This window comes from Aquarana catesbeiana, linkage group LG09 (assembly GCF_042186555.1).
Source record: "Aquarana catesbeiana isolate 2022-GZ linkage group LG09, ASM4218655v1, whole genome shotgun sequence".
Lineage (NCBI taxonomy): Eukaryota > Metazoa > Chordata > Amphibia > Anura > Ranidae > Aquarana > Aquarana catesbeiana.
The window spans coordinates 57,300,430-57,431,171 of NC_133332.1; the positions used below are offsets into that span (position 1 = coordinate 57,300,430).

Consider the following 130,742-nt stretch of genomic DNA (forward strand, 5'->3'; position numbering starts at 1 on the left):
TACCTGAAGACAATTGCTGGTGTTCTGATCCTATTAATACCACAGGCAGGCAGCTGCAGTATTTACAGTTGGTGTACTGTGTCCTCTGCACAGTGTGCACCTAAAGCTACTTGAAGACAATTGCTGTTGTTCTGATCCTATTAATACCACAGGCAGGCAGCTGCAGTATTTACAGTTAGTGTGTCATGAAGATCCTGCCAGTAACCGGCGATCCAAGCGCACGGGAACACCGGCCATGGGTCCCACTGAGCATGCGCGTGCTCGCTCACGGGTGCGGTCACTGCATGGGCACGCGCGCACGCACTCCCGCTGGTGTCAGGCGGGCTATTTAAACCGGTCTATCACACACTATCCCCGCTGTCTGCTCTACAGCATTCCGTGTGTGTAACCTGATCTGATCTGAGTATCCTGCTATCTGACCCGGCTTCCCGTTTGACCATCCTGCTATCCGCCTGCACCAGACCCTCTTGGCTTGCCTGACCATCCCTCTGTATTCTCCCTGGTACCTCTGTTGTCCGACTGATACCGACCACCAGCTTGTTGACCTACCTGCTGTCTGTTCCAGTCCAGCGTTCCCGGCTCCTACCTGCTGTCTGTTCCAGTCCAGCGTTCCAGTCTACTACCTGCTGCTTGTTCCTGGTTCCAGTCCAGCGTTCCCGGCTCCTACTTGCTGTCTGTTCCAGTCCAGCGTTCCAGTCTACTACCTGCTGCTTGTTCCTGGTTCCAGTCCAGCGTTCCAGGCTCCTACCTGCTGTCTGTTCCAGTCCAGCGTTCCAGTCTACTACCTGCTGCTTGTTCCTGGTTCCAGTCCAGCGTTCCCGGCTCCTACCTGCTGTCTGTTCCAGTCCAGCGTTCCAGGCTCTTACCTGCTGGGTTCCTGGTCCTTCCTGCATCCCAGTCTCTGTCTTCAGTCTTCTCTTTGGCTTCAGATTCCAGACGGTGCCACCACTACTGAACTCCAATGACTGTTGATCCTGCCAGGCACCCATACCACTCCTCACTCCTGGCCCTCTGTCTCCATTCCAGGGGAACGGGAGTGGGAGCTGTAAGGGAGGTCTTTCTCTGCACTTTAGGCTCAAAACCTACCAGGTACGTGACAGTAGCAGACAGCCATGTCTGAGCCTGAGCAGGGAACATCTCCCATGGAGGAACTTTGTGCACACCTGGCAGGATTAACTGAAGCAGTCAAGAATCTGCAGCAAGGATACACCAGGCTGGAGGAACGAGTGCTAACTTTGTCTAATCCCATTGGGCTCCAGGGGGCTCCTTCTGCTCCTGCTCCTTCAGTCGGGCCTTCCTCGACGGTGGTGATGCTCCCTCCAGAACCCAAGGTTCCTACACCTGAACGTTTCTCCGGAGATCGCCATAAGTTCAGGGCCTTCCGCAACTCCTGTGAATTATTTTTTGCTCTTCAGCCACGTACCTTTTCCCTGGAGGCTACCAAGGTGGGCTACGTAATTTCTCTGCTTTTTGGTGACCCCCAAACCTGGGCCCATCGCCTATTGGAGCAAAAGGATATATCCTTAACCAATCTCTCCACCTTCTTTGACGCATTGGGTCAGTTGTATGATGACCCCCAGCTGTCCGTAACTGCGGAGACGGTTCTGCATACCCTTCAACAGGGTCGCAGGGCAGCAGAGGACTATGTGGCTGAATTCAGGAAGTGGAGTGCGGACACTAATTGGAATGATGCGGCTCTCCACTATCAGTTTCGGATGGGACTTTCTGACTCTTTGAAGGATGAATTGGCCAGGGTGGGTACACCACTGACTCTAAATGCCTTAATCGATCTAGCCATTCAGTTCGATCGACGCCTACGAGAGCGTAGGTCTGAGAGAGCGATGGGATCTTCTCGTCCAACTTGGGTTACCCCTAAGGTTCCCCATCATTCATCACCAACACCACCCGTCTCCACGTTTAACCGATCTGAGCCAATGCAATTAGGAGTCCTGCGGCCTTCTCTCACCCAGGAGGAACGACAACGTCGTCAAGCAAATAATTTGTGCCTGTATTGCGGGGAACCTGGGCACTATGTCAGGAACTGTCCCATCAAACTCCGTAAGTGCTTATCCTTGTCTACGGACTATGTTGCACCTCTGGCTAAAAATACCACTCACCTCGCTCTCTCTCTCCTGCTACAGCTTCCAGGAAGGACTCTGCAAATAACCGCCATTATTGATTCCGGAGCTTGCAGCTGTTTCATGGATTCTCTTTTTGCCACCCAACACCAGATACCTTTGTTGCCTAAAGCCCACAGGATCTCCATCCACCTAGCTGATGGAACCGCTATCAAATCTGGACCTGTTACTCAAGAGACTATCCCAATACCCGTCTCCATTTCCAACGTCCAACACGAACAGCTACGCCTGGATATTATCACTTCACCCCTGTTTCCCATAATCCTCGGCATGCCATGGTTACAGGCTCATAATCCGGACATTAATTGGATCACGGGTGAGGTTACCTTTCCTTCTTCTTATTGTCAGCAGTTCTGCAGAACTCAGAATGCTCAGGAGAACCATACTCTGCTCTGCCTAAACACAGATCCTAGTCTACATCCATCCATCCCTTCTGCATATCATGACTTTTTGGACGTATTTAGCAAGCAGGGGGCCGAGGTGTTACCCCCTCACCAGGCCTATGACTGTCCCATCTAATTACTTCCCGGTGCTGAAATTCCTTTTGGAAGAATCTTTCCTTTAACTGAAGTGGAACAAGGGGCTTTGAAAGAATACATTGATGAGAACCTTAAAAAAGGCGTCATTCGTCCATCCACGTCTCCCGCAGGTGCAGGCATCTTCTTTGTGCAGAAAAAAGATAAGACCCTCAGACCTTGTGTGGATTACCGCAAACTAAATAAGATCACTGTGAAGAATCGGTACCCTCTCCCCCTGGTGCCAGAGTTGTTCCAAAGACTGGGGACGGCCACCATATTCACCAAACTTGATCTCCGCGGGGCCTACAATTTAGTTCGTATTAGAGACGGAGACGAATGGAAGACCGCCTTTCGTATCCGCTATGGACATTTTGAGTACCTCGTGATGCCTTTCGGCCTGTGCAATGCCCCTGCCACATTTCAGTACTTTATCAATGATGTGTTACGTGACTTTCTAGACCTGTTTGTTATCGTCTATTTAGACGACATATTAATTTTTTCTTGTTCCCTTGAATCCCATCGCAGGCACGTCAGAAGTGTGTTGGGCCGGCTTTGACAACATGGTCTATATGCAAAGGCTGAAAAATGTGAATTTGAACAGGAAAGTATTCAATTTTTGGGGTTAGTCATTTCCAGTAAAGGCATTAAGATGGACCCTCAAAAGGTCACCGCAGTCCTAGATTGGCCAGTCCCGACAGATAAGAAAGGAATCCAGCGATTTGTTGGATTCGCTAACTTTTACCGTAAATTTATTAAGGGGTTCTCAGCTATCATTACACCCATCACACAACTAACGAAACAAGGTACACGCTTCCATTGGTCTACTGAAGCCCAAAAGGCTTTTGAGACTCTCAAAGGTCTTTTTACCTCCGCCTCTGTTCTCAAGCATCCAGATTCCTCTCTGCCATTCATACTAGAGGTGGACGCATCTGAAATTGCAGTAGGAGCAGTGCTCTCCCAAAGACAGGGAACTAAGGCCCTGCTGCATCCTGTAGCCTTCTTTTCTCGTAAATTGTCCACGGCAGAGAGAAATTATGATGTAGGTGACAGAGAGTTGTTGGCAATCAAGTCAGCATTAGAGGAGTGGTGCTATCTGTTGGAGGGTGCCGCTCATCCAGTCCTAATCTTTACGGATCATAAGAACCTGGAGTATTTGAGATCTGCAAAGAGGTTGAAGCCACGTCAGGCCAGGTGGGCTCTCTTTTTCTCCAGGTTCTCCTTTCATGTCACTTATTGCCCTGGTTCCAAAAATACCAAACCTGACGCCCTATCCAGGATGTTTCACAAGTCCCAAGAGATTTCCCCTCCAGACATCATTCTGTCCCCGGGGAATTTTCTTTTACTTCAGGGAAACCTGCTTTCCCAAATTAAGCAGGCTTCCGTGGGATTGGGATCTCCCATTAGGGCAGAGCTCCAAGTTAAGGATGGGTTACTGTGGCATGAGAATAGGATCTTTATACCTGAGACACTACGAGTTGCAGTACTAGAGCTCTGCCATGATCATGCATTGGCTGGGCATTTTGGCGTAGCTAAGACCACTGATTTGGTACAGCGTACCTTTTGGTGGCCTCAGCTACGCGAGGATTGTAAAAAGTTTGTAGAGTCCTGTACCACCTGCATCAGGAACAAAGGGCACAGAACAAAGGCATGGGGACTACTAAAACCCTTGCCTGTCCCAGATAGGCCCTGGAAAATGCTCTCTATAGACTTTATTGTAGAATTACCCCCGGCTGGGGGTTTCACCTCAATCTTTGTCATAGTGGACCGGTTGTCGAAGATGGCCCACTTTGTCCCAATGAAGGGCACCCCTTCAGCCACAGAAACGGCACAAGCATTCATCAAAAAAGTCTTCAGGCTCCATGGGGTACCAGTCAATATCGTTTCAGATCGGGGGGGTACAGTTTACCTCCCGATTCTGGAGGTCTCTGTGTAAAACCTTGAACATTGAACTTTCATTTTCATCAGCTTATCATCCCCAGACTAATGGGCAAACAGAAAGAACAAACCAGACCCTTGAACAATATTTGCGCTGTTTTTCTTCTTTTGCCCAGGATGATTGGATTTCTGTTCTTCCATTGGCCGAATTTGCCTATAACAATTCTATTCACTCTGCTATCAAACAAACTCAGTTTTTTGCAAATTATGGTTTCCACCCTTTATTTTTGCCTAACTCTCTTCCAGAATGTACAGTACCCGCTGTCCAGGAGAAATTGGATTTCTTTACCTCCAACAACCAAGTTTTACAGGAGACCATGACCAGGACCCAGGAGTATAATAAAGCAATAAGAAAAGGCGAGGTGAGCTGTTACTTGCACCTGGGGATCAGGTATGGTTGTCCACAGTAAACCTCAGGTTGGCTTGCCCGTCCAAGAAATTGGGTCCCAAGTTTCTTGGGCCGTTTTCTGTTAAGCGGAGAATTAATGAAGTTGCATACGAACTTGAACTCCCGGACTCACTAAAAGTGCATCCAGTTTTTCACGTGTCCCTGCTCAGACCCTCTGTTTCCAACCCATTTCCAGGCCGAAGTACGGATCCTCCTGATCCAATCTTGGTAGATGGGGAGGAGGAATTCGAGGTGGAGGCTATCATGGACCATAGGAAAAGAGGTAACCAGAATCAATTTTTGATAAAATGGAAGGGGTTTGGCCCAGAAGAGAATTCTTGGGAACCAGAAGATAATATTCATGCTGAAGATCTGTTACAATCTTTTAAAAGATCCCATCCAGAGAAATTTTCTCAAAGGGGCATCCGGAGGCTGCCCCTTGGGGGGGCAATGTCATGAAGATCCTGCCAGTAACCGGCGATCCAAGCACACGGGAACACGGCCACGGGTCCCACTGCGCATGCGCGCGCGCTCACGGGTGCGGTCATGCACGGGCACGCGTGCGCGCACTCCCGCTGGTGTCAGGCGGGCTATTTAAACTGGTCTATCACACACTATCCCCGCTGTCTGCTCTACATCGTTCCGTGTGTGTAACCTGATCTGATCTGAGTATCCTGCTATCTGACCCGGCTTCCTGTTTGACCATCCTGCTATCCGCCTGCACCAGACCCTCTTGGCTTGCCTGACCATCCCTCTGTATTCTCCCTGGTACCTCTGCTGTCCGACCGATACCGACCACCGGCTTGTTGACCTACCTGCTGTCTGTTCCAGTCCAGCGTTCCAGTCTACTACCTGCTGCTTGTTCCTGGTTCCAGTCCAGCGTTCCCGGCTCCTACCTGCTGTCTGTTCCAGTCCAGCATTCCAGTCTACTACCTGCTGCTTGTTCCTGGTTCCAGTCCAGCGTTCCAGGCTCCTACCTGCTGTCTGTTCCAGTCCAGTGTTCCAGTCTACTACCTGCTGCTTATTCCTGGTTCCAGTCCAGCGTTCCAGGCTCCTACCTGCTGTCTGTTCCAGTCCAGCGTTCCAGTCTACTACCTGCTGCTTGTTCCTGGTTCCAGTCCAGCGTTCCCGGCTCCTACCTGCTGTCTGTTCCAGTCCAGCGTTCCAGTCTACTACCTGCTGCTTGTTCCTGGTTCCAGTCCAGCGTTCCAGGCTCCTACCTGCTGTCTGTTCCAGTCCAGCGTTCCAGTCTACTACCTGCTGCTTGTTCCTGGTTCCAGTCCAGCGTTCCAGGCTCCTACCTGCTGTCTGTTCCAGTCCAGCGTTCCAGTCTACTACCTGCTGCTTGTTCCTGGTTCCAGTCCAGCGTTCCCGGCTCCTACCTGCTGTCTGTTCCAGTCCAGCATTCCAGTCTACTACCTACTGCTTGTTTCTGGTTCCAGTCCAGCGTTCCAGGCTCCTACCTGCTGTCTGTTCCAGTCCAGCGTTCCAGTCTACTACCTGCTGCTTGTTCCTGGTTTCAGTCCAGCTTCCCGTCTCCTACCTGCTGTCTGTTCCAGTCCAGCGTTCCAGTCTACTACCTACTACTTGTTTCTGGTTCCAGTCCAGAGTTCCAGGCTCCTACCTGCTGTCTGTTCCAGTCCAGCGTTCCAGGCTCTTACCTGCTGGGTTCCTGGTCCTTCCTGCATCCCAGTCTCTGTCTTCAGTCTTCTCTTTGGCTTCAGATTCCAGAGGGTGCCACCACTACTGAACTCCGACTGTTGATCCTGCCAGGCACCCATACCACTCCTCACTCCTGGCTCTCTATCTCCATTCCAGGGGAACGGGAGTGGGAGCTGTAAGGGAGGTCTTTCTCTGCACTTCAGGCTCAAAACCTACCAGGTACGTGACATAGTGTACTGTGTCCTCTGCACAGTGTGCACCTAAAGCTACCTGAAGACAATTGCTGGTGTTCTTCTGATCCTATTAGTACCACAGGCAGGCAGCTGCAGTATTTACAGTTAGTGTACTGTGTCCACTGCACAGTGTGCACCTAAAGCTACCTGAAGACAATTGCTGGTGTTCTTCTGATCCTATTAGTACCACAGGCAGGCAGCTGCAGTATTTACAGTTAGTGTACTGTGTCCTCTGCACAGTGTGCACCTAAAGCTACCTGAAGACAATTGCTGTTTTTCTGATCCTATTAATACCACAGGCAGGCAGCTGCAGTATTTACAGTTAGTGTACTGTGTCCTCTGCACAGTGTGCACCTAAAGTTTAAAGCTACCTGAAGACAATTGCTGGTGTTCTTCTGATCCTATTAGTACCACAGGCAGGCAGCTGCAGTATTTACAGTTAGTGTACTGTCATCTGCACAGTGTGCACCTAAAGCTACCTGAAGACAATTGCTGGTGTTCTCATACTAATAATACTACAGGCAGGCAGTTGATTCTGCTAGCTGCAGTATAATCAGTATATATATATACATCCCAGCTTTGTGCAGCTACATCTCACTGCAGGCCATTAGTATGTCTGGAAGGCCAACAAGGAGAGGCAGACAGTTACAAGCCAATGAAAGAGGGCAAGCAGGCTCTGTGTCTAGAGGCAACAGTTCTGGTCCTGGACTCGGTGCATCCTCATCAGCGCGTGGCCATGGGACATGTCCTTTTTTTTGGCAGCTGGCTGTGTTGAGCCACAACATGCCGAAGACTTGGTAGAGTGGATGACCAAGCCATCCTCATCTTCCTAATCCTCTCTCACCCAGGGGACCTAAAAGTCCCACACCAAAGAACAAAGCAGACTTCTCCTTGCTCCTCATCAGCATGGATCTCCAACCCCACTATACCTTCAGTCCTCTCTGAAACCTGCACTGAGAGGAATGAAGGTGTAGAATTAGTTGTGTCACAGCCAAGTACTTGCGGGCAATCTGCTATCGGTACACAGACGTCAGATTGTACCAGTCAAATTTCCCTGCCCCAGCTGCTGCACCGCTGAAAGAAGTTCGCTCCCAGCCATCCAGATGCCCAGCGGTTGAATGCTAGCTTGGCCTAATTACTAGCACTTCTCAGCTGGTATACTCTGCCCCCTTCCGTGAGTTTGTGGAATGTGCAGTTCCTCAGTGGCAGGTTCCCAAACGCCACTTTTTCTCATGGAAGGCGATTCCGGCTTTCTACCGGCATGTGGAAGGCAATGTCTTGGCCTCGCTGGACAGGGCGGTCAGCAGTAAGGTGCATATTACCGCTGACTCATGGTCAAGCAGGCATGGACAGGGACATTACCTATCTTTCACCGCACACTGGGTGACTCTTCTGGCAGCTGGGAAGGATGCAGGACAGGGTGCAGTAGTTGGAGGTTGTTCCACCATCACGCCTCCAAAATTCTACTAGTGGTGATTCTGCCACACCTCTCTCCTCCAACCCCTCCTCTTCTTCTTCCTCCATGGCCTCTTCCTGTTCTGATTTATCCTCGGAACCAGCAGTGCTCCGTAGGTGTTCAAGGGTCTACACAAGCACGCAGGCAAAAAGATGCCATGCTTTGCTTGAGCTGGTGTGCTTGGGGGACAGGAGCCACACTGGGGCAGAGATTCTGTCAGCTCTGCAGGGGCAGGTTCAGAGGTGGTTGACGCCATGCCAGATTAAGCCAGGAATGGTGGTTTGCGACAATGGCACCAACCTCCTCTCCGCCCTCCGACAGGGACAACTGACCAATGTACCCTGTTTGGCTCACGTCCTTAACTTGGTGGTGCAGTGGTTCTTGGGCAGGTACCCGGGCTTACAGGATGTCCTGAGGCAGGCCAGGAAAGTCTGTGTGCATTTCTGCAGGTCATACAATGCCAGTGCTCGGCTGGCTGACCTCCAAAAGGAATTTAACCTGCCCAAGAACTGCCTAATCTGTGACATGCCCACCAGGTGGAGCTCAACATTGGCCATGCTGCAGCGGCTGCACACGCAGGAGAGGGCCATCAAAGAGTACCTATGCGACTATGGCACCAGGACAGGGTCAGGGGAGCTTGTTTTTTTTCCCCACGCCAGTGGGCTATGATCAGGGATGCATGCACTGTCCTGTCACCATTTGAGGAGGCCACAAGGATGGTGAGCAGTGACAGTGCATGCATCAGTGACACTGTCCCTCTTGTCCACCTGTTGGAGCACACGCTGCATGGAATAATGGACAGGGCACTTGAGGCAGAACAGAGGGAGGAAGAGGATGACTTCCTTACCTCTCAAGGCCCCCTTTATCCAGACAGTGTTCCTGCGTGCCCGCCGATCACACTGGAAGAGGAGGAGGATTGTGTCAGCATGGAGGTGGAGCCTGGCACTCAGCATCAGCAGCAGTCTTCAAGGGATCATTTACAGTCCGAAGAAACCCATGGACTTGTACGTGGCTAAGAGGAGGTGGCTGCGGATCATATCATCCTTAGTGACCCAGAGGACTCTGGACCGAATGCCTCAGCAAACCTACGCTGCATGGCTTCCCTGATCCTGCAAAGCCTGCAGAAGGATCCTCGTATTCATGGTATCAAGGGGAGGGATGATTACTGGCTGGCAACCCTCCTTGATCCACGTTACAAGGGTAAGGTTGCGGACCTTATCTTGCTGTCACAGAGGGAGAAGAGGATGAAACATCTTCAGGAGGCCTTGCAGAAAGGTTTGTGCAACGCGTTTCCAGAGCCTGGGAGGTTACAATTTCCTGGTCCTCCTGGACAATGTGTTGCTGAGGCTTCGGTCAGTTACAGAAGGAGCGGTGGAGAAGGTGGCCTTCTGACCGATGCGTTTAAAAATTTTTTAGTCCGCAGCCCCAAGGTCTGATTGGTTCCAGCAACCATCGCCAGCGTCTGTTTTACATGGTGCAGGAATACCTAGGGGCAAGATCAGACTTGAACACCTTTCCCACAAAAATACTCTTTTTTTTTGAAATGTCAGATCCCTTCAAGGCTGCCTATGCTGATGCTGAGTGACTATCCTGTTATGCTGAGTGACTATCCTCTTCCTCCTCAATGATCATCTGATAGCTTGTAAGAACATTTTTGGTTCCGGGCGCCGCCACCAGTGGCTAAGGCCCAATTTTTCAGCCCCTGTTTAACAGGGGCGTGTAATTACAATTTTTGATGCAATACTTTGCAGCAGGGCTCATTCCTGCGCTCCAACTAGCGTATCTGTGAGGGGTTGTAGTGTTGTGGGACCAGCACCAGTGCCTAAGGCCCAATTTTTCAGCCCCTGTTTAACAGGGGCGTGTAATTACAATTTTTGAAGCAATATTTTGCAGGAGGATTCGTTGCTGCACTCAACTACAGCATATGTGAGGGGTTACAGTGTTGTGGCACCAGCACCAGTGCCTAAGGCCCAATTGTTAGCCCCTGTTTAACAGCATAGTTGCCAACAATGTAAAAAAAAATTTAGCGACACTTTTTTTGCTGTAGGCGGGGTCTTGTTATAAATAGGGGGTGGGGCATGCGTTTGTGGGCGTGGCATAGGGGAAAAGTAAAAATGTGGCGTGCTTAGTGCGCAGCAGCAGAAAATGGGCGTAGTTTACGCAAAATAGTGGGCGTGGCTCAAAGGGGGTGTGGTTAGAGTCTGAGATGAATGTGGGATGGAGAGGGAAAGGGGGGGAGAGGGATAGAGGGATGGAAGGACAGCAGCCCCAGATCCTACACAACAATGGAAATATGTGTATTCTAGAAAGTTTAACCATCAGCAGATAAAGATACTCCAAACACCTGGTGTTAGCACTTCAATCATCCCGGCACCATGGTTGTTATGGTGTCAGGATGATTGAAGTGCATTATTTCTATTATTACATTGTAATATAAAATGAAATCATTCAACTCACCATAATGCTGAATCAGTGGGATCCCTGAGCGTGTCACCTGCCACGTCGCCTGCGACCAGCCGTCCGTCCTTGCATCAGGTGTCCCAGCAGAGTTCGTGCTTGCACCAGGTGTCCCCAGCGGAGCCCCCCCTTACATCAGGTGTCCCCAGCAGAGCCCCCCTTACATCAGATGTCCCCAGTGGAGCCCCCCTTACATCAGGTGTCCCCAGCGGAGCCCCCCCTTACATCAGATGTCCCCAGCGGAGCCCCCCTCACATCATGAGTCTCCAGCAGAGCCCCCCTCACATCAGGTGTCCCCAGCGGAACCCCCCTCACATCAGGAGTCCCCAGCGGAGCCCCCTCACACCAGGAGTCCCCAGCAGAGCCCCTCCTCACACCAGGAGTCCCCAGCGGGGCCCCTCTCACATCAGGAGTCCCCAGCGGACCCCCCCTCACATCAGGAGTCCCCAGCGGAGCCCCCCTCACACCAGGAGTCCCCAGCAGAGCCCCTCCTCACACCAGGAGTCCCCAGCGGAGCCCCTCTCACATCAGGAGTCCCCAGCGGAGCCCCTCTCACATCAGGAGTCCCCAGCGGACCCCCCCTCACATCAGGAGTCCCCAGCAGAGCCCCCCTCACATCAGGAGTCCCCAGTGGAGCCCCCCTTACATCAGGTGTCCCCAGCGGAGCCCCCTTACATCAGATGTCTCCAGCTGTGCCCTCTTACATCAGATGTTCCCAGCGGAGCCCCCCTTACATCAGGTGTCCCCAGTGGAGCCCCCCTCACATCAGGAGTCCCTAGCGGAGCCCCCTTTACATCAGGAGTCCCCAGCGGAGCCCCCCTCACACCAGGAGTCCCCAGCAGAGCCCCTCCTCACATCAGGAGTCCCCAGCAGAGCCCCCCCTTACATCAGGAGTCCCCAGCAGAGCCCCCCTCACATCAGGAGTCCCCAGCAGAGCCCCCCCTCACATCAGGAGTCCCCAGCAGAGCCCCCCTCACATCAGGAGTCCCCAGCGGAGCCCCCCCTTACATCAGGTGTCCCCAGCAGAGCCCCCCTCACATCTGGCGGAGCCCCCCTCACATCAGGAGTCCCCAGAGGAGACCCCTTTACATCAGGAGTCCCCAGCGGAGCCCCCCCTCATACCAGGAGTCCCCAGCAGAGCCCCTCCTCACATCAGGAGTCCCCAGAGGAGCCCCTCCTCACATCAGGAGTCCCCAGAGGAGCCCCTCCTCACATCAGGAGTCCCCAGCAGAGCCCGCCTCACATCAGGAGTCCCCAGCGGAGCCCCCCTCACATCAGGAGTCCCCAGCGGTGAATCCGCCGCCATTACAGAAGGTCAAGGGGGAACAACATAATGTCTCCGCCGGCCGCGTGGTTACAATAGAACCACTGCCCACCCCCGCCCCTTTCCATAACAGACTGGCAGCGGGGAGGAGTGGGGCGAAGCGGGGACGGGCGGAGCGTGGTGGAGGGTGGGTGGAGCGGGGCGGAGCACGAGGGGGTGGGCGGCGCCGCAGCAGCTCGGTTTCTATTGAAGCCACCCAGCTCCACTCCACTTCTGGTCTTCTCAAAAATGGCGGCCGGCGGAGACGGACCTCTAGTGGCGGTGGCAGCGAAAAATCGGGAAAAAGTGGATTTCTCTGGACATTTCCCGGGAATTCTTAAAATCGGGAAAAGAGTCTAAATCCGGGGAATGTCCCGAGAAATTCAGGACCGTTGGTAAGTATGTAACAGGGGCGTATAAATACAGTTTTTGATGCAATACTTTGCAGCAGGCCTCATTCCTGCGCCCACCAAGAGTAACTGTGAGGGCTTACAGTGTTGTGGCAACACCACCACCACCACCACCAAAAGGCCCAATGTTTCTGCCCCTGTTCAACAGGCGCATGTCATTACAATTCTTGATATAATATTTCACAGCAGGGCCCGTTCCAGCGCCCACCAAGAGTAACTGTGAGGACTTACAGTGTTGTCGCACCAGCACCACCACCACCACCAAAGTCCCTATTTTTCTACCACTGTTCAATAATGGCATGTAATTACAATTCTTGATCTAATATTTCACAGCAGGGCCTGTTCCTGCGCCCACCAAGAGTAACTGTGAGGTCTTACAGTGTTGTGGCAACACCAACACCTAAGGCCCCAATTTCTGCAGAGTACATAGGGCAGGCCCCTACTTTCAAACATCCAACTTACAAACGACTCCTACTTGCAAACGGAAGGAGACAACAGGAAGTGGGATGAAATCTAGCCCTAGGAAGGGAAATTCTCTCCTGTAATGCCCCGTACACACGGTCGGACATTGATCGGACATTCCGACAACAAAATCCTAGTATTTTTTCCTACGGATGTTGGCTCAAACTTGTTTTGCGTACACACGATCGCACAAAGTTGTTGGAATTTCCGATCGCCAAGAACACGGTGACCAAGCGCGGCACCCTTTGGGCTCCTTTTGCTAATCTCGTGTTAGTAAAAGTTTGGTGAGAGACGATTCGCGCTTTTTCAGACTCGTGGTTTTCAGATCGTTTTCTGCTGTTCAGTTTGTGCTTGTGGGTTTGTATCTGCTCTTCAGTGCGTGCAAGCAAGCTACGCGTGACTTTGATTAGTCATTGTGTTCTTGTTCGTTGGTTACTGTTTTTCAGGTCGCTCTTCACAGGCCTTGCTGTTCTTCAGTGCGTTCTGTTACTTCGTTCTAAGCAGCCGACCGTTTTCTAGCCATGTTGCGTTTGCGTATACGTACTCCTCGTAGAGTTCGTGCTGTGCGGGGGCTTGGTGTTGGGGTCCTGACCTTGACACAAGTACAGTCCATGAACAGGGTGGGGAGGAGTTCATGGACCAAGAATTGGTTGCTCCAGCGTGACCAGTTCTGTCATATGCCTTTGCTCCGTGAGATCCGTGAGAATAATCCTGATGATTTCAGGAACTTTCTAAGGATCACGGACCCCGTTTTTCACCGTTTGTTGGCTTCGCTGACCCCCTATATCAGCAGGCAGGATGCCTGCATGAGGCAAGCCATCACTCCGGAGCAGAGGCTCGTCGCCACCCTACGGTACTTGGCGACGGGGAGAAGCCTGCAGGACTTGAAGTTCTCGACAGGCATCTCCCCCCAGGCTCTGGGGATCATTATCCCAGAGACCTGTTCTGCCATCATCCAGGTCCTGCAGAAGGAGTATATTAAGGTAAGATTTTTATCCTTTAATCTCACATTTTATTGTATTTAATGTTTGATAATATATTGTATTTCTTTCCTCATTCCCTAATTACCATGATTGTAATATGCTGTGAATGTCCCCTTTGTCCTCATTCATGCTGCATTTTTATGTAATTTTTTTTGTTGTCCTTCATGCATATTTGCCTTCACTTACCTCCCCAGAATGGTCTCCTGGCCCTATATTCACCTCATGTAGTCACTTAACAATGTATTTTATCAGCTCCATAGTAGTGCTTTACCCCAAACACCCCTAAAATATTTTTAAATGTGATTTGTGCTTTAAATTCAGGCAGAGTGCCAGAGGCTTTTTTTCGGGGTCCCCAAATCATTTGGAACCCTCCCTTCCCTCAACTGCTAAGTCAGCTGATACCAATTCTCTATCTATCCTCAATCATCTATCTGCTGACTTTGCCAAACCCATACACACTATACCCATCTCTTTAGAGGTCAGATTTATGGATGAATTCCCCAAAGCATGTAGTGCAAGGGCCTGCCTGAATACTTTCAAATGGTACTGTTTAAAGTTTTTGTATACTATTATTATCTTGATAGGTAATAGCAGAATGTCCAAATGTGCTAAAATGTGTACAATGTGTATTTATATCTTTGTATTATGACACTTCTTACCTGTCCAGTGGGCTGCCAATAGTGTAACTAAGGAGGGGCTGTTCAAAGTAATACCCTGTATTTAGGCATTCATCTCTCAATGAAGTGGAGAGGGTTACCTGTCCAAGAGCCCCCCCCCTATAATGTTAGAAAGGGCCCAGGAGAGGGGGGGAGGGGGAATATGATAGGTGTACCTTATACTTTGGTGTTTAAAAATTCCCATTAATAAATGTTATCTTGATGTTGGCCAAGAATGTTTGTGTCTAATCTGCTTTCCATGTTTTAATGTGCAAAAAGACTAATTTTTTTTTGTTTTCCTCAACAGTTTCCTTCCACGCCACAGGAATGGCAGACTGTGGCCTCCCACTTTGCCCAGCGGTGGGACTTTCCTAACTGCGGAAGGGCAATTGATGGGAAACACGTCCACATCGTCCCACCACCCAACTCGGGGTCGTACTATTATAATTATAAGGGGTTCAATAATATTGTGATGTTGGCGGCGGTGTCGGCTAATTACGAGTTCCTGTATGTGGACGTGGGGAAGAATGGCCGGATGTCCGATGGTGGAGTCATCGCCCAGACGGAGTTTTACAGGCGTCTCCAGAATGGCAGCTTGGACTTGCCACCTCCAGAAGACAATGTGGAAGGACTCCCATTCGTCTTCATTGCGGATGAAGCTTTGGCACTGGGGGACCATCTTCTGCGGCCATTCCCTATGAGGACCCTCACCCCGGATCAGAGGGTTTTTAGTTACCGGCTGGCCAGAGCCAGAAGAGTGGTGGAGAACACGTTTGGAATCATGGCCAGCCGGTTCCACCTATTTCTTACACCCATACATATGGCGGAGTACAAACTGAATCACATTATCCTGGCGTGCTGTGTTCTACACAACTTTTTACGGAAACATTCTGCAAACTATGCTGGCTCCGTTGGGCCTGAAGCCGGAATGCAAAATGAACCAACACTGACGGCGCTTGAAAGTGGACGTCCTGGCTTGCCCTCCCTGAGTGCCCGTGATGTCCGGCTAAGATACCTTGAGTTCTTTGCGGGTAGGGGGGCTATCAATATGCCAGACAATGTGTGAAACCTTTATCAAATAAAAAACAAAAATAAGCAAATCTTTGGTGACATTTACTGCTTGTGTTTGTTTTAGCTGACCCTGACAGAAATGTGGTGAGTCCTGAAAATGGCGTGATTGTGTAACCTTACAAAGCACTGTTGGGTGTTATTTACTAAAGGCAAAGACACTTTGCACTACAAGTGCACTTGAAACTGCACTTGTAGTGCAAAGTGGATTTGCCCTTATGAAATAACACCCATTGTCACAGAAAGCAGCAATTAGAGCACCACAAAAGTGTTGTAGCGTTGAGACAATAATCCACACAATCTTGATTAAAAATCTTTTTAATACCTGCACAATCACATGTGCATTTTGACAAGGTTTTTAAAACAAACCAACATGTTTGTTGTATAACAATTTTTGGGGTGGCATTCGAAAAAGTAGAAATGTCCTTTTAAGATAAAACAGGCATGTGTAAAACCAACAAGAAAGACACAAATCTTGAACTTACAAAGTTCACATTTGGTAGAACTTGAAGGCAATATCAGACATGAGTATTTAGGAACTGTGTTTGATATTGCGTTCAGATGGGGTGAAGTCACCCCAGGAAAAGCCAAATTTTGAAGATGCACAACAATTTACGAATGTCAACATGTGCTAGCTGTCATCACGGGGGATCAAGGGACGTGTTTTGGGGGAGCAACCCCTTCCTCACAGCTACTTTATTATTGAGGAAGGGGTTGCACCCCCAAAACGCTTCCATTGATCTCCCGTGATGGCAGATAGCACACGTTGACACACTGTGTGCATCTTCAAAATTTGGCTTTTCTACAATTTGCAAAAAAATTTTCACATTGTAGCACACTATAAAAGAAAGGGCTTTGGAGGGGTTTTAAACTCTCCCCAAAACATCAATGATGTTCTTAGTTTTTTTAATAACATCATTGATGTTTTTCGTGATGTTTTCCAATGCAACATTACACCCCATGATCTCCCCAATCAGGTCTGTGCACTTTCCGAGGTGAAAGGATCTGGATGCACAACATCACGATCACCTAAAAAGAGAGAAACCAAAAAAATCTGTCTCTTACCTGAGCCTGTGGTCGCAGACACTCACCTGTTGTGGTGAATAGTTCCACCACGTCTTCCTTCTCCTCCTGCTCTTCTTGTGTTTGAGAGATTTCCCCTTCTTATAGAGGTGGGGGGTCTCTTGGCTCCTCGGATGAGGGGTGTCCTCCGAGTCTTTTCTCCCCTATGTGAAAAAAAAATGGTATACTTAGCACACAGATGTTTGATGGCAGAACTATAAATATGAAACATTGCTTAGAAGTGGGGTACAATTGTCGATTTTGGCAGAGTTCCAAGATGTAGAATTTTGAGTGTCCTTTGTCAAGCTTGAATACTTACCTGTCTTGTACAAGCTTCACAGATGGAGACCCCCCTATAATATACACTGGAGCACCTGTGTGGACCCCCTAATAAAAAGGGTGTTCTTGTGTCCCACACTAGTGCTCCAGCGTCCAGATGTGTAAACTGCTGAGTGTCCTCTCCTTACACAGAATCTAGTTTGCATTTCATTCTAGTAACAAACACATCTACACAACCAAATTAGTTTCATACAAGTAGGCCCTAAAAAATGTGGTCAAATGCATATGGCCAAAACAATGGTGTTTTATAGGCCGAAATAAAAATGTTTGATACGAATGATTAATGTGCTCATGAACATGAAAGTTGCCATTTTAAACTGTACAACAGTTCCTAAAAGCACATGGAGCAGCACTAACGTAATAAACACAAAAAGAATAGGAACACAGCACAACAACTTACTTTTTTGCAGCACTCTCCGGATCTTTCTGTACTGCTCATGTTCTCTTAATTTTAGGTCCGACCACCACTTCCTGAGCTGATCTTTCGATCGTCGTACCCCGAAATTCCGGTGCAGACTCTTGACCACTTTCGCCATTATCTTGGCCTTTCGGACATTGGGGTTGGGGTAAGGTCCATACTTCCCATCATAGTCGGCCTTCTTCAGGATGTCCACCATCTCCAACATCTCCCCAAAGGACATATTTGAGGCCTTTAATCGTCTCCTTCTGGATCCAGACGTTTCCGGCTCCGGGCTTTCCTCCCCCTCATCCTCGTTGCTGTAATTAGCACACACCTGCTGTGTCTCCGCCATGTGCTCTTCCCCCACTGCGCCGAACGAAAAGGGGCGGGGAATAGACTAGAAAGAACGTCAGAGTCGGGCGGAGTTACACGCATGCGCAGTGTGTATAAAGCGTAACACGCGTGCGTAGTACGTACGATCTGTGAGCGGAGGAAGGAGTATCGGAGGCGCCGATCATGATAACGAAGGTAAGAGCCAAACTTGTGCCTATACTGCTTCTAGATTGAGGCCTATATTGTAACAAGATTAGGAGAGCTTTGCCTGACATTAGGGTTTGTCTTGTGTTGTGAAAATGGATATCTTGAAAGATAACAACTTTATGGCAATCTTCATTGATATGTTCAGGGAGCTGCCTTGTCTGTGGCAGATAAACCACCCACATTATAAGAACAAAGAGGAAGGCAGCACTGGATCAATTGCTGGAATTTGTAAAGACGGTGGTCCCCACGGCAGACATGACCTATTTGAAGATCCTAATTGGTGGCCTGAGGAGCACTCATCTAAGGGAGCACAAGAAGGTCCAGGATTCCCAGAGATCCGGAGCTGAAGATGTCCCCAGGCTGTGGTACTATGACAGGCTGCATTTTATGGCAGGCCAGACTGAACCCAGGTCATCACTCTCCAGTCTTCCTTCCAGGCTTCCCTCCCCCCCAGCTGAGGCTTCTGACGCCCAACCTGGGCCTTCCAGGCAGCAACATGTAGAGGAGCCCAGCTTGAGCCAGGTATAGCATTCTTCTAAATATTTCTGGTTGTCCAATCAATGATGTTAACTAGATGTTAGTTTGGAGTACTAATTTATGATTGTGATTGATGATGCAAAAACTAAAACCATGTCCCTTTTTCATACACAGGGAAGTCTCAGCCAGGAGGTGGCCGGGCCAAGCAGGCTGCCTGATATCCAGGTCCCTCCCCTCCACCTTCAAAGACAAAGTGGCAGGAAGAGGAGTACCCTGGAGGAGGCTGCCATAGGCCTCTTTTGGAAGGCTACAGAGGCCCTGAGAACCCCCCACGCTGTGGAGGAGGACTTTGCTGGCATAACTGCCTGCAAAATGCTGCAGATGGAGGAGGGCCAACGACTCCTGTGTGAGTCCTTAATTTTGGAAGCTCTCAATAAGGGGTTGAGGGGCCAAATAACATCTGCTACCCACATTTGTGACCTCACACATGGTCCTCCTCCAGGTCCTACTACTCCTCCTCCTCCAGGTCCTACTACTCCTCCTCCTCCAGGTCCTACTAGTCCTCCTCCTCCTCCAGGTCCTACTCCTCCTCCTGCCACATCTCCAACACCAGAGCCACAGCCAGGAAGGAAGCGTGGAAAGAAGACCAGAAATTGATGACCCTGGGTCCAGTCTGGTCTGGCAAAAGATGCAGCCTCTTGTAGTACCACAGCCTGGGGACACAGATGTCATCTGCTGCTTTCCAGATCTCTGGGACTTCTGGACCAGACTGCACTCCCTTAGATAAGGACTCCTCAGGCCACCAATTTTAATGTTAAAGAATTGATGTCTGCCCTGGGGTCAAAGGCTTTGCCAATTTCTGCTGTTTCTCCAGCGTTGCCTCCCTCTTTGTTTGGTTCTGAGCCCTTAATAAAGGATTTTTTGTTTCAATTATACTCTCCTATGTGTTTTTTCCTTCAAAAAGGACAGTTTGTTTGTGAGGATTCAGGTACATTTCTAAAGTACAATGTGAAATTAACAAGGGACACCAACACCAAACAATCTCCTTGAGATTAAATAATATAAGATATCAATGGTGTTGTGGTAACTTGACACGTAAAACACACACAAAAATATTATGGAGTAAAACTAAAAATAAAATAAAACAAAGATCAGCCTTGAAAAAAATACAAACCTAAAAAAACCCCAAAAAACAGCCTTTAAAAAAAAAAAGAAAACAACCCAAAAATAATTTTGTCAGATGTGACAAATCCAAATATATTGAGGGAGTCCCGATAAATAATAAAGAAGTTTGTGAGAAGTCTGTGTGAATATGAGCAGCAAAACTACTTCATTCTTCTCACATTATAAAGAAGAAGAGAGTGCGCTGTATTAAGCCATTTTTTACATTGCACCGTGACGAAAGTGCTGTATCCATTGTGAACGCTAATTTTACCAGACCGAGCTGTTCTGTCTCAGAATTTCTTCTGAGCATGCGTGGCACTTTGTGCGTAGGAACTGGCCACACACGGTCGGAATTGACGCGATCGGATTTTGTTGTCGGAAAATTTTATAGCCTGCTCTCAAACTTTGTGTGTCGGAAAATCCGATGGAACATGTCCGATGGAGCCCACACACGGTCGGAATGTCCGACAACACGCTCTGATCGGACATTTTTCATCGGAAAATCCGACCGCGTGTACGGGGCATTAGAGTTAATATGGGAAAAACGTGTCTCCTCTCCACTGTTGCTTTATCACCAATCCTTGTTTCACTAAAAACCCCAAATTGTCAAAAAACATTTGTCATTGGGACAGAAAGTGAGGTAAAATCTTTTGAAGAGGTGCACAGACAGCAAAACAAATGTTACAGGGGTGATAACCCTTCCCTATGTTTTCCAAAAAGCTTAAAAATACATTTTTTCATAGGAGCTACACTTTAAAAATGTACCAGTTCAATTACAAACAGATTCTACTTAACAACAAACCTACAGTCCCTGTCTTGTTTGCACCGCCTGTATACTGCTGTTCAGAGTATATAGGGCCTGGGGGACCCATACCTTTCCTTTTTTTAATTTGGGTGCAGGGTTCCCCTTAATATCCATACAAGACCCAAAGGGCCTGGTAATGGACTGGGGGGGGGGGGGGGGTACCCATGCCGTTTGTCTCACTGATCTTCATCCATATTGCGGGGACCCGACATTATATTTAAACCGCATGCAGTTTTAAATTACTTTTATTCCTTTGCAAATATCATTTTGTGCAGGGATTGTTCTAAGCATGGGAAACACACGCCACTTTACAGGCATACTATAGACACCCCCCAGGTATGATATTTAAAGGAATATTTCACTTTTTTTTTTTTTTACTTTAAGCATCCTTAAAATCACTGCTCCCGAAAAAACGTTTTTAAAACGTTTTTTTTGCATCGATACATGTCCCCTGGGGCAGGACCCGGGTCCCCAAACCTTTTTTAGGACAATAACTTGCATATTAGCCTTTAAAATTAGCACTTTTGATTTTGAACGTTCGAGACTTTAACAGGGTTCTAAAGTTTGCACAAACTTTCGGTCTGTTTGCAGGTGCTGGTGCGAACCGAACCGGGGGGTGTTCGGCTCATCCTTAGTCTCTACAATCCAATAAGATTCTGTCTGACTATAGGACGGATATAGTTACCCCCCCTCCAATGCCGGTCCACCCTTTCAATCCCCCAGAATTTCAAACATCTGGGGTCCCTATTATGGCATTGTCGGAAATGCCTAGAGAAGCTATGGGACCTAAGGCCCCTCTTGATGTCATTCACATGCTCTCTGATACGAACCCCAAGAGCACGTGACGTGCGGGCCACATACTGGAGCCCGCAATTTCATTCCAGCATGTAGACCACACCGACAGTACAACACGTAATAAGATTCTTCTATGATGGCAGCTATCCAATGGGATGTAACCATTTCTTTCAGAAGGTTTAAAGTGATTCCATGTCTTAAATGAATCACCATCCTTGAAAATCTCCAAATCAAGGAACACAATCTTCTGAGAATCCGTGTCCCACAAAAGAGAGATATTATTCATGTTAGTATTCAATTTAAACATAAAAATCTCCAGACTACACATGTCTCCCTCCCATATCATGACGAGATTGTAAATGTATCGTTTGTAACATTTGTAACATTTGTGGGGGATCTTTAAAAACACTTTCCTCCTCCCACAATGCCATAAATAAATTAGCAGCGCTGGGGGCGAATTTCGCCCTCATAGCAACGCCCATAGTTTGTAAATAAAAATTCTTATTGTACTAAAAATAATTTTTGGTCAAACAAAATTCCAAACATTGTAATAAGAACGTTCTATGTTTGCTAGACAAATCAGAACGTAACAATGCCCATTTACCTGCAATGATGGCATCAGAATGACTAATGATGGTATACAATGAGCTGACATTAGTAGTAATGAGCAAACTGTTAGACGTACATGGGACACCTTCCAGAATTTGAATAAACTGTTTAGTGTCTTGAAGAAGGGACTTAGTCTCTGAGACTAAGGGTTTAAGAAAGAAATCAATGTACTGGCCTAATCGGCTGACACCAAATCTATGCTGTTAACTATTGGTCGCCCAGATGGCTGTGATGCATTTTTATGGACTTTAAAAAAATAAATTATGGGGGTCCTGCAAGTACTAGGGTCTAAATAGTCAGATTCTTTTTTAGTAAGCACTTTGTGTCTAAGGTCCTTCTGAACCAAAACACCCAGGTCCTCTTTAAACTCAAAAATAGGGTCACTTTTAAGTACCTTAAAAATGTTAGTATCCCCCAGAAGACGGCACATTTCCCCTTTGTAGAATTCTTTACTCATCGCTACCAGAGCTCCTCCTTTATCAGATATCAGATAGCAGATAACCACATCTTTTTTGGACTCTTAAGAGGTGATTTCCTTTTTAACAAAGGCCGGGTCTTTGATTTTCCTAACCTTCATCGAATCCAAGTCACTCAAAACCATACTCTTAAATACTTCAATGTACTTAGTATCCACATTGGGAGGGTTGAAGACTGATTTGTTCCTAAGACTAGAATATGTTTTTACTGGAATCAAAGAAGACCTTTCGGCAGGCTTAGATAATACTTTTTAATATTGTTGTTATTGTTATTTTTGCGCTGATTGCACCCTCTGCTTTTTATATACTTGTTAGTAGATCCACTGATTCCTCTCTAATTCTGGAATTGCTGTACCTTTTCTCTTCTGTCACTAGGTGGCACTGTGGCTGGTGACATTTGAATGACAAGGGCTTCGCAAGGTCAGATCATGCTGCTGCCGGACTCATCCACCTTACCGATCGCTCTGTGTCTGCCACTCCTCTCTGTCAATCCCTCCACTGGCTTCCACTCGGCCAAAGAATTAAATTCAAAATTCTAACAACTACGTACAAAGCCATCCACAATTTCGCCCCCAGCTACATCACTAGCTTAGTCTCTAATTACCAACCTACTCGCTCTCTTCTCAAGTCCTCCTGCTCTCTAGCTCCCTTGTCACCTCCTCCCATGCTCGCCTCCAGGCCTTTTTAAAAGCCTCTCCAATTCTATGGAATGCCCTACCCCAATCTGTCCACTTATCTCCTACTTTATTAGCTTTCAGACGATCCCTGAAAACCCTTCTCTTCAGACAAGCCTATCCTACCCACACCTAACAATTGTATTTTCATTTTTTCCCATCAGCTCATCCCCCCACAGTTATTACCTTTTGTTTCCACTTGACCCTCCCTTCTAGATTGTAAGCTCTAACGAGCAGGGCCCTCTGATCCCTCCTGTATTGATTTGTATTGTAAGTGTACTGTCTGCCCCCATGTTGTAAAGCGCTGCGCAAACTGTTGGCGCTATATAAATCCTGTATAATAATAATAATAATAATGAATGGATGGGCGTCTCAGCCAATTGGCAGGGGTTTCTTTAGTCCCTTGGCATGCTAGGAGAGCCTGTTTATTTGGGTGGAGTCAGGTGATCGGGGTTCTGTGCCACCTGGACAGCTGTCTAAGTGGAGGTATGTTTTGTTGCCCCATTCAACCCATTTGGTATATTGGGATCTGCTTACATGACTACCTGTTAGTTCAGGAGTCCATGCTTTGAGGTGAGAGTAGATAAGACCAAAGGTGGAGGGACTGTCACCTTTTTGTGGATATAACATCACTGGTGAAGGCTTTCTGGGACTTGTTGTCCACCAATTATCTGGACTCTCTTTCTCATCAATATTACATTCTGGGACTTGTTGTTCGCCAACCTTCTGGAATTTTTCTGTTTGCGCTGCACTTTTATCCTGTTTTAGATCTACTAACAATTAACCAGGACAATTACTACCTGGCAAATTAAATTTGTTAACAACCCTGCCTAAATACCAGGGTGCTACACATACAGTCCTGTCAAATAGCACAACCATCTCTGGCAGGCAGGTGGTCTGAATTTTCTCTATGGCAGGTAAGTGACACTTGTATGTTAGGGGGGCCTTGTGGCTGAGGTACCCGAACTCTGAGAGATCACACACAGACCAGGAGGTTGTATATGTAACACCCTCTACTTAGGTAGGTGCTAGAGATTAGGATTTTTGTAGTGCAGGCAAGTTTACAGCTAGGCCTGTTTGTTTTGGTCTGTGAGGCTGGGAGTGGCTCAGAGTAGTAGATGGTGACTCACCAGCAGCATCACTTCACTGTCACATCCCTCTTTCTTCTAGAGGATTCTAGAAGAAGAGGAGGGGAAGAGAGGTGGAGTAGCTGGGGGTATCTTAAGGAGCCCTGACCAATCCCCAACTTGGATTGGCAGGGGGAAGGCCTCCTTAAATACCTAGGCTCAGCCCAGCTGTGGAGGAGTTGTTGGGTGGAAGAACTCCCCATTCTTGGGGGCTGACCCTGGTCCTAGGGTTCGGGTGCAGAACGGAGCCTTTCTGGAATGCAAGAAGAATCTGGTCAGGAGGCACAGAGAGGAACCAAAGAGGACAACAGGAGCTAGTGTTGCAGGCAAGTCTCCAGGAGGGAACCACCAGTAGGGATGAGCCGAACACCCCCCGGTTCGGTTCGCACCAGAACCCGCGAACGGACCGAAAGTTCGCACGAACGTTAGAACCCCATTGACGTCTATGGGACTCGAACGTTCGAAATCAAAAGTGCTCATTTTAAAGGCTAATTTGCATGGTATTGTCCTAAAAAGGGTTTGGGGACCCGGGTCCTACCCCAGGGGACATGTATCAATGCAAAAAAAACTTTTAAAAACGGCCGTTTTTTCGGGAGCAGTGATTTTAATGATGCTTAAAGTAAAAAAAAAAAAGTGAAATATTCCTTTAAATATCGTACCTGGGGGGTGTCTATAGTATGCCTGTAAAGTGACGCGTGTTTCCCATGTTTAGAACAGTCCCTGCACCAAATGTCATTTTTAAAGGAAAAAATCTCATTTAAAACTGCTTGCGGGTTTAATGTCATGTCGGGTCATGGCAATATGGATGAAAATCAGTGAGACAAACGGCATGGGTACCCCCCAGTCCATTACCAGGCCCTTTGGGTCTTGTATGGATATTAAGGGGAACCCCGCACCCAAATTAAAATAAGGAAAGGTGTGGGGCCACCAGGCCCTATATACTCTGAACAGCAGTATACAGGCGGTGCAAACAAGACAGGGACTGTAGGTTTGTTGTTAAGTAGAATCTGTTTGTAATTTTGAACATTTTTAACGTGTTTAGCTCCAGCCAAAAAATCTTTTCTAAGCTTTTTGGAAAACATAGGGAAGGGTTATCACCCCTGTGACATTTGTTTTGCTGTCTTTCCTCCTCTTCAGAAGATTTCACCTCACTTTTTTGTCCCAATGAAAAATGTTTTTTGAAAATTTGGGTTTTTTTGTGGAACAAGGATTGGAAAGCATCAGTGGAAAGGAGAAATTGTTTTCCCATATTAACTCTTACAGGAGAGAATTTCCCTTCCTAGGGGTAGATTTCATCTCACTTCCTGTTGTCTCCTTCCGTTTGCAAGTAGGAGTCGTTTGTAAGTTAGATGTTTGAAAGTAGGGTCCTGCCCTATATACTCAGCAGAAATTTGGGCCTTAGGTGTTGCTGTGGCCACAACACTGTAAGCCCTCACAGGGCCCTGCTGTGAAATATTAGATCAAGAATTGTAATTACATGCCCCTGTTGAACAGGAGCTGAAAAATTAGGCCTTAGGCACTGGTGCTGGTGCCACAACACTGCAACCCCTCACAGACACTCTAGTTGGAACGCAGGAACGAGCCCTGCTGCAAAGTATTGCATCAAAAATTGTAATTACACGCCCCTGTTAGACAGGGGCAGAAAAATTGGGCCCTAGGCACTGGTGCTGGTGCCACAACACTGCAACTCCTCACAGACACTCTAGTTGGAATGCAGGAACGAGCCCTGCTGCAAAGTATTACATCAAAAATTGTAATTACACGCCCCTGTTAAACAGGGGCTGAAAAATTGTGCCTTAGGCACTGGTGGTGGCGCCCAGAACCAAAAATGTTCTTACAAGCTATCAGCGTGATGATTGAGGAGGAAGAGGATAATTACTCAGGGATAGTCACTCAGCATCAGCATAGGCAGTCTTTGAAGGGATCTGAGATTTCAAAAAAAATTATTCGGTTACATCAGCATCAGGTGCTTGGTAGCTGGTGGTGATCCAAGACTCATTCATTTTTATGAAGGTCAGCCGATCGACCGAGTCGGTGGACAGACGCACCCTGTGATCGGTTACCACGCCTCCAGCAGCACTGAATGTGCGTTCCGAAAGAAAGCTGGATGCAGGACAGGCCAGTAGCTCAATTGCATACTGTGCAAGCTCTGGCCAGTGATCCATCCTCAAGACCCAGTAACCCAGAGGATTTTCGGTGGGAAAGGTGTCCAAGTCTGATCTTGCCCCTAGGTATTCCTGCACCATGTAAAACAGACGCTGGCGATGGTTGCTGGAACCGATCATACCTTGGGGCTGCGGACCAAAAAATTGTCTGAACGCATCGGTCAGACGGCCACCTTCTCCACCGCTCCTTCTTTGACTGACCGAAGCCTCAGCAACACGTTGTCCAGAAACAGAAGTTTGTAACCTCCCAGTCTCTGGGAACGCGTTGCACAGACCTTTCTGCAAGGCCTCCCGAAGATGTTTCATCCTCTGCTCCCTCTGCGATGGCAAGATAAGGTCCGCAACCTTACCCTTGTAACGTGGATCAAGGAGGGTTGCCAGCCAGTATTGGTCCTTCTCCTTGATACCACGAATACGAGGATCCTTACGCAGGCTTTGCAGGATCAGGGAGGCCATGCAGCGTAGGTTTGCTGAGGCATTCGGTCCGGAGTCCTCTGGGTCACTAAGAACGACATGGTCCGCAGCCACCTCCTCCCAGCCACGTACAAGTCCATGTGTTTCTTGGGACTGATCCCTTAAAGACTGCTGCTGATGCTGAGTGCCAGGCTCCACCTCCATACTGACACAATCTTCCTCCTCCTCCTCTTCCTCCTCGTCCTCTTCCTGTGTGATCGGCGGGCACGCAGGAACACTGTCTGGATAAAGGGGGCCTTGAGAGCTAAGGAAGTCCTCCTCTTCCTGCCTCTGTTCTGCCTCAAGTGCCCTGTCCATTATTCCACGCAGCGTGTGCTCCAACAGGTGGACAAGGGGGACAGTGTCACTGATGCATGCACTGTCACTGCTCACCATCCTCGTGGCCTCCTCGAATGGTGACAGGACAGTGCATGCATCCCTGATCATGGCCCACTGGCGTGGGGAAAAAAAACCAAGCTCCCCTGACCCTGTCCTGGTGCCATAGTCGCACAGGTACTCATTGATGGCCCTCTGCTGCGTGTGCAGCCGCTGCAGCATGGCCAACGTTGAGTTCCACCTGGTGGGCATGTCACAGATTAGGCGCTTCTTGGGCAGGTTAAACTCCTTTTGGAGGTCCGTCAGCCGAGCACTGGCATTATATGACCGGCGGAAATGCACACAGACTTTCCTGGCCTGCCTCAGGACATCCTGTAAGCCCGGGTACCTGCCCAAGAACCGCTGCACCACCAAGTTAAGGACGTGAGCCAAACAGGGCACATGGGTCATTTGTCCCTGTCGGAGGGCAGAGAGGAGGTTGGTGCCATTGTCGCAAACCACCATTCCTGCCTTAAGTTGGCGTGGCGTCAACCACCTCTGAACCTGCCCCTGCAGAGCTGACAGAACCTCTGCCCCAGTGTGGCTCCTGTCCCCCAAGCACACCAGCTCAAGCACCGCATGGCATCTTTTGGCCTGCGTACTTGCGTAGCCCCTTGAACGCCTACGGAGCACCGCTGGTTCCGAGGAAGAGGCCATGGAGGAAGAAGAAGAGGAGGGGGTGGAGGAGAGAGGTGTGTCACAATCAGCATTTTGGAGGCGTGGTGGCGGAACAACCTCCAACACTACTGCACCTTGTCCTGCATCCTTCCCAGCTGCCAGCAGAGTCACCCAATGCGCCGTGAAACTTAGGTAACGTCCCTGTCCATGCCTGCTGGACCATGAGTCAGCGGTAATATGCACCTTACCGCTGACCGCCCTGTCCAGCGAGGCATGGACATTGCCTTCCACATGCCGGTAGAGAGCCGGAATCGCCTTCCGTGAGAAAAAGTGGCGTTTGGGTACCTGCCACTGAGGAACCGCACATTCCACAAACTCACGGAAGGGGGCAGAGTCTACCAACTGAAAAGGCAGCAGTTGAAGTGCTAGCAATTTTGCCAAGCTAGCATTCAACCGCTGGGCATGTGGATGGCTGGGAGCAAACTTCTTTCGGCGGTGCAGCAGCTGGGGCAGGGAAATTTGCCTGGTACAATCTGACGTCGGTGTACCAAAAGCAGATTGCCCACAAGTACTTGGCTGTGACACACCTAATTCTACACCTTCATTCCTCTCACTGCAGGTCTCAGAGAGGACTGAAGGTCTAGTGGGGTTGGAAATCTCAGCTGATGAGGAGCAAGGAGAGATCCTCTTTGTTCTTTGGTGTGGGTCTTTTAGATACGCTTGCCAACGAACTGCATGGCAGGTCAACATATGTCTGGTCAAGCATGTGGTACCCAAGCGGGAGATATTTTGGCCACGCGAGATACGCTTGAGACATATGTTGCAAATAGCAGCGGTGCGATCTGATGCACTCGTCTCAAAAAAGGCCCACACCAAAGAACTTTTTGAATAACGCGCAGAGACTGCAGCGCCCTGCACATGTGGAGCTTTGGGGTGTGATGCAGTCAATGTGCTGCCCTTAGGCTGGCCCCTGGAGGGCATCCTGCCTCGTTGGTGATGTGCTGCCGCCTCCTCCTCCTCCTCCTCCTCCTCCTCCTCCTCTCTCCTATCAGGCACCCACGTTGAGTCAGTGACCTCATCATCCCCTCCCTCCTCATCACTGGAGCAAACCTGGCAGTATGCTGCAGCAGGGGGAGCATGACTGCCAGATTGCTGTCCTTCTTGGGCACCCCCTCTGTCCGCGCTCATGTTACTGCCTTCATCGAGCTCAGTATCGTCATCAGAGCCTTCCAAACGCTGGGCATCCTCCTGGAGCATGTACCCAACACTGTGGTCAAACAGTTCGAGGGAATCCTCATGAGGACATGGTGGAGCTAGGGAAGGAGTCACTGATGACATTGAGCTGAGGGAAGAGGCCGCTGCTTTGCCAGACAAAGCACCCTGGGCATGGGTGAGAGAGGATGAGGAGGATGAGGACGGCTTGGTCATCCACTCGACCAAGTCTTCCGCATGTTGCGGCTCAACATGGCCAGCTGCCGAAAAAAAGGCCAAGCGTGTCCCATGGCCACGTGCTGATGAGGATGCACCGTCTCCACGACCAGCACTAGACACAGAGCCTGCTTGCCCTCTCTTATTGGCTTGTGACTGTCTGCCTCTCCTTCTTGGCCTTCCAGACATACTAATGGCCTGTAGCTGCACTAAGCTGGGATAGAACACCTGTAATTTTCTTCAAGTAGCTTTATATACTGTAACCAGACAAGCCTGCCTGTCAGTAGGAAGATAACAGGAACGGATCTAGCTGAACACTGTGAGCAGGACGCACTGTACTAAATGTAAATAGTCTAGCTGCCTGACCGTGGTACTAATAGGATCAAATAGAACACCTGTAATTTTCTTCAGGTAGCTTTATATACTGTAACCAGACAAGCCTGCCTGTCAGTAGGAAGATAACAGGAACGGATCTAGCTGTACACTGTGAGCAGGACGCACTGTACTAAATGTAAATAGTCTAGCTGCCTGACCGTGGTACTAATAGGATCAAATAGAACACCTGTAATTTTCTTCAGGTAGCTTTATATACTGTAACCAGACAAGCCTGCCTGTCAGTAGGAAGATAACAGGAACGGATCTAGCTGAACACTGTGAGCAGGACGCACTGTACTAAATGTAAATAGTCTAGCTGGCTGACCGTGGTACTAATAGGATCAAATAGAACACCTGTAATTTTCTTCAGGTAGCTTTATATACTGTAACCAGACAAGCCTGCCGGTCAGTAGGAATTTAACAGGAACGGATCTAGCTGAACACTGTGAGCAGGACGCACTGCACTAAATGTAAATAGCAGGAACGGATCTAGCTGAACACTGTGAGCAGGACGCACTGCACTAAATGTAAATAGTCTAGAAGATAACAGGAACGGATCTAGCTGAACACTGTGAGCAGGACGCACTGCACTAAATGTAAATAGTCTAGAAGATAACAGGAACGGATCTAGCTGAACACTGTGAGCAGGACGCACTGCACTAAATGTAAATAGCAGGAACGGATCTAGCTGAACACTGTGAGCAGGACGCACTGCACTAAATGTAAATAGTCTAGAAGATAACAGGAACGGATCTAGCTGAACACTGTGAGCAGGACGCACTGCACTAAATGTAAATAGCAGGAACGGCTCTAGCTGAACACTGTGCGCAGGACGCACTGCACTAAATGTAAATAGCAGGAACGGATCTAGCTGAACACTGTGAGCAGGACGCACTGCACTAAATGTAAATAGCAGGAACGGATCTAGCTGAACACTGTGAGCAGGACGCACTGCACTAAATGTAAATAGCAGGAACGGATCTAGCTGAACACTGTGAGCAGGACGCACTGCACTAAATGTAAATAGCAGGAACGGATCTAGCTGAACACTGTGAGCAGGACGCACTGCACTAAATGTAAATAGCAGGAACGGATCTAGCTGAACACTGTGAGCAGGACGCACTGCACTAAATGTAAATTGCAGGAACGGATCTAGCTGAACACTGTGAGCAGGACGCACTGCACTAAATGTAAATAGTCTAGAAGATAACAGGAACGGATCTAGCTGAACACTGTGAGCAGGACGCACTGCACTAAATGTAAATAGCAGGAACGGATCTAGCTGAACACTGTGAGCAGGACGCACTGCATTAAATGTAAATAGTCTAGATAGAAGATAACAGGAACGGATCTAGCTAAACTGAATACAGTGTATATATATATATGCAACACCTGGGATGCATATATATACACAATACACTGTAAGTGCAGCTAACTGACTGACTGTTCTGCCTAATCTATCTAACTCAAATCAAATGACACTGTCTCTCTCTCTCTCTATCTCTCAGCACACCGGAACACACACTACACAGGGCCGCCGTGCAGGCGGCCTTATATAGTGTGGGGTGTGTACTAAATCCCCTGAGCCATAATTGGCCAAAGCCACCCTGGCTTTGGCCAATTACAGCTCTCTCTACTGACGGCGCTGTGATTGGCCAAGCATGCGGGTCATAGTGCATGCTTGGCCAATCATCAGCCAGCAATGCACTGCGATGCCGCAGTGAATTATGGGCCGTGACGCGCCACACGAATTTAGCGCGAACGGCCCATAACGTTCGCAATTCGGCGAACGATCGAACAGCCGATGTTCGAGTCGAACATGGGTTCGACTCGAACACGAAGCTCATCCCTAACCACCAGTTGCAGAAAGGAGGGCACAGTCGGGAGGACTGGGAAGGCATGCCTGAGAGTACTGGGAATGTGCAGTCTGGGATGGGTGCAGAGCCAGCAGTAAGGACTGTGATAATACTGACAGTGGAATCGGGCAGCTGCAGCCAGGAGGGCTGGCAGAGTCTGAAGAGGGCTGACTGGGAGCAGTAGTCCACCTATAGGACAGCTAGCACTAAAGACTTCCTATTCCTATTTTGCTAAATTAAAGGGGCCCGTGGTCCCTGCCTGCAAAAGGCTACTGCTAAGGCCTGGCTGAGCCAGTGTCAGGCCTAAACATGTGCTAGCTGTGTCTGGAGTAAAGTGTAATGCAGGAGAGAGAAAAAGAGTAACAGCCTGCAAACAAGTGTTGTGCTGGAGGAGACTGGAGTAATAGCGTGTACATAGCTGTCCCAGCTGATTGAAAACCAATCTACCAATTGCTCTTCTGGGCATCCCATATATTCCTATCCCCATCCAAGGTCAAATCTCTTAATAAAATACAAACCAAACATATGTACGTGGTTGCCTGAAAAGCAAGAGCGAGCACTGGCAGACACTGGCGTCGGGCTGGAGTCCTGTGGGGGATTGGCCCTGGGAGTGATCGAAGGGACAGAGCGGTTGTGCTTGCTGTGCCCAGCATGCCGGATCCCGACCGAGGTGGTCACTGCCTGGGCCCGGTGTGGCCATTGTGAGGAACCGCTGCCCCAGCTGGTGTCCATGCAGCAGGAACCACGCTACTACACTGTGGACCTGCAATCAGGACTCTGTTTGCAGCCATGGAAGTCCCGGAAGGCCTGGAGCGGGCCTAGAGTCACCACAGAGCGGAGTTGCGGCCTAGTGACTCCCCCGTGAACAAAGAGGAATCTGGAGGAGAGGAGACTGCTGGGACCTGTGGCCTGGCCAGGGACCTGGTAACTGTGAGTACTGCCCAGCAGGAGCCAAATAAAGTTCTAGAAGAGCTGGCCAATCCTAAGTCCCTTGCCACCCCAGTCCGCATGGAGCCAGTGTCAGAGGAAAGTGCGCCTTCAGGTGAGCTGGACAGGGAAAGCGAGGGTCGGGTCATTGATTAGGGTTCCCCCAGACTACAGGCTGAGTTTTGATCTCTGGAGAGACTGGCAGAGTGGTCATCCCCGGGTGGAAGCTCAGCGGAATAGTGGGAAACTGGAGGATCCCAAATCCAGGAGGCCCAGTCTGAGAGTGGAAAAGGGCCAGAGTCAGTAGTGGGATCTGAAGAGACCGCAGGAACCCTGACCAGCAGCAGGCAGCTCTTCTTGAACAGGCCCTCCACCACCCAGACTAGACATGTGCGGTTAGTTTAGTTCCAAATTTAAATTCGGCCAAATTTTTGTTTTTTGGAAATTCGGATGTATCCAAATTTTCGAATTACAATAGTACCAAATTTAAACGAATCTGAAATAACAAAAAACATTTCAGACGAAATTCAAATTCAAAATATTTTAGAATCAATTTTGAATCGTTTTCTAATCGTTTTCAAATTCAAATAGTTTTCAAATTTGAAAAGTTTTTGAATTCGAATGGTTTTCCAATTTCCAAAGAGAATAAAATAGAATAGAAAAAAAAAATAGACTAGAAAAGAATATAACAGAAAATAAAAGAATAGAATATAACAAAACAGAAAACAAAATAGAATAGAAAATAAAAGAACAGAATAGACTAGAATATAACAGAAACAAATAGAATAGAATAGAATAGAATAGAATAGAATAGAATAGAATAGAATAACATCGAAAGAATATAACCATCATCTGAAATTTGAATTTCAAATAGAATAAATTTTAATTTGAATACATAAGAGAAGAATAGAATAGAAAAAAAGAATAGAATAGACTACAATAAAATAGAAAAGAATAAATTTTTTTTTAAAATAGAATAGAATAAGAAAGAGTATAACAATTTCTCAAAATTCAAATATAATCAATTCGAATTTGAATAGAATAGAACATAGATTAGAATAGAAAGATGGTTATATTCATTCTATTCTGCTCTATTCTGTTTTTTCAATACTATTGTTTTATTTTCTATTCTATTCTACTCTATTCTTTTCTATTCTATTCAAGCTCGAATTGATTCTTTTTGAATTTTGGAAAATGGTTATATTATTTCTATTCTATTATATTGTTTTTTTTAATTCTATTCTTTTCTATTCTATTCGAATTTCAGAAGATGGTTATAATTTTATTCATTTCTGTTCTATTCTGTTCTTTTATGTTCTATCCTATTTTGTTCTGTTTTACTCTATTATATTATATTCTTTTATTTTCTATTATATTCTTTTCTATTCTATTTTTTTCTATTCCTTTATTTTATACTCAATTTTATTCTCTTTAAAAATTGGAAAACGATTCGAATTTGAAAACTTTTCGAATTCGAAAACTATTCAAAATTGATTTGAAAACTTTTCGAAGCCTGTGGAGCAGGGTATCCCAAAGAATAGAATGCTGCAGTGAAAAGACATATTATCCCTAAAGAAGTCACATGACAAGTGACGCACCGCATTGGGTGGGGCCAGTGATGTAATTTCCAGTGTATCCAATAGCCAGAAGGTGGTGAGGAGGCGATCAGCCGAGCTTTTATCCTGTTTTATACGCTTGGCTCATTAATTATTGTTAATGTGAACGTTTTTTATTTAATAAAAAGCAGTATTTGTAGCATTATTGCGCTATTATTATCCCTTATATATTTTGAGTAAAACTGGAAGCATGAGTAGCGGACCCAGATAACTCCAGCAGGGGGCTCTCTGGTGAGACAGAATGAATCAAGTGGAGTTATCCAGAACCTGAAGACCATATATATACAAAAAAAGGTGTCTTTTGACTGTTTGGGCATATTGTGAGGTGAGCGGCCATTTCACTGAATAGTGGCTGGTGATGGCTATTTGTTCAGTAATAAAGGATCACTTTGGCACTAGCAGAGGGGAGTTCTCTGTGGATGGAGGATCTGCACGCATTGCTGGATTGCCACATTTTTTTTTTCTTTGGACATTTATATATTTTATTTCTTTGGACATTTTTTGATTTGTTTATAGTCTGAAATTATACACTGGATGGGGACAATTTATGTTTTTTTTTTTGTATGAAAGGTGGACTCTTTATCCATCCATTATCTTTCTTTATTATATGATATGTCATTAATAGGTGTATACACATATCACAAATATTTCAATAAGTGCAACATTCATACACATTTGACAATTATTAAATTATGTAAGTGGGCATTACATGTGTTTTTTATGGGAGTTTTAGTTGCCAGAGGTTATCAGAAGTTGCAAGATCCAATTAAAGAGGAAGTAATCCCTGATGGGTTTTACTTCCTCTTTTTTCCCCTGCAAAGTAAAAGCATAATGGGCTAGTATGCATCACTTACCTGCAAAAAAAGCCTCAAAGTCCCCGCTGGTGGCCACATCCATGTTCGCCCTCTTCCTTCCGAGGCTCTGTGACTGGCCAGAGTCGCGTGACGTCACTCCTGCGCATGTGCGTGGGAGCCACCAGTCACGGCACTTGCTAGTAAAGAAACGGCATGGAGTACCGTTTCTTCACAGCGCATGCGCCGATGACGTCGGCGCAATCGTATATGGTAAATATCTCCTAAACCTTGCAGGTTTGGAAGATATTTACAGTACCTACAGGTAAGCCTTATTATTGGTTTACCTGTAGGTACAAGTTGTGTAACAGAGTTTACAAACACTTTAAACAGCTGCAACCTCTGTGACAACTATGGGATCTCTCAAGGGACAATCTTCCTCTAAAGATCCTACCTACACCATCAGTATAGTGGCACAGTTCCAGTGCCATCTACTGAATGGAGGCCAAGCTGCACCTGTCTACATGTAAGTACGTGTTATGCCGTGTACACACGACTGTACTTTACGGCATACTTTGCCCGGCGGACTTTTCGATGGACTTTACGACAGACTTTCCGAATGAACGGACTTGCCTACACACGATCAACCAAAGTCCGACGGATTTGTACGTGATGACGTACGACCAGACTAAAACAAGGAAGTTCATAGCCAGTAGCCAATAGCTGCCCTAGCGTCGGTTTTTGTCCATCTGACTAGCATACAGACGAGCGGACTTTTTGACCGGACTCGAGTCATGTTTCAAATCTAAGTCCGTCAAATTTTTGAGAAAACAAAGTCCACTGGAGCCCACACATGATCGAATTGTCAGACGAAATCTCGTACGCCGGACCAAGTATGCCGTAAAGTCCGATCGTGTGTACGCGGCATAAGTCCCTATCCCAGGATGTAACTTGACAGTGAAAGGAGAAGCAGCACACTGATGAGTTCATCTCCCTACTGCTTGAAATTGCACAACCTACAATTTAAGAATGCATGTATTTATTATATGAGCTTTATATCTACCTGGAGTTCAGCATTTAAAGGGGTTGTAAAGGTTCATGTTTTTTCACATTAATGCATCCTTTGCATTAAGGTGAAAAAACACCTGTCAGTGATCGGCCACCCAGCCCCCCCAGGTTTACTTACCTGAACCCTCAAACTTGTCCCACGGGGATGTGCTGTTTATCTGCTAGAGGGTTCTTGGCTGTTGATTGGATAGATTGATAGCAGCACAGCCATTGGCTTCCGCTGCTGTCAATCAAATCCAATGACGTGGACGTCGGGGGGTCGAGTTCTGCATTTGGCGTCTATGGACGCCGAATGCTGGTCTCGGGAGAGTGCCCGCAAGGTAACCCCCCGGTAGAGCGCTTCTCCCAGGGGAATTATCTGATGTGGGGAGGAGCCGAGAGAGCCGCCAAGCCAAGGGGGCCACTCTGTGCAAAACGAACTGCACAGTGGAGGTAAGTATGATATGCTTGTTATTTAAAAAAAAAAAAGGAACCTTTAGTGTCACTTTAAGTCATCAGCTTCTGTGTAGTTTTCATACCCACTACTAGGGTTATGTATTTGGTACAAGTGATTTTTTTTGACATTTACTTTGATCTTTTGGTGGGCTGTATCATATCGCCTAACTTTCTGAGATGGGAATGAGGGACACCTATTAGCAAAACTGTGTAGGCAGAGGACACACCCCCTGCCACGCCCCCTTAAGAATTGTACAAAAAAAACACGAATTGGTTAAACTCACAAGTCCTTTTTTTTTTACCCCTACTAATCCTTTATTTTGGCTTTTGGAATTTACAAATGCAGCAATTTAGAAACTGGGTGAAAGGTTTAGCACTAGGAAACTTTTTGATAGTTTAGTAGTGGATTTTATATACAACTATATAGATCAGACCAAAAGGAGGGACAAATGAGGAGGAAAGAGGGACAGAGGGACTCTGTTAAAAATCAGGGACAGTTCCTTGAAATCAGGGACATTTGGAAGCTATGGTTGTATCACAGGATGTCAGATTACAGGGGGTGGGGAAGGGGGGACTATTTGCACTGGTTTTAATTGGTAGATGACAGTATAAATGTTTGTACAATGTAATATGCAGTTTATTACATGCCTGGTGAAGGGTTCCTGCATGGCTCTGAAATGTTGCACCGTACCACTGTGATGTGAGCACTTGAATAAATGTTTGGACAACATTTTTCATAATCCATGGGGTGCTGGCAATATATACTTAATACTACTTGAAATTCCAAAGGTCTGAAGTAACTGGCTACATGCAGTAATTCTCTCATGACAAGTTACCTTTTAACCACTTCCGGACCGCCGCACGCCGATATACATCCTTATTTGAAGAGAATTATAGTTGTTATGGCAGCAGCTAGTTGCCATAACCTCAGTATCTTCTTCTTCGGCCGGCAGTCCGCTTTCCAATAAGAGTGGTCTCTGCAGCGGATTCGCCGCAAGATTACTTTTATCGGCGGCGGGAGAGGCCCCCCCTTCCGCCGCGCTCCGGTGCCCTCCGCCGCTTACCGGAGCCGTCGGCAGTTGCGGAGGCGATCAGATCTTCACCCTTGCTGGGCATAGGGATGAGAAAGGGGAAGATGGCCCCCACCCGTCTCTATAACATTGCAGGGCGGAAGCGACTTCAAAACGTCACTTCCGCCCATAGCTCTTAAAGGGACTTTTTTTAAAATAATTTTTTTAAATGACATTTTTTTTTTTAATATTTTAGTGTAAATATGAGATCTGAGGTCTTTTTGACCCCAGATCTCATATTTAAGAGGTCCTGTCATGCTTTTTTTCTATTACAAGGGATGTTTACATTCCTTGTAATAGGTATAAAAGTGACACATTTTTTTTTTTTTTTTTAAACAGTGTAAAAGTAAAAAATAAAAGGTAAAATAAATAAGAAAAAAAAAAGACATTTTTTGTCCGTCCCGCCGAGCTCACATGCAGTAGCGAATGCAGTAGCGAGTAGCGCCCGCATATGAAAACGGTGTTCAAACCACACATGTGAGTATCGCCACGATCGTTAGAGCGAGAGCAATAATTCTAGCCCTAGGCCTCCTCTGTAATTTAAAACATGCAACCTGTAGAATTTTTTAAACTTCGCCTATGGAGATTTTTAAGGGTAAAAGTTTGTCACCATGTGTTGTAGACTTTTAATTCAGTTTTTGGAAGCATCCAGGTTAACTGCCAGGATTGCATTTGTAAATTGCAATTTGCTTTTCTGGGAAAGTACCCAGACCGTGCCCCCTTCCTTCTATTCTCTATCAGCTCTTAAAAGAATGATTGGCAAATTGCCAATCAGCACGCACTGCGGGATTCAAAGAACTCCAGATTCTGGCCTCTTGGATGAAGTCCATGTAAACACAGAGGCTGCAGTCATATATGAAATCTTTTACTAACATGGAGGCATCAGAATGTGGGACTCTTCTCTTCACTGCTCTGCTTTGTCTTATAATTCTATATGTTATCTGGAACCAGGTGTCTAATAGGCGACAACTTCCCCCGGGTCCTACCCCTCTCCCACTGATTGGGAACCTTCTACAGGTCAGGAATGGAGACATGGCAAACACTCTCATGGAGGTTAGTTGGTTTTACTACGAAAGGGAAAGTATAGTGTATTTACAAAGTGTGTATTTTGAGGCACTGTAGTCTATACCCTAAAGCAGACGAAAAGGCTTAAATAACCAACGTCTTAACTATTTGCTTTTATATCTGCCGCATACACTTTGTAAGAAATTTCAGTGGAACTTCTTAGAACGTTCAATCAGCATCATAGACAACACATCCACTGGAGCTTTGTGGTCCATCATGTGATTGCTTGAAGGAATATTAAAAAGGGATTTCTTACAAACTGTATGCAGCAAGTATAAGATCAATGGGGAAGCAGTGTTTAAAAAATGGGTCATTTTGGCCTTTTGTTCTGTTTTAAAGTTGAAGTTTACTTATATTTTGCTATTTGCTATACACTATAGAAGAAGGTTGCCATGTGGCTCTCTGTCTGCACCCTACCGTGTCCTGGGCTGGGTCTGCCACCTGTTGGAAAAACACTAATGCTGGGGGTTATTATTGCAGTCACTGACATTAATGCTGGGGGTTATTATTGCAGTCACTGACACTAATGCTGGGGGTTATTATTGCAGTCAATGACACTAATGCCGGGGGTTATTATTGCAGTCACTGACACTAACGTTGGCGTTATTACTGCAGTCACTGATACTAATGCTGGGGGTTATTATTGCAGTCACTGACACTAATGCTGGGGGTTATTATTGCAGTCACTGGCACTAACGTTGAGGGTTATTATTGCAGTCACTGACACTAACGTTGGGGTTATTACTGCAGTCACTGACACTAATGCTGGGGGTTATTATTGCAGTCACTGACACTAACGTTGGGGTTATTACTGCAGTCACTGACACTAATGCTGGGGGTTATTATTGCAATCACTGACACTAATGCTGGGGGTTATTATTGCAGTCACTGACACTAATGCTGGGGGTTATTATTGCAGTCACTGACACTAATGCTGGGGGTTATTACTGCAGTCACTGACACTAATGCTGGGGGTTATTATTGCAATCACTGACACTAATGCTGGGGGTTATTATTGCAGTCACTGACACTAATGCTGGGGGTTATTATTGCAGCCACTGACACTAATATTGGGGGTTATTATTGCAGCCACTGACACTAACATTGGGGGTTATTATTGCAGTCACGGACACTAACATTGGGGGTTATTGTTGCAGTCACTGACACTAATGCTGGGGTTATTAATGCAGTCACTGACACTAATGCTGGGGGTTATTATTGCAGCCACTGACACTAATGTTGGGGGTTATTATTGCAGCCACTGACACTAATGTTGGGGGTTAATAATACAGTCACTGACAATATCGTTGGTGGTTAATGCAGTCACTGACACTAACGTTGGGGGTTATTATAGCAGTCACCGATACTACTGCTGGAGGTTTTTATTGCAGTCAATGACACTAACATTGGGGGTTATTATTGCAGTTACTGAGACTAATGCTGAGGGTTAATATTGCAGTCACTGGTATTAATGCTGTGGGTTATTATTGTGGTCACTGACACTAATGCTGAGGGTTAATATTGCGTCCACTGACAACAATGCTGGGAATTTTTGATGCATCCACTGACACCAATGCTGAAGTTACTTTTAGACAGGTGCAGAATGGAAAAATTTGTTTCGGATGAGTTTGTTATGTTAGTAATTTTTTTCGCTATGGAATTTGTTTAGTTTGGTTTCGGAATTTGTTTAGTTTAGTTTTTGTTACATTTAGTTTTGTTTTTATTAAATTTATTTCATTTATTAATTTTCTAATGAATTCCAGCTCAGAACGATTAGAATTCAGATTGGTCGAAAAGCGTTCAACCGATTTGAATTCTGTATAAAGAACAGCTGTTTGTTAAGAGCTGCGTAAACTGTCGGCGCTATATAAATCCTGTATAATAATAATAATAATAAGCAGTGGGCCAGGAAGCCAGCCGCCTGTGTCCTTAACAACCATGACCCATCATCTGTCAGCTGGCTTCCCCACTGACAGATGAATGTCAGCATTCCCAGCATTTAAAAATCAAGTGTAGCGCTAATAAGTGAAATTTTTTTTTTAAATATTATGATATCACGTGCAATAATAAAAGTATGATAGGTGTATTGTATCTATTTAAAGTTCGTGTATGTAAGGTCCATCGTATTAAAACACCCTTGAGGTCACCATATGTAATGGCAGGATACAAAAATGTGAGAAACGTCCGAAACTAAATAAATAAACAAGTGCAAAGAAACATCGATATTGCAACGATGATAAACTCCAAACTGTGTGATCGTGAACTCTCTCAAATACAATCCAATCGGTGCTGATAGGACCACCCCCCGAATGACTGGAGGCTTACCGGAAAGTTGGGACCCACAGAGCGTACGCTATATGGGTCAAACAGGCTTGAGTTGCTCTCTAGCAAAGGAGGTAGAATGTCCAGGGCTGGTAGATGGTGAGATCGTAGCCGTGCTATCCCAAAAACGTCTTCTCCGTATGGAAGCTCAGACATCAACGAACATAGCCCACCTATAGCGGCAGAAATGATAAGTGTACAAGGTGATCCTTCTTGTGGGGGTGGTACTGTCAGGTGAACCTGTTTCAGGAGCTTGTAAGAAAACTGCAGCCTGCGTGAGTCCTTGGGGGGCCAAGAGTTCGGTGCAGTTGGAGATAGGTAAGGTCTCCAAAAATGCCCAATGATGTGTTTGTGAGGCGCTGTGTCGGTACAAGACATGGATATTGTCCTGTAACAATATCCATGTCTTGTACCGACACAGCGCCTCACAAACACATCATTGGGCATTTTTGGAGACCTTACCTATCTCCAACTGCACCGAACTCTTGGCCCCCCAAGGACTCACGCAGGCTGCAGTTTTCTTACAAGCTCCTGAAACAGGTTCACCTGACAGTACCACCCCCACAAGAAGGATCACCTTGTACACTTATCATTTCTGCCGCTATAGGTGGGTTATGTTCGTTGATGTCTGAGCTTCCATACGGAGAAGACGTTTTTGGGATAGCACGGCTATGATCTCACCATCTACCAGCCCTGGACATTCTACCTCCTTTGCTAGAGAGCAACTCAAGCCTGTTTGACCCATATAGCGTACGCTCTGTGGGTCCCAACTTTCCGGTAAGCCTCCAGTCATTCGGGGGGTGGTCCTATCAGCACCGATTGGATTGTATTTGAGAGAGTTCACGATCACACAGTTTGGAGTTTATCATCGTTGCAATATCGATGTTTCTTTGCACTTGTTTATTTATTTAGTTTCGGACGTTTCTCACATTTTTGTATCCTGCCATTACATATGGTGACCTCAAGGGTGTTTTAATACGATGGACCTTACGTACACGAACTTTAAATAGATACAATACACCTATTATACTTTTATTATTGCACGTGATATCATAATATTTAAAAAAAAAATTTCACTTATTAGCGCTACACTTGATTTTTATATGATTTATAGCAAAATTTCTATTTGTTGTGATAGCTGCTTACATATACTATTTTTCCGAGTAAGCGCATGGTTTTACAAGTTTTTTATAAGCATTCCCAGCATTGCCTGGCAATAGAAAAATGTAAAAAAAAAAAAAGGCCCCAAAATCCATAACAGACCCTTATCCGAGCATGCAGCCCGGCTGAACCATACCAGGCCACATGCCCTCAACATGGGGAGGTGGGTGCTTTGGGGCAGGGGTTTTTCTGCTGTTATTAGGGGCTGCTCTTAAAGGCATAATTCACATTTAACAAAACACTGCCTATGCAGGTAGGGGGGAATCTGTAGATAGAACTAAATTGTGAAGCTTTGACCAAAGTTGAATGCCCTTGCTATAGGTGTAGGCCATTTATGTATCTCAGAAAACCTGACTGAAAACTCTCAGAGATGGCATCACCTTGCCTTGCCTTGTTCCTTGTTGCTTGGACATTGCTAAGACACTCTGTTCTCCAGCTGTTACTGTTCACCTCACAGGAGTGAGCTCTCAAACACCAAGCTAAGAGCTACTGTATCAGGGGAAAGAAAGTGTATGTGAGGGGGTTTGAATCAGATAAAGAGCTCACTCCTGTGATGGTGGAGGCGAACAATAACAGCGGGGTTGTCTTAGCAATAACATGGATTATTTGAGGATTTGCATCACCTAATTTCCAGAACATGCCCTCAACTTTGAAGATGTTTTTTTTTATTATGAAGCAAACAATAAATAGGACAAAATAACAGAGAAAGTCAATGTGCATAACTATTCACATTGACACAAGTCAATAATTTGTAGAGCCACCTTTTGCGACTATCACAGCTCCAAGTCACTTTCGATATGTCTCTATGAGCTTGCCACATCTTACCACTGGGGTTTTGCCCATTCCTCCTTGCAAAACTGCTCAAGCTCCTTCAAGTTGGATAGTTTGCGCTTGTGAACAGCAATCTTTAAGTCTGACCACAGATTTTCTATTGGATTGAGGTCTAGGCTTTGACTATTTACATGTTTCCCCTTTAACCACTCAAGTGTTGCTTTAGCAGTGTGTTTGGGGGTCATTGTCCTGCTGGAAGGTGAACATCCGTCCTAGCCTCAAATCACACACAGAGTGGTACAGGTTTTGCTCAAGAATATCCCTGTATTTAGAACCTTCCATCTTTCCCTCAACCCTGACCAGTTTTCTAGTCCCGACTGCTGAAAAACATCCACACAGCATGATGCTGCCACCACCACCATGTTTCACTGTGAGGATGGTGTTCTTTGGGTGATGTGATGTGTTGGGCTTGCGCCAGACATAGTGTTTTCTTTGATGGCCAAAAAGTTCAATTTTAGTCTCATCAGACCAGAGCACCTTCCTCCATACATTTTGGGAGTCTCCCACATGCCTTTTTCGCAAACTCAAAATGTGCCATTTTGTTTTTTGCTGAAAGTAATGGCTTTCTTCTGGCCACTCTGCCATAAAGCCCAACTCTATGGAGCGTACGGCTTATTGTCGTCCTATGTACAGATACTCCAGCCTTTGCTGTGGAACTCTGCAGCGCCTCCAGGGTTACCTTAGGGCTCTGTGCTGCCTCTCTGATTAATAGCCTCCTTGCCCGGTCTGTGAGTTTTGGTGTGCGGCCGTCTCTTGGCAGGTTTGCTGTTGTGCCATGTTCTTTCCATTTGGTTATGATAGATTTGATGGGGCTCCTAAGGATCATCAAAGATTTGAAAAAACATTTATAACCTAACCCTGACTTGTACTTCTCAACAACATTGTCCCTTACTTGTTTGGAGAGTTCCTTGGTCTTCATGGCAGTGTTTGGTTAGTGGTGCCTCTTGCTTAGGTGTTGCAGCCTCTGGAGCCTTTCAAAAAGGTGTGTATATGTAATAACAGATCACGTGACACATTTAGATTGCACACAGGTAGACATCATTTCACTAATTATGAGACTTCTGAAGGTAATTGGTTGCACCAGAGCTTTTTATGGGCTTCATAACAAAGGGGGTGAATACATACGCACATGCCAATTATCAGTTTTTTATTTCTGAAAAATAGTTTTATGTATATTTTTTTCTAATTTTATTTCACCAACTTAGACTATTGTGTTATGATCCATCACATATAATTCAGCTTAAAAAAAAACATTGAACTAAAGGCTGTAATGTAACAAAATAGGTAAAAAGCCAAGGGGGTGAAAACTTTTGCAAGGCACTGTATTGCTGCAATCAAAAACTGTGTGTTATTAGAGTACCATTTCGAAATAATGCTGTTTTTGTTAAGCCAAAGGTGATTTAAAGAGTCATTGTAATCATTTGATAAAGATTTTTCTTTTGTTTGTTCACTGTTCACGATATTGAACGCTTAGAATCGAAAAAAAATCGATAAATTCGAAGAAGATTTGAAATTTCCAAATACGAATTCCGAATACGAATTGAACGAATCAACCAAATTTAACTAAACAAAATAACTAGATTAACGAATCAAAACAAAATAAAGTTTTTCGTCATGCACATGTCTAGCTCCAGTTTCTCTTGTGAAGAGAAAAAGCAGTTGTTCAGTGGTTCCTCTCCGTTGTATCTGCGGATCAGCTGAGCAGGGAGAGGGGAAGGTGTAGTGAGGAGGGGGAGAGAATTTGTGTTCAGAACGGAATGCATTTGCGAAACAGATGCGTTCCCTTAGAAGTTTATGTGCCAGGCAATTTGCACCGCAATGCCTAGAAAATGCACACGTTTTCTGGGCAATGCAGTGTGCAAATGCAATGTACATATGTGAACCAGACTCATTGAAACTAATAGATTTTAAAATGTTCTGTGAATTGGATGTGGTGTAAGCCGCATCCAATTTGCATAGGTGTGAACGCAGCCTTAAGGTCCTCTATAATCTACATTCTAATGGAATTTTAAATAAAACCTTTCTGGTTTCATTACATACATTATTTTAGAGTCTGTGAAGTCATCACTGAGTCTCTGTGCTTCTTAATACAATGCAGGCAGATCACGGCTGGTGGGAGAGGTCAGCAAGGTTCTGTACATAGCTAAAACAGACAAAAATTTCCCAGCACACCACCAGCTAGCCTGCAAAAACAACAACAAATTAAGCCTGTATAACAATTCACATTAAAACAAAGGGTTTCATTGCACACATTTTCAAATATATGTGGAAGCTGCAGTGCCAAAGTCAAGGCTCCTCTGTATACTGTGGTATTAACGTTACATAGTTACATAGTAGGTGAGGTTGAAAAAGACACAAGTCAATCAAGTCCAACTTAAGTGTTTGATTATATGTCAGTATTACATTGTATATCCCTGTATGTTGTGGTTGTTCAGGTGCTTATCTTATAGTTTTTTTAAACTATCGATTCTCCTCGCTGAGACCACCACCTGTGGAAAGGAATTCCACATCCTTGCCGCTCAAATGCCCCATACACACGGTCGGACATTGATTGGACATTCCGACAACAAAATCCTAGGATTTTTTCCGACGGATGTTGGCTCAAACTTGTCTTGCATACAAAAGTTGTCGGAAAATCCGATCATTCTGAACGCGGTGGCGTAAAACACGTACGTCAGGACTATAAATGGGGCAGTAGCCAATAGCTTTCATCTCTTTATTTATTCTGAGCATGCGTGGCACTTTGTGCGTCGGATTTGTGTACACACGATCGGAAATTCCAACAACGGATTTTGTTGTCGGAAAATTTTATAGCCTGCTCTCAAACATTGTGTGTCGGAAAATCCGATGGAAAATGTGTGATGGAGCCCACACACGGTCGGAATTTCCGACAACAAGGTCCTATCAGACATTTTCCGTCGGAAAATCCGACCGTGTGTACGGGGCATTACAGTAAAGAACCCTCTACGTAGTTTAAGGTTAATCTTCTTTTGTTCTAATTTTAATAAGTGGCCACGTGTCTTGTTAAACTCCCTTCCGCGAAAAAGTTTTATCCCTATTGTGGAGTCACCAGTATGGTATTTATATATTGAAATCATATCCCCTCTCAAGCGTCTCTTCTCCAGGGAGAATAAGTTCAGTGCTCGCAACATTTCCTCATAACTAATATCCTCCAGACCCTTTATTAGCTTAGTTGCCCTTCTTTGTACTCGCTCCATTTCCAGTACATCCTACCTGAGGACTGGTGCCCAGAACTGGACAGCATACTCTAGGTCAGTGTTTCTCAACTCCAGTCCTCAAGGCGCCCCAACAGGTCATGTTTTCAGGATTTCCCTCAGATAAAACAGCTGTGGTAGTTACTAAGGCAGTGAAACTGATCAAATCACCTGTGCAAAATAATGGAAAGCCTGAAAACACGACCTGTTGGGGTGCCTTGAGGACTGGAGTTGAGAAACACTGCTCTAGGTGCGGCCGGACCAGAGTCTTATAGAGCGGGAGAATTATCGTTTTATCTCTGGAGTTAATCCCCTTTTTAATGCATGCCAATATTCTGTTTGCTTTGTTAGCAGCAGCTTGGCATTGCATGCCATTGCTGAGCCTATCATCTACTAGGACCCCCAGGTCCTTTTCCATCCTAGATTCCCCCAGAGGTTCTCCCCCCACTGTATAGATTGCATTCATGTTTTTGCCACCCAAATACATTATTTTACATTTTTCTACATTAATTCTCATTTGCCATGTAGTTGCCCACCCCATTAATTTGTTCAGATCTTTTTGCAAGGTTTCCACATCCCGCACAGAAGTCATTGCCCTGCTTAGCTTAGTATCGTTCACAAATACAGAGGTTGAACTGTTTATCCCATCCTCCAGGTTGTTTATGAACAAATTAAACAGGATTGGTTCCAGCACAGAACCCTGGGGAACCCCACTACCCACCCCTGACCATTCCGAGTACTCCCGATTTATCACCACCCTCTGAACTCGCCCTTGTAGCCAGTTTTCAATCCATGTACTCACCCTATGGTCCATGCCAATGAACCTTATTTTTTACAGTAAACATTTATGGGGAACTGTGTCAAATGCTTTTGCAAAATTCAGATCCCCCACGTCTACGGGCCTTCCTTTATCTAGATGGCAACTCACCTCCTCATAGAAGGTTAAAATGTTATAGTTTTGAGAGTCTCCAAGTTGCAGCACATCTAGCAGTGGATAAATTAAGGGCAGGTTTTTCTGGAGAGAGCTCACTCCTTAAAGGCACAGGGACATCCAGCAAGAGCACAATGGCAGCTAAAGGTATCCAATATGTCCCCATGCCAAATCCAGCAAACAGGCTATGCAAAAAGATGGCAACCAGATTCTCTGGGTGTTGATATAAAAAAAAAAAAACTATTTTTCCAACCTGTTAAATGATCAATTGTAAGGATTATTTTGCCTTTTACTATTCAAGGGTATTAAAGCATAACTAAATGCAAAACATTATTTTAAATTTAGTTAAACCAAGATTAGAAAGATTTAGATACTGTAAGGCTAGGTTCACAAACAGTATCTCACAAAAGTGATGACACCCCTCACATTTTTGTAAATATTTTTGTAAATATTGCAACGTGATAACAACCCCAAACACACCTCCAAGACGACCACTACCTTGCTAAAGAAGCTGAGGGTAAAGGTGATGGACTGGCCAAGCATGTCTCCAGACCTAAACCCTATGAGCATCTGTGGGGCATCCTCAAATGAAAGGTGGAGGAGTGCAAGGTCTCTAACATCCACCAGCTCTGTGATGTCATCATGGAGAAGTGGAAGAGGACTGGCAACCTGTGAAGCTCTGGTGAACCCCGTGCCCAAGAGAGTTAAGGCAGTGCTGGAAAATAGCAGTGGTCACATAAAATATTGACACTTTAGGCCCAATTTGGACATTATCACTTAGGGGTGTACTCTCTTTTGTTGCCAGCGGTTTAGACATTAATGGCTTTGTGTTGAGTTATTTTGCGGGGACAGCAAACTTACACTGTTATACAAGCTGTACACTCACTACTTTACATTGTAGCAAAGTGTCATTTCTTCAGTGTTGTCACATGAAAAGATATATTAAAATATTTACTAAAATGTGAGGGGTGTACTCACTTTTGTGAGTTACTGTATATCTGGCCATGGTTTCAGCATGGTTTTTAAAAGGTGTCTGGTACTGTTTTGTTCACTGGTTCAGGTGCAATTCAGGTGTGAATTTTTACTTAAAATCGCACCTGAACCGGACTGAAAAATGCACAGGACTCTTTTTAAAAAACGGTCTGCAGTCGCCCTGGACATATGTGAAGCGGCTCCATTGAAAGCAGTTTGGTTCACATGTTATGTGAATCGGATTCGGTATGTAAATGTTAGGTATAGGCATATTTGGTAACAGTTAAAAGATAAACAAAGTAATACTAGATAATAATGAGTTGTGATAGAGAACTGTGGCCACAAAGCCTACAAAACACAGAATAAAAAAAGTTAACTGAAAAATATGTTTCACGTGTAAAAGAGTATAAATTAAGAAATCTTTCATGTCCAGGAGGAAGAAGGACCAACATAGGGACAATTAGATTGATTAAGTCAATGCAGAAACCTACATTGCCATAATAAAAAAAATATTTTACATGAGGTTTCACACAGGGATTTACACCCTTGTTACCCTTAAAAACCATCTCACTTCAGGGATCCTTTTTGTGATGGCTCATGTTTTTGAATTGGCATTGCAAAGGACTGTATATGTAATAAGAGCCAAAATGTAAGATTTTAATACATTGCAGGAGACTTTCCTGTTTTATTGAAAATTGGATCTTTTGTGGCAAGTGCACGGAGGCACCCTTAAGCCAAGAAATACTCCCAAACATCTCATCCAGAGTTAGTAGCTGGCATGCGTAGGCCTAGTGTGTGTTTTGTGCATGCGAAAATGTATGCGTCTTGCAGTTATTAGACATAAAACACATGCAGTATATAAAACCTCTAAGAAGTTTTTCCAATGTTTGCTCTCTTCTGCTCACAGCTGGGTAAGCAATACGGCTCAGTTTACACTTTCTACTTTGGCCCGCACCCTGTGGTTGTGTTTTGCGGCTATGATGCAGTGAAGGAGGCACTGGTGGATCATGGAGAAGACTTTACGGGACGAGGAAGACAACCAACGGTAGATAGAGTCTTCCAAGGCTATGGTAAAAGATAACAAACTATGATGTCCTATGTCTATGGAGGGTATATTAAAATTGAGTTGTGGTCATGTTCAGTGGTCAGGTCTTGTTAAAACATTAGAAGGTAGTAGCCTAAGTTTGTGTAAAGTAGATAGAGCATCAAGAAAATCTAAGGGCTGTAGGGTAGCCAATTGTAAATAAAGTCTTCCAAAGCTTTAGTAAAAGTAAACGGTGTCCATCCGTCACTACAAACCCAATTGTTAGATAATACTGGAAATTGTTAACTTGGCTTTTGTTGAAATTATATTTTGCTGAATAGATGAATCTTAGAAAGTCTGCTGGGAATAGAAAGATTTGATGGTTTAGTAAAGAAATTGCAACTGCAAGTCTATACAGTATGAAAACAAAAACCTGCTAATCATGTTTAATGGTAAAATCTTTTGACATTGTTGTGATCCCTAGTGGGGCTCTCAAAACTTTTCAGTACAAGGACCATGTCATATATTTTATAAACATTAGTGGGCCAGATAATGGACCACTTCGCCCAGAAAATTGTTGCAATTACAAATGTTTAGGCATTTTCATGTTTATTTTTTGTTTGTATTGGTATAACACAAAAAAGTGGAGAAACAAAAAGCCAAATCTGACACATTCCACGCAAAACTCTAAAAATGGACTGGACAAAATGATTGGCACCCTCAATTTATTATTTGGTAGCACACCCCTTGGAAAAAATAACTGAAATCAATGGCTTCCTGTAACCATCAATAAGTTTTGGACCACTCTTCTTTTGCCAACTGCTCCAGGTCTCTCAGATCCTTTTCCCAACTGCTGTTTTGAGATCTCTCCACAGGTGCTCTATGGGATTTAGATCTGGACTCATTGCTGGCCAGGTCTTTTTCTGAAAACAGTAGAATGACGGGCTTTACCAACAAGCTGTAATTTGTTTTTGTCTGTCCACAGCACATTCTCCCAAAACAATTTTGACTTCCTCAGGCAAGTTTTGACAAACTCTAATCTGGATTTTTTATGTTTCTGTGTTGGCAATAGGGTCCTCCTGGGTCTCCTACCATAGTGTACCTTTTCATTCAGATGGCGACATATAGTACGAGCTGACACAGTTACCTGTGTCTGAAGGTCCAGAATTTTTCTGGAAGTTGATCGAGGTTTTTTATCCACCATTGAAACAATCTTTCTTTGCAGTTATTTGATCAAATTTTCTCTTTCATCCTCATCCAGGGAGATTAGCTGCAGTGCCATGGGCTGTAAACTTCTTGAAAATGTTGCGCACAGTGGACACAGGAACAATTTTTGTTCTCAAATCATCAGACAATTCTTTGCTACTTTTTCTCTTCTTCATGCTCCTTGTGGCACACAGAGACACACAACAGAAAGGTTAAGCCAGTTTTTCACCATTTTAACTGGTTGCCAGTATGATTTCTACATTGTCAGCACCTGTTAATCGATTCAAATGAGTTTAATTACAAATGACAGGAGCATCACAAACTTGGAATGCAATTATTTCTTACAATTTTTAGAAGGTGCCAATAATTTTGTCCAGTTCACTTTTGGAGTTTTGCGTGGAATGTGTCAGATTTGGCTTTTTGTTTCTCCATGTTTTTGTGTCATACCAATACAAACAAAAGAAATAAGAACAAGAATGCATAAACTAGTGGTGCATTATCTGACAGAAATGACGGATTATCAATATTTTTTGCCATGACTGTATCTAGGTCCTCATTATTTTTCAGGGTTAATGGCTAGTGAAGGAAATCGCTGGAGACAACTTAGACGATTTTCTCTGACAACACTGAGAAATTTTGGTTTGGGAAAGCGCAGCATTGAAGAACGTATTAAGGAGGAATGTGGCTGCCTAGTGGAGGAAATAAGAACGTACAAAGGTAATATATTGTAACAGAGGAAATTATCATTAAAATATCTATTATCTCCATGTATTACGCTTTAAAAAAATGCACTAAATTGCTCCCCCCCATGGGACTGCAGGGGCTCTTCAGAATATTCTCTCCCCTTTCCCTCTTTCTTTTCTTTCTCTCAACAGATAATCAGAGCATTGAATTTCTTTCTCACTTGATTGGCTGATGGATCCTTGTAAGGTCACCTGATCCAGCTGAAGTAACAACACTTCTTTTTGCAGAAATATCCAATCCACAGTACGTAGGTTCAGTAATGTGACAGTTCCATAAGGTATGATTGAAAAGTCCTCACAGAATATTCCAATCACCGTGATTAAAGAATAAAGTGCGGTAGCAGATTAGTCTTTTAACTGTGCTCCACCTTCAACTGTGCGTGAGAAATGCAAACTCACCAAAACACTATAACAAATACACCTTGTAGTAATTAACTCCCTTGATCGGCAGTGTATATGTGTAGCGGTACCTCCCTTGGGGCTGCTGAAAGTTGTGGACCACCTGTCACCCTGCCCAGCCCGGTATTCACTTTCCAATCACCTTGGAGACAATGAACAGTCCATATGTTTGTTTTTGGTATTTTACTGAGGGAATAGAACTTGGATGGGTAAGGGAATTCGTGGGATGCCCAGTGGAACAAAAATAGGGTTATTATATAGCAATCAATTGGTGGATTGTATAGCAATCAATTGGGACAGCTATAAACACTCTGTTACTCCAGTCTCCTCCAGCACAACTCTTGCTTGCAGACTGTTACTCTCTCTCTCTCTCTCCAGCACATCTCTTACTTCCCAGGCACAGCTGGCACATGTTTTAGGCCTGACACTGGCTCAGCCAGGCCTCAGCAAGCGCCCTTTGCAGGCAGGGACCGTGGACCCCTTTTAGTGTAGCAAAAATAGAAATAGGAAGTCTCTAGTGCTAGCTGTCCTTATGGTGGACTACTGCTCCCAGTAAGCCCTCTTCAGGTCCTGCCAGCCCTACTGGCTGCAGCTGCCCATCTCCACTGCCTATGACATCACAGTCCTTACTGCTGGCTCTGCACCCATCCCAGACTGCACACTTCCAGTCCTCTCAGGCATGCCTCCCCAGTCCTCCCATCTGTGCCTGTCACTCACCAGCCCTCCTGCCTGTGAGCAGTGGTTCCCTCCTGGAGACTTGCCCAGCAGCATTAGCTCCTGCTGTCCTCTGACTCCTCCTGTGCCTCCTGTTCAGGTCCTTCATGTGTTCTTAAAGGGCTCTATCCTTCACCCGAGTCCCAGGCCCAAGGTCACCCCCTCAGACTGGGGAGCTCCCTCAAAGGCCCAGACAGCCTAGTACTCCATCTCCAGTTCTTCCAACCGACAACTCCTCCCCAGCTGGGCTGACCCTGGGTATATCAAGGAGGCCTACCCCCTGCCAATCCTAGTTGGGGATTGGTCAGGGCTCCCTGAGACACCCCAGACAGCTACAACTCTCTTCCCCTCCTCCTCTTCTAGAATCCTCTAGAAGAAAGAGGGAGGTGACAGTGAGGTGATGCTGTCTGTGAGGCCACTCCCAGCACACACAGGCCAAAACAAACAGGCCTAGCCAGTGTTGCCAACTGTCAGTATTTTTACTGACAGCCAGTAAAAAACGGGGCAGTAAAAACATGGCTGTGACGCTTGGCTTGGAACTAGGCATGCGCAGCTCGGGTCCAGAGCTGGACAGGACCATCCAAGTGCCTGCTACAGTGTGTTCAGGTGGTACTGGCAGGGGGCGGGTCTGGCAGGGATGGTGCCTGAGCAAGTTGTGTGATGTCATGATGCGAGGGAATCGAGCGGAGCGGCCAGAGCCTCGTGTGCGGGTCTGTGGGACAGGAGCAAGGCAAGCCAGGAGCAGGACTGTTAGTGCTGTTTGGACTGGAGGGGACTGAGAGGACCACCTGGCATGGAGAGAGACTGCCACTGTGACTCAGGATGGAACGTGTCAGTGATCTGTGCTGCTGCACATTGCTGTCGGTGTCACTGTGAGAGTTCATTTCATGTGCGTGTTTCACCCATTCTAATTTCCTGTCTCTGAGTCCTGTCCCTGAGCCACTTACTATTTTGAGAATAACATAAGAAATATGCTGTTTGCCTTAATATCTACCTTAAATCTCATTGTTAATTGCATATTGTACTTATTTGTAGCCTAAATACTGAAATTTGCACTTACAACTGTAATTTTGTAACTTTTGGAAATGCCAGTAAAAACTTGGCTGTGCCAGTAAATTTTGGGTGTCATATCAGTAAATTTCAATCTGATAGGTTGGCAACACTGGGCCTAGCTTCCAGCTGGGCCTGCCTAAATTTGCCTGTCCTCACAAAATCCTAACCTCTAGCACCTACCTAAGTAGAGGGTGCTACATATGAAAGGGATGGTTCTCAGCTCCAGAGGTGCCTCCTTAAAATTATCTAACATAAAAGGCTCGGGAGAAGCATATTGGAAATCATAGTGCAGTATGTTTATTAAAAAGTAAATTCCAGCAGGTATCTAAAAAATGCACACTTACATTTAAAGGTGCTGTAAGTCAGCACCAACATGTACAGCCAGCTGAATGTGCTCGCCATCTCTCCAGAGTGCGGAGTGCATTCCAAAGCATCGGAGATAGGAGATAGGAACCAGCAAGCCGGAAGTGACATCGATATGGGCGGACATGCATCCTCAATGCATTTCATTATCAACGCGTCATCAGGAAGCTGTTGATCATGAAACGCATTGAGGCTGCGCGGCCGTCCGTATTGATGTCGCTTCCGGCTTGCTGGTTCCTAACTCCTATCTCCGGTGCTTTGGAACGCACGTCATGCTCTGGAGAGACAGCGAGCACATCCAGTTGGCTGTACATGTCGGTGCTGACTTACAGCATCTATAAATGTAAGTGCACATTTTTTAGATACCTGCTGGATTTTACTTTTTAATAAACATACTGCACTATGATTTCCAATATGCTTCTCCCAAGCCTTTTATGTTAGATCATTTTAAGGAGACACCTCCTGGAGCTGAGAACCATCCCTTTCATATACACTGCCGATCAAGACAGTTAATTACTACAAGGCGTATTTGTTATAGTGCTTTGGTGAGTTTGGATTTCTCACACACGGTTGAAGGTGGAGCACGGTTAGAAGCCTATTCTGATACTGCACTTTATGCTTTAATCACAGTGATTGGAATATTCTGTGTTGACTTTTCTATCATTCCTTGTGGAACTGTCACATTACTGAACCTACGTACTGTGGATTGGGTTTTTTTGTTTGATGCTTATGGATTTATGTTTTCGATGATGATTTTTATTTGTGTTTGAGTTAGTGCCATGCCTTTTTATTGCCAATTTTTTTCACATGTAAGGTGGTTTATTCCACTTTGAAGGGTGCACCTGCACTCACGGAATTTTATCATTCTTTGGCCACCAATTGTCATTTAATTATTTACTCACTTATTTTTGCAGGCTGACAATGCTAACCCATTGAAATTAGGAGCAGTCTTGTCAGCCTGCCATGCACCCTTTTTTTAGTTGGCTGTTGGGCTGCCTATCAGGTCTACCAAATGGGCAATCCAATGGCTAACATAAGGCACGTACTCAGCAGGCTGACAACAATACAACAGGAAGCGCTGTATGTATTTTTTTACTATGTATCCCGCTGTAAAACTTTATAAAATATTTTGATATAAAAAACACACAAAATAGTTCACGAGTTCATGCGCTGATCAAACAAGCTCCCAAGTCCAGCTGGTAATCCTGATCACAGAAAACAATTCTTCTATCGCTAAAGACGCTGCAGCTCTCTTTATAATCCTCTGGGTGGTGGACATGGATCTATGCAAACAGAGAATGAGAAACTACATGCCCTTAATCATGCTTCCAAATGTGAGTGCAATTTATGGAACATTTTTTATCAATTACTCAAAAAAACTGTATTATACTAGGCCGGTCGTGCGCTTTTTTCCTTTCTCTGTTTGCATAAAATATTTTGACACATTATAAATACAATGCAATTTTAAACACTATTCCAATGTTCCACATTTCATTCCAGAGCTCCAGTTTGACCCAGCTATTCTCATCACCAAAGCTGTATCTAATGTCATCTGCTCAATTGTGTTTGGAAATCGCTTCCAGTATGACGATGCTAAGTTCCATAGAATGCTGAATATATTCTACGAAACATTTGAGCTCATGAGCTCCACCTGGGGGCAGGTACAGCCACTGTGAAATGCAGAGATTCAGTAATATCTAAAAACAAATTACTCTTTATTCTTTATCGCAGAACTAAACTGTATCCGATCACCACAAAGTGAGAACATTATTTCATACATTTTTATTATTCAAAGCAAATTGGAAGCATTTTTATCCCTTCAGTCTATGGGCAGAATGAAATAAGCACAATGGATTCCTCCATCCACACTAAATTGAGCACCTTCCCAGTGGTTAAACATTTCCATCATATTATATTTTATTTGCCTATTATGTTATTTGGATATATTATCATAAACCTCACATTGATCATGATGTCATGTTTGCACATCATTAATAAATTAATATATCGATTGTGAGAGACTTTTATTATAGTGTTAGAGCATTTTTAGACTGCTAGGAGTGGGAAGGGTTGATTTTAGATGCAGGTACAAATAACAAATGGTCCTTGATGTGTACAGTGGGGATCGAAAGTTTGGGCACCCCAGGTAAAAATGTGTATTAATGTGCATAACGAAGCCAAGGAAAGATGGAAAAATCTCCAAATGGCATCAAATTACAGATTAGACATTCTTATAATATGTTAAAAAAAAGTTAGATTTTATTTTCATCATTTACACTTTCAAAATTACAGAAAACAAAAAAATGGCGTCTGCAAAAGTTTGGGCACCCTGCACAGTTAATATCTTGTACTGCCCCCTTTGGCAAGTATCACAGCTTGTAAATGCTTCTTGTAGCCAGCCAAGAGTCTTTCAATTCTTGTTTGAGGTATCTTTGCCAATTCTTCCTTACAAAAGTCTTCCAGTTCTTTGAGATTTCTAGGCTGTCTGTCACGCACTGCTCTTTTAAGGTCTATCCATAGATTTTCAATAATGTTGAGGTCAGGAGATTGTGAAGGCCATGGCAAAACCTTCAGTTTACGCCTCTTGATGTAATCCCCCGTAGATTTTGAGGTGTGTTTAGGATCATTATGCATTTGTAGAAGCCATCCTCTCTTTAACTTCAGCTTTTTCACAGATGGCATCAAGTTACCATCCAAAATTTGCTGAAATTTTAATGAATCAATTTTTCCTTCTACTCGTGAAATGTTCCCTGTGCCACTGGCTGCAATACAACCCCAAAGCATGATTGATCCACCCCCATGCTTAACAGTTGGACAGAGGTTCTTTTCATTATATTCTGTGCCCTTTCTTCTCCAAACTTACCTTTGCTCATTCCGGCCAAAAAGTTCTATTTTAACCTCATCGGTCCACAGAACTTGTTTCCAAAATGCCTCAGGCTTGTCTATATGTTCATTTGCAAAGTTCAAACGCTGATTTTTGTGGTGAGGACGTAGAAGAGGTTTTCTTCTGATGACGCTTCCTTGAAGACCATATTTGTACAAGTATCTCTTTATAGTGGAATAGTGTACCACAACTCCAGTGTCTGCCAGATCTTTCTGGAGGGATCGTGCAGTCAAACGTGGGTTTTGAATTGCTTTTCTCACAATCCTGCGAGCTGTTCTGTCTGATATTTTTCTTGGTCTTCCAGATCTTGCTTTAACTTCCACTGTTCCTGATGACTGCCATTTCTTAATTACATTCTGAACAGAGGATATTGACATCTGAAAACGCTTTGCTATCTTCTTATAGCCTTCTCCAGCTTTGTGAGCGTCAACTATTTTCAGTTTCAGTTTTCTAGACAACTGCTTAGAAGAACCCATGGTGGTGATTGTTGGGGCAAGGTCAGATGAGTCTGGCCATTTAAAACCTTTGAGATTGGCATCACCTGGTCTTCCCAGACGATGATTGAGAACAATCCATGACACTGGCAGGTCTCAAGTTTGCAAAGGGGGCATGCTATAAATTCTGCAGGGTGCCCAAACTTTTGCAGACGCCATTTTTTTGTTTTCTGTAATTTTGAAAGTGTAAATGAGGGGAATAAAATCTAACTTTTTTTGACATATTATAAGAATGTCTAATCTGTAATTTGATGCCATTTGGAGATTTTTCCATCTTTCCTTAGCTTCGTTATGCACATTAATACACATTTTTACCTGGGGTGCCCAAACTTTCGATCCCCACTGTAATACACATTTCTAAGTTGTATGAGAAAACAACATGGCATTAGCTGGAATTGTCTTAATACTCTCCTAGACCATGAAGCACATTTTTAATATGTATTTGCAGGTACAAGACATGATTCCAATGATAATGAACCACATTCCCGGGCCACACCAGAAAATCACTATGCTTCTGGAGGAGCTGAACGATTTTGTAGCTGAGAGAGTGAAGATCAACCAGAAGTCCCTGGACCCAAATGAACCCAGAGATTACGTTGATTGCTTCCTCATCAAAATGCAGCAGGTACTCACATTGTATAAATATGGTTTGATGTGAATCAGGATAAAAAGTAGTGTAATATACACCAGTTATAATAAACCTGTACTAGTTATCGAGAGTAAGCTTAGTTATTTTGCAGATATCAGGTATTCTTATAATCACTTGTTTAGAAAGTCAGCACCACAGTAAAGATCCTCTAACAAATAGCAGTTTATCTAAACATAAGGCATAAAATCATGCCAAACAGAAAAGACGATGCATTCTAGTGGTTTAGGCCTGAATGGATTAAATGCGTCAGTTCTATGTTAGACTGAATTTTATGCCTTATGTTTAACCTGTTCCCATCCACGCTATAGCCGAATGACGACTACAGCGTGGACCTACAATAGACGTCCTCCCCTATGCATGCTCCCCGCGCGCCCCCCCTGAGGGTCCCGGACCCTTACCACATGATCAGCTGTCAGCCAATGACAGCTGATCATGTGATGTAAACAGAAGCTCAGTAATCGTTTTTTTCTCCTCACGCTGACAGCGTGAGGAGAAAAAAAAAGCTAGTCACTGGCTTCTGTTGAAGGGACATCGGTCCCGAAGAGGAAGAGGCACAGCCACCTCATCTGTGCCAACCAGTACCTCCTGCCAGTGCCATCAATCAGTGCCCACCAGTGAATATCAGTGCCACCAATTAGTGCCACCTATCAATGCCCAAGAGTGTCATCTATCAATGCCCTTTAGTGGTGCCAATCAGTGCCTCATCAGTGCGATCTAACAGTGCTACCTATCAGTGTCACCTACCAGTGCCCATTACTGCCACCCATCAGTGCCATGCATCAGTGCCGCCCATCAGTACCCATCAGTGCCACCCATCCGTGCCACCCAACTGTGCCACCTCTCAGTGCCCACCAGTGCCACCTCTCAGTGCCCAACAGTGCCACCTCTTAGTGCCCACCAGTGCCGCCTCATCAGTGCCCACCAGTGCCGCCTATTAGTGCCGCCTTTTTAGTGCCCATCAGTGCTGCCTCATCAGCGTACATCAATGAAGGAGAAAAATTACCTGTTTGCAAAATTTTATAACAAAATATAAAAGTTTTGTTTCCAAAATTTTGGTCTTTTTCATTTTTTTAACAAAAAATAAAAAACCCGGAGGTGATCAAAAGAAAGCTCTATTTGTAGGGAAAAAATGATAAAATATTCATTTGGGTACAGTGTTACATTGTCGTAAGTGTCCAGTAAGCAAGTGGTTAAATAAACTGCTATTTGTTAGATGATCTTTACTGTGGTGCCGATTTTCTAATCAAGAGACTTTATATTGGATGGCTTACAGAAGCTGAGGCTGTGCACCAGTGTCTCTTGTCAGTTGATTAGGTGTTGAGGTTTGAACTCTTCTTATTCCTTTAAAATGTTTGTAAATGAGACAGATGTTACTGGACCAAACCTGGCCTGGTCCTACACATGAGGATCCACCAAGGTGAAGTCCCATACTTCTGTCCTGAGTGCGGAAAGGGCTTCGTCCAGAAGAGCAACCTGAAGAGCCATCTACAATCTCACAGCAAGGAGAAGCCCTTCACCTGCCTGGAATCTCAAAGCTTTCTGCCAAAAGTACAATCTCAAGCAGCACATGAGTGTCCATGCTGCCAAGGAGCGTAAGAAATATTCCTGTCCTGAGTGTGGGAAAAGCTATAAGCTTAAAGCAGATTATAGTTGGCGTATGCTGATCCACCTTGGAGAAAAGTCACCAAATGTCACCAAACTTGGACCATCTGGACTTTGGTCGACCCAAACAAGCCGGACGTTTTATTTCAACACTTTAATATCTCACACACAAAACCTTATGATATTTTCAATAAATTAACTTTATACCTTAAAAATAAAAAAAGAAATAAAAAAAAGTTTGTAAGCACTGCCTTGCCAGTGCCTCCAAAACACTTGGCTTTCAGCCTATGGGGACTCTAAATATGTTCCCTACATTACAGTGTATCTTATCACTGTGTGAGAAACATATTGCCAGACCCAAAGACCAACAGCAGGGAAAAAAGGAGGGATATGCCTAAATATGTTCAAGAAATCTATTTATGCAAAAGAAACTCTTCCAGTGGCATAAATAATATTATAGTCTATAATGGGTGCACCATACTAGTGTTTTATGATGGGCCGCAACAAACTGTCTCCCTCCTTCTATAATTTAAGGATTAAAACAAACCAATGCAACCCAAAGCTCGTTACATAATTTTGTAGCGAATGTCTTCAGGAAAGGTTCTCTGGCAACTTTCTCTGGGATTAAATATTATAAAATGCAATTTTTACTATAATGTTAGGATCCAAAGTGCCAAAAAAGTTTTACAGAATTAAGTAGGTACTACCTGTAGTAAACAGAATGCAGTCCCCTTCAAGATTTAGTCTTCTCATTTCAGACCACCTTTTTATCTGAGTTTGAGATGCTTAATCTAAAGAGAAGTTCTGGCACCATATGATTCCTACTATCTGCCTGATAGCTACATATGAATTTATAGTTGAAATCTGTGATAAAGCCATCACCTATACCTGATTTGTATTACAACAAAAATGATGACCTTTCCAACATAGCTTACTATGTAAATTATATTCTTCATATTACACAAATCAAGCATGTTAAAATCTTTTAGTGTACGTACAGCCTACCAATTTATACTGAATAAGTTAGAACCCCTGTCCAGTTCTTATTGAAGTCTGTGGCTTCGAAAGGTAGAGTCTTACTCTCTGTATGTCCCCATATTAATTGTTACCAAGAGAGAAAGTGATGGGAAATACATATGTTAAAGTTGTTACCAGAACAGAAGTTGAGAGAACATAAAAAAAAATTTGGATAGCGTAAGGAAGGGTCAAAACCCCTGTCAGATTATTTTTTGCAATCTGTGTCTCATTGGGGAGATTAACATTCACTTCCTGTCCCATAGCCAAAAGAGGAAGTGCAAGGAAATCCCTGAATCCATTGGGACCCCCCCCCCCCCCACACACACACACCAGATCACCAGGACTAGTGTCCCCCCCTATTGGAAGATGTCCTCCCTATTACTGTTCTGGAGACAGCCAAAAATGTGGGACTTCCTTTTACTTTCACTTTTTATGATACTGGTAAAGAGGACACATAGAGAGAATGGATCTCCCTAATAAGGGTAGAGGTAGCAAAAAACAAACAGATGTTGTAATCCCTCTCCACTCTATCCAAATTAAAAAAAAAAAAAGTTGTGTCTTTAGTTATACTTCAATTTTTAGGGGCAGTTTGTAAAAGGGGTAGTTTGTTTCCCTTTATAGCGTTTTCTCTTGCTTTCTGTTGTGTCTTCAGGACAGAAAGAAAAGGGAATTGTCCAGAATTGTAATGAATTGCAATGAATTAGTCTAACTTTTAATTAAACAATATAATTTAAAGTTTTTAATTAGTATATTTTTTCATAACAATTCAGGGTGATAGTAGCACAATTACCTACAAATTTTAATCCTGTCACTGTTTCATGGTGTGGCCTCAATTTTTTATTTCCTATAGAAGGTGTAGAAAAACAATGCTTGGTGGCTCTGGGATTGGAGACAGAGTCTGGTTTAATATTGTCCTAATTTCATGTGTTAAAAGCAGGAACACATGTGCTCATCTGTACATAAAGGACCTCTAAAAAATAAAATTTCTTTATGTTTTCAGGAGAAGGATAATCCGGACTCAGAATTCAACATGAAGAATTTAATTCTGACTCTTAACAACCTGTTTTTTGCTGGTGGCGAAACTGTAGCTACCACTCTGAAACATGGATTCCTCATACTTCTGAAGTATCCTGATATACAAGGTGTGTTACTAGCACAGTTTTATTAATAAAAAAAAAAATAATTCTTAGATACATTTGTCTTTTTGGTTTGTTACACATTTTGGACCACTGGATGACCAAAGGGGAAACAATATCCTTGATAGCCAACTTTTAAATAACCATTAACCCTAAATCTAAATGTAAGCCTAACCCTAGAACAGGTTACCCATTGAAATATTTCCCTTCACCTCCTGTACCAATGACAACACAAACATTTTGGGTTTTCTCTAACTTTTTATGTCTAAGTTAATAGTCACCAGGTCTAAAATTTGATTATGACTCACCCCATCAAAGATACAAACAGATATAAAACAGCAGTCAGGGATTCTAACCCTTCCGCAGTCTATCCAAAATAAAAAATGGCATTTTTTTAAAAGGTAACTTTAAGTTTAGAGCTCAGCTTTAATTCCTGTGATGCAACAGTTCCTTAGTATTGACAGTATGAAAAGTATCTTTGGATTGAGGTGACCATGTGTGGGTTCTTTGCAGACATGTTTCAGCACATGGTGCCCGATTTTTTAATAGATGCACAGACACAATTAAGCACCATCAAAGTCCATCAGTTACATTTTATCTCTATTATTAACTTGTCAGTTTGACAACATTGCACAGGCTCACATCCACAGTTCTCTGTTGCAATGGTATTTAATACTCTTCTGGCTTGGGGCATTGGGGTTATTTACTATGAGCACATGTGTTCCTGCTTTTAACACATGAAATTAGGACAATATTAAACCAGACTCTGTCTCCAATCCCAGAGCCACCAAGCATTGTTTTACTACACCTTCTATAGGAAATAAAAAATTGAGGCCACACCATGAAACAGTGACAGGATTAAAATTTGCAGGTAATTGTGCTACTATCACCCTGAATTGTTATGGAAAAATATACTAATTAAAAACTTTAAATTATATTGTTTAATTAAAAGTTAGACTAATTCATTGCAATTCATTACAATTCTGGACAATTCCCTTTTCTTTCTGTCCTGAAGACACAACAGAAAGCAAGAGAAAAGGCTATAAAGGGAAACAAACTACCCCTTTTACAAACTGCCCCTAAAAATTTAAGTATAACTAAAGACACAACTTTTTTGCGCTGCAAATTTGTTCCGTTTTTTGTCCTGTGTGAGGTGCGATTTTACCGCGAATTTACCGCGATTTTAACGGGATTTTACCGCAAATTTCAGGAGTTAGTCATAGCTGCGATTGATGTTCTAGCCAATGGAATCATAATGGAGAAAGAAAAAAGGTGTTAACTTCCTGTGTATTTCCTGGTTTTTGTGGAAAGTAGTGTGGTGGAATTCGCACATATCTGAACCAACAATGCGATTCCAGAACGATTTACATTGATGTCTATGGAGGCTAAATTCGCAACGCAGTAAACTCGCACAAGACCCTTTTTTTTTATCGCATCGCATTCGTAGGGGAATCGCAACCCATGTATGTGAACGACCGTCATTGAAAACAATGACTTTATGGATGACATGCGAATTTAGAATGTTTTTGACGCATCACATTCGTTATGAACTCGCATCAGTGTGAACCGGCACTAACTGTAGAGTGCAAAATCTGGTGCAGCTCTGCATAGAAACCAATCAGCTTCCAGGTTTCATTGCCAAAGCCTAACTGAAGAAGGTTAAGTTAGAAGCTGATTGGCTACCATGCACAGTTGCACCAGATTCTAAGTGCTCCAGTTTTAGTAAATCTACTCCATTGTGTTTGAAAACGTAAAGTGCATTGCAGCTTGTATCCACCAGGTGCATTATAAATGTTGATGCATTTTCCATGTCATGGACATGAAAATATCCAAAATTGAATCGACTGCTCAAACAATTGTATTGAATGGCAGCAAGTTGTAATAAAGTCCCACAACCTACACTTTGGGTGTATCAACCTGGAGTTTGGCATTTTTGTCATAACTATAATGAACATAATGAGCATCAACTTAAACCGATCATTGATTAAATGTGTGTTAATGCTTGTTATGGTTAAAGAGCCACTTAGGAGGAAGAAATATTCAAGCTGTCATTGTTACTGTACAGTTATCCCCCAACCATAATTTTCTTGGGAAAGGTAGACTCTGATTTGTTATTAATCACTTGCCGACTGGCTCACGCCAATATACGTTGGCTAAGTGGCACAGGTGCGCAAAACAACGTACCAGTACATCGCTGTGTCATCGACGGCTAGCGATCGTGACACGGAGAGGCAGAACGGGGAAATGTAAACAAGGCATTTCCCTGTTCTGCCTAGCAACATGACAGGGATCTACTGCTCCCAGTGATCGGGAGCAGTGATCTCTGTCATGTTCTAGTGAGCCCATCCCCCCTACAGTTAGAACACACCCAGGGAACACACTTAACCCTTTGATCGCCCCCCTAGTGTTTAACCCCTTCCCTGCCAGTGACATTTACACAGTAATCAGTGCATTTTTATAGCACTGATCGCTGTATAAATGCCAATGGTCCCAAAATAGTGTCAAAAGTGTCCGATCTGTCCGCTGCAATGTCGCAGTCACGATAAAAATCACAGATCACCGCCATTACTAATAAAAAAATAATAAAAAAATGCCATAAATATATCCCCTATTTTGTAGCCGCGAGAACTTTTGCGCAAACCAATCAATATACACTTATTGCGATTTTTTTTTACCAAAAATATGTAGAATGTACACACGGTCAGACTTTCCAACAGAAAATGTGCGATCAGAGCTTGTTGTTGGAAATTCTGACCGTGTGGCTCCATTGGACTTTTTCCATCGGAATTTCCGACACACAAAGTTTGAGAGCTAGATCTAAAATTTTCCGACAACAAGCTCCGATTGCACATTTTTTTGTGTGTAGAAAATTCTGACGCACAAAGTGCCACGCATGTTCAGAATCAAGCAGAAGAGCTGCACTGGCTATTGAACTTCATTTTTCTTGGCTCGTTGTCCTTGTTGTACGTCACCGCGTTCTTGACGTTCGGAATTTCTGAACAACTTTGTGTGACCGTGTGTATGCAAGACAAGTTTGAGCTAACATCCGAAGGAAAAAATACGATGGAGTTTGTTGTTGGAATGTACGATCGTGTGTACAGGGCAGAGGAATACATATTGGCCTAAACGGAGGAAAAAATGTGTTTTTTTATATATTTTTTGGGGATATTTATTATAGCAAATAGTCAAAAATAGTGCTTTTTTTTTCAAAATTGTCGCTCTTTTTTTGTTTATAGCGCAAAAAATATAAACGCAGAGATGATCAAATACCACCAAAAGAAAGCTCTATATGTGGGAAAAAAAGGACGTCAATTTTGTTAGGGTACAATGTCACACGACCGCGCAATTGTCAGCTAAAGTGACACAATGCCCTATCGCAAAAAAGGGCTTGTTCAGGAAGGGGGTAAATCCTTCCGGGGCTGAAGTGGTTAAAGGTCAACACAAGGAACAAAATAGTTCTTGCTTCAATACATACAGTTATTCAAAATTGAATCCTGATATATGTAGTAGTTGCAACTAATCTTAGAAACTCCCTGCATAGTGTTATTACTCCACTGAACTAAATGTGGCACAGTTTGAAAGTACATACACTATTATACCAAAAGTATTGTGACGCCTGCCTTTACATGCATATGAACTTCAATGGGATCCCAGTCTTATTCTGTAGAGTTCAATATTAAGTTGGCCCACCCTTTGCAGCTATAACAGCTTCATTTCTTCTGGGAAGGCTGTCCACAAGGTTTAGGAGTGTGTCTATGGGAATATTTAACCATTCTTCCAGAAGTTAATTTGTGAGGTCAGGTACTTATGTGGATGAGAAGGCTTGGCTCCCAATTCAATTCAATTCATCCCAAAGGTGTTCTATCGGTTGAGTTTAGGACTCTGTGCAGGCCAGTCAAGTTTTTCCACCACAAACTCGCTTGTCAATGCCTTTATGGACCTTGTTTTGTGCACTGGTCCAAATTATTTGGTGGAGGGGGGATTATGGTGTGGGGTTGTTTATCAGGGGTTGGGCTTGGCGCCTTAGTTCCAGTGAAGGGAACTCTTAAGGCATAGGCATACCAATACATTTGGGACAATTTCATGCTCCCAACTTTGTGGGAACAGTTTGAGGATGGCCCTTCCTGTTCCAACATGACTGCACACCAGTGCACAAAGCAAGATCCATAAAGACATGGATGAGCTCTCCTTTAATCAAATCAATTAATCTTTTAAAACATTTGTATATTTATGTTAGCTTTGGTCCAAGAGGAGATTGACCATGTGATTGGGCGGGAGCGAGACCCACATATTGAGGACCGGAGCAAGATGCCATATACTGAGGCTGTGATCCATGAGATCCAAAGATTCAGCAATGTGATTCCTATGAATTCTCCCCATTCTGCTATCAAGGACACTATGTTTAGAGGATACACTATTCCAAAGGTAAAAAATTGATGTAAAAATGAAAGAAGATAGGGAAATGTACTGGTGGACATGGACATGTTTTATAACTATTCATAGAGTATTCTGACAAATCCATTCTGTGAAAGTGAAAACTTGGTATAAGGGCCCGTTCACATCTGAGAGATTCAAAATGGGATTCTGGCTGCAATTCTGGATCTGAATCATGTATTAATTTCTAATGGCACCCCAATTGTGCCCAAAAAGGGCATGTTTTCACTTTCACAAAATGCACACAAAACATGCCAAATCAACTCTGTCCAAAAATGTGCCAAAGTTGGCTCCAAAAAAGGGTACAAGAGCAACTTTGACACGTTTTTGGAGCAGAGGCCAGCCCATTCAAATGAATGACATCGCTCAAAAAAAAAAAAGCCACCAATAATGCAATGCTCCTACATTGCTAGATGTGAATGGGGCCTAAATGCCCCGTGGCTTTAATTTATACATCTTTTTTTGCCTAGCATTTGAATTTTAATCATTTTCCTTGTTTCTAAGAGCTTTACTTTTAGAGAATGGATTGATCAGTGTGACAACGCTGTTCTTTAAACAGTAACATCTTTGCAGCATTGTCACCCTGCACAGAGAGTTGTTTTTAGATAGACTGCAAAGAGAACCTAAACTGTGAAAGATGTGGCAAAAAAGTCAAGGAGAGGACAAAGGGGCAACACAGTGGCTAAGTGGTTAGAACTTCTGTCTGGTAGCACTAAGGTCAGTGGTTTGAATCCCAGCCATGGCACTATCCACACAGAGTTTGCATGTTTTCCCTGGGCTTGTGTTGATTTCCTTCAGGTACACCAGTTTCCTCCCACTCTCCAAAGACATGCTGGTAGGGTATTTGTCTCCTGTCTAAATGAGAGAGAGAGAGATCTTTAAAATATTATGAAGAATCATGTAGACCTGTGTTCATAATGCCTGTGCAACAGAGCATGACCACCACATATAGTAGGATGTGCCAAGGTGTGAACAGACATGAAAACATATGGATAGGAGACTTGGTTTTGCATGGGCTAAGACATATTTTCAAGTCTCTGAAGAGGGGATTTATAGAGTTGACTCAACAAATCAAAGGGTTAGTGAGGCATGTGGGAGGGTTGTTGCTGTGTTTTGTTATGCTTTGTCAGTGCTGAAATTACTTTTGCATGTTTCACTTAGGAGTCCTAAAGTGCCCTATCGGTCTTCTTGACATTGAAGTATAGGTGTGTTTGGTATCTAACCGACTAGCATCTTCCTATACATCTGTGTTATTACTTTTTATGAATGTAACCTGCAACCTACCTTACAATAAGAATTATGGATAGAGTTGAGAGCTTGAAATATACTAGCTGATTTACTTCAATGTGTCTTAAATTGTATTGTTTTCTTTTTGCAATGTGTACCTCTCTGCTGCCTAGGACAAACATGAGATTCAAATCTGACTGTTCTGTTACCAGCTTCCATAGTTTGGGGAAAATTAGGGTGGCACTCTGTGCAATATGAATTCCTCATTCTTTCCAAACAGTGGGCAGGCATCACTACCTCATTATCATGACATTAGTCATATACAGTTTACCAGAATACAATATTTTTTTGATATAGTGGGCCTTTAATAAACTGAGAAGAAAATATATTCTTTCTGTACATAATGTAAGCATGCTTAAAATGATAGGAAGGGACAGCTATAAAATGGATCTTGTACTTCACATACGTAGAAAGGGAATTTAGGACTTTAAATGAAACTAATGACATTGTGGAGGTGAATTGATAGAAAGACATATTTATAACATAAATCTACATGTATAATAAACATCAAGGATACATGAAAATATATCAACTTGGCAACACATGATAATATAGAAAAATTGGTACATAGGTTCTGTAGATTAATATGTATACAGACATCATAATGACGGCACATTGCAATGGAAGTAAGTAAGATGGGAAAGTATATGCATAGTTGATGTACATGGTAAGCTGAGGTAATTGCTAGTGCAGGCGTGTCTGCATCCTAAATTATCCTACGCGTTTCGTGTATAAACACTCATCAGGGGCGAAAGTTCAAGAGTATCTATAAAGAGTAAATATAATTAAACTCATGTAGCACTAAACAGAAAAGGAAAAGGCCTTTGCCAGTCCTAAATACTTACAAATGAATTAATGCTCTAAATTAAACTGAGTGGGGGGCCAGAGCCAGAATGGTACTTCACGGGCCCACTAAGAGCTACTCTCTCCATACCCCCTTACTGTTTCATCCTTGCAGGAAACATGACATTGCTAATTGTAAAAGTGGGAAGTTAGAGGCTTTTGATAATTGTTGGCAAGACTTATCAGTAATACCTAGCCTAAACTTAGCAGTCATTGAGATAATAGTGAATAGGAGGACAAGTCAGTGTGTAATCTGTAGATTTATAGCAGATATATAACATTTTGTTAAATTTTTCCAGGGTACTGGAGTCTGCGCCTTGCTGTGCTCTGTCCTGGGAGATCCAAATTATTTTTCCACCCCTCGTAGATTTAACCCCAATCACTTCTTGGACTCTGATGGAAAGTTCCAGAGAAATGAAGCCTTTATGCCATTTTCTACAGGTATGATAATTTATTAAACCTATGCTATACAGTGCTATTGAATGCCATTGTAAAGAGTAAGTCCATATTAAGGTTGCAATAGGGTTGTTAAATAAAAAATCAAATTCTGGCATAGAAAGCACATGAGATTATACTTTAGGACCTGGACTAAAAATAAAAAAAATCTAAATCTGGCATATAAAGAACATAACTCTATATTTTAGGAGGTGGACTGAGAATAAAAAACTATTTTGGCATATACAGCCTATACGCCTATGTTTTTTAGGATGTGAGCAGCCTAATATAGTAATAATGATCATACAATGATAATATAAGCCACAGCAGACAGGACTCTTATCAGTCAGGCTGATGCAGCAAACATAGCAGATGATGTCTTCTTTGTATGCAAGATTCGTTTTTTCACCTTTTTATATTTTACCAATTGCCAAAATAGCCATCAAAGACAGAGGCAAAAACCAAATGGACATTTAGTCCATTCTGCTCTGACCTATGCACAAATGCCTTGCTGACTGGAACAGATGCCACCCATACGAAAGGACCCTTGAAAAAATGTAAAATTTGCGCAAAACTACCAAAGCAACTTTACATATAGAAATATATTTTTACTGTTATCTCTCTACAGGAAAAAGAATGTGTCTTGGGGAAGGCTTGTCTCGAACAGAACTTTTCCTGTTCCTTACCACCATCTTACAGAAATTTACACTGACTTCAGATACCCAGTTCTCAGAGTCTGATATCTACCCTAGGATGACTGGCTTTGCCAATGTTCCCATCCCATATAAGATGGCATTTGTGCAACGTTGAGTGTCTATTGCCCTTTATTATTTTTGTTTTGTGTAACCGTGATTTGCTTTTGTTCTGTTGTGCACATCTTCTTTATTCATTCCTAACAATTGACTTTTATGACCTACTCAACACAACCTGTCAAGGAAGTTCTGAATATTTGTTATGTCTTGTTAATGACTAAAAAAGTAATATACAGAAGGGGATAAACTTCTAAATAACCAATAAATCTGTGTTAAAACACTTGATATTGGTAACTATTTTTTAATTTAAATGAAGGTTTCTGTCAACTATGCACTTGATATCAGCACCACTTTTGATATTCCAGCAGTAATTATCTGGCAGTGTTCTTGCTGGGCCTCCAAATGAAGTGTTCTTTACATACTGACTAGAAGAACAGAGGTTAGGGAGATACAGTGCCTTGCAAAAGTATTCACCCTCCTTGGCTTTTACCTATTTTGTTACATTACAGCCTTTAGTTCAATGTTTGTTTTTTTTCTGAATTATATGTGATGGATCAGAACACAATAGTCTAAGTAGTAAACTTAAGTGAAGTACAATTAGAAAAATATATACATAAAAAAGATTTTCAGAAATAAAAAATGTGTGCAATCTAAGTGTCACATGATCTGTCATTACATATACACACCTTTTTGAAAAGGCTCCAGAGGCTGCAACAACTAAGCAAGAGACACCAATAACCAAACACTGCCATGAAGACCAAGGAACTCTCCAAACAAGTAAGGGACAATGTTGTTGAGAAGTACAAGTCATTGTGAGGTTATAAAAAAAATATCCAAATCTTTGATGATCCCTAGGAGCACCATCAAATCTATCATAATCAAATGGAAAGAACATGGCACAACAGCAAACCTGCCAAGAGACGGCCGCACACCAAAACTCACGGACGGGCAAGGAGGGCATTAATCAGAGAGGCTGCACAGAGACATAAGGTAACCATGGAGGAGCCGCAGAGTTCCACAGCAGATACTAGAGTATCTGTACTTTTGCAAGGCACTGTATCTCCTTCTAATGGCTATTGTAACCACATGAAGGGGTGAAGTTTTCGTGCAGGCGCTACCATACGCTCGTCTTGTTTGATTTCACTGGGCCAAATTCCTTGAAACCATAATCCACTACATGGTCTTTGAACTTATTTTAGCTGACTTAGAAAGGCCATTATTTGTATAAGAGTGGGTTTTCAGCTGCCATTTGTCAGTATGAGTTGGAGTAGTTCAGGGGTTTATGTGTGTGGGGAGATTTAGTTGCTCTATTGTGCTATATTGTGCTAAATTACTGTGGACTACAGTGTGGTGGGCTACATTTTTTGGGCACTGCCACTGTGTTCACAGATGAGAGGCCCAACAGGCCCTTTTAGGACTGTGTTTTTATGTGTAAGCAACAACTATAGTTGCTGTATAGCTGATATATGTATATAAATGTATAGGTTTGGGGTTTAGTATTTGAAGGTTTATTTTTGGGGAGGTATGTTTAACTTTTTCTTTTGCCAGGGCTTAAACTGAAAAACTTAGAAGGAGGAAACACCCATCTAGCCGTATATGTGCAGTGGCCGGGTGGGAGGTGGTTAAAAATCTCCATAGGCGATGTTTAACATTTTTTACAGGTTGCATGTTTTGAGTTACAGAGGAGGTCTAGGGCTAGAATTTTTGCGATTGTGGTGATACCTCACATGTGTGGTTTATACACCATTTTCATATGTGGGTGCGACTTACGTATGCGTTCACTTCTGCACGCGAGCTCGGTGGGACAGGGCACGTTTTTTTTTTCTTATTTATTTTACCTTTTAGGTTTTATTTTTACACTGTTCTTTAAAAAATAAATGTGTCACTTTCATTCCTATTACAAGGAATGTAAACATCCCTTGAAATAGAAATAAAGCATGACAGGACCTCCTATGAGATCTGGGGTCAAAAAGACCTCAGATCTCATATTTACACTAAAATGCAATAAAAAAAAGAACATTTTTTTGCAATATGGAGACGGGTGGGGGCCATCTTCCCCTCACTCGTCTCCATATCAGACCAGGGAGAGGATCCGATCGCCCCCGCCGACGGCTCCGGTAATTTTGATGGGGCAATTTTAATGGGATAATTTTATTGGGGGCAATATTGATGGGGCCAATATTTATGGGGCAATATTGATGGGGCCAATTTTGATGAGGGCAATATTGATGGGAGAATTTTAATGGTGGCAATAGTGATGGGGACAATATTGATGGGGCAATATTGGTGGGGGCAATATTGGTGGGGACAATAAGGTTGGGGCAATTTTGATGGGGGCAATATTGATGAGGGCAAATTTGATGGGGGCAATATTGATGGGGGCAATTTGGATGGTGGCAGTTTGGATGGGGCAATATAATTGGGCAATATTTATGGGGCAATTTTAATAGTGTCATTATGATGGGGCAAATTTGATGGTGGCAATATAACAGGGGCAATATGATGGGGCAATATTGATGGGGGCAATATGATGGGGCAACCTGGATGGGGTAAGTGCGGGACTGGTGGGCAACCTTGCAGGCGACGAGCGAAAAAAAAAACATTTAGCAATAGCCGCCTCTGCACATAACTGCCGCTCAGTGGATATTTTCTCCATTTTATCGGCACATCACGGATCTTGTGGACAGATTACTGGGAGGGGCTGGGGAAGACCCGGCTGTCATGGTGCACGTTGGCACCAATGACAAAGTCAGAGGCAGATGGAGTGTCCTAAAGAACGATTTTAGGGACTTAGGTGCTAAATTGAGGAAAAGGACCTCCAAGGTAGTATTCTCAGGAATACTACCGGTACATCGAGCCACACCAGAAAGGCAGAGGGAGATTAGGGAAGTAAACAAGTGGCTGAAGACCTGGTGTAGTAAGGAGGGGTTTGGGTTCCTGGAGGACTGGGCCGACTTCTCAGTCGGTAACCGGTACTATAGAAGGGACGGACTGCACCTAAATGAGGAGGGTGCAGATCTGCTGGGAATGAAGATGGCCAAAAAGTTAGAGGGGTTTTTAAACTAGGCGATGGGGGGGAGGGTCCAGAGACAGTGATAGCCAGCGTGGATGATATTCCAGAGGGTAGTGTTGGGGGCATTAGTGGTAGGTTAACCAAAGCACAAAAACACAAGGTGAGTATAGTAGCAAGTCCTAGTTGCAATTTTGAAACACCCAATACGAGGACAATATGCGACCGGTCTAAACTATGTGGCATGTTCACCAATGCCAGGAGCATGGCAGACAAGATGGGTGAATTAGAGATACTGTTGTACAAGGAGGATTTGGATTTTGTGAGAATTTCAGAGACCTGGTTCAACAGCTCTCATGATTGGCTGGCAAACATTCAAGGGTATACCCTATACTGCAAGGATAGAGAAGGTAAAAAAGGGGGAGGGGTATGCCTATATATCAAGAATAATGTACAAACGAATGTGAGAGATGACATCACTGAGGGAGCTAGAGAGGAGGTGGAATCCTTATGGGTAGAGCTCCAAAGGGATGAAGCTAAGGGGAAAATAATACTGGGAGTATGCTATAGGCCCCCTAACCTGAGGGAGGAAGTGGAGACGGATCTCCTATCACAAATTGGATTAGCAGCAAGGATGCGAAGTGTTATCATAATGGGGGATTTTAATTATCCAGACATAGACTGGGCGGAGAGAACCGCGCATTCATTTAAGGCTCGCCAGTTCCTTAATGTCTTGCAGGACAATTTTATGGGTCAGATGGTAGACGCACCAACTAGAAATAAAACATTACTGGATCTACTGATTACCAACAATACAGACCTGATCACAGATGTGGAAATACGGGGCAATTTAGGTAACAACGATCACAGGTCAATTAGTTTCAGTATAAATCACACAAATAGGAAACATAAAGGGAATACAAAGACACTGAATTTCAAAAGAGCCAACTTCCCTAAACTACAAACCTTGCTAAAAGGCATAAATTGGGATAAAATATTAGGAACAAAGAATACGGAGGAGAGATGGGTTTGCTTTAAGAGCATATTAAATAAGGGCATTAGCCAATGTATCCCATTGGGTAATAAATTTAAAAGAGCGAACAAAAATCCTGGATGGCTTAACTCCAATGTAAAAATGCATATAAAAGCAAAGGGGAAGGCCTTCAAAAAATACAAGGTTGAGGGATCATCCTCAGCATTCAGACTTTATAAAGAATGCAATAAGAAATGTAAGGGTGCAATTAGGACGGCTAAGATAGAACATGAAAGACACATAGCGGAGGAGAGCAAAAAAAATCCCAAGAAATTCTTTAAGTATGTAAACAGTAAAAAAGGGAGGACAGACCATATTGGCCCCATAAAGAACGAGGAAGGACATCTGGTTACAAAGGATGGGGAGATGGCAAAGGTATTGAATTTATTCTTCTCCTCAGTCTTCACGAGTGAATCGGGGGGCTTCAGTAACCAAAACTGCAGTGTTTATCCTCATGACACAACACAGGAAGCACCTCCATGGTTAACAGAGGACGGAATTAAAATTAGACTTGAGAAACTTAACATTAATAAATCACCGGGACCAGATGGCTTGCATCCGAGGGTACTTAGGGAACTCAGTCAGGTGATTGCCAGACCGTTGTTCCTAATTTTTACAGACAGTCTATTGACTGGAATGGTACCAGCTGATTGGAGAAAAGCCAATGTAGCACCAATATTTAAAAAGGGCCCAAAAAACATCCCTGGGAATTACAGACCAGTTAGCCTAACATCAATAGTATGTAAAATCTTGGAGGGGATGATAAGGGACTATATACAAGATTTTAGTAATAAGAACGATATCATTAGCAGTAATCAGCATGGATTCATGAAGAATCGTTCTTGCCAAACCAATCTATTAACCTTCTATGAGGAGGTGAGTTGCCATCTAGATAAAGGAAGGCCCGTAGATGTGGTGTATCTGGATTTTGCAAAAGCATTTGACACAGTTCCCCATAAACGTTTACTGTACAAAATAGGGTCCTTTGGCATGGACCATAGGGTGAGTACCTGGATTGAAAACTGGCTACAAGGGCGTGTTCAGAGGGTGGTGATAAATGGGGAGTACTCAGAATGGTCAGGGGTGGGTGGTGGGGTTCCCCAGGGTTCTGTGCTGGGACCAATCCTATTTAATTTGTTTATAAATGATCTGGAGGATGGGATAAACAGTTCAATCTCTGTATTTGCAGACGATACTAAGCTAAGCAGGGCAATAACTTCTCCGCAGGATGTGGAAACCTTGCAAAAAGACCTGAACAAATTAATAGGGTGGGCGACTACATGGCAAATGAGGTTCAATGTAGAAAAATGTAAAATAATGCATTTGGGTGGCAAAAATATGAATGCAATCTATACACTGGGGGGAGAACCTCTGGGGGAATCTAGGATGGAAAAGGACCTGGGGGTCCTAGTAGATGATAGGCTCAGCAATGGCATGCAATGCCAAGCTGCTGCTAATAAGGCAAACAGAATATTGGCATGTATTAAAAGGGGGATCAACTCCAGAGATAAAACGATAATTCTCCCGCTCTACAAGACTCTGGTCCGGCCTCACCTGGAGTATGCTGTCCAGTTCTGGGCACCAGTCCTCAGGAAGGATGTACTGGAAATGGAGCGAGTACAAAGAAGGGCAACAAAGCTAATAAAGGGTCTGGAGGATCTTAGTTATGAGGAAAGGTTGCGAGCGTTGAACTTATTCTCTCCGGAGAAGAGACGCTTGAGAGGGGATATGATTTCAATTTACAAATACTGTACTGGTGACCCCACAATAGGGATAAAACTTTTTCGCAGAAGAGAGTTTAATAAGACTCGGGGCCATTCATTACAATTAGAAGAAAAGAGGTTTAACCTTAAACTACGTAGAGGGTTCTTTACTGTAAGAGCGGTAAGGATGTGGAATTCCCTTCCACAGGCGGTGGTCTCAGCGGGGAGCATTGATAGCTTCAAGAAACTATTAGATAATCACCTTAATGACCGCAACATACAGGGATATGTAAGGTAATACTGACACATAATCACACACATAGGTTGGACTTGATGGACGTGTGTCTTTTTTCAACCTCACCTACTATGTAACCTACTATGTAACTATGTAATCACGATTATCTCTATACTCTAGAGAACGTTGTGTGTGAAAATAGCAGTATATAAGCAGTTTATGAAATCCTCCCACCATCCCATCTAACACCAAAACCCCTCCCACATTTTTCATCATTAATAACTTCAGAAAATTGTCTTCAATACATCTAGATGAATAAATGAATTTTGTTGCTGCCATGTTTTTTGCAAATTTTTGCTCAAATTTGCCACGAATGCCCCATAATGTTTGTTTTTCAATGAATGGGCGAACACCTGATGTTCGAGTCGAACTCCCTAATATACACACACACAGAAATATATATATATATATATATATATATATATGCACAGAAACAAGGGATATCATTTACAATTAGTATTTTTTATAGGAATTACCTTTTGCAGGATCTTTTTGTATTTCTTGTTCTAATCCTTGTAAATGATGACAAATTTTCTCGGTTCCTGGAGGGGGAGGAAAGGTTTCCATAGCTAAGAGGCTGCAACTTCCTCCGACACAGCCGTTGCTATGGAAACCTGACCTACAAGCTATTGCACCCCTCGCGCTGCACTGAGCATGTGCGAGATCTGTGGGTGCATGCTGGGTAATCATGTATGTTTCATGCGTTCCGGGAAAGCACGTGGAAACACACATTTCCACAGATGTGAATGGGGCCTTAATGTAAAAGGGGGTGCAGCAGATTACACATCGGGCTCCCCAGGGGAGGGGTAATGTCCGCAGACATGAGGAGGGACAGAGAGGTGGAGGCGTGAGCGTCAGGACGGTTTTATTGATTTTTATGGTCGTTCAGCCCTTTCACTGCCAAATAATTGTTTTCTTTTTTCGCACACATGTTAAAGTATAAAGGCAAATCTTTTCTTTTGTTTTTTAGTTTTGGATGGAGTGGAGAAGAATTAGAACACTTGTCAGGTTTTTATTGCTGTCTGTGTCCCCATTAAGGAGATTCACCCTCTCTATTTTTCATACCGTTACTACCAAAAGCGGAAAAAAAAATCCCACATTTTGTGTTGTCACCAGAACAGGAACTGAGAGGAAATCTTCCAATGGGGACACTAGTTCTGGTGACAGCCAGGGATTCTGCCACTTTGTGGGATTTCTCTCACTTCCTGTTTTGACTATGAGGCAGGAAGTGAAGGGAAATCTCCCCAATGGGGACACAGATGGCAAAAAACTGACAGGGGTTATAACCCTCCCTTACTCTATACCAAAAAAAAAACAGAAATTCTGGTGACAGCTGCTGCCTCCCTCTCCTAGCACCTCCCCCAGAACACTACAGTAGAGAGATTACATCATACTCCCTCCAACCCACCCCTAACTATTCTGCTCCGCCCACTCCTCAATATGAATCCTCTGTTATCTTCCTTCATACACCAAGAGACTAGAGGAATCTCCTCCCACAAATTGTCTATGGCTCTACCCCCCATACAGGATCCATGGTTCATAAAGCTTTCACTAAAATGACAGACCACCCACAAGTCCAGGTCCATGTGGACAACAGTCATTGGTTGCTAGAGAAACCAGAGTCCCTAGTAACCAATGAGCTCACATGTATCCTACATCCCCTGGAGCTGGTTTGTCCTCCCAGCTTCCGGCTCCTGCCTGCCAGGCTACAGAGACATCTGGGACAGGGCACTCTGATGGGGCAACTTATTTATGGGGACACACTGATGGGGCAATTAATCTATGCGGGTACTATGATGGGGAACTGATCTATATATATGTACCCTGATGGGGGCAACTCATCTATGGGGGTATTGTATTGGGGGTGACTAATGTATGAGGGCACTGTGATAGGGCAGTTTCTCTACTAGACGCGGGGGGGGGTGGCGACTGACTAACTGACACTAATACAGTGATCAGCAATTATACTATACACTGTCACTGTACTAACACAACTTGTAGACAAACTGGCCCCTCCTACACCTGACCCTCAGATGATGTCACAGATGATGAAATGCGTCAGCTTGGGGTTATACGACAAGCATCAGTGAATGTTAGCACGCCTTCTGGGGATCTCCTTGAATGAGCTGAGCTGGAAAGCCGAGCTGTAGCGGGTAGGAAACAGCAATATGATCCCCAGTGGCATGATTATCTATGTCAAATGCTGTTTATATTTGTAACATTGTAAGTGTGCGCTATGGAGTCTTTTCTCTTTCTATGTGAATGAGCTTTTAATCGGCTGCCCCGATTTCCCAGCAACAACAGGATCAGTAAAGATTGATTGTAAGATCAAGTGTTTGGAGCCTATTGTCCAGCGGTGCCTGGTAAGAGTCTGATCCATAGGGGATTCTTTACCCCCGTCTATACACAGGTGTTGGTGATTGTGAAAATGTTCCATTGAGTATTCAATCAAACACTCCCCTGATTTTGGACTATAATACACCTTTGTGATATAGCCAGAAAAAGTTTTTTATGGACTATAGTAGTGTCTTTTATAGACTGTTTTTAAACACCTTGACAGTGGGATATTGTCTGTTAATTATCGCTGCCTTGACGAATGTATTCATTTGTGTTTGTGTCTAAATTTTAGACATGTGCACTGCCAAAAAATGTGTTTGTTTTCGTTTCATTCGTTTACTTTTCTTTTAGTTTTTCGGATCATTCGTTATGATCGCAATTCGTACATTCGTACTTTCGTAAATTCGTACATTCGTAAATTCGTACGTTCGTACATTCGTATATTCATAAATTCATACATTCGTAAATTTACACATTCGTAAATTAGAAAATTCGTATATTCGTAAATTCGTACATTTGTAAATTAGAAAATTCGGAAATTTGTAAATTCGAAATTTGAAAATCCAAAAACCCTAAAATTCGAAAATCTGAAATAGTAACTAACTATTAAATTATAGGTATTGTAATTTCCTTTCAAATTTGGCTGTTAGTGAACGTAACAAATACGATTTTATCCGAAGTTACGAATTGTCCGAAATAACGAATGCTGCATCTAAACAAATGGAACGGAACAAATTAATAATAAATAATAATAATAAAAAGTTTTTATTATTATTATTTATTATTATTAATTCATTATGTTCCATTTGTTTGGATACGGCATTCGTTATTTCGGATAATTCGTAACTTAGGATAAATTTGTTACGTTCACTAACAGCCAAATTTGAAAGGAAATTACAATACCTATAATTTAATAGTTAGTAATAGTTAAGGTATTATTAGTTAATTATTATTTCAGATTTCCGAATTTCCGAATTTACAAATTTACGAATTCACTAATTTACTCATTTACGAATTTACTAATTTACGAATGTACGAATGCACAAATGCACAAATTTACGAATGTACGAATCTACGAACGTGCGAATGTACGAATTTACAAATTTTCGAATTTACGAATATTCGGAAAAATTCATTAAACGGGTTTTCGTTAATTCGGATATTTCCGAATTAATGAATTTGTTAAAATTAGTTAAGAAACGAATTCGGAACGAAATGAATTGCACATGTCTAATAAATGTATTTAACTGTCACTGTACCAATGACACTGGCTGGGAAGGGGGTAACATCTAGGAGCGATCAAGGAGTTAAATGTGCACCCAACAATGTGTAATGTGTGCTGCTTTTTACTAAAGATCTCTTTGTTTCTTATCCCTGAATAAGAAATAGAGAGATTGTTCCCTCTGTACAGAGCTCTATGTTGATTGTTAGTACAGGGCTCTGGGCTGTGATTGGCCGGGACCTGCTGACAGACTTCCGCTGTGTACAATCACAGTAGGTGTCAGCAGGGGGCGCCCCTAAACCTGTAAACAGGCAGAGATGTACAAGTGTGCTTCACTTTGACTGTATGAGCCGCCCATCCGCAGTACATTGCGGGCCGGGGGTCCACAAGTGTGTAAAATTGTGACCAAAAGGAGATCACTGTGTGCTAAGAAGGGGTCCCCCTCTCACAGGTTCTCTCACTGTCCTGGCAGTTTCATTGTTTGCTTTGTTTTATTGGGCTGACCATACACTTTACAATCTGATTGCCCAATCTCCAACAGATCTATCATCAACTATGTACTGCAAGGATTTGCAAGGATTTGCCTGATTTATTATAAATTAAATGGATCGTTTAGGTGTGTGTTTTGTCAGAAGATTGTGCGGGACTTGTACAATCAGATCGCAGTGTGTATAGCCAGCTTTACGCACCTGCCCCGTACTTCCATCCTTGCACCCCCAAGCTGTTGTTCCAGGGTCTCCATGATCCCGGATGTGTCAAACATCACATGGTACCGGGGGCAAGGTGTCCCCACTGACAGTCCGATCACTCGCTGCACTTGTGTCTCATGATATCTCTGGCATGAGTTGTATGGGCATGCCCAGATTTGCCAGATTAGCCCCGGAGCTGTAAACCCCGCCCCTCTGAGTACAGAGCCTGGTGGGACTCAGCCCCTTTGTGAAATGGGACCCCGCTCCCCGTATATTCTGCCCCTATGTGTGCGTGTGTGTGAACCAGGCTCCACCCCCTGTATATAACGCCCCTCTGCTGGGCCCCACCTTTTTTTCTGTATACCAGCCTCTCTGTGTCTACAATGCCTGCTGAGGCGCTACCCCTCTGTGTATGGCCCTCCCTCCTGTAGAGGCCTGCCCCTCCCAGTGTATACTGGGCCTGCTGGGGAAGAAGTTGTTGTTGGTCTGATGGCCGGGTGAGGATTTGATCTCTGTATGTGTAAGGTAAGTACCCGGGACACCCGGACACTGTGTACCTGCTACTACTCTCTCTACATTTTTCTTTTCTACTCCTATAATATTACTCTCATCCTCCTATATTATATACATTATTACTCTCATCCTTTATTATATACATTATTACTAATCCCTCCTCCTATATTATATACATTATTATTCCCTCCTATATTATACACATTATTACTTATCCCTCCTCCTATATTATACACATTATTACTTATCCCTCCTCCTATATTATATACATTATTACTCTCCTCTTATATTATATACATTATTACTCTCCTCCTATATTATATACATTGTTACTCTCCTCCCTATATTATATACAGTATCTCACAAAAGTGATTACACCCCTCACATTTTGTAAATATTTTATTCTATCTTTTCATGTGACAACACCGAAGAAATGACACTTTGCTACAATGTAAAGTAGTGAGTGTACAGCTTGTATAACAGTGTAAATTTGCTGTCCCCTCAAAATAACTCAACATACAGCCATTAATGTCTAAACCGCTGGCAACAAAAGTAAGTACACCCCTAAGTGAAAATGTCCAAATTGGACCCAAAGTGTCAATATTTTGTGTAGCCACCATTATTTTCCAGCACTGCCTTAACCCTCTTGGGCATTGAGATCACCAGAGCTTCACAGATTACCACTGGAGTCCTCTTCCACACCTCCTCCTGGATTGGCCAAGCATGTCTCTAGACCTAAACCCTATTGAGCATCTGTGGGGCATCCTTAAACGGAAGGTGGAGGAGAGCAAGGTCTCTAACATCCACCAGCTCCGTGATGTCGTCATAGAGGAGTGGAAGAGGACTCCAGTGGCAACCTGTGAAGCTCTGGTGAACTTAATGCCCAAGAGGGTTAAGGCAGCGCTGGAAAATAATGGTGGCCACACAAAATATTAAAATTTTAGGTCCAATTTGGACATTTTCACATTGGGGAAGCAAAATAGCTAATTGGGTCACACAAAATATTGACAATTTGGGCCCAGTTTGGACATTTTCACTTAGGGGTGTACTCACTTTTGATTCCAGCGGTTTAGACATTAATGGCTGTGTGTTGAGTTATTTTGAGCGGACAGCAAATTTACACTGTTATGCCCCGTACACACGGTCGGATTTTCCGATGGAAAATGTGTGATAGGACCTTGTTGTCGGAAATTACGACCGTGTGTGGGCTCCATCACACATTTTCCATTGGATTTTCCGACACACAAAGTTTGAGAGCAGGCTATAAAATTTTCCGACAACAAAATCCGTTGTCGGAATTTCCGATCGTGTGTACACAAATCCGACGCACAAAGTGCCACGCATGCTCAGAATAAATAAAGAGATGAAAGCTATTGGCTACTGCCCCGTTTATAGTCCTGACGTACGTATTTTACGTCACCGTGTTCAGAATGATCGGATTTTCCGACAACTTTGTGTGACCGTGTGTATGCAAGACAAGTTTGAGCCAACATCCGTCGGAAAAAATCCTAGGATTTTGTTGTTGGAATGTCCGATCAATGTCGACCGTGTGTACAGGGCATTATACAAGCTGTACACTCACTACTTTACATTGTAGCAAAGTGTAATTTCTTCAGTGTTGTCACATGAAAAGATAGAATAAAATATTTACAAAAAATGTTAGGGGTGTACTCACTTTTGTGAGATACTGTATGTTTTAATGCTCCTTGTGTTTTTGTCAAATGTTGTTGATAAAAATATATGTGAAAGGATTCTTTTAACATAAGATTGGGTGCAATAAATATTACGATTTTAATAAGACTTTAGAATTGTGAGTTCAGTTGTACCATGAAAGTCCTGAGTGCCTCATTTTTTTTTCTCCAATTTTTGAAATACATGATTCTGAAGGAAAGGGAGGACAACTGCTGGAAGGTTGGGACCCCCCATTACTTTTACAGAGATCAGACCTCTCTTGCTTCTCAACCATAACTTGCTCTTGTGGCAAGTGTCTGGATTCCTTAACCTGGTACAAAGTATTAAATCTGAAATAATAACTAACTAATAATAAATATTAAAGTGGAGTTCCACCCACTTTCACAACTCTTCAGCATCTCTCACTAAACTGTGCACTGTAAACAAATTGGATATTTTTTTATTTTTTTTCTCAGCACCTACTGTATATCTGCTGTATTCATTTTTCACTTCCTCCTCCCTGGCTGCGGCCCATCACATCATTTCCTGTTTGCAATGCCTTCTGGGAAGGGGCGGCAACTTCCTCTGAAACTGCCATTGCTATGGAAACCTGACCTAAAACCTATTACACTGCTTGTGCTTCACTGAGCATGTGCGAGATCTGCAAGGATGAGATCCAGGAAGAAATACAGTCTGGCTTCAGATGCCCACACTTAAGATGGCCGCGGCCTGCTGTAAGTTTATAAAATAACAAACTACTGCTATAAACAAACAAAACAGACCTTAGTTTACAGACTAACTTTACTAGAATACATTAAGCTTGTGTATTATAGGGGTATTTTTACTTAAAAAGTATCATTTCGGCTGAAACACCACTTTAAATTATAGGTATTGAAATTTCCTTTCAAATTTGTCTGTTAGTGAACGTAATGAGTACGAATTTATCCGAAGTTTATCTGAAATAACGAATGCCGTCTAAACGAATGGAATGTAACAAACTAATAATAATACATAACAATAAATAATAATAATAAAACCTTATTATTATGAATTATTAATTTGTTCCATTCCATTTGTTTAGATGCGGCATTCGTTATCTCGGTTAATTCGTAACTTCAGATAAATTTGTATTCATTAAGTTCACAAACAGCCAAATTTGAAAGGAAATTCCAATACCTAGAATTTAATAGTTAGTTATTATTAGTTAGTTATTATTTCAAATTTTCGGATTTTTTCAGATTTTCGAATTTCTGAATCTCCAAATTCTGAAAATCTAAAAATTCAGAAATTTGTAATTCAAAAATTTGGAAATTTCTGAATTGCCGAATTTTCGAATTTCCGAAAAAAGCAAAAAAAATGAATGAAATGAGAGCGAAAACAAACAAATTTTTTGTCAGTGCACATGTCTACCTACTACTACTACCCCTCCCCCCCACCTACCCACCATCACGTAATGTAGAAGAACAGAGGAACGCATGTTTGAAGCCTAACCTAGAACTGGAAGTGTGTTATTCACATGATTACCAGTTGAAAACACAGAACAAAAGCCTAAGAAAAGGAAACGAATGCAGCCACCTCAACTAAGGACCAGTAAACTACAATATATTTAAATGTTGTTTTTGGGTTTAGATACCCTTTAATAGAACTACAACATCTAATATGTCACCCTATGCTCCACAATTTTTATTTACACCAATATATTGACAAATTATGTTATGTAAAAGTGTAGGTTAGAAGTCAACAAAAGCTAAAATCTAAAAATTCTTCAAGCTCCCCCTTCTAATGTGCGAGGAATGAAGATGATCTTGCGGGCTGGTGGGACGTTTTCAACGCCACTTTCCATAGGAGAGATGTCAAGATCTTTGGGGTCCACTGTCGACTTCAGGGTGAAATTTTGCAGGATAATGGTGAAGAAAAGGAAAAGCTGCATGCGCACCAGACTCTCCGCAATGCAACCTCTTTTTCCTACATCAAAAATTTGGATCTGTTTGTTACAATAGCATTGTTTCATAAGCAATAGTGAATGATCAGTTTAAGAGACCATGTTGCCAGACCCTTCATTTCAACTAAAATCTTTCCTTTGCAAAGTGAATGAGACCCAATCAAAAATCCAGTTTTTGGGGGTATTTTTTGTACATGTTTAGGTATTTTTCGCAAAGTGAATTGTCACTTAGCTTCACCTCATTCATGCTTTCAAAGTAAACAAAAATTATCTTTGCAAAATGAAAATTCACTTTGAAATTGAAAATCACCCGCAACATTTTGGTGGTTGCCTACATATTGGTAGACCTAAAAATGTCTTCTTTGAACTTAAATTAAACAAAATAATATAAAGTGATTGATTGTAATAGTGATCTTGGCCTTTTTGGCAAATACCAAATCATACAGATGGCCAAACAAGCCTGCAAAAACCATTCTGTAGTTATTTTTTAATTTATTTTAATCAATACTATAGTTAATAGGGATGAGCTTGCGCTTGAGCTTGGGTTCAAGTCTATGTTTGGCTAAACCCAGAAGAAAGCTGTCAGTGCTAGGCCAATCAGTTGTGGCTGGGGGAACTCCCCGCCCCACAGCTGTAGACAAAGGGACTGGGATGCTTATGATATTATTGACCTAATATGGCTTTGTTGCCAAATTAGGTCAATGTCATAAACCTAATATGGCCATATTAAGTCAATGATGCCGCAAGCATTCCCTTCCTTTTGTATACATGTACAGTGGATATAAAAAGCCTACACACCCCTGTTAAAATGTCAGGTTTCTGTGATGTAAAAAAACGAGACAAAGATAAATCATTTCAGAACTTTTTCCACCTTTAATGTGACCTATAAACTGTACAATTGAAAAACAAACTGAAATCTTTTGGGGGGAGTAAAAATAAAAAAAAATAAAATAATGTGGTTGCATAAGTGTGCACACCCTCTTAAAACTGTATACACCGCTCCTACAGCGCCCCTGCCCATTGAAATCAATGGGCAACGCCGCCGAAGTGCCGGCAAAGCGGCGATTTGCGGGCGCATTAAACCCTTTTTCGGCCGTTAGCGGGGGTTAAAAGTGCCCCACTAGCGGCCGAAAAGGGCCGCCGACGCCCCCAACGCCCCAGTGTGAAAGTAGCCTAATAGTTAAGAACAACATAGAATGTGCAAAGTTATCTGCTACCATATAGAATATTCTGCCCTCCCCATCTTTCTAAGAAATACATGTTGTTGTCAAGACAAGGCTACAATGTTGAGTGACTCAGAGGCCCACACACCCCTACATACAGTGGGGATGGAAAGTATTCAGACCCCCTTAAATTTTTCACTCTTTGTTATATTGCAGCCATTTGCTAAAATCATTTAAGTTCATTTTTTTTCCTCATTAATGCACACACAGCACCCCATATTGACAGAAAAACACAGAATTGTTGACATTTTTGAAGATTTATTAAAAAAGAAAAACTGAAATATCACATGGTCCTGGGATTTTTGCCCATTCCTCCTTGCAAAACTGCTCCAGCTCCTTCAAGTTGGATGGTTTGCGCTTGTGAACAGCAATTTTTAAGTCTGACCACAGATTTTCTATTGGATTGAGGTCTGGGCTTTGACTAGGCCATTCCAACACATTTACATGTTTCCCCTTAAACCACTCAAGTGTTGCTTTAGCAGTGTGTTTGGGGTCATTGTCCTGCTGGAAGGTGTTCCGTCCTAGCCTCAAATCACACACAGAGTGGTACAGGTTTTGCTCAAGAATAACCCTGTATTTAGCACCATCCATCTTCCCCTCAACTCTGGCCAGTTTCCTAGTCCTGACTGCTGAAAAACATCTACACAGCATGATGCTGCCACCACCATGTATCACTGTGGGGATGGTGTTCTTTGGGGGATGAGATGTGTTGGATTTGCACCAGACATAGCATTTTCTTTCATGGCCAAAAAGTTCAATTTTAGTCTCATCAGACCAGAGCACCTTCCTCCATTCATTTTGGGAGTCTCCCACATGCCTTTTCGCAAACTCAAAACGTGCCATTTTGTTTTTTGCTGAAAGTAATGGCTTTCTTCTGGCCACTCTGCCATAAAGTCCAACTCTATGGAGAGTACTCTATTGTCGTCCTATGTACAGATACTCCAGTCTCTGCTGTGGAACTCTGCAGCTCCTCCAAGGTTACCTTAGGTCTCTGTGCTGCCTTTCTGATTAATGCCCTCCTTGCCCGGTCCGTGAGTTTTGGTGTGCGGCCGTCTCTCGGCAGGTTTGCTGTTGTGCCATGTTCTTTCCATTTGGTTATGATAGATTTGATGGTGCTCCTAGGGATCATCAAAGATTTGGATATTGTTTTATACCCTAACCCTGATGTTTACTTCTCAACAACATTGTCCCTTACTTGTTTGGAGAGTTCCTTGGTCTTCATGGCAGTGTTTGGTTAGTGGTGCCTCTTGCTTAGGTGTTGCAGCCTCTGGGGCCTTTCAAAAAGGTGTGTCTATGTAATGACAGATCATGTGACACTTAGATTGCACACAGGTGGACATCATTTCACTAATTATGTGACTTCTAAAGGTAATTGGTTGCACCAGATCGTTTTATGGGCTTCATAATAAAGGGGGTAAATATATACGCACATGCCAATTATCCATTTTTTATTTCTGAAAAATAATTTTATGTATATATTTTTCTAATTTTACTTCACCAACTTAGACTATTGTGTTCTGATCCATCACATATAATTCAGATTAAAAAAAACATTGAACTAAAGGCTGTAATGTAACAAAATAGGTAAAAAGCCAAGGGGGTGAATACTTTTGCAAGGCACTGTAGTACTGTATGCATAAACAATGCTATTTATTCCATAAAGTAAAAAAATGGTTGAACAGTCAAAGTATAAAATAAATGGTAGTGAACGTTACCAGTGACCTCAGAGTGGATAAGGGGGAAACAATCATCCGGGAGGCTTGTCTGGAGATGGTTTGAACATGAATCACCATCCAAGGAAATGGAGGGGGGAAAATTCAGTTCCGATAGGGGGAAGCATACTGGCTGCTGGCAAAACCTGCCAGTTCCAGGTGGATGCCACGGCTGGATGGTTGTCAGCAGGATGGATAGAAAGGCAAACTGTGTGATGTAAACAGCCCCAGAGGGAACAACCAAGCACTGTTCTGTTGCCATGAGTCACGGCAACAGAACAGTGGACGCTTACACAACTGACTTCAGGACACCTTTCTCCTCTGGCACAGCAGTGACGTCACAGAAGGCGCATAGGCGCCCAGAGAATATCGACCCTGCTCAGCTTGGTTGTTCTTTCTGGGGCCGTTTATATCACACAGGTTGCCTTTTCATCCATCGTGCTGACCAATATCCAGCCATGCCATCCAGCTGGAGCTGGCAGGAGTTTTGCCAGCAGCCAGTACGCTCCCTCTCTGGGAACTGAATTTTCTCCCCTCCATGTCCTTGGATGGTGATTCATGTCCAAACCATCTGCAGACAAGCCTCCCGGAAGATTGTTTCCCTCTTATCCACTTTGAGGTCACTGGTAACGTTCACTACCATTTATTTTAAACTTTGACTGTTCAACCATTTTTTAACTTTATGGAATAAATAGCATTGTTTATGCATACAGTACTACGTTGGAATTTATTTGATCATTCTTTCACAGCGCTGCATTTTGTGTTTTTCTTTTTTGTTTAATGTGCTTTAAGGCTGGCCATACATTATACAATTTTCTTGTACAACTTTCCTTTAGATTTACCAAAACCGTATAATATGAGGTCACACCTAAACACTTTCAATTTGTATTCAATCAGGCAGGCCCTCTGCACTACATAGTTGAAGGTAAATCTTTTTTTTCACAATCAAAGGTTTATTAAAGCTTGTGATGTTACAATTAACTGCATACAATACAATTTAGAAAGTATAACAATTATCTATATTTAAAGGAATTACATTTAGTATCTGTTGCTTGCGTGTGAAATTTTGTCATGTAGCTGAGTAAGTGACTTTTGGAGTTTATGAATATATTTATAAACTTTTTTTTTTTTTTTCCAGGGAAGGAAATGATTGAGGTATAGAGGGGGAGGGGGGGGGAGAAAAAAAAAAAGGGGGGAACAGAAAAGGGGAAGGGGGTGGGTTGGGGGTGTTAGGTAGGGAAGAAGGAGGGGAGGGAGAGTAAGGGGCAGAAAAAGGAGTACAATAGTAAATAATAATGATCTCACTTTAGTGAAAGACGTTATTTGAAAATTGTTACAGTTAAGTACATAAGATGTTATAATCATTAACCAACATTAGAGGAAGGCTTAAGTAGTGTTAGATCATAATGTGGCAGAGAGCAATCTTATAATGGAGCAGCAGTCTGTTTCTTAAGAGGTATTAATTAGTGAGGGAATTAAAAACTGAAGAGTGGACAAATAATAACCGTGGTTGCCAGGTATGATTGAAATTCGTGCTATTTTCTTTCTTCATAGCGGCGATCTCCTCCATCTTGTATATATAATTTATTCTTTCTAACCAATCTTTAATATTTGGGATGTGTGTGGTCTTCCAATGGAGGGGTATAAGTGTTTTAGCAGCTAGTAGTAGATGCCTAGAAAGGGACTTTTTGTATCTGCTTATGGAGAGTTAATTTACGTTTATTAGGCAAGTGGCAGCATTAAATTCAATTTTAGAATCTGTTATGAGTTTAGTGCATTTTATTACTGTTTCCCAGAAAACATATAGTGGTGGGCATTCCCACCATATGTGTAGAAAGTTACCAACATCTGCCCCGCAACGCCAACAGGTGTCTGAGGTTGTAGGGGACCACCTCCTGGCTTTATGTGGTGTGATATACCACTGGGTGAGTATTTTGTAAGAGATCTCCTGATATTTTGTGCTTAAAGAGCATTTATGAGTCATTATACAGGCATTCTCCCATTGTTTAGAGGAAATCTTAGTTTTTAGATCTTTTTCCCACTTTTCTTTATGTTTTAGGTCATCTGTGTGCTGTTTTTGATTTAACAAGCAGTAAGCTAGAGAAGTGGTATTAGTTACTGGTGATCTTTTAAAGCATAGTTCTTCTAGAGGGAGTAATGGTAAGCTGTAAAATGCTCTGTGTTTGCTATTTAACAGCAAGCTTTTGAGTTGCATATAAAGCCATAAGCCAGGAGGTGATCCTAGTTGAAGGTAAATCTAAAGAAAATTGTATGAGGTATGGCCAGCTTTAGTTTGTTTTCTTTAGAAAGCAGCCCCAGCATGAGTAGAAAAGCCTATCCCCTGCCAGCATGCTGCATAGATGGAATTTTGTTCTCTGTCTGGAAGCAGTGATATGTCTTTAGAGGTCTAAAACGTCCCTACTAAGTCTAAGCTAAAAGTGTTACTAAAGCCTTGGTTTTTTTTTTGTTTTTGTTTAAAAATAACAAACATTTTATACTTACCTGCTCTGTGCAGTGGTTTTGCACAGAACAGCCTGGATCCTCCTCTTCTCGGGTCCCACGCAGGAACTTCTGGCCCCTCCCTTCTGCTGAATGCACCCACCGAAAGCAGCTTGCTATAGTGGCACCCAAGCCAAGCCGCTGCTCTGTGTGTCTATTCAGACATGGAGCCACGGCCCGGCCCTGCTGCCTCTCTCTCCTCATTGGCTCACTGACTTTGACAGCAGCAGGAGCCAATGGTGCCTGCTGCTGTCTCAGTCAATCAAGAGGGAGAGTCACGGACAGCTGAGCCACTTGTGCAACATCGCTGGATCAAGATGGGCTCAGGTAAGGATTAAGGGCTGAAGGGGGGCTGCTGCACACAGAAGGTTTTTATATTGATGCATAGAATGCATTAAGATAAAAAAAAAAACTTCTGCTTTTTAAACCACTTACAACTCTCCAATAAGCATGAGCTTTGCTGTTTGCAGAACTATATGTCTGACTCATCGGGGACAAGTTGGACCTCTGCAAGGACAACGCTGCTTCCAAACAAAGACCAAGGGTCTTTCTCTACATCATGCACATCAATCAATTTTGTTTAGAAGAGGGGACCCAGGCAAAAACAACAATTTTAAGTAGCGTGGATAAGGATTAGATCTGACATTGCATTTATTGCTGATTGCGCCTTCCTTTTGTGGTGACAAAATCTCCCCAATGGGACCCTGGAAAAAATAAAAGCCTTGCACAAATTGCAACCCTTCGCCGCTATATCTAAACCTAAAAAAATATGTTGAAGTTTGGCTGTCTGTTATCCAAAAGCCATGAAAAATTTCAAACCTATATCAGACGTTTACATGCAGAAAAATGAAAGTTTGATTTTTATTGGTTGCCCGTGACCATGGAGGTCAATACCTAATATTGGGCACCTTGATACTGCAAACAAGGCCTGTAATTAAATGTTTTTCTACGTTATTTGCCAGCTGTCCTTTACTTGACAGCTTTCACTTACCTTAGGTAGGCAGTAACCATGAAATGTAATATCTCTGCTGGTGGCTCTGGCAAACCCCATTGGAAAGATATCACTGTACCTCTGGATCTCATGAACGAGAGCGTTCATGTATGGCATCTGGCTCCGATCCTCTGTTCTAGGTTCTCGGGTTTGGCCAATCACTTGAATAATCTCTTCATGAAGCTTATCTATAAAATATCCAGAGAAGATGTTTCTAGCTTTCCAATCTTCTGTAGAAAAATTATAAAACTATATTCCTCTTTAACAAGCAATGCCATCGGACATATTTGGAAGTTTTTAGTGAAGAGGAGCAGAAGTTGACCCCTTTGTTTTGGATCTTTCAGACCAAACAAGGAAATCTCACCCTTCTCCCTGCTCGGCCATGACAGCCTTATGTTCTGCTTTTCATTCTAAGCATTGTTGTCACTAGACCAATAGGAATGCAGAGTCATTTCTCCGAAAAAGAAAAATAATCCTCTGTGTGCCTTAATTGTTTAAATCCCAGGCTGCAATCTACGTGGCCCCATCCTTTATTTGTGCTGTATACAAGTCAATGTCAATGTAAAAAGCAGCTTGATGCAATTCAGTAGCAGAGCTAAACAAATTCATTAGAGGCTTGAAGAAACCCCTTGAGCAACTGAAAGGCAAATTAAAGCAACTCAAATGTGAGTCAAAGCATCTTAGAAGCCCTTGAAGCAGTGGCGGCTGGTAAAGTTTTAGGATGGGGGCGCCAGACCCGCCCCTCCTTTTTGACCCCTCACACTTATAAGCCCCACCCCTTATAGCATCCACCCACTCTGTCCCCTGTATTCCACTTGCTTCCACCCATAGTATCAGGAGTATACAGCTCAGGACAGCTCATCACAGGACAGAGTATACAGCCCAGACTCACAGGACAGAGTATACAGCCCAGAATTACAGCAGAGTATACAGCCCAGAATCACAGCAGAGTATAGCATATAGCATTTCTCATAAAGCCTGGTATATAGCATTTCTCACAAAGCCTGGTATATAGCATTTCTCATTGGTCTCCCCTTCTGCTTGAGTCTGTTGCATGGCTACTTAAAGTGTAAGTACACCTTACAGAAAAATCTGTAAGGTGAATTTACACAGCTCCCCCTCCCATTTGTGCCTACTAGTGCCTTCTCATCTGTGCCCACCGGTGCCGTCTCATCTGTTTCCACCAGTGCCATCTCATATACAGCTATATATACCCCACCTACCTTCCTGTATATAGAGACCTTCCTCCATCATCACTGACTGCAGATATACATCATTTGTCCTGTATACAGCTATATATACAGTAACAGGACAAATGATGTATATCTACAGTCAATGATGATGGAGCAAGGTCTCTATATACAGGAAGGAAGGTGGGGTATATAGCTGTGTACACTACTATACAGATAATATACACACATTGTGAGTACATCTGTTCTGGGTAGTGTATAGCTATATACACCTACCTTCTTCCTTCCTGTATACAGGACAGATGTACTCACAATGTGTGTATATAGTGTATACAGCTAGCTATATATACACATGACATCCAGGCACACAGGGGTCTCTTAATATGAGTGCAGTCCCCCTAATCCATATGACAGGGGCTCCCCCATTGTCAGTACACCGTTCCTGCTCAGAACACACAGGGGATCCCCCATTAAATGAAGTAAAGCCCCCCCACACACATACATACAGGGTCTGCTACCCCCCATGTTCCATCATACATGTTGCATTGCTTCATCCGCTCTGCACTCATGTTCACCATTGATGGTAAACAGGGATCAGTGTACACAACTATGACAAGGGGGGCCACTGGCTCTTACCCCTCTTGCTCCAGCAGACATTTTATTCTCCAGGCTGCACATTGTACTCCCCAGCACAGCCTGGACTTCAGGGGGAGACAGGTGCAGAGCTGAGTGACAGGGCAGCAGACCAATCGGCTTCCAGCTGCATATGGGTAAAACAGCAGCCAGCCAGACCTCCTGCTGGGAACTATGCAGATAGCAGTGTGGAGGAGACACATCGCTGTTCTCACTGACATGAGGGAGATGAATAAAACAAGTCACAGTCACACATGCAGCCCTATGCTGTGAACCTATGCCAACCCCTGCCCTGAGTTCTCTCACTGCTGGTTCAGGAAGTGCCTCTGACTCTCTCTCTGCAGTCTGCACAGGACCGGCCCGCTTACTCCATCCATTCATCCCCCCTGTCCTCTGAGGAGCCTCTCATGAATCCACCGCATGCACGCACTCCAGTCGACTCCCCCCCTGTGACCAGGAATCCAGAAGTGATGTTAAAGCACCGCCCACTGTCCTCTCCTCTGGTGGCCTCCTGTCCCAGTCGACTCCACCCCCATAGTACCGCCCACTGTCCTCTCCTCCGGTCCCCACCTCGCAGTCGCAGCCAATTCTAGCCACTACTAATAACATACTGACGAATCCCAGGAGAGTGGGAGTGTGTGCGGGCGCACAGCTTGCGCCCTGCACACCCCCTAAACACGGGCAAATCAGCTTCCCAGCCTGCAATCAGCTGATTGCAGGCTGGGAAGCTTCCCATAGACTGCCGCATGTCCGGCGCCCGGTCACTCTTAAATTGACATTTTTTTTCAGCTTGGGGGAGCGGCACCCGAGTGCCCCCTATAGACGGGCCACCACTGCCTTGAAGGAGTACTGAATCTGGCACCTGGGAGTGAAAGCTGTCTAAATAAGCTCTATAATTGACACAATAAATGACACCATGCATTGTACCTTGTAGCTCAGGATGCTTTATCAGTATCAAGTATCCAAAGTTTACAGTAACGGCAGTGCTTTCTGTTCCACCCAAGAACATATCATAGATTGATGCCTGCAGGTTTCCTACAGTAAAAGGCGTATTTACACCGAAATTCTTCTCCTCCTGTAAATGGCAATAAATTTAGGTGTATGTGTGGATGAGCTAATTTTGTCCTAAATTCCATACCAAAGTGAATTGATATGCAAATGTGTACCTGTGGGACCTTAGCTTTTATGATGACATCAAAAGTATGTATATAATAAATCTATCTATCTATTTACACTATATTACCAAAAGTATTGGGATGCCTGCCTTTACATGCACCTGAACTTTAATGGAAACCGAGTTTTAGTCCGTAGGGTTCATTATTGAGTTGGCCCACCCTTTGCAGCTATAACAGCTTCAACTCTTCTGGGAAGGCTGTCCACAAGGTTTAGGAGTGTGTCTATGGGAACGTTTCCAGAAGTGCATTTGTGAGGTCAGGCACTGATGTTGGACAAGAAGATCTGGCTCGCAGTCTCCGCTCTAATTCACCCCAAAGTAGATCTATCGGGTTGAGGTCAGGATTCTGTGCAGGCCAGTGAAGTTCCTCCAACCTAACTCGCTTATCCATGTCTTTATGGTCCTCCAAGGGGCACAGTTGTTCTGGTAACAACTGTATTTGTATAGTACTTCTCCCCTTGGGGTGGTGCAGAATGACCCCCTAAATAGTGAGGCGGGTTAACATTTCTATCTCAGGGTCCCATTCTTGATGTGTAGGGGGTTGAAAATAAGTTGGGTACCAGTCACTTTAGCCTTATTTATCTTTCTACTCAACTTTTTACTCTCTTTCTACTTTTTACTCAATTCTAGGAGATAGGGTTTAAGGGTGTAAGATAACTATAAAACAGGACAGGTATTCTAAAAGTAGTAGAAGTAGTGAAAAGGTCCTGAAAGAGCAGTTTCTTGGTAACTACTGACCCTACAATAGCAGTCAGGTGGATTTTGACACTATAAAAGCAGTTACAGTCTTTCTTAAGTTTCAGTGCATGTCTCTTTAACAAACCTAGCTCTTGACTCTAGAGTCAAGTACACACGGGCCGAGTGTTGGGCGATATCAGCCGGTTCAATAAAAACCGGCCGACATTCGTCTTATGTGTATGGCAGCCTGGTTTACAGAAGCTGGCCGAGCATGCTGGAGAACCAGCAACTGAGCAGCTCCTGATCAGTGCTCTAAGCCAGTGCCTGAGACCGCTGACCAGAGTGTTCTGGCGAGGGGGTCATCCCCCTGTCAGAACACAATGGAACAGCAGGGGAGATCGCTGTACTAACATTGGATTGTTAGTACAATCTGTTGTTGTTATACATGTACTACCATTAGATTGTTAGTACAGCGGCTCTGATCGGAGCTGTCAGTTTTTTCTTTCATTCAACCTGCTGTGATGTGTACCAGGCTTAAGATACCTTGATTTGTGGGCAATAAATTAATCTTACAGTGTACAGATGATAGCATTTACCCAGCTCCTCTGCAAACTGCTCAGCAAGAACATCCTTTACCAGCCCAGCTACCTCCAGACATCAACTCCAACAAGGTAGTATAAGTCCCCGGATCTCTGGCACTCCCCAGGCTGGAGCAGGGCCCAAGTGGAGAGACACTCTAAGGACACATCCCCTCCAAGCAAAAGCCCAGGAGGCCATAAACACTCTGGAAAGGTGGCCCAAATATTTATCATCTGCCTAAACCATATGTCTGAACAATAACCTCATGGATTAGTTGGTCAGATGAATATATATAACTCAAGGATTGTCCCTCTTACACTGATTACAGGAACACCCTTCACAATAACAAGCAGAAATAATACGCTGAGCTTAGGGAAGATCTGTAGAGCCTAGAAAAACTACACAGAAGCTCAGGCTGGTTACAGCCTAGCAACAACACACACTGAAGCTGCCCATAGATGGATCTTTTTTTTGGTTCAGCCAGGAGGCTGAATGAAGAAAAAAAGATTACTCCATCCAGAGAATCAAGGTGGGCAAAAGAATCCTCCTTGCCGAAACATCGTATTCCAACAGTGGGGGCTCTCCACTGCCAAGATATACAACGATCAGTGGCTGTAGCTGCTGATAGAGACATTTTTTTCCAACAAGCCACAGAAGCCACAGATGGATAGAAATTCAGCCAGTCTCCGCTAAACCGGATATATCTCAAACCATCCATGGCTAGCGTAAATCAAGTTAGGGTCAGAGCAGCATAGGGCAGGGTCCCAATATAGGCATTGAGTTATTTTCGCAACCTTCTACTAAATTCATATATATGTAGTTATTGCAAAAAAACCCCCTGTTTTGGAATGTCACCTTCATTTTGAAATGTGTAGTTCTATCTGTCCAGGTGTTGTCTGACCTGTTTCATCCTGAGGAGAAAACAGTCAATGTAATCTCGAGGACAGGCCGGATCCAGAGTCTCCTGGTGAAGTTTGATCTTCTTCATCAATTCATTCTCAAGGGGCTCAAGAAAAGTAAAAATGTTTCTGTGCGGTCCTGGTAAACATTTCATAAGTGTTGGGAAAAGGTCATACAGCTGTAAAGAAAGTTAATGCAACACAATTCAATTAATGTGACATTAAACCCAGACTATCAAAAACTCTCATTACATGCTATATAACAGAGTGTTCACACTCACAAAGCCACTAAAGAGTGAAATATACCTGCACTGATAAAAATCATTCTGTTGGCTTGTAATTTTAACATAAAAATGTTATAATTTTCAACATAAAAATAAATGTTATTTAATTTACTTTGATTTTTTAAGTACCTTACTTAATTTTCATTAGTTTTGAAAACACAGCTTTTACATTTACAAAAATAATGTATAATATTGAGTAATCTAGACAAAACTTTTAACTACGTGCCGACCAGCGCACGACGATATACATCGCCACAATGGCATGGCTGGGCAAATGGGCGTACAGATACGTCCCCTTTAAGATGCGGCATTGTGGGCCCACACGCGCAGGCCCGCCGCGTGATCCGTGACCATGACTGCGGGTCTCGCGGACTCGATGTCCGCCGGGTGCCCGCGATTGTGTCACGGAGCAGAAGAACGGGGAGATGCCTTTGTAAACTAGGCATTTCCCCATTCTGCCTAGTGACATGACAGAGATCTACTGCTCCCTGTCATCGGGAGCAGTGATCGCTGTCATGTCAGTGGTAGCCCATCCCCCCCCACACTTAGAATCACTCCCTAGGACACATTTAACCCCTTGATCGCCCCCTAGTGTTTAACCCCTTCCCTGCCAGTGTCATTTACACAGTAATCAGTGCATTTTTATAGCACTGATCGCTGTATAAATGACAATGGTCCCAAAATCGTGTCAAAAGTGTCCAATGTGTCCGCCATAATGTCACAGTCACGATAAAAATAGCAGATCGCCGCCATTAGTAATAAAAAAAAAGAATAATAAAAATGCCATAAAACTATCCCCTATTTTGTAGACACTATAACTTTTGCGCAAACCAATCAATATACGCTTATTGCGATTTTTTTTTTTTATCAAAAATATGTAGAAGAATACATATCGGCCTAAACTGAGGAAAAAAATTGTTGTTTTTTTATATATTTTAGGGGGATATTTATTATAGCAAAAAGTTAAAAATGTTGCTTTTTTTTTCAAAATTGACGCTCTTTTTTTGTTTATAGCGCAAAAAAAAAAAAAAAAAAAAAAAAAACGCAGAGGTGATCAATAACCACCAAAAGAAAGCTCTATTTGTGGGGAAAATGGGATGTCAATTTTGTTTGGGTGCAACTTCGCACGACAGCGCAATTGTCAGTTAAAGCGACGCAGTGCCGTATTGCAAAAAGTACTCTGGTCAGGAAGGGGGTAAATCCTTCCGAGGCTGAAGTGGACTGAAATTGCAGGACGCGTATGTTTGCCAAACGAGTTTTGATGCTGTATATTTTAAAGAGTTTGACGTCTTTTGGAACTTTGAAAGCCTGCACAAGGCAGTTCCCATACATTTGAGACCCATCTATTGAGACAACTCACTTGTGCGTGCGCAAAGTTTGCGCTTACTGCATGCGGCAGAACGCAACCAAGATGCAGGGTGAGGGACCGCCAGCAGTTAATCTTAAAAACTATTAAGAGCTGCTGCTAATAAAGCAAACAGAATATTGGCATGCATTAAAAGGGGGATCAACTCCAGAGATAAAACGATAATTCTCCCGCTCTACAAGACTCTGGTCCGGCCGCACCTGGATTATGCTGTCCAGTTCTGGGCACCAGTCCTCAGGAAGGATGTACTGAAAATGGAGCGAGTACAAAGAAGGGCAACAAAGCTAATAAAGGGTCTGGAGGATCTTAGTTATGAGGAAAGGTTGCGAGCACTGAACTTATTCTCTCTGGAGAAGAGACGCTTGAGAGGGGATATGATTTCAATTTACAAATACTGTACTGGTGACTCCACAATAGGGATAAAACTTTTTCGCAGAAGAGAGTTTAATAAGACTCGTGGCCACTCATTACAATTAGAAGAAAAGAGGTTTAACCTTAAACTACGTAGAGGGTTCTTTACTGTAAGAGCGGCAAGGATGTGGAATTCCCTTCCACAGGCGGTGGTCTCAGCGGGGAGCATTGATAGCTTCAAGAAACTATTAGATAATCACCTGAATGACCGCAATATACAGGGATATGTAATGTAATACTGACACATAATCACACACATAGGTTGGACTTGATGGACTTGTGTCTTTTTTCAACCTCACCTACTATGTAACTATGTAATTTTGTGCCATAAAAATGAATGTTTCAGCTGGTTCTGTTTTTTAGATATTGGAATTCAAATTCAGATTATGTAACATCAAGCCCTGCCCACTTTGAACCCAATGTTATTAAAATGTAAAAACAAAGATGGCATTCGTTTGTACTGCATCTGTACCAATTTATGCTGCAAAAACTAACGTATGTGTTGGTTAGGTTTCACAGATATTGTGCATTATAGTTGATGAAGCCTCTCCCACTTTGCACTACATGTTATTACATTTTAGACAATTTGTTTGTGCTGATATGTACCACAAAAACAAACTTTATATTTGTTTGGTTTTTAGATATTGGACATTCAACGTTAGATTACGTAACCTAAAGCCCCGCCCACTTTGCACTATTACATTTCAAATCAAATATACAATATTTATGCTGCATTGGCAGGAAAAACAAGCATATTGGTATAGTGTATTTTTTTCATATAGCACTCGCATTTTGTATCAGAAGGAATGATTATGGGACTCATTTATGCTTTTAGCCTGAGCTACCTCGAAAACCTAAAATATACCTTTGAAGTTTTTCAGAAGATCTTTTTAGAGATAGATTTGGGGAATCTATCTTCAAAAGTTCACACTTTACCTGCTTGCCGACCAGCCACCATCATTTTACTTGGCTCCCCTGCGCAAACCGCCGTAGGTGTACGTCGGTCTTTGCACAGGAGATAGCGTGCGCGCCCGCCGCTCGACACGGGAGCCCGCAACCCATGATCGCGGTATACAGAGGCATAATGGGGGCAGGGCCGTCTTACCGAGCGGGCACACCTGGGCACAGCCCAAGGGCCCCAGTTGCACATGGGGCCCCACCAGGGCCGGTCGATCTAAAGCAAAGCTATTGGAATTGCCTCCGCTCTGCTCGCTCTCACACACAGCCCCGTCTCCTCCTAAGCCCGCGCCTGTGATAGACATGGATAGAATGCAGGTCCAATGCTGGGATGTGTACTGTCTATCACAGGCGCGGGGTCAGGAGGAGGCAGGGCTGTGTGTGACGGCGAGCAGAGCGGAGAAAATTTAATGTAAGCTGTAACAGCATGCTATTTGCGGTCTGTGAACCCCGGCTCTCCTCTTCCTCCAGTCATGATCCGGGCACCCTCTCTCTTCCTCCTCCCTGGTGAGGCTGCAATGTTGGGCACAGTGAGTCTGCAATGGGTGCACGGTGAGGCTGCAATGGGGGCACAGTGAGGCTGCAAGGAGCACAGTGAGGCTGCAATGGGGGCACGGTGAGGCTGCAATGTTGGGCACAGTAAGGCTGCAATGTTGGGCACAGTTAGGCTGCAATGTTGGGCACAGTTAGGCTGCAATGTTGGGCACAGTTAGGCTGCAATGTTGGGCATAGTGAGGCTGCAATGTTGGGCACGGTGAGGCTGCAATGTTGGCACAGTGAGGATGCAAAGTTGGGCACAGTGAGGAATTATACTTTAATTCTTGAGAGTAGGTGCGAAAATTGGGACAGGCTTGTAGGGGCCCCAGTGCATTACTTTGCCCAGGGGCCCATATTGTTTTTAAGATGGCCCTGAACGGGGGAACTGCCTATGTAATACAAGGCGATTCCCATTCTGCCAAATGACATGTCAGAGATCTTCTGTTCCCAGTGATTGGGAACAGCTATCTCTGTCATGTCCCTGGTAGCCCTTCTCCCCTACAGTTAGAACACACCCAGGGAACACACTTAACCCCTTTAACGGCCCCCAGTGTTAACCTCTGACCTGTCATTGTCATTTTTACATTGATCAGTGCATTTTTATAGCACTGATCAATGTAATAATGTCACTGGTCCCCAAAAAGTGTCATTTGGGGTTAGATTTGTATGCCACAATGTCGCAGTCCCGCTAAAAATCACAGATTGCCACCATTACCCGGAAAAACCATAAAAAAAATTAAAAATCCCTAAATCTATCCCATAATTTAGAGTGCCCCATATGTACGTCTAGGAAGCAAATACAATATGTGATTAAAAAGTGCGAATCCTGGGGCGTGTCCGAGCCGCCGAGCCGCATGGCAGCCTGATCAGGGAGCTCCGCTGATCCATGGCCTCTCCCAGGAACCCCAAGCGATGACATGCACCCAGAAACACGCTGCCATCTCGGGCAACGCTGCGCGACATAGAGGGGGATACCTCAGGGAGAAAGCCGCCTCTGTTCAGCCCCGCAGACTCACGGATTTCTTCCCCAGAACGAGCATGGAGGGAGTCCAAAATGGCGCTGACACACAGGCAGCTCCGGTCCCAGCTGCACAGCTGCTCTATCCCCCTGACACACTGGGCGAAACAGACCAAACATACCTCACAGAGGATATTGCGGATCCACACTCTCCACAGAAAGATCCCCATAAACGTCCAGCCTGCTCTCCTCTGCAATCTCCATACTCCAAGGCACTTATGATGCAGGAATGCTAGGCTGGGAAAAAAAATCAGTGAACGACTGAGGCTGCGAACTCTGAACCGCGACTTCACGGGGTTCGACTGTACAGTACAACTCAGTACAACTCAGCAAGCTGCCAAACACAAATACCCACATGCAGATATTAATAATAACCAGTCTGTCGGATTTTACATGCGATTATTGCTAGTGGCTGTCATAGCCGCTACCAAAAATCACTGTGTTCTTCTGGCAGGGAAGGCTTTCACCCCCCACGAGGAGAAAACAATGGCTCTATGGGAGGGATTCCCCTGTCAACCCTGTCTGTTTTGATGGGGTTATCAACACATTTCTTCAACCATGGGTTGCAGGAAAGAAATTTGCTCCATCTATGGCCAAAGGAACCTCCAAAGAAAGTATGTGTATAAGAATAGAAGGTGGTGAGCACAATATTGTAGCATATTTCCATTACTTACATAAGATCACGACTGCTGAGGCGCAATGGGCCTAGGTCCCAATTAACATAACACAATGGGATCAAATCCCCCTCCACCCTTGCCCTTTACCCCATTAAATAAGACACTTACAACCATTAGGTTGGAAAGGGCAAGGCCACAGCTTTATTAAATTCCAACACATAACATGTGAACATATTTAACCAGTGCCAGTCACAGTCGTACTGTGAGCACTCAACCAAAGAGGGACGTGAGGTCTGTCCTTACCATAACTGCTGGACAGACAGCCTACTTCCAATCTTCCATCAAGGGCATAGCTCATTACAGCAACTTTAACTGCTGGCAAGGTCAAGAAAACCGAAGCAAGCTGTGACATACCATAACAGAGGAAAAAGGGGGCAGAAGGGTGGGCAGCTCTCCCAACCGACTCTTCCGAAACACCCAGAATTCCCTGGGGAATTACCTGGGGCACACGTTCCCTGAGCTCAGGCCCATTCCATCCCCCATTATTCAACCAATCGTTCCCCTTGTCCGGCACCTAGCCATGCCCCCAATCAGTCAAGGCTCTCTTTCCCTAGAGAGGGGGCTCCAAGAGGCCTTCAGCTTCTGGTAAGAGATTGCTCTACCAGAATCAGGAGGCTGCTTCATAAGGGCGAAGGCTGAATCAATCCACTCATCAAATCAAGCAATAGTTTCAGCCATTGTAGTGTCTGTAAATTTATTCTTCAATCATTTATTCAGATGCCACCTAAACTATTGTCCTTATCACAGAGAACATTAGATGACAGAAATCCTCACCTGGCCCCAGATAGAGGACATAATATGAAAAGCTTCACGTGACTTCTGCAGGATCTCCAGCCATTGCTTGTCCTTGTAGCCATAGCGAGCCCCCATTATTATTTTGGCAATAATATTAGAGGAGGCACAGATCAAGGTGGTGCTGGGTTCATATGGCTCCTCTAAACAGATTAAAGAAGTATAGTTAATAGAAAAGGATATGGGTAATATGCGTACTGTTTATGCAAACACCTGTATGACAAATATTCAGTAGAACATGAATGACTGGTGGGGTGGTATACAGCCCAGCTATGAGTGGTGCATTGCGGAGCTTAGCACATACATTTAAGACCAAGATCTGCAAATTCAATCACATTTTCTCCACTGTCTGGCAGCTAACATTATATTAAAGTGCTTGTAAACCCTAAGCCCGGGTTCACACTATAATCCGCTGCGGACCGCACAGGAGCGCTGTGCGTCCCTGTTCACCGTTTCAGGGACGAATCAGGGCCGATTCTATGCCTGAATTCGGCCCTGAAACGCAGCCAAAGACGCACAGCGTTTTTGTGCAGTGCGCACCGCAGCCGCCCCGGAGATATGTGAACCGGCTCCATAGGGAGCCAGTCACATTCTCCTGCTAGGGAATTAGATGTGCGGAAACGCACATCTAATTCGCATAGATGTGAACCCAGGCTTACAGACCACTTTTACCTACAGGTAAGCCTAGATTAAGGCTTACCTGTAGGTGTAAGAAATATCTCCTGAACCTAGGAGATATTTGCAAAAGACAGGCATGTGCCATAGACAACGGCACGCAGGCGCACTGATTGTACCGTTTCTAATGGTGATTGTTCCGTTAGCGGGAGTGACGTCATCGTGGCTTCGGCCAATCACAGTGCCGGAGCCATGATACCCGGAAGGAAGATGGACGCTTCGTGGAAGAGGGGACAGCAGTGACATTGCAGGCTCCTGTGTCAGGCTCCTGTGTCTGAGACGCCTCCTTACGTGACTTCCGGTTACGTCTGCTCTCTGCCACGCCCACGTCTCAGACGCCGCTCCTCCAGTTTCTTGCTGTTTTATGCTGTTTTAATATGATTTTAAATGTAAGAGACCACTCCTAGCACTTAATAAATGATTTTTACTTTTAATACTACACTATTGGAGGCTTCTCTCTTTCCCCTTCCTGTATCATCCCACCGGGCTGGGGAAGCCTAGGTGGGCAATCCCCCCCTCTCTTTTTTGATAGGTATCCTTTACTGAGAAGAAAATTCAGCCATCACAGATGCTAAACCCGGACAAGCAATACGCTACCATATACAGCATTACATCAAAGATACCTTTTGATGCCTGAATTTACTTCCCTTAAGGTGAGAGTTTTGAGAGCCCGGTCAGACCGACATTCACCATAAGAAGATTATCATCACTTTCTTCCCCTTATATCCGATCCCAGCGGATGTGACACATTTATTATGAACTAATTCACTGCATGAAGGGAATTTAGAAATTAGTTCACTTGGACGAGAGCGTTCTTCATTTATTCATTTATTCACTTATTTTGTGCACAGTTAAGTTATAATTCTCACTTATATCATTACATTTTTGATTATGTGATAGATTTGAAGCGCGAAATCTCCTTATTGTCATAGTATAAGCGTATATTGATTGGTTTGCGCAAAAGTTATAGCGTCTAAAAAATAGGGGATAGTTTTATGGCATTTTTATTATTAATTTTTTTTTATTAGTAATGGTGGCGATCTGCGATTTTTATCGTGACTGTGACATTAAGTCGGACACTTTTGACACTATTTTGGGACCATTGCCATTTATACAGCGATCGGTGCTATGCAAGGGGTTAAGTGTGTCCTAGGGAGTGATTCTAACTGTGGGGGGGGGACTGTGGGAGGGGTGGGCTACAACTCACGTCATGTCACAAGGCAGAACGGGGAAATGCCTGGTTTCCCCATTCTGCGTCTCCGTGACACGATCACCGGGAGACTGGGGGACATCGAGTCCGCGGGTCCCGCGGGCACAGCCATGCTGCACGCGGCAGGCCCGCTGACCCTGCCGATTAATGGGGACATACAGATATGCTCATTTGCCCACCGCTGCCATTCTGCCGATGTATATCGGCATGCAGCGGTCGGCAAGTGGTTAAAGATGTCACATTAACCCCTTCCCACCACCGCCTCCAGGCCCTTTAAGAGGTTCTAAATGCCAGGAGGGGGAGGCGAGCATGTGACCACTGTGATTGGTTGTCATCACTGGGAGCATTGGGAGCTTTCCAGTACCCGTCGGCAACAGTAACTCAGATAACTACTCTTTACAATCAAAGTATGCAGAATACCATCTCTGAACGCACAACACATCAAACCTTGAAGCAGATGGGTTACAGCAGCAGGAGACCACACCGGGTGCCACTCCTGTCAGCTAAGAAGAGGAAACTGAGGCTACAATTTGCACAGACTCACCAACATTAGACTATAGAAGATTGGAAAAATGTTGTCTGGTCTGATGAGTATCGATTTCAGCTGCAACATTCAGATAGTAGGGTCAGAATTTGGCATAAACAACATGAAAGCACGGATCCATCCTGCCTTGTATCAACGGTTCAGGCTGGTCGTGGTGAAATGCTGTGCGGGAGTATTATTGCTGACCATGTCCATCCCTTTATGACTACAGTGTACTCATCTTCTGATGGCTCCTTCCAGCAGGATAATGCACCATGTCACAAATCTCAAATCATCTCGCCACTGCATTCTAGAACAAGACAATGAGGTTACTGTAGCCCAATGGCCTCCACGGTCACCAGATCTCAATCTTCTTGGATGTGCAGCCGACAAATCTGCAACAACTGCATGATGCTATCATGTCAATATGGACCAAAATCTATGAGGGATGTTTCCAACACCTTATTGAATCTATGCCGAGAAGAATTAAGGCAGTTCTGAAGGCAGAAGGGGGTCCAGCCCGGTACTAGAAAGGTGTACCTAATAAAGTGGCTGGTGAGTGTATATAGAGTGTGTGTGTGTGTGCGTGTGTATATATATATATATATATATATATATATATATGTATTAAAGGTATGTTTTTTTTAAAAGGTTTTATTAAAAGCTCACCTCCACCCACATATAATTACCTTCACTTCTCTTCCCTACTTTTCTGGTCATTTGTCAGCAGTAGGGGTTTAATCCCTGTGTAAGCTCCATGTCAGAGCTTACACAGCATTAATAACTTGCTACCCTTTACATGATTGTGTTCAGGCCTTGTGATTGGCTGCTCAGGCCTGAGCATTGCATCCTAGGAGAAAGAATAGAAGGTAACATTCTTTTCTATACCTAGAAAAACTAGGTATTTGTACCTGCTACCAGGGGCGTTGCTAGGGGGTGGCTTTTGGGGCTATAGCCCCGAATCTGAGGCCAATAGCCCTGAGTCTCTGCAGGAGTCCCCAAGGGGAGGGGAGGCTCTCTGGGCACCCTTATGTAAGTGGGGGGGCTCTCTGGGGACCCAGATTTAAGGGGGAGGCTCTCTGGGGACCCTAATGCAAGGAGGCCTCTCTGGGAACCCTGATGTAAGTGGGGGGGCCTCTGGGTACCCTGATGAAAGGGGGATGCTCTCTGAGGACTCTGATGTAAGGAGGAGGCTCTCTGGGGACCCTGATGTAAGGTGATGTAAGGGGGGGGGCTCTCTGGGGACCCTGATGTAAGTGGGGGCTTTCTGGGGATATATATACACCTACACGTATATTACTGTATATACATGTGTATGCCCGCCCAAGCGTATGACTTTCTTTACTACGCTGCTATGGGCTCTAGCCCCAGATCTTTTGTAGACCTAGCAACGCCCCTGCCTGCTACTATAGATGACCTTAGCAGTTAGGAACATAGGTGAGTATAAGTGGGTCAGGGGGTGAGCTTTGACGAATACTTGTTACTTTCCCCCCTTATTTTTCAAAGTGAGAGTCTCTTTCTTCTGGGAAGAAGAGCATCCTGTTGAATATGTTTTAGTAGGTACAGACTTGTAGACATTAAAGAGGAGTTTCACCCAGGGGCTCCATTAAAAAAAAAAAAAAAATTAAAAGTCAGCAGCTACAAATACTGCAGCTGCTGACTTTTAATTGGACACTTACCTGTCCCTGGGTCCAGCGATGCGGGGGATCGAAGCCCCGCTCGTCCCCCCCCCTCCGCTCGTCGGCGCCGGCATTTCAACTGTGGGCGCCAGGCTGTGGCTTCACAGCCTGGCACCCACTGCGCATGCGCGAGCGGCGCCGCGCGCCGTGATTGGCCGCTCAATCACCTGGGACCTGTAATGGGTCCCAGATGATTGACAGGAGGGAGGGAGCAGAGCCGAGCCCTTCCTGTGCCGAGGGGGAAGTGATGTCACCAGCCCAGGCAAAGGAAGAGGCAGACTACGAGGGACCCCCTAGCAACAGGCATTTAGAGGTAAATAAAAAAAAAATTTAAAATATCCAAATTTTTTTTGTTTTTTTTTTTAGAATTTTTCAGGTATTTTTGTTTTTTTGGGTGGAACCCCACTTTAAAGACTTTGCAGAAGTTCAAATGGCAACAAACTAAAATATATAGCTATTTCTGGGTGGTTTGTGCAATATCTAGCCTGTCTAGGTCTTTAGGTAGGCGTGTGACTGATCAAACTTTGGGAAAAACATTTATGCCAGATAAATATCATGTGATAAAAAAAACAGAGCTGGGCTGAATTATTTGCATACAGAATTATATAAAAGTAAAGGTGACAGGAAGAGCGATCCACTCACCATTTAAGCTTCTGAAGTGTTCCACAATATGACGTGCTTCCTCCAGGATGGGGTCTTCCAAACTCTTCCTACCCATTCCAAAATCTTTAAGAGTCTGCATGGAAAACTGTCTTAGCTGTCTCCATGTATCACCACTGCTGAAAGATAAGCCTGAACAACAACACCAAGAATTCACTGGGGTTAATTTACTAAAGGAGTGTAGGCTTCTACTAACAAAGGGAATTTTCACTTCGCAATTTTCACTTAGCTTAGTGAATAAGGTGATGCTTTGCTGACTTCCATCATCCATGTGCAAAGAAAAATCCTTTTTTTTTTTTCCTTGCACAAGATTGGATATTCTTTGCAAAGTGAATTTTCACCACATACACTAAGCAAAGTGAAAATCCCATCGCAAAGTGAAAATTTACTTAGCCAAATGACATACTCTACTCCTTTAAAAAATGAACCCAAATACTAACAATGTGATTGTAAGTGAAGCAGTACAAATTTCAGAACCACCATTGATGATCTCTCCTTCTAGGAAATACTAGTTTCCTGACTGTCATGTTGATGCCGGGGCTTGGAGAAAATATAATAATAAGGAATTCAAACAATTTTTGGTTTTCTTTTGGTGTATTCTTCTTCTGGGCCTTGGTATTTAAAGCCGAGTTCCACCCAAAAGTGGAACTTCCGCTCATTTGTCTCCCCCCCCCCGGTGCCACATTTGGCACCTTTCGGGGGGTAGGGGGAGGAGTTCATAGAGGAGTCCAGCTTCCATGGTTGAGACAAAGGATCTTCCTTTCTATTACTAGAGTGGGAACCACTACTTCGGGGTACTTTGTCGCAGTAAGTGGGCTTAGCACTATAGGACCATATAGTGTGACCAAACCCCCATATTTTTTGAATATGTTAAGGTGTTTTTAACTAGCCTTGTAGGAAATGTCATTCTTGAATATTTTGTACTGTTTGTAGGTCTTCTAGCAGCACCATCTTGAATTTAAACGCATTGTAGGGTGTGCCCCCCAAATATGTTTTTGTATACCTGGTATCCTGTCCCCACTTCTGGGAGATCTCGCCGTGGTGAATTATGCCAGCAGCTCGGCTCCCTCCTCCTTCCCCAGCCGCCGGGCCAGTAGGAGAGAGGAGTGGAGTCTCGCGCATGCGCAGTTCCCAGAGTGAACCCGTAAGGCTACACTGCCGGGTTTCCCTTATCTGCAATGGCGGTGGCAGCACCCGACATCTGATGGAAACATCAGCTGCGGTGCCGACATCGCTGGACTCCAGGACAGGTAAGTGTTCTATTATTAAAAGTCAGCAGTTGCAGTATGTGCAGCTGCTGGCTTTTAATTTTTGCAGGTGGGCGGACCTCCGCTTTAAGCCAGACCATGCAAGGCAACTGTCATTTTTGAAAGAAGGCGCCTGCAAAGGCAGTTAACTTTAACTTTATTAACTATTTCTGTTTAGCCAGGCCTGACACTAGCACAGTGTGAATTGTTACAAAGTTACAATATTGCAGTGTGATGATCACAGGGAGGTAGGACAAGGGGGAAATGCTTCATCCTGCCCACAGCAAACTAATGACATCTTCTCAGTCTACGCAGTCACTTGGCCAGATCTTAAGACTCCATTCGTACTTCTGTGACTCCAAAGTCATGCAATTTCCATTGCGGTATTACATTGCGACTTTGATGCAACTTCGGATGGGTGCGACTTGGATGTGACTTTGGCAGTTGACTTTGGCTTTGACTGTTGCACAACTATCACGTTGATAACATTAAGATGCAACTTTCATTCAACTTTTGAGAGTTTACATTGCAGTCTATAGCATTTAAGTTGCATGAAAGTTGCATCAAAGCAGTGCAAGGACCTTTTTAAAGTCACTGCGACTTTAAGTCACATAGATTTGAATGGCTTCCATCGAAATACATGGGCTGTGACTTGTCATGCGACTTAAAGGGGTTGTAAACCCTTGTTTTTTTTTTTTAAACAAACATGTCATACTTACCTCCACTGTGCAGTTCGTTTTGCACAGAGTGGCCCCGATCATCCTCTTCTGGGGTCCCTCAGTGGCGCTCCTGGCTCCTCCCCGCATCGAGTGTCCACGCTGGAGAAGTGCTCTTCTTGGTGGACACCCGTGCGGGCGCGCTTACGAGTCCCACATCTGTGTCCATTCACACAGAATGCAGGACTCAGCTCCGCTCCCCTGGCACCGCGTCATTGAATTTGATTGACAGGAGCGGGAGCCAATAGCTGCGCTGCTATCAATCTATCCAATCAGGACACGAGATACCAGCTAAAGCTGGTGTGCTCGTTCCCAGCCGGATAAGGACCGGGGTCAGGTAAGTAAAACGGGGGCTCGGGGGGGCTGCAGCGTCACCGAAGGCTTTTAACCTTAATACATAGAATACACTAAGGTGAAAAGCCATGAGGGTTTACAATCCCTTTAATGTGTCCAAAGTCGCATGACAAGTCACGCAAGTGGGAATGGAGCCTAAAGCCGTATTAAACCAAAAACCAAAAATGTAATACATGGCAGCTTACCAATCATTAGATGTTATGGATTTGTTATTTTTTTTATTTTTTTAGTTTATTTTCCTTCTGTTTTCACCTGGTGATCTGGCCAGTAACACCTCTAGAGTGCCCTCACTCTGGATGAAGGAGCACAGGGGGCACCTTTGGACAGCAATATTGTTAATCTAGGTGGAGGGAAGTGTTAGATGTGCTAGAAGATTTAGTACTTTCACACTGAGGCAGTTTTTAGGCACTTTAGCGCTAGAAATAGTCTTTGAAAAGCACCTGAAAACCGCCTCCCATCCATTGCAGTGTGACTTTTCACACTGGGGCGGTGCAATTGCGGGCAGTTACGAAAAGTCCTGCAAGCAGCATCTTTAGGGCGGTTTTGGAGTGCTGTAAATAGAGCTCTCAATACGCCCTGCCCATTGTAATGAATGGGCAGCGCTTCCAAAGTAGCCTGAAAAGTGCTTTGAAAGTGCCGGGAGTTTTTACCTTTTTTTGGGTTAAAAAACGCCCCGCTAGCGGACAAAAAGCACTGCAAAAGCGCCACTAAAACAGCGCTAGAGCACCGCAAAAATGAGCGGCACTTCATCACTAACGGCCGTTGCTGCCAGTGTGAAAGTAACCTAAGATATGTTAACAAACTGAAGCCAAACTCCAGCAAACGCCAACACTTTTAAAGCAATTCGATTTTTTTTCCTTCTGGGATCAAAGCTTTACATAAATGAGTAAAAGCTGACCATTGTTAGCACCCATGTCAGTGGTAAATGGTTTGCATGCAGGACAGCTGGTTCTTATGATAAACAACAGACTTGCTGGCCAGATCACCAGGTGAAATAAAGGGAAAAAAGAAAGCCAATGCAGTCATCTCATCTAAGAATTGATAAGTTGCAATACAGTATAATAAATGTTTGCTTTTAAATTTAACCACTTCCCGCCCAAAGACGTCATATGACATCTTTGACTTTCAGTGGGAATATCTGAATGATGCCTGCAGCTACAGTCATCATTCAGATATCCTTGTTTTCAGCCGGAAATTCTGTGTACCATAAGAATGATCATAGCAGCGGTTCTGCCACTTGAGCATTCTTACAGGCGACGGGGTGGGACATCCCTCCTCCTGCTGCCATCCTGTGCCTCTCCGGGGCCTCCTGTGCCATCGGATGACGACCATAGAGATTTCCGGTGACCAGATGCTCACCAGTCATCTCTATGACCGTCAGAGGCCCGGGCGCGACAATATGACGTCACGACCGGGCTGCGGATGTAAACAAAGCCACGATCGCGGCTGGTAAGCATGAGATCGTGGATTTTTTTTTTCCAGCCTGGAGGAGAGATGTGGGGTCTTATTGACCCCGCATCTCTCCATAAAGAGGACCTGTCAGGAACGATTCCTATTACAAGGGATGTTTACATTCCTTGTAATAGGAATAAAAGTGATCCAAAAAACATGTAAAAGAAAGTGTACAAATAAAAAAATAAAGTAAAATAAAAATAATAAAAAAAATTTAAACGCCCCTGTCCCCGGTAGCTCGCACTCAGAAGCGAATGCACACGAAAGTCCCGCCCACATATGTAAACACTGTTCAATCCACACAGGTATCGCCACATGCGTTAGAGTGCAAGCAACAATTCTAACACTAGACCTCCTCTGTAACTCTAAACATGTAACCTGTAAAATTTTTTAATAGTCTCCTATGGAGAATTTTAGGTACCAAAGTTTGGTGTCATTCCATGAGTGTGCATAATTTTAAAGCGTGACATGTTGGGTATCTGTTTACTTGGCGTAACATTATCTTTCACATTATACAAAAAAATTGGTCTAACATTACTGTTTTGTTATTTTTTAAAATCATGAAACTGTTTTTTTTTTTTTTCAAAAAAAAAAGCGTTTGAAAAATTGTTGCGCAAATACCATATGAGATAAAAAGTTGCAACAACCGCCATTTTATTCCCTAAGGTGTCTGCTAAAAAAAAATATATATATATAATGTTTGGGGGTTCTGAGTAATTATCTAGCAAAAAAACTATGAGTTTTACATGTAGGAGAGAAGTGCCAGAATAGGCCCGGTATGGAAGTGGTTAATACAGTAAAACATTAATTAGAAGGTAAGTGTTATTTCTCACCTTCAAACTTGAAGAGACGATCGAACACGGGTATGGATCCTCGATTCAGAAAAGCATCGCCATAATCAGTGAACACTTCCTTTAGGGCTTCGTACCCGGTAACAACAATAGTAAGCCTTGAACCAAAGTAAGCAGTGCAGATGGGACCATACTTTTTGGTTATCTGTCATATTGGAAAAAGAAAGAAAGCATTTTCATTGGATGGCGTAGAAATAAATCTGCATTTTACATTCTACCCTCGTCTTTTCAAATATAGTTTGCTTATAATTGAATGTCTACTTACATTTCAAAAGTTATTCTGAATATATTTTGAAAATTATAGCACCTACTTATTCACTATATTTTGTGCTCAGATATTTTGCATCGTAGAACACGTTTTCAACGTTCACAACTATTTCTGTATAAGGGGAGCTCAGCATACATTCGGGGCTCAATCAGACTTGTGTGTTTGGGTAATGCATAGCTCCCAACTGTCCCTGATTTCGAGGGACTGTCTTTCATTTGGAGCAATGTCCCCCTGTCCCTGTTTCCTCCTCATTTGTCCCTGATTTTGGTCTGATTAATATAGTTGTATATAAAATACACTTTTTATCTATCAAAAACTGTTTCCCAGTGCTCAACATTTCATCCAGTTTCTAAATTGCTGCATTTGTAAATTCCAAAAGCCAATATAAAGGAATAGTAGTGGTAAAAAAAGATCTTGTGGGTTTAACCAATCTTGTTGTTTTTGTACAATTCTCCTTTAAGGGGGTGTGACAATGGGAGTGTCCTTTGCCTGCACACTTTTGCTGATAGGTGTCCCTCATTCCCATCTCAAAAAGTGGGGAGGTATTGGTAATGGCTGCTATGGACCTAGAGTAAAGGCCTCCTTAAAAGTAGAGTTGCGATGTGGGGGTGCCCCTTTATTAAGGGGGGGAGGATCCTGGGTCAAAAAAACTATTCTTTTTTCAGTGGGAATGTGGTGGTATGCAGCTCCAGCACTGAATGTGTGTACTGGCAAGGGGTGCTTGGGCATGTTGGAGGGTCTATTTTTGCTGGTGGGGATCTAGTGTTGCTGGAGGGGGGGTTATATTTCTAGGGGGTCTATTTGTGCTGAGGGGATCTACTGATTGGGGGGGGGTATTGTTGCTAACTGCTGAGGGACATATTGTTGCTGTGAGCATAGCTCCCAACTGTCCCTGATTTCAAGGGACTGTCCCTGATTTGGAGCAATGTCCCTCTCTTCCCTCATTCCTCCTCATTTGTCCCTCATTTTGGTCTGATCTACAGTGGGGACAGAAAGTATTCAGACCCCCTTAAATTTTTCACTCTTTGTTATATTGCAGCCATTTGCTAAAATCATTTAAGTTCATTTTTTTTCCTCATTAATGTACACACAGCACCCCATATTGACAGAAAAACACAGAATTGTTGACATTTTTGCAGATTTATTAAAAAAGAAAAACTGAAATATCACATGGTTCTAAGTATTCAGACCCTTTGCTGTGACGCTCATATATTTAACTTAGGTGCTGTCCATTTCTTCTGATCATCTTTGAGATGGTTCTACACCTTCATTTGAGTCCAGCTCTGTTTGATTATACTGATTGGACTTGATTAGGAAAGCCACACACCTGTCTATATAAGACCTTACAGCTCACAGTGCATGTCAGAGCAAATGAGAATCATGAGGTCAAAGGAACTGCCTGAAGAGCTCAGAGACAGAATTTTGGCAAGGCACAGATCTGGCCAAGGTTACAAAAAAATTCTGCTGCACTTAAGGTTCCTAAGAGCACAGTGGCCTCCATAATCCTTAAATGGAAGACGTTTGGGACGACCAGAACCCTTCCTAGAGCTGGCCGTGCGGCCAAACTGAGCTATCAGGGGTGAAGAGCTTTGGTGAGAGTGGTAAAGAAGAACCCAAAGTTCACTGTGGCTGAGCTCCAGAGATGCAGTCGGTAGATGGGAGAAAGTTGTAGAAAGTCAACCATCACTGCAGCCCTCCACCAGTCGGGGCTTTATGGCAGAATGGCCCGACGGAAGCCTCTCCTCAGTGCAAGACACATGAAAGCCTGCATGGAGTTTGCTAAAAAAACACCTGAAGGACGCCAAGAAGGTGAGAAATAAGATACTTTGGTCTGATGAGACCAAGATAGAACTTTTTGGCCTTAATTCTAAGCGGTATCTGTGGAGAAAACTAGGCACTGCTCATCACCTGTCCAATACAGTCCCAACAGTGAAGCATGGTGGTGGCAGCATCATGCTGTGGGGGTGTTTTTCAGCTGCAGGGACAGGACGACTGGTTGCAATCGAGGGAAAAATGAATGCGGCCAAGTACAGGGATATCCTGGATGAAAACCTTCTCCAGAGTGCTCAGGACTTCAGACTGGGCTGAAGGTGTACCTTCCAACAAGACAATAACCCTAAGCACACAGCTAAAATAATGAAGGAGTGGCTTCACAACAACTCCGTGACTGTTCTTGAATGGCCCAGCCAGAGCCCTGACTTAAACCAATTGAGCATCTCTGGAGAGACCTAAAAATGGCTGTCCACCAACGTTTACCATCCAACCTGACAGAAATGGAGAGGATCTGCAAGGAGGAATGGCAGAGGATCCCCAAATCCAGGTGTGAAAAAACTTGTTGCATCTTTCCCAAAAAGATTCATGGTTGTATTAGATCAAAAGGGTGGTTCTACTAAATACTGAGCAAAGGGTCTGAATACTTAGGACCATGTGATATTTCAGTTTTTCTTTTTTAATAATCTTCCTGCCACCGACAATGGAAAACCGTTTCCAAATGCCCAATTTTTCTTTAAATTTGGCCAGAAGTGGTATAAGGTTTTTAGTTATATATTGGTTAGGGTCTTTCGACATGGCTATCCCCAGGTATTTCACTGTATCCACAACCACCAATTGGAGTATTCCTGGTATTATTAAATCACTAATAGGGTCTAATGGTAAAATCTCAGATTTCTCCCAATTTATCTCTAATCCTGTAAAACTACCAAATTCCTCCACTATGCTCATTGCTTTTGTCAATGAATGCCCTGTATCTCCCAGGAAGAGCAAAATATCGTCCGTGCATAACGCGATTCTTTCTTCTTCTGTTTTCCTCTGAAAGCCCGTTATCTCGGAGCTTGTTCTTATAGAGATAGCCAAAAGTTCCATTGCCAACGCAAAGAGCAGTGGTGACAATGGGCACCCCTGTCTCGTTCCCCTCTCCAGTTCTATCTTACCTGAGAGTTCATTATTGATTTTAAGTTTGGCACTGGGCCTGTCATAAAGCATTTTTATCCAGCCGGTGAAGGAGGGACCAAATCCAAATTTCCCCAACACCCTCTATATATATATCCCCACTCTACGCTATCAAAAGCTTTGGTCACATCCAGTGACAATACAGCTCTCAATCCCTCGTTCTCCATTGGGGTCTGTAAATTTAAAAATGCACCTTGTGATATTCATACTTGTGGATCTGTTGGCTATAAATCCCGCCTGATCTGGATGGATCAGTTTTGGAATAATTCTATTCAGCCTAGCAGCCAGAACTTTAGCCAAGATTTTGGCATCGGAGCATAAGAGAGAAATTGGCCTATATGCGGTTACGTCTAAAGCAGTGGTTCTCAACCTGGGGGTCGGGACCCCCTCGGGGGTTGAATGACGATTTGCCAGGGGTCACCAAATCCTGGGCTGTTCCGGAAACCTGCACCGCTCTCCCAGACTTTTCGCGGCCGCCTAGCAGGGCTGTCCCTGGAGTGTGTGGCCGCCCAGCTGGGCTGTTCCTGGAGCCCGTGGCTGCCCACTCAGCCTCTTTGCAGCCGTCCATTCAGTTCACGGCATGGCTAGGGGGCAGAGACTAGAGGTCAGCTGACTGGTGAGGATTGTGAAGTGGGAGGGGCTGAAGAAGACCCTATCTCCTGATTTTGGCATAGGTGTCACTGCTGCGAGACACTACAAAGTCGGAGACACAGTGAAGCCGGAGACACAGTGAAGCCGGAGACACAGTGAGTAATACTACCTGTGATTATAGTTGCCATTAAGGCCCAATTCACACCTGAGCGTAGCGTTTTCAGGCAGAAAATGTCACCAATGTAAAAAGCAGAAAAACGCCCAAATCTGCCTAAAAAAAAAGTTCCAGAACTTGTTTGAGCTTCAGGTGTTTTGGAGCTTCTGGCTTCAGGTGTTTTGGAGTGGAGATGTAAACCATCTTCATAGAGAATAAATGATTTTTTCCCCTCCAGCGTTTTGTAGCTTCAGGCTTCAAGCTACAAAATGCTCAGATGTGAATGGGGCCTAAAAGTCCCCATTACAGTTCTCAGATCAACAGATGACCTTGATCAAGAGCACCTAAGTTGGATGATCAGAACTACCCGCCAGCACTGCCACTCATCCCATTCTCCCACCAAGGAGTAAGAGATGGAATAAAAATAGAGAATACATGGAAGGAAGCGGAAAAGAGGTGGAGGAACAAAGAAAAAGGGAGAGAAAGAATAAGAGAAAGAACAAGAAAGACGGCTAGAGAGAGAGAGATGGGGGGAAAAAATAAGAAATTATGATAGTAAGAGGTAAAAGTGAAAGAAAGAAGAACAAACAGAAAGAGTGGTACATCCTAACATGTACCATAAGGGGTTTTAATACTGTACGAGTAGAAGGGACTCGGGGAGCGCTAAATATCCGCGGGTTAGGGGCGCAAATTACTTGTCTTGCCTTGGGTGCTGACAACCCACGCTACGAAAATAATTTTATTGTTTGGGGTCCCTACAACTTGGGAAATTTTATCAAGGGGTCATGGCACTAGTAAGGTTGAGAACCACTGTGATAGAGGAAAAGGAGTCCCCCACCTGGTGGTGAGAGAGAACCCTTTCAGGAATCATGCACCATGTGGCCTGGGTTCCTGTGTCTCATGGGCTCTTAGGTGGCTGGTTGGACTTCTGAAGCTTCTATATGGACCATGGAAAACACAGGCCTATGTGAGAGTACACCAGGAATAAAGAGGTTAATGTGTGAAATGAACAGGAAGATATAATGGGAAAGTCCAGGACTAGCACCCATGCACATGAACAGTATGTGGGTTTGGGCAGAACACGAGCATGATATCCTGAGAACCCTATATGTGGGTGGGACCCAGGTGTATGTGCCAAATGGAAATGGAAAAAAGCTTGAATACCCCGCCTTACAGACTTCTGAAAGTTTGTTTTGCTTTGTAATGTAAGATGCATGCAGCAAGTAAGGACATATCTCCAGGAGGAACATCATCATTAAAAAAATCTAACTGAAATTTTAATCTTTCCCTTGTGATCCAAAAAAAGGTTTGCCTAGAGTAACGCTAGATTGCAGAGAAACCACAGACTTTTTAATTAATTTTGCAAAGGGAAAGATTACATTTGTTATTGCTGTTTGTGTGACTGTTGGAGCTACTAATACTGGCTGGGTTCTATCCAAAAGTTTTAGCTGGCTTTGGGCTCTAAAGTCATGTACTACCTCAGATTTGCTTTCAACACAATATTTTGATAAATAACAGGTTGTGTCACCAGTATACGTCTGGTGCCCAGAAATCTGTCATGACTTCTCTTAAAAGGGAAAAACATTTTAATGCTCACAACAAGAAAAAAAACACTAATGAGGGGAAAAAGTGCACAGCCACTGCTATATTAATAGCAGTGGTGGCCTAACCATAGGGGACGCAGGGGCACCGCCCCCCCCCCCATTTATGTGTCCGGCTCCCTAATCTACATGCAGGGCGCCAGATGCATGGATTTCAATAGGGTTTTTTTTTCTGAAGCACATGATTGGAGCCTGAGGCTCTAATTGGCTTAAAAAAAGGGTGGGCTCGGAGCACAGAGCACTGTGCCCTGAGCCCACACAGTTGTGTGACAATAGCAAATTCATTTTTAATAAGTTTCTTAGTTTCTGTCAGAAAATTTTGTAAACAAGTAATTTTTCTCCTTCACATATGTGCACTGATGGGCACTGATGAGGCAGCACTGAAGAGCATTGATGAGGTGGCACTGATGAGGAGGCACTTATATGCAGCAGTGATGGGCACTGATAAGCGGCACTTACCGTATATACTCGAGTATAAGTCGTTGAGAGTATAAGTCGAGGCCCTAATTTACCACAAAAAAATGGGAAAAACTTATTGACCCGAGTATAAGACGACCATGAGAAATGCACAGCTACTGTAAGTGGAAAAGAGGGTCAACAATGCCCATTTGCAGCCTCACTGTGCCCATTTGCATGCCTCACTGTGCTATTTGCAGCCATAGGTCCCCCGAACTTCAAACTCAGTAGTTAAGGGTTCCTAGATGCCCCCTAGCTGCAGCCAAAATTTGGGGTCTCTGAACCCAAAGGGTCCCAAAATGACATTGCTGCAGATGGACACAGTTGACCGAATTTGGGGCCCCGTATCTTGGGGCCACTTAGTGCTAAGAACCCCAAATTTGGTGTGCAAACTCAGTGGAACTAGCACCATGAAATATACAGACTGGGGTTTCTAGCACCAAGTGGCCCCGAGATACAGGGCCCCAAAAATCGGTTCAGAAAATGTCAAGCACTTTTCTGTAGCAGAGAATGACATTTTCTGAACCAGCTTTGGGGCCCCGTATCTCTGGGCCACTTGGTGCTAGGAACTCCATCTTTGTATATGTTATGGTACTAGTTCCACTGGGTTTGCATACCAAATTTGGGGTTCCTAGCACTAAGTGGTCCTGAGATATGGGGCCCCAAATTCGGTTCAGAAAATGTCAAGCACTTTTCTGCAACAGAGAATGACATTTTCCGAACCGATTTTGGGGCCCCGTATCTCGGGGCCACTTAGTGCTAGGAACTCCATCTTTGGATATGTTGTGGTACCAGTTCCACTGGGTTTGCACACCAAGTGGCCCTGAGATACGGGGCCCCAAAGTCGGTTCGGAAAATGAAATTTTTTGCTGCAGAAAAGTGCTTGACTCGAGTATAAGTCGAGGGGGGCACTTTCAGCACAAAAAAATGTGCTGAAAAACTCGACTTATACTCGAGTATATACTGTATATGCAGCAGTGATGGGCACTGATAAGCGGCACTGATATGCAGCACAGATGAGCATTGCTAGGTGGCACTGGTGGGCAATGATAGGCAACATCTACGGGCAATGATAGGCAGCATTGATGGGCGACACTGATGAGTGGCACTGATGAGCAGGCACTGATGGGTAATGAAAGACAGCACTGACTTGCATCTCTGATGGGCACAGATTGGCTTCACTGATGGACACAAATTCGCATAACTGATGGGCACAGACTGGTTTCACTGATGGGCACAGATTGGCATCACTGATTGGAACTGTTGGGGCTGCACTGATTATTAGTACAGGTATAATCAGTGCCCTGATTATCTGTACAGGTCTCCTCTGTGAGGAGATCCCGCTGATCAGCTCTCCTCATACGCTGTCAGTGTGATATGGGGAGAGCCTATAAACAGCATCTCCTTGTTTTACGTTTTTGATTGGACACAGCTGATTACATGGGTAAAAAGCTGTGTCATCGGCTCTTTACCGAGATCGGGATCATGCCGTGTCCCATGGACACAGCACGTCCGTGATCACCGTTCTGCACGCCACCGCAGGTGATCATGGTGAGACTGGGCAACTTCATATGACGTCGTCCCAGAATAAGAGAGCGGGAGTCGGTTAAAGAGTCCTTTAACCACTTCCGGACTGCCCACCGTCGTTATACGTCGGCTGTTTGAAGGAGGATATCATTGTTATGGCAGCAGCTAGCTGCCATATGCTCGGTATCCTCTTCTTCAGTGAGGAGTGCGGTTTGAGATAAAAGTGGTCTCTGCAGCGGATTCGCTGAGAGATCACTTTTATCAGTGGCGGAAGAGGGCCCCCCTCCCGCCGCGTTCCTGTGTCCTCCACCGCTTACCCGGTACCGTCGGGTAAAAGGTATTTAAAAGGTAAAATAAATAAGAATAACATTTTTTTTTTTAAATGCGCCCCATCCTAACGAGCTCGTGTGCAGAAGTGAATGCATTCGTGAGTAGCGTCCGAATATGAAAACGGTATTCAAACCACACATGTGAGGTATTGCCGTGATCAGTAGAGCGAGAGCAATAATTCTAGCCTTAGACCTCCTCTGTAACTTAAAACATGCAACCTGTAGAATTTTTTAAACGTTGCCTATGGAGATTTTTAAGGGTAAAAGTTTGTCGCCATTCCACGAGCGGGCGCAATTTTGAAGCAATTTTGAAGCGTGACATGTTGGGTATCAATTTACTCGGTGTAACATTATCTTTCACAATATAAAAAAATTTAACTGTTGCCTTATTTTTTAATTCAAAAAAGTGTTTTTTTTTCCCAAAAAAGTGTGCTTGTAAGACCGCTGTGCAAATACGGTGTCACAGAAAGTATTGCAACGACCGCCATTTTATTCTCTAGGGTGTTAGAAAAAAAAAAAAGTATAATGTTTGGGGGTTCTAAGTAATTTTCTAGCAAAAAATGTTTTTAATTTGTAAACAACAAATCTCAGAAATAAGATCGGTCCTTAAGTGGTTAAAGTAGAAGTAAACATAGCAATTTCTAATAGTTATATTTTATCAGGTACCAGAACTGCTGCTGCTTTTTTTTCAGAAATGGTCTTTGTTACCTTTTTTACAAGGTTAAATTTCTATCATAACTATGTATCTTCTCTTCCTGATAGTGGGGTTTGTGATTACAGGACTCTGTTCAGACACATCTTGCACCTGTATTCCATAGCCTGTACAGCCTGAGGCAGGCTGTAATTGGGAAGGGGTGTGTGATTGGTCAGGGATAATGGTGTCTGAACTGACTACTGAATACAGGCGAATTGTGTGTCTGCACAGTGTCCTGTAACTCTGAATGGCCTGCCGAAGGATTAAAACTGACCACACTAACACAGATCAGCTTCTGTGTTTTGTGTGGTCAGTTTATAACAAGGAAAAAATGTAACTGACAGGATCAACCAGGTACTTCAGATGGAAGGTGTACATGAAAATGAAAGAGACTATGGGGTTGATTTACTAAAACTGGGGAGTGCAGAAAATGGTGCAGTTATCAATTTCACCAATCAACTTCCAGTTTTTTTTTTTTGTAAAAGCTTAATTTGACAAGCTGAAGTTAGAAGCTGATTGGCTACCATGCACAGCTGCACCAGATTTTGCACTCTCTAGTTTTAGTAAATCAACCCAAATGATCTATAAAATACACATATGTGAACATACACATACAAAAAAAATGTTTAGGGTAGCATACACTTTAAAGGTTGTTTTGCAAGAGGTTGCAAAATCGGGGCCAATTTCCTATTCTTCATACATTGATCATATAAACAACGAAGCTTGAGCTGAGCTCCATAGGCAAATTAGATATAACCTTGCCAAAACTTTAAAAGTTCTTCCACCATGACCTCTAAAAAAATGCTCAGCATTCCCAGGTTTATAGATATTAACATAATATTGATTTCATACTCACCTGTATCAGGGCTGGAAGTATTCCCTCAGAGTGAAGTTGCAGAGAATTCCCCAGTATTGGTAGTGGGAATAGACCAGAGGGCATCTTACTTCTTCTCCATAAGAACTTTATGTAAACCAGGAATATAATAAAAGATACAAAGCCCAACATGGAAGCCGTTATACCACGAAACTCAATCATGACTGCCCGACTGATTGGTAGTGATGTGCGGTTTAGTCCCTGAAGCACTCTATTTTATTCTATAGATTGGAATGTGGGTGTTGGGAGGGCTCATTAGATTTGTTTGAACTTGTAGTATGGTGAGCTAAGCTTCTGTGTCTCTATCTCCCTTTTGCGCTGTGGGATGGATAGGCATTCACAGCTCCTTGATGATGGGTGTGGTAGCTGTCCTGGCTGTTTTTCAGCACCCTGGCACAGTAGTTATGTGTGCTCTAAGCAATTTACCAGGCCGTATCTTGACAAAAATGCTAGGGAAGTATTTATATTCAAGCAACCTCCACTTTTAACACATTTATTTGCCAGATTTGAGATTAAAGTGAGCCTGAATTTTGGGTTATGTATAAAAATATATTCTATTCAAGTATGTATTCTTAACTCAGAAAAGTACCATCTTGCTCTCATCCTCCTCCAAATCTTCAAATTCCTTTTTTTTTTCTTTGCTACCGTGATCCGACTTCTCAGTAGAGGGTGGCTGCTGTCATTCTTCATGATCCCACTGTATGTAGGAATGTAAACACCCTCTCGCTCTCTCCAGAGATGGACCAGGAACTATGGACTATGGGATGTGTAGTTTGCATAGAGTAGTGCACGTGACCGCAACTAACATGCACTGCTCTTTCAAATCAAACAAAAGTGAGGTTTAAAATTAGAGGTCCAGGAGCTCACAGAGGACTTTTCCTACACAGTAGGAAACTGTTTCATGAAAATGGATTACAGGGTTAAGTTAAATGTGTATGGATATTTTTTGGGGGGGAAAATAAGGATAACGTTTAGTGTCACTTCAATCTTCTAACCAAAAAATTCTTTCCAGACAGCATGTAAGCAGGTTGAAGCAGTCAGTAGGCTCTGTACCGGCTGAGAGAGTTGGGGTTAATGCTTTGCCCAGTCTTTTAATCTTTTTTTGGCGGGGTTCCTGTCTGGGTCCAGCCCAGTTGCCTTGTGTGATACAAAAAATAGACAATGGTCTGGTACACAGTCATTGCTGACCCCGTAGGAGAGAACTCGCAAAAGGAAGAGACCAAGGAGTTCCAGTGCAGCCTTGAGTTGTGGGACCCATAAGGGATGGAGACAGACAAAGAGACCCATAGGAGTAAGAGACTGCCACCTGTAATGGCCTATAACAGAGACTTTTGCCCTGAAGGCACCAGTGCTGGAGAAATGCCTCTGAAGGACTGTAATTGCTCTACTATATCTTAGCAGGTATGCCGGGGCAGCACACAAGCCTATAGTTATAGTTAGGGAATTAGGAAACACAAATACCTTTATCTGTTGGACTGTGGAATGTCTATTTTTGCACTTTTACCAAGTAAAGTTTTGAACATTGTCCCTGCCTGGTCTGAAGTTATTAAAGAGGTGTATTGTAAGTAACCAGCACACATATTGGGTCTGTGTGAAGACACACGTGGTTACCAAGAGTAACAGAAATGTAACTAACAGTCTGTTGATAGCAAGTACTTGTTATTGGTGGCACAGCCTCTAGCAACGAGGGAGAAGTTTTCAGTATTCCTTCTGCCAGCAGTCTGTCTCCCAGCAGCTCACTGCAGAGATTCCCCATTCTTTACAGAGGTATGGAAGTTCCAGAGTTAAGTGCCCAGTGTGGGCCTGTGCAGTGCATTGTGGGACATTTGCTCAGCGTGTCCCTCCAAAAAGTTACTGTGAAGGTGTATATTGTCATGAAGAAGCGAGAGTTAACTGGAGAACAGTTGCAGTGGAATGTAGGTGTTGTACGTTCATCTCTGAGTGTAGAGGTCCGCCTTAGACCCCTTTCACACCGAGGGTGTTTTGCAGGTGCTATAGCGTTAAAAATAGCACCTGCAATCCGCCCTCAAACAGCTGCAGCATTGTCTCCAGTGTGAAACCCTGAGGGCTTTCACACCAGAGCGCTGCGCTGGTAGGACGTCAGGAAAAGTCCTGTCAGCAGCTTCTTTGGTGCGGTGAAGGAGCGGTGTGTTTACTGCTCCTCCACCGCTTCTCCCCATTGAAATCAATGGGGCAGCGCTGGGATACCACCGGCAAAACGCCGCTATTGTGGCGCATTGCGGGTGGTTTTAACCCTTTCTCGGCAAAAGCGCCCCGCTAGCGGCCGAATTGTGCCGCTAATCCGACGGTAAAGTGCCGCTAAAAATAGCAGCGTTTTACCACTGACGCTATGGGTGGCTCAGTGTGAAAGGGCTCTTAAGGTTGCATAAACCCCCACAGCAGCGTCAGCCTTGTCCCAGGGCATTGGTGAAAATGGCACAAAGACAAAGGTACAAAGACTATAAACAAAAAAATTGCAGCAATTCTGAATAAAAAACAATATTCCTTACTTTCTGCTATAAAACATTCTCAATAAAAAAATTTAAAAATCTAATTTCTTCATCAGTTTAGGTCAATATGTATTCTGCTACATATTTTTGGTAAAAAAAATCCCAATAAGTGTTTATTCATTGGTTTTCACAAAACGTTATCACGTCTACAAACTATAGGTTCGATTTATGGTATTTTTATTTAATATTAATAGTAATGGCAATGATTTTTAGCTAGACTGCGACATTATGGCGGACAAATCTGACCCTAAGTGACACTTTTTGGGGAGCAGTGACACAAATACAGTGATCAGCAGGGGCTTTGCTAGGTCTACAAAAGATCTGGGGCTAGAGCCCTTAGCAGCAGTAAAGTAAAGTAAAGAAAGTCATACACTTGGCGGGCATACACATGTATATAATATAATATATATAATATAATGTGTGGTATATACATATATACAATATCTCACAAAAGTAAGTACACCCCTTACATGTTTGTAAATAGTTTATTATAGCTTTACATGTGACAACACTGAAGAAATTACACTTTTGTAAAGTAGTGAGTGTACAGCTTGTATAACAATGTAAATTTGCTGTCCTCTCAAAATAACTCAACACACAGCCATTAATGTCTAAACCACTGGCAACAAAAGTGAGTACACCCCTAAGTGAAAATGTTCAAATTGGGCCTAAAGTGTCAATATTTTGTGTGGTCACCATTATTTTCCAGGACTGCCTTAACCCTCTTGGGCATGGAGTTCATCAGAGCTTCACAGGTTGCCACTGGAGTCCTCTTCCACTCCTTCATGATAACATCACGGAACTGGTGGATATTAGAGACCTTACGCTCCTCCACCTTCTGTTTGAGGATGCCCCACAGATGCTTAATAGGGTTTAGGTCTGGAGACATGCTTGGCCAGTCCATCAGCTTTACCCTCAGCTTCTTTAGAAAGGCAGTGGTCGTCTTGGAGGTGTGTTTGGGGTCGTTATCATGTTGGAATACTGCCCTGCGGCCCACCCTGTGAAGGGAGGGGTTCATGGTCAGCTTCAGTATGTCACGGTACATGTTGGCATTCATGGTTCCCTCACTGAACTGTAGCTGCTTAGTGCTGGCAGCACTCATGAAGCCCCCGACCATGACACTCCCACCACCATGTTTGAATGTAGGCAAGACACACTTGTCTTTGTACCCCTTACCTGGTTGTCGCCACACACGCTTGACACCATCTGAACCAAAAAAAGTTTATCGTGGTTAGGGATGAGCTTCGAGTTCGAGTCGAACATTGGCTGTTCGCAAGTTTGCCGAACAGCGAACAATTTGGGGTGTTTGCGGCAAATTCGAATGCCGCGGAACACCCTTTAAAAGTCTATGGGAGAAATCAAAAGTGCTAATTTTAAAGGCTTATATTCATGGTATTGTCATAAAAAGTGTTAGGGGACCTGGGTCCTGTCCCAGGGGACATGGATCAATGCAAAAAAAAGTTTTAAAAACGGCCGTTTTTTCGGGAGCAGTGATTTTAATAATGTTAAAAAACGGCATGGGAATGCTAACAATGCTAAAAAATGGCACGGGGGGGGCTGGGCCACCTGGTGACCCCGCCCCCTCTGACGCCAGGTGACTTGACGGGACTTCCCTGTGGCGTCACGGGGAATGCCACAGGGAAGTCCCGTCAAGTCCCCGTGCGTCAGAGGGGGGCGGGGTCACCGGGTGGCCCAGTCCCCCCCCGTTATTTAAGAACCGTCAGAAGAGGAGAAGCGTCACACAGCGGGAGCCTCCCTCCATGCCATCATGGATGCGGAGCGGCCCGAAAAGAAGATGAAGACAAGAAGAGGAAGAGAAGAAGATGAAGAGAAGAAGATGAAGAGAAGAAGATGAAGAGAGAAGAGTCACACAGCGGGAGCCTCCCTCCATGCCTGGAGAAGAAGGGAAGAAGACGCCAACGCCGCGGAGGAAGATGCCGGACGAGAACACTGGAGGAAGAAGCAGAAGAACCAGAAGAACCAGAAGAATTAGAAGATGAAGAAACCGAAGGAAGATAAAAGAAAGAAGATAGATTAAAGAAGAAAGAAGAAGCATTTAAATAAAGGACTTGTCAAAAACTGTCTCTTGTCATTTTTAACATTTTTGACACTTTTTTAGTGAAATGGTAGGGGTACAAGTACGCCCTTACCATTTCACACAGGGGGGAGGGATGGGATCTGGGGGTCCCCTTGTTAAAGGGGGCTTCCAGATTCCGATAAGCCCCCCGCCTGCAGACCCCCACAACCACCGGCCAGGGTTGTGAGGATGAGGCCCTTGTCCTCATCAACATGGGGACAAGGTGTTTTGGGGGGCTACCCCAAAGCACCCTCCCAATGCTGAAGGCATGTGGCCTGGTACGGTTCAGGAGGGGGGGCGCTCTCTCGTCCCCCCCTCTTTTCCTGCGGCCTGGATTTTTGGGGGGGACCCCACGCCGTTTTTTTTTTTTAATTTTGGCACGGGGTTCCCCTTAAAATCCATACCAGACCTGAAGGGTCTGGTATAGATTTTGAGGGGGACCCCACGCCATTTTTGTTTTTTAATTTTGGCCGGGGTTCCCCTTAATATCCATACCAGACCTGAAGGGCCTGGTATGGAATTTAGGGGGACCCCCCACGTCATTTTTTTTTTTAAATTTTGGTTCGGGGTTCCCCTGTGGGGAATTCCCATGCCGTTTTTATCAATAAACTTTTATGTGTATTGTCGGACCGGCAATTTATGAATAGCCGTGAGTAGTTTTAAATGACTTTTTTTCCTTTGAAATGTCATTTTGCTGTCAGACTGTTCTAAACACGGGAAACATGCGCCCCTTTACAGGCATACTATAGACACCCCCCAGGTACGAAATTTAAAGGGATATTACACTTTTATTGTTTCACTTTAAGCATTATTAAAATCACTGCTCCCGAAAAAGCGGACGTTTTTAAAACTTTTTTTTGCATTGATCCTTGTCCCCTGGGGCAGGACCCAGGTCCCCAAACACTTTTTATGACAATAACTTGCATATAAGCCTTTAAAATAAGCACTTTTAAATTTTTCATGTTCGTGTCCCATAGACTTTAACGGTGTTCGCGTGTTCGAACAAATTTTTTGCCTGTTCGCAAATTCTGGTCCGAACCGAACAGGGGAGGGTGTTCGGCTCATCCCTAATCGTGGTCTCATCAGACCACAGGACATGGTTCCAGTAATCTATGTCCATAGTCTGCTTGTCTTCAGCGAACTGTTTGCAGGCTTTCTTGTGCATCATCTTTAGAAGAGTCTTCCTTCTAGGATGACAGCCATGCAGATCAATTTGATGCAGTGTGCGGCGTATGGTCTGAGCACTGACAGGCTGACCCCCCACCCCTTCAACCTCTGCAGAAATGCTGGCAGCACTCATACATCTATTTTCCCAAAGACAACCTCTGGATATGACGCTGAGCACGTGCACTCAACTTATTTGGTCGACCATGGCGAGGCCTGTTCTGAGTGGAACCAGATCTGTTAAACCACTCTATGGTCCTGGCCACCGTGCTGCAGCTCAGTTTCAGGGACTTGGCAATCTTCTTATAGCCTAGGCCATCTTTATGTAGAGCTACAATTCTTTTTTGCAGACCCTCAGAGAGTTCTTTGCCATGAGGTGCCATGTTGAACTTCCAGTGACCAGTATGAGAGAGTGAGAGCGATAACCCCAAATTTAACACACTTGCTCCCATTCATACCTGAGACCTTGTAATACTAACTAGTCACATGACACCGGGGAGGGAAAATGGCTAATTGGGCCCAATTTGGAAAATTTCACTTAGAGGTGTACTCACTTTTGCTGCCAGCGGTTTAGACATTAATGGCTGTGTGTTGAGTTATTTTGAGGGGACAGCAAATGTAAACTGTTATACAAGCTGTACACTCACTACTTTACATTGTAACAAAGTGTCATTTCTTCAGTGTTGTCACATGAAAAGATAGAATAAAATATTTACAAAAATGTGAGGAGTGCACTCACGTTTGTGAGATACTTAGTGTGTGTATGTGTATATATATATATATATATATATATATATATATATATATTATATATACGGTATATATATTGTCAGGATCCAAGGGGTTAACAGGCAGCTGTGAGACAGTTTAGTCAACTTAAAAGGCTTTATTCAGCAAAAAGCAACAGAAAATTGACAGGCTTTGTCTTCATAGGCAGTTCAAACAACACAAAAACACTTCTTAGCAGTATAAGACAGACCTTTTTAGCAGCATCCCAGCCACAGCATATCAACTGTGTTGATATACCAAAGTCCCAGTTCAGGGTAGCTCACCCAGCAGGTTTGAGACAGAGGCAACAGGCGTCCTTCCAGCATCAAGCTCTCTTCAGCAACACAGCCATTCCCCCTAGCCTCTCTGACCAGCTTCCTAATAAGTAGGCCTGAAATGGAAGTACTTGCCCTGTTTTATTAACCCTCTCAAGGCTGACTCTCTACAATATACAGTATATTAGTTTGAGTGCACAGAGGGTCTGGCACTACATAGAGCTGCAACTGTGTTATTTATATTGGTTTATATTACTTTTGTTTTTTGGTTATATATGTAGTGCCCTGGGGTTTAGTCATGGACCTCCTCACCAAATTCCTTATCGGGAGTAGCTACTCTAGATAGTTGTTAGAGATCCATTGCTTTCTCCCTAAGTTTGGCCTTGTTGTACTTTTCTTTTCTGCCACTAGGTGGCTGGGCACTTGGTGGCATTAGATGTGAGGACATTTCAAGGTCAAGTTATGGGTATATGGGATATCTCAGCCAATGGGCAGGGGTTTTCTTGAATCCTTTGGCCTGCTGGGAGAACCTATATATTTGGGTGGGGTCAGGTGATCTATGTTCTGTACCACCCGGACTGCCGTCTGGGTGGACGTGTGTCATTTGCCCCAGGCTGCTAGGCTGGAGATTGGGCCTATCCCAGGAACATCTGGCTGTCAGGCTGTGCAAGGGCCTATCCAGAAGTAAGAGGGCAGCGCAGGGTTGGGACTGTGGCTTGCAGTCCACCCAAAAGTGACGGGGAAGCCCACACACGATCGGATTGTCAGCCGGCTTTAGTCCGTCGGCGTCCGTCGGAATTTTGTAGACGAAAAGTCCCACCGTGTGTATGCGGCATAAGAGACCAATCGCCTTTAACAGGGACCACAGTGAGTCACTGAAGCAAGTACCGGAGCAACATTCTCAGCGAACGGGCACGGTGGACCCAACCAGTGAAGGTGATGCTTGCAGAGCAGCCTTGTGTGTCAAGCCAGGGACCAAGCTGGTTAGCAGGGGTGAAGCTTGAGGAGTATCTGGAGTGCCAAGCTAGGGACCCAGCAGGGAAGCATGGGTGATGCTTGAGAAAGATACCACCGCAAAAGCCTTGAAGAGCTCACGGGATTCAGAGTCAGTTAATAGATAGAGACTAGGAGCTCAAGGGGCTGAAGAACTACAAGTAGACTTTGTAGTGAAGCTGAGAGAACTGTTGAACTTTGTGTTAGGAACTGTTAAGTACTGTTGCCATAGGAGACAGCAAACTTGTACATGCAGAAGTGGCACCTTGCTGGGGCCTTTCCCTGTACGTCTGTCCTCCTATTGAAGTCTCAGAGTCTGCCAATTGAAATTGCAACTACTCAAGGGTGTCCTGGCCCTAACCCTCTTTCCCTTCAAAATCTAAAAAATGACTGTTAAAAGAAATAAAACCTCTTTTGCATCCAAGAAGTGTCTGGCACCCAATGACTTTTACCACCTTTGCACCCACTATGCCCCGCAACCCACTACATATTGAAGGATGTCAGTGGTCTGTGGCCTCAAAGGTTTTAATTAGACTGGAAGAGTTTAGAGATTCTGCTACATATACAATTGGAGTTCACATAGTGACAGTGTTTTAATACATATTATATGCAAAAATTTGCTTATCTAATAATCAGCATGGATTTATGAAAGCTTGTTCTTACCCGACTAATAGTATGAGGAAGTGAGCTGACATCTAGATAAAGGAAGGTTTGTGGATGTGGTGTATCTGGATCTTGCCAAAGCATTCAACACAGTTCCCAGGGGCACATCCAAAGGGTGGTGATAAATAGTGTGTACTCAGAATGGTCTGGAGTTGTAAGTGGGGTACCCAAAGGATCTGACCAATTCAGTTTAATTTATTCAAAATGATATAGAGGTTGGTATAAATATATCAATCTCAGTGTTTGGTATTAATACAAAACTAAGCAGGGCAATAACTTAACAGCAGGATGTAGAAACTTTACAAGAAGACTTCAGTAAAATAAAGGGCTGGGCAACTACATGGCAAATGAGATTTATGTTCTTTTACACCTGAAACCTCCGAGCCTTACCAAATTTCAGTTCAAATTGCCCACTTATGTACTACTGTTGGCAAAACAAACAATAGCAATAGCTCAGAAACAACAGTTTATACCCTTTACAGAAGTCTGACACTGCTTAGACTTCTTTTTCACTAATGAGAAGCTCTCCACAGTATTCTTTTAGATACACACAAGAAAATATGGACTCCGTGGATCCAACATGCTCACCTTTCCATACCAATTGCTAGTTACGCGTTGTTATGAGCATTGAGACCTCAGGGCTCTGGCTAGGTCAATCTTGGTGTTCTTTCTCACCACCCCCCCCCCCCCCTGTTTTTTCTCTTTCTTCTATTTACTCAGGCTGTTCAACAGGGATGAATTCCATTTCTGCATCCCTTTGTTTCTTATATAGTAAACCTAAGATATAAGCATCTAATTTGCCAGCGCCTAGTTCTCTAGTAGATGCGCACAGATTCCATTTCCTGTTATCCATATTGTTCTTCTGCAACGGCATGATTAATGTGCTCTTTGTTACGCTAAATGTTTTGTCATTCGCCATATATTCTCTATTTGATGTACAACTGCTACTGATTTGCAAGTCATTGATGATACATTTTTATGATCGCAGTTACACACTGCATTTCTCAAAAATTTTCAATAAAAACTTATTGAAAGAGAAAAATGTTAAGTAATGCATTTGGGTGTTAAACGTTTTCTTGCAAGTTACTTGCTAGGGGGAGAACCTTTGGGGGAAATGGAAAAAGAACTGGGGGGTCCTATTAGATCACAGGCTCAGGAATAGAATGTAATGCCAAGCTGCAGCAAGCAACGCTAGCAGACAATTAGCATGCATTAAAAAGGGCATTTACTCAGGAGATTAGACTATAATTCTGCCAATTTACAAAACTCTGGTCAGGCCACATCTTAAGTATGCTGTCCAGTTCTGATCACCAGTCCTGAGCAAGGATGTGCTGGAGCTGGAGAGAGTCGAGAGAAAGGAAACAAAGCTAATAAGGGGACTGGAGGACCTCAGGTACGAGTAACCACTACAAGCATTAAACTTATTCTCCCTGGAGAAGAAACTCTTAAGAGTGGATATTATAGAAATATACAAATATCGTAATAGTGATACTAGCATAGGAGAAAGCTATTCAGTCTCAGGTTGGAGAAGAAGTGGTTTAACCCTAAAATGCATAAGGGGTTCTTTACTGTAAGAGCAGAAAGGATGTGGAACTTCCTTCCACAGTGGGTGGCGTCTGCAGGGAGTATAGAAAATGTCAAAAAAACCTTAGATGGGCTTCTCAGCGAATGCAATATACAGGGATATAAGAAATGGTTTTAGCATAAACACACACACACGAATACCCACACAGGTTGAACTGGACGGACTGAGGTCTTTATTCAACCTCACCAACTATGTAACCTGGTGTGCCAGAGGGGTCGAGGTTGTTCAAAGATTCAAGACAAAAAACATAGAACCCAATCTACCAAACAGTTCCTATGGAGGTGGCATTACAGGACTTGGCACCTGAACTTTACTTGTGTTTGACTTATTCCCAAATAAGCACCAATATGGAGGCAAAGAAAAGATTATATGGACTCAAGTGGGATGCTGAAAATACTTTATTATAACAGAAACTTCCATTAAATTATTTTCACTATTAATTCCAAGAACATTGTCATGACTTCTTTAATAAGGCTTGTAATTTTCCTATTGACTCTTTGGTTTAATTAGATTACTCTATGCTGCCGTCTAGAGACCATTTTGTATAACTGCGCTATATCTGTTTCAAAGTAGTTATTTAGAATAGCTGGTTAGATTTGGTACATGCAAGCCTCCATACTTTCAATCCCATTAGGCCTTGCATCAGCTTCCTGCAGTCTTTTCCTCTTCCCTTCCTATGGAACCAAGTACATCTGCTGCCATGCTCTATGCTAGCCATCCGGATTCATCTTCGGTATGTTTGTTAATTGTGTCTTTAGCTAGATACAAACAAGGCCTGGGGAATGCCCAGGAAAAAACCAAAGCCTACTTACCACCAACTCGCAGACAACCAAATTGACCTGTCTAACAGTACGCATTAAAAACAGGGGTTTAGTCCACACGCATTTGCAAATGCATGCGTAAGCCACAGAGCCTCGTCACGGCACCCTGATATCTGTGGTCCTAACACTAAAATATGAGTGTCCCCACAGTGGAGGCACATGCATTCTAATGGATAAATGCTGGCAGGTGGACTG

The 130,742-nt window shown here is 43.8% G+C and overlaps 2 protein-coding genes across 3 annotated transcripts; one reads left to right on the top strand and one right to left on the bottom strand.

Annotated features, from left to right (window-relative positions):
* Positions 1–38,077: 38,077 nt before the first annotated feature.
* On the top strand, positions 38,078–69,131 carry LOC141107672 (cytochrome P450 2G1-like). The gene is made up of 9 exons (XM_073598574.1): positions 38,078–38,367; positions 48,719–48,881; positions 50,609–50,758; positions 54,814–54,974; positions 57,140–57,316; positions 60,960–61,101; positions 65,333–65,520; positions 67,959–68,100; positions 68,723–69,131. The coding sequence occupies exons 1-9, from the start codon at positions 38,170–38,172 to the stop codon at positions 68,902–68,904; spliced, it is 1,503 nt and encodes a 500-aa protein (XP_073454675.1). The 5' UTR covers positions 38,078–38,169; the 3' UTR covers positions 68,905–69,131.
* A 15,007-nt stretch (positions 69,132–84,138) lies between these two features.
* Positions 84,139–120,032, bottom strand: LOC141107675 (cytochrome P450 2H2-like). 2 transcript variants are annotated; one of them, XM_073598580.1, is made up of 9 exons: positions 119,674–120,032; positions 110,231–110,393; positions 105,611–105,760; positions 100,864–101,024; positions 94,842–95,018; positions 92,437–92,584; positions 89,687–89,874; positions 85,680–85,775; positions 84,139–85,602 (listed from the first exon to the last, which is right to left on the bottom strand). In XM_073598580.1, exons 1-8 carry the CDS (start codon positions 119,851–119,853, stop codon positions 85,719–85,721), a joined length of 1,224 nt encoding a protein of 407 aa, XP_073454681.1. In that variant the 5' UTR covers positions 119,854–120,032; the 3' UTR covers positions 84,139–85,602; positions 85,680–85,718. The 2 variants fall into 2 exon arrangements, with proteins under 2 accessions (XP_073454681.1, XP_073454680.1); XM_073598579.1 differs by having other exon boundaries at positions 84,139–85,775.
* Between the last annotated feature and the right edge of the window lie 10,710 nt (positions 120,033–130,742).

What these genes read in the sequence shown, in the direction of transcription:
- LOC141107672 (XM_073598574.1), top strand. Translation starts at nt 38,170, where the DNA reads ATGAAATCTTTTACTAACATGGAGGCATCAGAATGTGGGACTCTTCTC. An exon ending in TGGCAAACACTCTCATGGAG is followed by an intron (nt 38,368 to 48,718) that starts GTTAGTTGGTTT and finishes TTCTGCTCACAG; the next exon opens with CTGGGTAAGCAATACGGCTC. An exon ending in TGAGCTCCACCTGGGGGCAG is followed by an intron (nt 54,975 to 57,139) that starts GTACAGCCACTG and finishes ATGTATTTGCAG; the next exon opens with GTACAAGACATGATTCCAAT.
- LOC141107675 (XM_073598580.1), bottom strand. Translation starts at nt 119,853, where the DNA reads ATGATTGAGTTTCGTGGTATAACGGCTTCCATGTTGGGCTTTGTATCT. An exon ending in TTCTCCTCAGGATGAAACAG is followed by an intron (nt 92,585 to 94,841) that starts GTCAGACAACAC and finishes TGCCATTTACAG; the next exon opens with GAGGAGAAGAATTTCGGTGT. An exon ending in ATGGTTACTGCCTACCTAAG is followed by an intron (nt 85,776 to 89,686) that starts GTAAGTGAAAGC and finishes GTCATTACATAG; the next exon opens with ACACACCTTTTTGAAAGGCC.